Below are 144179 nucleotides of genomic sequence, written 5' to 3' on the forward strand. Positions count from 1 at the left end.
AGATTCAGTCAAAGTCTGCAGTAGTTTTGCTGGCTGCATTTAATGCTTCAATAGGATTGAAAATAATTACTATTTCTAGTTCATAATATAGAATTTCGATGTCATTTGTGTACATCCTTCTGTAACAGCAGATTAATATCCATACAATGTTAACCAAATGACCTAAGCAATTATATATTCTTATTGTTTTTTACTTTTATTATAGAATCTGATTCTGGTTAAGGAATGCATTGCACTAAACACGGTCCAAATGTTTGTCATGCTCCTCTGCTGGGAAAGTAATTGAAGTGTCTTTTTTGATTTGATGCAATTTCTTGGAACAATTATAAGACCAATACTGAACTGAAGTAAACTATATGCGTCAGTTAGTGATGCGCAAAAAACTTGCACATTCTTAACACATCCGGAATTTTAAATAAATGAAAATAATGATAGTGTCAACATTGTATGACACATGCAACCCTCCCCCTTCACGGTGAAAGCTTTAACAATATTATAAAGTCAAACAAGACATAATTAAAATTCAGCCAGACATGATACTCCTGACAACCTGATATTAATCATTTAAACTAAGTTGTGTTATTTGAGTACATCATGTTCTGGTGAAGTTATAATATATGTAGGTCTTAAGGCCAGAAAAATAATCTGACAAGAAAGTCCAAATACCATGCATATTTCCACTTCATGTAGATGTGTAAGTGACGTACACCATGTTTTCGTTTCACAGTGGATGGAAACTGCAGAGCAGTTAAGTGCACAATTTGCTCTCCATACTAAATATATATACATACATAATTTACTTAATTATTCACTTGGTTTTTTTTGGTTGGGTTAACGTCGCACCGACACATTTTTAGGTCATATGGCGACTTTTATTATTCACTAGTCAGTAGTAAAGTACAGCAAGTATATTAATAAAATTATCTTTAGTACAACTAATACCATTCGCTTCTCTCTGATCTTACCGAACATTATCGTATATTAGTATATCAATTTATGTTTTGGTACTTATTATCTGGATAGAAGAGCTATTGCTTAACAACATCACATTTAGCAATAGTTTTGAACATTTTGTTGGAAAATTAAATATGTGTTGTTATTATTAATATACAGGAAAGGGACATAATTTTGCATTCAGATAATTAGTCACTGAAGTAAGAGCATTGCCCAGCAGGGAATTCTCTGATTGCACTTTCCATTACCTTACTGGACGGACTCAGTAAGACTGTCTGCTATCATTTTGCTTGGTTGCATCAGTTGTTCAAACGGGTCTTACAGATTTTATCAAAACATCACATCAGCAATCTTTAAGTGCCATGTTGCGGCCCTGAAAGGTCTCCCCGTACTTGGATTTTTCTAATCCTTTGGAATCATGGAGTCGATTCAATATATATGTTATAGAATTCCGCTTAAGCCAGTGGTAGGGGGCATGCGGGTGTTGCACCTTCCATTACCTCTCATTGACAGACTTAGTTAAACGGAATCTGCTATTATATTTCTTGGTTGCATTCTTTGCTGCGAAAAGACTTTCTTACATATTTTATTACTCTTATAAAACGATGGATTAAGGGTACGTGCGGGGTTGACAGGCCACAAACATGTTTAAAATTCCATTTCTCTGTTACTTAAATTACTCAATTGTTCAAAGCGGCGTCCCTTTAAATATTATCAACTGGCTTTTTGCCTTGTGTGTGAATCAAGCTATTTTAACCCTTTCAGATTGGTTTTATTATAACAAAATGTATATCGTAAATAGTTATTTTAAACACTCCGTCTGTATCTTCAAGTGTTCAGTACTTAGGGGATTGTATTGCAAAATGAAAGATACAAAACAGTGTTATATTATTACGCTAAACATGCACATTCAGTGAAGAGCTCGTTGCTTTAGCATATCGCCTGTACGATGTCACCTGATAAATAATTTCTATGTCTTCTACGAACTAAACAACTACCTGGAAAAGAAAACCAAATTAGATGCAGTGGATTTTACAAGTGCAAGTTCTGAAATTGCTTTGATTAATAAGTATTATGTTAAATATGTATGTATATATAGTACTTGTTGATAAATATCCTGCATTATCACGGGCATTTCGTTCCCCTACGGATGAAACTGGCACGCTTTGATTTTCGGAGACCACGATTTATGATATATTATGTTTGTTTTCTGCGATAATAGATATGTATGAAGATACTTTAGAAGCACAGGAATAAAACAGCAGCTGTCTACTTTTATTACTAATTTTATTTTTATCTCTCATTTTGGAAACTGGAGTAGTTGTTTACTGTTTGCTATCATGAGTGAGTGAGTGAGTTGGCTTTTACGGCGAATCGACACAAAATGGTCATAGTTTGCTATCATGAAGCAGATGTGAAGTAGCATAGTTAATCTTTATTTTCATCATAGGATTGGTTTGCTTTTCCGGGTAATATTACTATATAACATTTATAAGTCCGAAGCACTAGCAAATATTTAATTAAAAAAAAATAATGTTTTCGAAATTTCTGTTCAAAAACTATAAAACTATGTTTTATGTAAAGGAAATGATGCAAGAAAATGAGTGGTCACACTTTGTATCTTTGTCGAGAAGCAAAGAATTTATTGCTATTTTTTAAAAAAATTTACGGGTGCGTGATCCTTAAAAAAAGCCATGGCGTTTAAGCCTGTTTTAACTATTATTTTGATAGCGTCATGTTTCTGTAAACTCCTTTGTAACTGTTGTATCAGTAGTACCGAGGACAGTACCCGGAAGTATACATTCTGGCCACATGGTCTTTTTCGACCAATCAAACTTATTGTAGCAAATAGTCTTTATTGTAGTAATAATAATATTATATTTAGAGACCTAATATTCATTAACCACAGTCAATCTGGTAGCAGTTTACTGGTATATTTTATTTTGATAATGTAAGACTCACTTTTTTGTAAGTGTTTTCTACTATCAACGAAGCAGGCGAAATGGATATTGCTCAAGTAAGGGCGATTAAGAAAACGTATCAAATGTCACCTGTCAGATTTGAAGCAGCAACAGAGACGAGTCAAATGATGTTGTTTCATTGCTGGTTCTCTGTGATGAAAGAGTAATTTACTTGGCATTTCGTCGGTGCACCATCTGATATGAACGGATATACAATGTACTTTTGCAATTGTGTTTTCCAACTTAAAAGTTATAATTTTAATACAGTTCTGACAGCCATTTATTACTTATCAAGGGATGCAACTAGAAGACTGTGCTTGAAAAATTCTATCCATAGTTTTGTTACTTTGTATAAATGGAATGACTCGCAGTTTTGACAAACATGTGACTGATGTCTACGATTGAATATTATTTAAAGTATACTTGGAAAATACAAAAGACAGGTAAAAGCTCGGAGTTTGAGTAATATGTCTGTTTGCCAAATGTGTTTCTTTCTATTGCATTGAGCTAACATGTAATACCTTTCTCATATATGTTTGAATTTTCTATATAACATTTGTTCTTTTGAAAATCAGTTTTGAACATACTTTCTTTTGGCAGTAAAATTGTCAGGTTTCTAATACATATAGTTACATTATTTCAACTACCTTACGTATACTATTTAACAATATCCTTGCGTGCACATTTCGTGACGTGTAGTTTTCACGACTGTGGATATCAATTTTTAATTAAGGTATTTCCTTTTATTTGTTTTACATGTAGTTTAGTAAACCTTTACCTAATATGGTGCTAGATCATGCGAGTTCTAACCGAATATGTAGCTATATTTTTCTTTTCTGACCGTATAAGATCTCAGATTGACGAACAAAAAACAATGCGGAGTGACTGTGAGACAATGAAACTGGTGCACGATGAAAGGCATATCACCATTTTTTTTTCAATATGCATAGTGCCCCTTTATCGAACTGCGCGTTTCAGTGAGAAATTAGTAAGTATATATTCTACTGAAGACTATGGTTCTCATAGTACACCTAGGGTTGGGTATCACATGTACAATGGCATTTTTCTTATCTGGTGCCAATGTTACTGGTAAGCTGTTCATGAACTTAAAAAGGGTAAACATATTTAAATGAACGCGTAGGCTATCCTTGTCTTAATTGTAAAGCAAATCGAAATGGTTACCAATTACAATTCTATTTCGTGGATTGTCTTAAAAAAAGCCGATTTAAAACAAATTTATCAACAATTGTCTATGCTTGATAAGTATAACAAAATTGTAATGGCTAGCTGAGTATATTGGTAATTGCATAATTGAACGGAGTCTCTTTTTGATGAAAAGCAAACATTTTTCAGAGTTTATCAAATTTATAAGGTACGATGGGCTGTTTAGAAACAACAATATTACGATGCTACACAAAATAAAAATATGCTCCTTAAATATTAAAAATGGGTTCTATTTAAAGGGCCGTTTTTACTGGTATTTGGATAACATCATCACTAAATACATTCTATCTTGTTTGTTTCTCACCAGAAATATGTGCACTACCAGTTATCGCTTTGATTGGCATTCTGAAGTGTAGGCTGCAGGTTCAAATTTAATGCTTGATCAACATTCATTTGTCTTTTTCGTAACTGAAACTGCGTTTGATCGTGTTGTCAGTAAGTATAGATAAGAGGATTCATATAATCTTTCAGGCAGGATATTTAATTTACAGGAAGTTTTAGAAATGTACATATTGTCATCAAAATAAAGGATTCCTAGGAACAAGTTTAAAACTTTAAAATGTGACAGGAAGAATTAAGTGACTACATATAAAATAGAATAAGGCTCCTTCCCCTCTAACCTATACATAAGTATGTGATAAGAACAGAGTAAAAACATGACTGACAATTAAAGCAATTCATAAATGCTATACATAAGTATATGATAAGAACAGAGTAAAAACATGATTGACAATTAAAACAATTCATAAATGCTATACATAAGTATGTGATACGAACAGAGTAAAACATGATTGAAAATTAAAACAATTCATAAATGCTATACATAAGTATGTGATAAGAACAGAGTAAAAACATGACTGACAATTAAAACACTTCATAAATGCTATACATAAGTATGTGATAAGAACAGAGTAAAAACATGACTGACAATTAAAACACTTCATAAATGTTTTGGCACGGACTATAACCAGATACTTTTGTTTGTCTCTACGTGTACTTAGATATTGAACAGTATTGGCTGGCAGAATCATTGATCAATTTTCTTTCAGAGACAATGAATTAACTTGTATTAATGTCAATGCCAAGATTATTAGACATATTTTATTCTACTTTATCCTGTTTTTATTCTACTTTATCCTGTAAATATCCCAATTTCATGTATTTCTGCTAATGATGAAAATATGTTGGTAATTAAAATATACCCGGTAAAGATTATTTATTACAAAGATAACGTTTACTTAGAATGCTATATGTAAGAGTTTTTCATGTATCAAAGCGAAATACATCTAATACTAAATCACTTTGTAAATGTTAACATAGTAAAAGCTGTGCGGTGGCCGTAACAAGTATCCCCGTACTTTGCACCAGAGTTGTTATCTTCTGAATAAGAAGTCCAAGCAAGGGATCTATTCAACAGAATTTCGCTTAAGCATGTGCTAGGGAACGCGAGGGTTGTAACACGTTTCATTACCTATCAAGAACACATTCGATGAAACCGATTCTGCTATTACACGGTGTATGGTCGTCCCTAAATTATGCCTTAGGCATTCAGCACATTTGTTTGGCCATTAATGATACTATATATGATACAATAGCGTCCACAGTCCCGGACCCAGAAGTATGTATATCCAGCACTCTATGTATTTTATATAAATTGAATAGAGGTAGTCAATTCTGCACTGCTGTATTTCACGACTGCATTGTTTTCACGCTCTGTCATTTTTTCAACCAAAAAAGAGGGCCAAATATCCACATGCCAATAACTCGTATAAAATATTTCTTTCAGTTCCAACATTTACGTGTCATCGGTCATTTATTGAAAATTGACAAAATTTGACGATTGCGCTAGTGAGAATGATCGTGGCGATGCAAATGTCACGACTAAACAGTCGACAAAATACAACCTTGTGAGTGTAATTTAAAAGAATACGCGTGCAAGGAAATTTAAGCACGGGTAGCAATTGTACGTTTACATCGTTTGGATTATTCCCCTTAGCTCATAAGTGTTGTAGTATTTTTCATACTTAATTGAAGTGAGCGCATAATTACTTAGACCATAAAATGTTTTGTTTAATGGGGAATTCAGTTTGAAAACTTTAATTATAAATTTATTGCGTTTTTATATTTTGAAAAGTTTGAACCGAATATATCTATGATTTTGTTTAATTTGAAGGATCTTCAGGTTTTTCTTGTCAAGTTGTGTCTTGTCTTTCAAATATTATGTGATCATTTCTTTTTTGGTAAAGTATTAAAAACAAATATATTATTCATATATTTATGTTCTACACGTGTCTGTAGGGAGGCTTGTAATACTTATAATTGGATTTAGTGTTGTTATTTTTTCGGGTCTTTTGGGATCATGAAGTCCACTCAATGTTCATGGATAATAGAGTTCTGCTTAAGCTGGTGCTAGCGGACGTGAGGGGTGTTGCACTTTCCACTACCTCTTATGAACAGAACCCAATCAAATGAGTCTGCTATCATTTTGCGTGGTTGCATTCTATGCTTCCAAAGGATCATTATACAGATTTTATTATAAAATGCATTCCTGTAAGAGTATGTACTAAGAGGTGATATTTTACAATGTACATATCAGACACTATAGATCACTGAAAGTTATGTGTATTACAGATCAAACATTTGTTAAATGTAAAAATCACAACGTGTAATTATTAATTGAACAATAGCTTACCTGTGCCACGAAAAAAAAACTTGACCGCTTAATTCAGACGAAGCGTATGTTCTCCGTACCAATTTGATAAGAGACATTGATCGACATGATTCATGTGGAGTAGGTGGCTGTCACTCGCGGGGAACAGGTTAGGACTTGTACATCCAGCAACACTCGTTAAGTTAACGTTTAAAACAACGGCGCTTAACCCAAAACTTACAAAATCTTTAAAACAGAAATCGAGAGGTTGCTCCAGTAGAAACAGTAATATAACTTTAATCTATTTATTTGATCATTTCTCTACTTTAATCTAGCAGTCGTAAGTTCATGTGTCCATTTTCTTTGATGGATAAAAAGGACAAACATACTGGTTCAGCGAGGAATGTCGGGTATAAGTTTGAACTGCTTTTGATTATGATCACAACGCTCGTGTCTTTTATTAGATTGCATTGATGTTAACGGTACATGATTATTTAAAAATAATTATTGATATCTTCAATGGATCTGTGTGCAGATATATTTTACAGTGCCTCACATGTTGCACATACATGTCCTATTTGAAACCAATTAAATGAAGGTAAAGATTAAGTTTTATTTACGTCCCAACATAGCTCAGTGGAGCTTTTGAGCGACAAAAGTAAAGAATTTTAACGCCACAATAAGATCCAACTTTAAAATGCATAGATGGGGGTGTTTTTAAAGGCCTTAAATGTATAGCATCAGGTTGCAGTCGCAGACTAGTTTCCATTTGTTTTATCTGTGAAATTGGTGTGAACTAAATATGCTCACTATGTGATGTCGTTTTCATTTCATACAAATGTAATTTCACAGATCTCATACCTCCAGACAACAGTAAAAATAAAAATGTTTGGAAACGCCCCCAAAAAAGATGGTTGGTTATTTATGTATATAAACTGTTTACTTTCGCTTAATTGCAAATTTTAAAACTTGAATAGCAATTAATTTTCATTCGAATTAAATTTTATTCTGTGAGATAATAGTGATAATTTACTGGATCATTTGAATGTAACTATTAGTCAATTCAATCGTATTTAGACTTAAAATGTTTTTGATGCCCCTCAATACATAGCTAAATTATCTCTATATTGAAAATAGATTGCGCAAATTGAAGTTGCAATTATTATGATAAATTATGAGTTTCATAAAGTGGCCAGAACTGCGTTACGGTATATAAATTAATACAGGTATGACCTACGATATATATCTTAGTCTATATGCGTGTATTAATGTTTGAGAACTTGCATCCAAAGTTACGGTTACTAGTTAATTTTCAAAATTACAATTTACCAGAATTCACTGAAAGATGCGCTTTTGAATGATATCGTTTCAGTATATCATTCCAGAGCAAAACATTTAATACAAAGCATCGGTACAGTGGCATTTTCCCATCTCAATGCACATAAGGCCAGAGTTTTTTTATTTTTCGTTTTACGGGAGCGCCGGTCCTAAATATTGCAAAAGTGGAATAAAATTAAAATTCATTTTCCCGAATTTTATTTTATTTTTTCCGCCGGTCGGTTGTTTACAGCCCCAAAGAAAATAAAATTGGTGTATTTTCACCTGGACGTAATTTCACAGGAAGGGAGTTTAACGCGTGCAAAATATCGTTGTTTGCCGTACATTTGTCGGCATTAACAGGGTGTAAAATTCCACTCGCCTGCTCGCATTGGCGAGTTAAGTCTGAGTAGGACGAGTGGACCTCGCTGTGTACTCGACCGATCGGGCGAGTGGTTTGTTTACGTCCTTACTTTACCAAAATTCAGAAATTACATCTACAAAACGTCAACAAACTTTGAGATGGTTCAGTCGCTACCTGGATTGACTGGAATTTACCCGCGAATCGTAAAGATATCAAAACGTCATGCCGGTAATTTTCCACTCCACAAGCACGTGTGACCTATCGTAACATCTAATTTACATCGACACGTACACAAAAACCGTGTGTAGTGCATTCATTTTTTAATATTTTCGCTTCAAGTTTTCAACACCCCTTGAGAAATAATACTTTTTGAATTCTATAATGATTTTAATAAGATATCGACAGAAATGTAGGCAAAATTCTATAAAAACGGTCGAATTTTCAGATAATCATTTGTAAAAATTCAAACAGCGCGATCTTAGTTACTTATTTCTTTCTAAAAGTAAATAAATGATGAATACTAAGGGCTTAAAATTCAGACTTTTGACCAGAAAGTACAAAAAACAGAATAAAAAAATCTTAAATAATGAAAAAGCGGCTGCGAATACAATACATGGAGTAAGACGACTTTTGGCAAACAGATTTCTGTTAGTGCGGCAGAATAGGTTACGTGACCTCGTGAACGTAAGTAGAAATGCGATTTTAAAATAAAGCAATGTGATGTCACTGCGGTTTTTAATAAGTTTTAAATGAATCTTTGTACATGTATTTTTTGACCAACAATTTAAAAGTTTTCTTGTCAAACAATAATGTAAATTCCTTGAGGGCAAATAGGTCACAGAGGTAGGATATCCACTATAGTAACTATCGTTTGAGACATTTACCTTTTATACGGGATATAGCACATTCGCTTTTGATAACAAATTAAAGAAGAAATTTTTTATTGATTTCTATTTCTCAGCAATTTTAAGAACCGATGCGGTACGATCAGACAGTGATATGTCACATGGCGCGAAAACATGACGTAATGCCATGACAATCTCGAGCAAAAATACCGCTTTGATCTCCGCTTCAGATGTGAAGATACTGACACACTTCTTTTAGCTCTTAGAGGGGGTATAAATTGATCATGAAAACAAGGTCAACATTACTTAGTTTATCACTGAATTACCGATAATCTTTAACGTTTTTTTTTCTCTCTTTCTACACGGGTGGATGGACGATGATTGTGTCCAAATTTTTTTAGACACTTTTCAAACTATATATTTTTCGGGAAATAATAATATTGTACATAATAATCCTTTCATAAAAGTGACAGTAATAAAAGTATTAAATTGTCTAAAGATTGTCTTACTCACATTTTGTTTTCAATAGATTCAACTTCCAAGTTTGCCATAGAAAGGTAATACAATATCAAAGGTGCTTTGACATTAAATTTTATTCAAAACATTAGTTGTTTGCAGAACAAATAAATGTTTGTAACAGCAGATTTTTTTTACATTTTTATTTCAATGGTGACCCCTCACACTTTACACAGGCTTGGGACTGTCTGGCATAAAGCAGCTGGTAGTGGACAGATGGTCCATTTCTTTTGTAACTTCAATAGAATTCATAAGTGTATAAAGAATAATAAAGAATACTTTTTATTGGAGACAATATTTTGACAAAAAGTGATGCAACTTCAGTACTTGAACTTAGTGTAGTATAAAAAGGTGCAAATTACAGAAGCAACTTCAGTACTTGAACTAAGTGTATTATAAAAAGGTGCAAATTACAGAGTTAAATGAGGTAAATTTTCAGATTACTTTTTGCTAGATTATCTTTCGTTTTTCATCACTGAAAAAAAAATCTTGCCCTCTGCACTGTGACTGTTATTCAAAGTTATTAGATACTTTATTTTGCTGATAAAATCCAGTATATTATGAGCTGGCATAAACTGTTAAGTTAGCTCGTTAAAGATGATATTGGTGAAAGATACAATAAGTAAATATTATGTATAAAAAGCAGAGGTTACACAGATGAAGATGCGAGCAAACCAAACCACCAAAACTACTACACTACTAGGCCACTTTATACCAGACGTGTTTTGTCTCTACTTGCTGTCACTGAAATTTACTGTGGCTGTTGTAACAGATAAAATAATTTTTGTCTTCCACTTAAATTAAGTAAAACAAGCTTTCTGAATTTTAAAGACTTGCCAGTGTTATAATACTATGACTGTATCGTTATTGTAATTAATAAGATTTTGATTTTAACTATTTTCTAAACTTGAAATCATATTCATTTTCTTTAAAGTAGCTAGACTATAGTAAAGGCGAGACTAATTTAAGGGTCAGTAAGTTTAGATAAAGCATGACAAGTTCCACCGTGGTATCTATTCGACGTGCAGATATCTATCCTTATTATAAAATGTTACTGGATTGCTTTCCTTAAATATACCTTGTTAGAATATATTATATACTAATTCCACTAAGGTGGCATGAGAAATGGTCAGCAGTTGACACATCATCCTTAACGGTTTTGCTATATAACTCTTGTCTCATTGACAGACTGAAATGTGGGTTTAGAATGCTTAGTAGGTTAGGATGTGAAGAGCACCTTAGCTAGGCAGCGCTTAAGCTGCGGAGCGCCTCAGCTTTCGAACAGAGCTGTAAGATGATGGGTGTCTCTCAGTTTTGGCATTTAAGATTCTAAATTATAATTATTTTTATTAAACTTATTTAATTTCAAAGGACTATTTTGGAACTATGGATAAATTAATTTAAGAAAGATAGAATCATTTATTTTAAATGTGCATCTAGAGAGAGTTTTTTATGTATTAATTAATTCAGGATAATTTCGGGATTTGGAATGAATAAATCATATTTAAAGAACTTTGTACCTCATGTTTTTATGTACTAAATAAAATCCACTATACGATCGACTAACGAACTATATATAAAACGGCTGATAGGGGTACATCGCTCTTTTTGGTGCCGTGACCAGGATATTTTTTTAACAATGTTTAGACTTTTAGGAGTTTTGAAAAGCTCCGTCGGCGGGCAGTATTAGTTACAGTATTTGAGAGAAATGACGGAAGGACAACATAAGAAGTTATACATCAGAACAATTGTAAGTCCTGTTTATTTTTCCCTTCCTTCTAGTATGGTGCAAGCCGTCCATTGTTTAGCAACAGAAATTCAAGTAGGCTTTCAGCTACGCACATTCGGCAAAAATCACACAATATCAGCATTAGACCGGAATGCAAACTTTTTCATAAACAGGATTAAGTAAATAGAAATCTATGATTTGTCGTTTTAAAAGGGATTATTTACAGTGTGAAATAGTATCTTATGTACATCTGAAATGTTTAAATGTTTAGCACTCTTCTCTCAAAATGAAACCATTAAAAGAAGATTTAAGTATCCAGTTAAAAATGTTTATTATCTCAATAAGGCAGATAATCCAAATTCTTGTTTAGTACAATTGGTAAACATATTCAATAAGACGTTGATTTATAATAAGTTTATGGCTTTTTATCACTTCAACCAAAGTTATCAAAGAAAAACCTGTAAATTTGCAATTGGATCATTTCGTTTCAAAATGGGTAGAAAGAAGTAAATCATTTGTTTTTTATTCTCTGATATGACGAGAAATGTTATTTTAGAAAAGTTTCTTATATAATTTTGGGGTTCATATTTACTACGATTTACAAAGGCTAAGGTTAGCGAGAAATTATATGCGTCAAAAAAGATTTGAACATTTTTTTACTAATAGACCGTAAATAATGTCGGTTATTAAACCGCTGAGCTCACAAACATGTGTAGTAAAACTACGGACAAGTTCACATTTTCACCCAATTATTCATGAAATTTCACCCATTACCGAAGATTACATGACAGATAAGTTGGCTTTATTATATATAGATAGTTTGGCTAAAATAGGACAAGACAGGAAAATTTCAACTATATTTGGGTCGAATAAGGACAAAAATCAGTTTCTCAAAGACTGATAACGATTCCCAAAATCATAGTCCCTTAGAAGAGGTCAAATGCCCATCTGAATATCAACATGTGTTATTCCGTGTTATTAAGAAAATACGGTTATCTTTGCGGAAAGTACTACAGATTTAAAACAATAGACAACTTTCATATTCCGACCTTATTGTGATCTATTAACGACAGGTCAATTGTAGATAAGGCTACTTGTGAAAATCAAGAAACTAAGTAAATCAAAAGGTTACTTCTACATGAAGCTTATCTGTTTTAAGTGTAAATGAAAAAACACTGATCAAGATGTTTTGTTTTGATTAAAAGAAAAAAAAGATTCCCTGAAACTAGTGAATTGTTTATTATACATCATTGCGAGAGTGAAAGACTTTGATAAAATGTTGTACATATATAAATACGAAAATTTAATTGCAATAGTTAGGGTGAGGGCAAATTTATTAATGTTTTATTTTTGTTGTCTATGAATATCTTGTTTTTGTTTTATTGATAAATATCTCCTAGAATACTGAAGACAGACTTTATTTATATAACAAATGAAAAAATGTTATATAGCACCTAAAAGAATTAAAGGTGTTTATGAAATTTGCATGAGATGCATTTTATTTCGTTTCTGTCTATTAGAAAACCAAAGTGGAAACATGGTTTCTTACCCTGCAGGTTCTTGATACTTGCTCAGTATCATTTGCAAGGAATTGTCTAGCAATACATTAGCAGCATTCAACGTATGTCATTTTAACAGAAAAATGACTTAAAATAATGTTTAAGTTTGGGGAGCTTATAACATGTAATTAAACTCAATTGGAGTGGCCTTTGTCTGCTTTGACAAAAGAGGCATCACGCGATATGAAGATAAATGGACAGGTTTATTATTCCGGTATATTGCTGTGTTGTTGGGGTTTCCTGTCTTTGTGCGTGGTATGATAACTTTAGTTTGTTGCTGCTTTTGTTATAGACTTAAGTAATTTTCTATAAGACATTGGCTTGCAAGAGGTACTAGCAGAAAGGGTAAGGTAACAGGCATGGATGCTGAAGAAGACAAGAATCCATATTGTGAAATTCAAGTCAGCACCACCTGTTGAGGAGTATATTGCACTGTATCCGAATATGAATATTTCGGGCCATACACATGGTGAAGAGTAAAAGTGCATAAATGAAATTTACTTATGTGGTGAAGGATATATTAACCAACGTTACATTTGAAATTATGTTATTTGAAATTATGTATATGTCGAACTTACAAGGAGGACAGATAATTACCATATCATCACATGCACGAATGTTCTTAGTGACTGTTAACTCTCTCTCTCTCCGCGATCAATCATTATCTTTACCAAACTTTTAATAATAAATTGGATTCTGCGTTGTACTATGAATGAACCCTTCTCTACTATCTGTTTAATCCAAATGCCAAACACTCCACCATCTGAGATTTACAGCATGAAGATTTTCGCACTTATACAACGATGTTATGGTACAACGATGTTATGGTACAATGATGTTATGGTTCAACGATGTTATGGTACAATGATGTTATGGTACAACGATGTTATGGTTCAACGATGTTATGGTTCAACGATATTATGGTACAATGATGTTATGGTACAACGATGTTATGGTTCAACGATGCTATGGTCCAACAATCATATGGTTTAATAGTGTTACGGTACAACGATGCTGTGGTACATTGGTGTTATGGTACAATTGTCTTATGGTCAATGGTGGCCCTTTACAACGGTGTTATGGTAAGACTGTTTATGGTACGATGGTGTTATGGTACAATGGTCACAGCAATGGTAACGCTACAACATCTTGATGTTATGGTAACAATGTCCTGGTACAACAGTAGCCGCAGTACACCAGCGTGTGGACTACGCAAATATAAGTCAACACTATCACTGATGTTCAACGATGTCTACGTGATGGCCCACTAACCACTGTCGCCTCACAGATGTTCACTGATGTCTCCATGTTGTCCTACACTCAAACCACTAACGCCTCACAGATGTTCACTGATGTCTCCATGATGTCCCACTAGCGAACCACTATCGCCTCCACAACGATGAAACCTTATTTGAAATGCTTGAAATGAATTGTATATAATCATTGTTATCATGATAGGACTGTGTGAGTGAGAATTGTATGTTTTGCATCATCATTGTACGGGTGCACATGTTTATCTACTTTTGCACTGATTTTAAAAAGAAAAGTGATTCTCACTTTTATTTTTCCAAGAAAGGGAGGAAATATAATACTATGACTGTATCGTTATTGTAATTAATAAGATTTTGATTTTAACTATTTTCTAAACTTGAAATCATATTCATTTTCTTTAAAGTAGCTAGACTATAGTAAAGGCGAGACTAATTTAAGGGTCAGTAAGTTTAGATAAAGCATGACAAGTTCCACCGTGGTATCTATTCAACGTGCAGATATCTATCCTTATTATAAAATGTTACTGGATTGCTTTCCTTAAATATACCTTGTTAGAATATATTATATACTAATTCCACTAAGGTGGCATGAGAAATGGTCAGCAGTTGACACATCATCCTTAACGGTTTTGCTATATAACTCTTGTCTCATTGACAGACTGAAATGTGGGTTTAGAATGCTTAGTAGGTTAGGATGTGAAGAGCACCTTAGCTAGGCAGCGCTTAAGCTGCGGAGCGCCTCAGCTTTCGAACAGAGCTGTAAGATGATGGGTGTCTCTCAGTTTTGGCATTTAAGATTCTAAATTATAATTATTTTTATTAAACTTATTTAATTTCAAAGGACTATTTTGGAACTATGGATAAATTAATTTAAGAAAGATAGAATCATTTATTTTAAATGTGCATCTAGAGAGAGAGTTTTTTATGTATTAATTAATTCAGGATAATTTCGGGATTTGGAATGAATAAATCATATTTAAAGAACTTTGTACCTCATGTTTTTATGTACTAAATAAAATCCACTATACGATCGACTAACGAACTATATATAAAACGGCTGATAGGGGTACAGTGTGAGTTACAGTGCCTGAAGCAGTTTATTCACAAGCATGCATGAAAATTTTATTCAATGTTCATCCTGTATAAATGGCTTTTATAGTCTTAAAACATAACAATACATCACAATATTAAATACTGGACACAGACACAAGTAAACAAAACTTGAAACGAAAGTTAATCAAAATTAAAAAAAAATCTTAAAAAATTCTATTTTATTTTTTATTTTTTTCCGAGATGCTCACTTTCAAGCTTTTTATTTTTATTTTTATTCCCTCCTCCCCCTGCTCATTTTTCAAAAATCTCCCGTAAAACGAAAGATAAAAAAACTCTGGCCTCAGACCAAACAAATTTTCAAATATTGATCGGGCTGAAAAACTCGATATTAGCCTTGACCGAACGTCATATTTTTCAGTGAAATTAATTTACATGTATAAAACAACAACTATACACTCAAATGAGTATTCATTTATGAAATCTCATTTCAAAGATGACGGTCCACAGGCAGCACTGATTCGGAATGCGGAATAAATACCCAGTCACATATACGTATGTACAAATTTTTGTTAGTATCCAGTCTTTTAACACTTCTTTTCTATGAATAAATATATAATTCAACCACTGATCTTAGCTGACTGTTAGTTTGAGCCTTGTTCAGTAAATAACCTTTATGCATATTTTCTTCGGTCACTGACAATGGTTGTACAATGTGAGAATATGATAACAGTTCTCCAGACTTATAGGTGACACCTGCTGGTCATGACCAACCTATCTATCAACTTTCATGATGTTAAGCTTAAGCGTTATCCTGGAACGGATTGGTCTACGGACAGACCGACCGACCGACATCTACAAAACATTATACCACACCTTCTTGAAAGGGGGTTATAACCAGCGTCTTCCAGCAAGCAGTTCACTTATTTATTTATTTTGTTGGGATTAACGTTTCACCGACACAATTATAGGTCATATGGCGATTTTCCAGCTTTGATGGCGGAGGAAGACCCCAGGTACTCCTCCGTGCAATATTTCATCAAAAGCGGGTACCTGGGTAGAACAACCAAACTTCCGTACGCCAGCTGGATGGCTTCCTCACAAGAAGAATTCATCGCCTTGAGTGAGGCTCGAACCCACATCGAAGAGGGGCAAGTGATTTGAAGTCAGCGACCTTAACCACTCGGCCTCCGTCTAGAAGAAACTTTCAAGACAGGTTATATTATTTTGAACAGCACATTTTGTCCTATAGCACATGTACTTTGACTGTTCATGTTCTATTTTTTAGAAGAGATAAAGCTTCTTTTTCATTATTTATTTGGGTTTAACGGCGCACCAACACAGTATAGGTTATATGGCGCCAAACTGGACTACAAATTTTGGTTTCACATCTTATTTACATCGAAATAAAAAACATGAGGTATGGAAAGTATTTTGTGATTACTTTTATAATTATTGTGTGTCTAACATATTTCTCCAGGTACTCCAGGAGTTGAAAGTGTTACAAACCATGTACATTTAAAAAAATACGAAAGTTGCAAAATGAAAGTGAAAGTAGAGTTGTCAAAATGACCAAAAACTGCAATATTTCAAACAATGTATCAGTTAATCAGTTTTCATTTCCCAAGTACCCAAGTAAATATGTTAGACACACAAAAGAAACAAATTTAGAGAAAAATATGTTTGAAAAAGAAGTTTGAAACTGCGATATTTCAAACAATATATCAGTTAATCAGTTTTCATTTCCCGGAGTACCCAAGTAAATATGTTAGACACACAACAGAAACAAATTTAGAGAAAAAAAATGTTTGAAAAAGAAGTTTGATATTTTCTACAAAATAGAATGTGGACAATCGAAGTACATGTGTTGTAAGACGAAATACATTTTACCGACAAGGTGACCTTTTACAGAAAGTATTTTCTACCCCTTCTGAACAATTCTGTATATATATGTTATGAATATTACGGGTCTGTCAGGTATAATTTCCAAAATGAAAATTTACCCGAGGGGTGGTCTCAAAGGTGTTAAGATGATCCTTAAACAGAAAGATGAATTAGAATGGGCTGTCAACAGATCCTTTAGGAAGATCAAAATATTTGTGAAGCAGCTTCATTTGTTTGTTTGTTTTGAGTTTAACATCGTTTTTCAACAGTATTTCAGTCATGTAACGGCGGGCAGTTAACCGAAACAGTGTTCCTGGATTCTGTACCAGTACAAACCTGTTCTCCGCAAGTAACTGCCAACTTCCCCACATGAATCAGGTGGAGGACTAATGATTTCAGACACAATGTCGTTTATCAAATAGTCACGGAGAACATACGCCCCACCCGAGGATCGAACTCACAACCCCGCGATCCGTAGACCAACGCTCTTACCTACTGAGCTAAGCGGGCGGCTTCATGGCTACACAAACTGAATATTATATTCATGCGTGCAAAAAATAGTATTTGGATGATTTCTGTCCGTACGTTTGATGAAATATCGTTAGGGTTTTGCTTGTTTTGGGTTTAACGCCGTTTTTCAACAGCAATTCATTATGCATGCAACGGCGGGCAGTTAACCTATCCAGTGTACCCAGATTCTGTACCAGTACAAACCTGTTCTCCGCAAGTAAATGCCAACTTCCGCACATGAATCAGAGGTGGAGGGCGAATGACTGTATCAGACACAATGTCTTTTATCAAATCGTCACGGAGAACATACTCCCCGCTCGAGGATCGAACTCGCAACCCCGCGATCCGTAGACTGACGTTCTCTCTATTCAGCTAGTACCTTACTTTACCTAAGATCTTTCCGGAGAGGAATTGCGCTAAAATCTTGGCCCACCGCCCATAAACAGGCTCCATCAAATAGAAAAAGTGGAAACTCCACAGGTCTTTCAGCACGACAAAAACGAAAATGTTTCAGACTCGGTTTGATTGAGCCTGTTCATGGACGGTAGTAGAAATACATGCTGCCGTCCACGCCCTCTAGCCCCGGGTTGAGCAGAACTCAACAATTAAAAAACAGGCACCATATCCAAGGGGTGATTATACAATACCCAAATTTATGAAAGCGGGAGTATTGGAACCACCAGGCCGAAATGTTCAAGCTGAGAAACTAAACAGTACTAAAAACAAGGAAGAATATCCAACAGGGAAACAAAAGACAAATATCAAACAGGGAATGCCACGTACCAAATCGCAGCCTCCCCAAAACGAAACCTACAGCACGCAGACGTGCACACCACAAACACACACACATACACGTGCACACACACAAAGCCAACACACGAGGACAAAACGAACAAACAAAGGAACACACACACATACACAAAAAAAACAAAGAAAAATATCAAACAGGGAGTGCCACGCACCAAAAGCGCAGCCTCCTCAAAAAGAACCCCCCAGCACGCAAACGCGTGCACCACACACACACTCAAAGCTTACACATCAGGACAAAACGAACAACACACACACACACACACACACACACCCAAAGCCATCACATAAGGACAAGACGAACAATAAGCATACACACACGCGTGCACACAGTCAACACACAAGGACAAAACGAACAAACAAAGGAACACAGTGGGGCACCGCCTTGGAACGGTCAGTGGCAAAAACACCACTGGGGAGCTTAAACCGGTTTATGGTGCGCACCCAACCTCACTCTTTCCCCCACTATGTTCCAAAGACACGGGACAGTATAAATAAAAGTTATCCCCTCCAGGTGAATCTCTAACACACGTAATGGAAACAAAAAGGCATGGCATGTAAAAAAAAAACAAAGAAAAATATCAAACAGGGAATGCCACACACCAAAAACGCAGCCTCCCCAAAACGAAACCCCTAGCAAGCAGACGCGCGCACGACACACACACACACACACCCAAAGCCAACACATAAGGACAAAACGAACAACACACACACGCACACAAAGCCAACACATAAGACGAAACGAACAAACAAAGGAACACAGTGGGGCACCGCCTTGGACCGGTAAGTGGCAAAAACACCACTGGGGAGCTTAAACCGGTTTATGGTGCACCTAACCTCACTCTTACCCCCACCATGTTCCAAAGACATGGGACAGTGTAAATAAAAGAAATCCCCTCCAGGTGAATCGCTTACACACTAAATGGAAACAAAAAGGCATGGCATGTAAAACACAAGAATGCTCGTGTATAAATATATAAAAAACAAACCTTAAGAACCAAAAACGTATGTACTCAATGCCTTTTCAGAAGACAGAGCAACAAGAGAAACACCCTTAAGGGCCCGACGAAACAGGCCAAAACACAAATATCAACAGTCATCTGGTAGATTAAAAATCTTCATAAGTCTCCCCCTCTTCGTAGACGATCAAAGAAGCGAGTGTCAACTGTAAACGTGACACTAACTGCGGTATGTCTCAAAAGTTGGGTCTACTCTTTAATAAAACTTTGTAATTCAATAATTTGAAATTACGTGACCAAATTCTTACAAGTTAACCACATCCCCATAAAAAACAGGTTTAGAAATACCATCTCGCAGAAGTGTCTTTAAATTACTATTGAATTTTAAAACTAAATCAGAATTACGATAATAAAATTTAGCAAAATATTTACGCAATTTGTAATAACGGTAGCCTTGCTGAAGAAGTTTACCTGTAATATATTGATTACGTTCATTGAAATGCTTGACATGACTACAAGCTCTGGCAAATCCTTGCTTTTTTCTGACTGACGGTGCCATGTTTCTGAACAATGCGTGTGAGCACCGAACGTATGTGGCATTCTACATCTATTTTTAACTAAAGTGGAAAAAATGGAAAACCACAGTCGCCCTACACAACATAAATAAAGATGTTGCAGACGGTATTGGTAAACGTTTGTTTGACTGAATTTGAGATAATGCGTAGGTCAGGTATTCCTTAAGGTGACTCGCATTTAGATTGACATGGTGGATGTCATTTAATTTGGTAAGTTCTTTTACAATGTTTATCATGACATGGCATTTGTCAATGAATACCTAGAATTCTCTTTGCTCTTATCACATATGCAGTAGTGTTATCATCAGTTATATGGTTTTTTCACATACAGTCTTTTGTCTTGCAAATGTCTTAAACATTTTATTGTAATTGTTCTATACGTTTGGAAGACCTTGGCCAGTTTTTCAACGTGATATTTTCCCATTTTACTCGCATAATCACAAATTCTACATCTTTTTGGCGGCCCAGTAACTAACATTTTTTTTCCAAATACTTTCCAATTACTGGTGACATGTCCTGAAAAACATAGAAAACGTCAATATTTCTCCTTTGAGAGAAAATATAGATCTGAACTGTGTCCATCATGTGTTTGGCATATGCTCTAGAACTGTTACAGTAGCACAACTGTTCAGATATGAATGGGTGAAATTAATAAGATTTAGTAGATACGGAGTGGCAAAATGCATATGACCTTGATCCCAATAGCGTATTGATGCGCATCCGAATTATGTATTTTGAAAAATCTACCACAAACTTACACCCTTGCTGGCGAGAATGCTCATTTTAAACCGATTACTTAAAGAAATGTGGACGCGTGCATGAGGTGTGCGTCAAAGATTTGTTGCATGAAAATCTCTTACGCACTTCTACCAATTTACCATATTTCAAACTATAACTGTAAGGAATGTGTAAGCGCACGTGGATGTACATCAAAAATGTGTCAGGCACTTTTACGCTTGCAGACAGTCATGCTTACCAAGTTTTAGATCGCTACTCCAAGATATTTGCAAGCCCGTTGATTGTGTAGGTTACCAGACACTCTTGTTGGAGCGGGCACAAATCAGCAAAGCGTCACAAGATCTGAGCAAAGACATCATCTCTGTGATTAGCTTCAGCAATTTTCAAAATAGAAGCGTTCTGTTAAGGTTTAGCAGTATATCACAACACAACAGAAATTGTTAGTAAACGAACAACATCTTGACAAACTATTTATCTGTCCAATACATATTTTACTGTTCTGTCCCATAGAATTGAATGTTTAAAATATTTTAAAGGAGTTGCCCCCCTTTAAAAAAGAATGTCATTTGGTAAAAAAAAATAAATGTAAACAATTGTCAAAAACGATGTTTCACCTATTTAAGTTTAAACACTGGTACATTGTTACAAATGCACCAAAAGGAAGACATGTTACGGTTTTTTTTTTAAAGGTGAGTTTTAAAGACGCTGAACTGTCCAGAAGTGTGGCCCTTTCATGCAGTCCCTTTCCGGAATTCAAGACATATATGAGTAAGTTGACAATGGTTTTGTAAAATAGTATACATGTTTTATATGCTGTTTAATTTTCATGTAGAACAATGCTTTCTTTCTATGATTAGGTGATGTTCGAACTTTATTCTCCGAACTTAAATATAACTAGACATGTAATGACCAACATCAATTGGCGTATACAATTTCTATCGAGTCCATTTCCTCTTCTTTGCCACGCCTCGTCTGTCGATACTTCTGCTTGGGGTATTTGATTGAATATGTCTGCGTTTTTTATTTAAATATAATTCGTTTAACTGAAACGTTTTAAATAGCTAATAGCTGTTCTAAAAAAGTAATGGATTTGTCTTAGATTTTATCTTAATTCTACAGCAACTCATTCCCAAGCTGGAGACACACACAAGAACGCATGTGCTCAAACACGCATACGCAGACATACTACAAAAAACCGAACTACGTACGAACGCACGCATTCGCTAATACGAGCAGAGTTCAAAGAATCTTGCTAAGCATTTCTTACGGGCCTAGTATTTTAGGTCAGCATCATGCAGAAAGCTAGAATTAACTTAAAATTTCTTAAATAAAATTGAATATACTATTAAGTTTTTGTTTTTTAAGTTTAGGCCACACCAAATTGATAAGTTGATCATCGGATTTTTTTTCTGAAAAAAAAATGAGGAGGCGGCGAGCGAAAAAATAATTTAATTTTTTTTTGTTTTTGAAAAAATCAGGAGCAAGCGAAGAAATATATTTGTCTTCATTTGGCTCTCGACTGACTAATAACAACCTTAAAATAGAATGTATAGCCCTTTTAAATTAAAAAGTAGGTCCCCAGGGATTGAGAAAATCTGACCTGCAGACGCACAACAAAGCGAACTCGTGAAAAAGGTAATACCATTGTCATACAGTAATAAACAACAATGCATAACCTTACACTATACTTATCACATACATATGTGACTTGAATATTTACTGCTATGAAAATGTAGCATTTTAGCTGACTTTACAAAGTTTTGGATACATCAAATATCTATGTGAGTGTTACTTGATCTATTAAAGCTTTTGATTTGAAACTTAGAACAGTTATTTACTATCAAAGTTTACAACAGGAGAAATAATTCTCTTTAGTCTGAATCTAGACAGAGTTATGCCCCTTTTATCATAGAATATTTTTATTACGTTTTATATAATGACCAATAGCTCTGTTACTTTCAAAGCTTCTGACTATTATGCCCCTTTTACTGGCAAAACTCTGATTCAGAAAAGTCGAGCATGATGTCTCTTTTTTTTCTAGCTTTAAACTTTCGTAACATATTAAATTTGTTGAAACAAGGTCTCAATTAAGGTCTGAAATGCAGATTAATGTGCATTAACATTAGTCTACTAAATGATTGGAAAATTTGATAATCAAAACTGTTCTGAAAACAACTCATAATGCAAATTCCTTACCCCACCAACTTTCGTATGCAAACGCTGATCTTTTGGACAGGAAAAACAGAAAACAGATAAGTGACATGCACCAATAAGTATTTACCCTTACCAAAATAATGTAGATTGAGGTTATCAAATAAATTAGTATGTTTTTTTTCATCCAGTTTTCAATGAAATAAATCGATTTTGTGGCACGTAATTTGATAAATATTTGAAGAAAATGGCGTAACTGCATAAAGGGGAAATAACTTTGGTTGTTCGTTTTGTCCTAATGTGTTGGCTTTGTGTGTGTGCGCGGGTATGTGTTTGTGGTGTACGCGTCTGCGTGCTGTGGGTTTCGTTTTGGGGAGGCTGCGTTTTTGGTACGTGGCATTCCCTGTTTGATATTTGTCTTTGTTTTTTAATGCAACTAAATATAAGAGTTATGATTTATTATAGACGATGTGTGCGTAGTATGTATTTATTTTGATTAAAACCCACTTGAGAACAATCTGGGACTTTTCGTTTTTGTCGTGTTGAGCGACCTGTGAAGTTTCCACTTTTCTATTTATTATCACAGCAGCGTTGTTTGTGCCGTGTGGCGGCCGTAAAAAGTCTCCCCGTACATTCAATCAGGGCTGTTATATTTCGATCTTCTCAGATCGTTCAGCACGATTTTTATGTCGTGTTAATGGTACTGTTTAGTTTCTCAGCATGACCATTTCGGCCAGGGTGGTTCCAATACTCCCGCTTTCATAGCATTGGATATTGTATGTTCACCCCTTGGATATGGTGCCTGCTTTTTAATTTTGTCTTTCGACAGTTCCTGTGATATGCAGGCTCCATAACCTCAGATCCCCTTTCTAAATTCCAGTTTGTTTAGTTCTGCCCATTGTTTTCTCGTTTAGGGCAAACCCATTACTTTATCTGGGGACCAAACGCCGCTTTTCATGGAATTACACGCCACAACCCGTGTATCATTGAAGGTTCCATGATCACCGCCGTTTGAATACATCTGCGGATGTCTCTAAATTGTTTTTGTACTTTCAGCATGTGTAAATGTTGAGTTCTGCTCAACCCGGGGCTAGAGGGCGTGGACGGTAACATGCATTTCCACTACCGTCCATGAACAGGCTCAATCAAACCGAGCCTGCAACATTTTCGTTTTTGTCGTGTTGAGCGACCTGTGAAGTTTCCACTTTTCTATTAAAATATAAGCATTTATACACTTTTATGTCCGTAAAAAGTAGCGCACCAAAAAATTTTGGATTGATTTGTTTTGTGTTTCTGAAAATATGCGAGCGGCAAATCCGATGAACAACTTTTTAATTTGGTGAGGCCTTAGGTCATTTTCTACATTTGGAGATAAGTATTCCCTTTCTGTGACGATTGATATTGTGTCTATGTGAATTATGTGAAGACGTTGGCAGTTACTGATACTTGCGCAGAATAGGTTTGTACTGGAACAGAATCCAGAAACACTTGTTAGGTATATTATTAAAATACTGTTGAAAAACGAAATCCCTAGGAAATATATCTTTGATGACCTGTAATACTACTGATTGAGGCATTCGCAATCTGAATACCTCTTTCGCATGGAATTTCAACATTTACTGGTCCGTTGGATCATTCAGCCATTTCCCGCTTTCTTTTCTTTAATAACATAAAAAAGTGGAAAATGTTTGCTTTAATGTTGTTTGAGAAATTGTCAGAAAAAAAAAAGAAGTTTGAGTTCGGCTAGAATATTATTCACTAGCTGTCCTCCGATTTAACAACACCACACTGAAAAGCTATGGGACGTATGTCAAGCAGAACTAGTACTTGGTACTTACCGTAACAACATGTAGGCATCTTACTAGAGCCGTTCTCGCAATCGAATATCGCTGGAAGTACAAAATGTATGTCAACACCGGTTTCTTATTTCACGTGAAATCTTTGTTTGTTTGTTTGTTTTGGATTTACCGCTTTTTTTCAACACTATTTCAGTCATGTAACGGCGGGCAGTTAACCTAACCAGTGTTCCTGGATTCTGTACCAGTACAAACCTGTTCTCCGCAAGTAACTGCCAACTTCCCCACATGAATCAGAGGTGGAGGACTAATGATTTCAGACACAATGTCGTTTATCAAATAGTCACGGAGAATATACGCTCCCGCCCGAGGATCGAACTCACGACCCCGCGATCCGTAGACCAACGCTCTTACCTACTGAGCTAAGCGGGCGGGCTTTCACTTGAAATCTATCTATCTATTGATAGTGCTAAAAAACAAAGACGAATATCCAACAGGGAAAGCCACGTTCCAAAAACGCAACCTCCCCAAAGGCACACACGAACAACACTCGCACACTACACCCACACACAAACATACACGGACAAAACAAACAAATAAAGGAACACAGTGGGGCACCGCCTTGGAACGGTCAGTGGCAAAACCACCACTGGGGAGTTTAAACCGGTTTATGGTGCACCTAACCTCACTCTTACCCTTACCATGTTTCAAAGTCACAAGACAGTGTAAATATAAGTTATCTCCGCCAGGTGAAACCCTAACATACGTAAAGGCAACAGAAGGTAAAATTATGTTAACGGAGTCTATATAAAGAACTAATCTTATGTACTGCGCAGTGAAGCAAAATCTACACAATAAATTTAGATATGTTTAATATTAAGTGGTGCTTGACAGTATAGTTTCATGCTTTTTCGTTTGAACATATTAATGCGTTTGTTGAGGCAAAATAACATAGTTATATTTTTTTCAGTTGAAGTCACTTATAAATATCACTGTTCATTTGAACTGATTTTGAATAGTTTGATAAGTATAAGGACATATACCATGGATGATAGGTATGTGTTTTGAAACATTTTTTGTAAACAATAGAAACATGTTTTATTTGTTTTAGCTCACCTGATCCGGGGGTTTAGGGTGAGCTACTATGGTAGACCTGAATCCTTCGTCTGTCGTCTGGCGTAAGCTTTTCCCTTTAAACAACTTCTCATGAACTGCTTCATCTGTAGTGTCATTGTAAGGTCCTCTCTCAAATGTAATCAATTGGTTTTCCTTGACTGATTTAAGATCCCGCCAGAATATCAAAAAGAAAAAAACTAAACGACTTCTCGTGAACCACTTAATGGTTCGCCGCCAAACTTGGTCTGTAGAATCAATCTAAAGTCTTCTCTTAAGTTTGTTAAAATGGTTCTGCTTGATTGAGTTTAGAGGCCGCAAGAGCCAAAAATAGGGGGAAAACACCTTTAAACGACTTCTTTTCATGTACTGATTGATGGATCGCCACCAGACTTCATCTACAGCATTCTTCTAAGGTAATCACTCAAATTTGGTCAAATGGTTCCGCTGGACTCATTTTAGAAGCCACCAGAGCTGAAAATAATAATAAACAAGAGGGCCATGATGGCCCTTTATCACTCACCTGAGTTTAGTTGCTTGCTTGAACAAATGTCTTTGCTAAAGCTTAAAAAACTAGGCAAGAAGGTCATGGTAAAGATTCTTAAAGATAAATACTGAAATCTGTTAAAAAAATTATACAAATATCTTTGCTGTAGCTTCAAAAACAAGAAAGTAGGTCAGTAGGTCAGGGCTAAGAACAATAAAGATGAGTATTGTAATCTTTATCGAAAGTCCAAATTTCTATGCTGTTACGATCGGTGTGCAAAACCGTACATGTCTTCCAAATTTCAAGGCTGTATCTTAAAAAACAAGTTAGGAGGTCAGTAGGTCAAAGTCACAGTCAGGTGACCCCTAATTACTTGCGGTTTTCAGGTTATTATAATTAAACAATGTAGGAAAACGTCAGATAATTTTTGAAGTATTTTTTCTATATAACTCATATACAAGTGACCCCCGGGGCGGGGCCTCTTCACCCCATGGACATAATTTGAACAATCATGTTAAAGAACTGTAGCTGGATTGAATTTTGGTGATTAGAAGTCTTTTGGATGATTTTAGTAGATTTGTGTAAATATTAACAGCGAAAAAGGCGTCACGTGATTTCAGTTAAGAAGGGAAGACATGTTTTATAAGAGAAATGATTTTATGGTAAATTATGAGAAATAGTAAGGGTTCGCAGGTTAGTTATCGGTTTAAAATGGTTGTATTTATTGTTCGGTTGCCTATAATGGGCATCACCTTATTTGTATTTATGTAGGGCGTTGTAATTTGGCACTTGTAATCCAGTTGTCATATGTATTCGCGAATGATCAAAATAGCAGCAAATTTTTCTGACTGCTTTAATAAACAATAATGTTCGACTATCTTATGTTTTGTGCACCATCTTAATTTTCAGCTAACCTGTCACAACCATCACTGGAGAGAGCAGAGAATTACAAGAGATATTGTTGTGTTGTGTGTGAGTGAAAAACCATTCATTTCCATAAATTGGTAAGCCTAACTTGTTTCCCTTTTGTGATTGTATTATTATTTTATATTTTATCTTTTGTAATGCTGAAGACACTGTTTATAGTGATAACGAGTTAGTCTTGTATTACCGGTTAACTGGAATACTGGTCACTAGATCGGTATAGAATAATGTCATGTAAAAGTAACGACTAAGAGTTTATTTTATCTTAAGAGTACAGCACATGTTGTGTATATTATTTGAAATGCTGTATTTAATTGTATTGTAATTTAATTAGCTCGACTAAGCATTGTTCGGTTTATGCTTGTATGTAAACTGGTGTCTTTTTGACCAGTTATGGGAACTGATTGTGACTTCACATACTTGTCCGCTGTTATGAGCTGTTACGCATTGCACGGGTTCTCAAACCCTGTATTTTCGATTGTCGAGATTATTAAATAGTTGGAGAGTCGAGCACCGCTGTCCTATGACAACTCTTGTATAATACATATATATTTTAGTATTCATGGATATATTGTTAATTCCAGTATTCGTGAAGATATTGTTAATTCCAGTATTCATGAAAATATTGTAACTGTTTACTTGGAATAATTCTAAGTAATGTTTAGTAAATATGTGTCTATCTTTTTAGGATGGAATTATCATTCTATCTCAGTCAACGGTTGATGATAAGGAAAACGTCTGAGAAATGCACCGTAGAGAACTGTATACGTGCATATGTGGACCTTGTGGTTTTATGAACATATTAGAAAGTTTGGGTTTTCTTGATTATAACAGGAACTCTGAATGAACTATAAGTTGTGGTGTAAGAATAATGGAAAGAATTACTAATATTATTGGAGTATAATAAACTAATATTTAAAACAGAACCCACCTCTTGACTTACTTCTAAATTTATTTATTACTGGGTAAGCCAGAAGGATACAGAACCACTAGGCAATGCTACATACCAAATATCAAAGGCTTAAGCCTTGAACTTTCAGACAAGAAGATTTTTTATTTGTTTCCTATATAAGTCTATGTTAAACTTGGGGCCCTCGGTGCAGGGCCTCTTTTCACCCCAGGGTCACAATTTGAACAATTATGGTAGAGGACCATTAGGCAATGAAACATACCAAATATCAAAAAGCCTATGCCTTGCCGTTTCAGGTAAGAAGACCTCTATTTTTCCCTATATATGTCTGTGTAAAACTTGGGACCCCCTGGATGGGGCCTCTTTTCATCTCAGGGGTAAAAAAAAATAGGTCACTAGGCCAAATAGAAAAAATCTTGTTTTCACTCTAGAGGCAACATTTCTGCTCCAATCTTCATGAAACTTGGTCAGAATGTTTATCTCCTTGAAAACTCGGACGAGTTTGAAACTGGGTTATGTTGTGTCAGACCAGGGGTCAGTTAGTTTAAAATATAATTAAATTACAATTACTTTGTGAAATATCCAATTACATTACAATTACCATCATATGAAATTTAGCAATGTAATTAATTAAATTACAATTGCATTGCAAATTGTAATTAATTACATTCAGTTACAATACCAAATGTGGTAACAGCCTAACATGCTTGGTACATGAACACTGTAGCAAGTTCTTTACGTTGTACTACATATGCATGATAATACACCTGTAAACTAATTTCAGTTATTTCAAAATTGAATTAACGCTCAAAGTAAAATGTGTGGTTGCGTGAGAACATCACTCAGTCCTAAATATTGCAAACCAAGTTAATGGTCAGCGCTCAATTAATATTTGATACATTGTCAAGCAGAATTCGGTTAGAGAGATCAATGAGAGAACTAATGTGGGTAGCGGTTGACAGCTTCTGGTAATGGGCATGAACAGTAAGCTTGTTATATAAGATTAGTGATTCTAGTTAAACAACTTTTGATTAATCAGCATTTTCAAAATTGCATATTTTTATTTACATCTTGCAATATTATTATATTTGCAGTTTATATTTTAACACACACGTATATACATTTTTACATAACTGATTTTAGATATGCTTTACATTTTTACATGGATATTTTTAGATATGTTTTACATAATTCATAGTGTTCTTTACATTTTTACATGGATGTTTTTAGGTATGTTTTACATTTTTACATCAATGTTTATGCTTTACAGTTGGCGTTTGCAATATGACTTCTTCTCGGTGATACATGTCTATTTTGTGTCGATTCGCCGTAAAAGCCAACTCACTCACTCACTCACTCACTCAACCTTTCTTTTACCAAATCAAGGGGTAAAACTCTTTTAAACAGTAACTGTGAGCAAAGGTCATTGACTAATTGATAATTATGTGATGTTTGGAGATTCTAATTATAACGAGAGCTTGTAGAACACTTGCATGAAGTAAACAGTAATTATTGGTTGGTCACTGCCCACTGGACATTTAACGCATTTAAGGTCACTTAAATCAATAATCATGGGTCATTCACCAGTCTTGAATGACCTCCGTATCAAATGTAATCTTAGACCAAAGCATAATCTAGTTTTCTGGCAAAAAGTTCTATTGTCAGTGTGATATTGACGGGATATTGACCTTTGACCTACTGAAGTCAAAATCAATAGGGGTCATCTGCTGGTCATGACAAATCTCCCGATCTAATGATTCTAGAGCCAAGCATTCTCCAGTTATCACCCGGAAACTGATTTGTCTACAGACCGACCAACATCCATCATCAAACATAATTATTTACAATAAACCCCTCCTGTATCCCTAGTCCCCCAATGCATATTTGTTATAGGCAAGAAGTCAATAGAGGATAGGAGCGAAAGACAAAGAGACACTAATGATTGGCTTCAATAGAGATCATCTACTTGACATGTCCAATCACCCTATGAAAAAACAAAATTCTGGGTCAAGTGGTTCTCAAGTAAACCGTTTTCTATGTTCAGGCCCCTGTGACCTTGATCTTTGATCGAGTGAGCCCAAAATCAACAGAGGTCATCTACTCTGCATGTCCAATCATCCTATTAAGTTTCAATATTCTGGGTCAAGTGATTCTCAAGTTATTGATCCAGAAAGAGTTTTTCCATTTTCATGCCTTTGTGGCCTTTCCCTTAAGTCAAGTGACCCCAGAAAGATTAAGGGTCATCGACTGTAATTCCTATCATCGTGATTGAATATTCTGGGTCAAATGATTCTAAAGTGGTTGGTTGGAAACTGTTTTCAAAGTTCTGGTTCCTGTGACAATAACTTCTGATCAAGTGATTCAAAAATTAATATGGGTCATTTACTCTACATGTTCAATCATCCTATGAAGTTTCAACATTCTGGGTCAAGTGGTTCTAAAGTTACTGATCAGAAACGGGTTTCCATGTTCAGGCCCCTGTGACATTGACAGGTGATTTTTTGATTTTTTTCAAATGAGATCTCATCTTGGTAAAAGCTCACGTGAGCTTTTGTATTTCACAGTGTTAGGGCGTTTTGAAATGTAAACACATACAAATAGCGATAATGGTATTTTTGCACGGTCATAATTCCAGTATCGATTGATTTCAAGATTTTATACAAAAATCAGAAAAAACCAATGAATTAGAAATCAGAGAAAATCAAACACACAAAGTAAGTATTGCAAAATAAATAAAACAATTGGACGGCTGCAATGTTCGAACCGCCAAAACTATCATTACAAAATGGTTACATGTTCGTCCACTCAACCTACTGTGCCATGAAGCCAACTGTTGATTTTGCTCCCAGCCACTGATTGTTATACCACCACAAAACGAAGTTGGGAGGGGTGGGGGGTATATAGGAGTGAGCTTGTCGGTCGGTCGGTCTGTCTGTTGGTCAAGATGGTAACTCATGAAAGGTTTGACCGATTAAAATAATTTTTGGTACACATATGTAACTTCAGAAAATACAGGCCAAGTTCGACTTTGGGGTCAGTAGGTGAAAGGTTGAGGTCACAGTGACCCTGAACAGTGAAACGGTTTCCAGATGATTACTTAAGAACGCTTAGGCCTAGGATCATAAATCTTAGTACACAGGTGTAACATCATGAAATACAGTTCAAGTTCAACTTTGATGTCATTAGGTCAAAGGTCAAAGTCACAGTGACTCAGAACAGTAAAACGGTTTCCGGATGATAACTTAAGAACGCTCGGGTCTAGGATCATAATTTTTGTACACAGGTGTAACATGATAAAATACAGGTCAAGTTCGACTTTGAGGTTAGTAGGTCATAACATACAAAGCTTGACAAAATGAACATCGTTTAAGGCATGGATTAAAGTTGTGTGTTTTCATGAGAGGCAATGCATAGCCCTGTAATTCACAGAAAGAAACAATGGATGCAACGAAGCGTGTTAAAATTTTTGGGGGTTTTGTAGAGTGAGGTGGTTGAAAGGCCCATAGAGAGCAATTTCCCTGGTCACAGTTATATATCTATTGACCAATGTTTTTGCCCCCAGTGCCTTAGGACTATTTATTATGCCATATTAAGGTGACCCACACGTGTCGGACCCCTTCGATGTGTTTATTCGGCACTGCACACAGAACCTTCAATGATACACTAGTGAGTAATTCCAAGGGAGGGGAAATAATTACAACCTAATTAGAAATTAGTTCTTATGTTATGTACTTCCTTTCTTGAAATTCCCTTCAGATGTCGCAATTATCAAAACAGCAAAACAAAATGAAGTTTCTAAAGTTATTCAAGACGGAGTTATGGTTCTTATGGTAATGGAGATTATAAAAAAATGATACAATGCCAACTAGCAATGGTTGCGTAGCTCGGAGGACAAGTTGTGGAACCGACAAACTACACAGTTGCAAGTCTGTATGCATCCTTGAAAATGTTACTACTAAAATAACTTAAAAGACATCGGGAAGAAAGCTTCATTCACTTGCATATGTTTCCACTTTTGTATCTGGAAAGTTTAAGTAAAGAATCTGGTGTTCCAATACTCACGCCTTCATAGCTTTGGGTCACCCCTTGGATATGGTGCCTGCTTTTTAATTTTGTCTTTTGGCAGTTTCTGTGATATGGAGCCTCAGATCCCCTTTCTAAATTTCAGTTTGTTTATTTCTGCCCATTCTTTTCTCGTTTAGGGCAAGCACATATAATGTCCAGTAATGTGTCAACCACTGAAGGAAATGTGAAACATTTTGTTATAATGTATGTGGAAATAAGAAATGCAGGGCACCCTGACCTGAAACTATAACAGTCTTGAATTATATCCCGTTTCTGTACCTTTTTCGTATTGAATAAACACAAAAATGTAATAACAATACTTCTACACAATGAGATAGTATAAAGAGAAATTACAGAGTTCAAGAACTTCAACCCTAGCCTGAATATTATAGTTTTCAAGTTATTACACCACCCCCGTAAACAATCCAGATGGCTACCTCATAAAAAGATCCGAGCGGGTTTCGAGCTTACAGCGGTAAGAGGCAAGTGATTCAGTGTCGGCGATTTGACCACTAATCTAATTGTTTCGTGATAGCCAAATGAAATTCAATGCTAAACATTTTGTGAGTACTGCACGCCTCGACAAATCAAACAGGTTTAGAGGTCCTGTCACCGGACACGTAGCCATAATATACAGTTTCATATTTTTCCATGGTTTAGCTTACGAACACAAAGATAAAAGCGCCCTCTGCTGTCATAAGGAGAGATGAGATATACATTATGGTAAACTCATTATTCTTAGTGCTATGTTGCATTCTGTATAGTGACCAGAGGAGTTTATGTGCTCGAAAGGAGAATATTTCTGTCAGTTGTTCTTGCGTAAGAGTGAGCACATTCACCCCGTCCAGGAGTCACTTCAGTTCATATCATCAGTAAATATACAATCTAACACATCGTGAAGGAACTATGTAAGTTTACCACAGGCCAATATACCGAATGCAGCATGTCGCATTTAAGTATGACCGAAAACAGACTATTGAAGAAGTCCCAACTCATTTTCTCGTTTACGACCTTGGTTCTAATAGGGGAAGGATATATAACTTATACACTGGGATTTTCTTTCTGGTCTGGTACCGGTGGTAATTAATGAGGTCAGCAAAATGGTTTAAGTTCACGGATATTTCTTTTCAGGGTATGCTATTTTTCGGTTTGCATTAGGTTAAACTATCTGATATCTTTAGGACACGAGTTTGTGGGTGTTCGATGCGGTAACAGTAATACAATATGATGAGTTTTAGCTGTTACGTTTGGGGAATCCGACAACTCGCAAGGTGCGAATGTATACAATTAACTCCAGGTCATTGTGCTCATTTTGAAGTCTGCACATAATAATTCGGACATAAAGGTAGTCATATAATAAAATCTATGAAAAGATCCTCTGGAAGCATAGAACGCAACCAATCTGCAAAATAGCAGACTCGGTTTGATTAAGTCTGTTCAGGAGACGTAATGAAATGTGCAAACCCCTCACGCCCCATAGCACCAGCTTAAGCGGAATTCTAATATTTAATAAATGAATATACTCCATAATCCCAGGAAATCAATTTTGTCGAGTATTGCAGAAGTCACATTAAAGGGAAGTAATTCTGAGATAAAACATACAATCTTTTTATTGGGTCACTATGACACATGGGCTTGTTATCTTAAATATTTATACAAAGTTATTTAAATATCTCTGCAAGGACGAAATAGCTGTAGGCAGGACAAGAAAGGTGACTTTAAATATCTTACTTGTATAACTGTAAATTTTAGTTGAAAACTTCAAAATTCTTTTTAAGTTTTTAGTGAATTAAAGTTAAATATTATTATTTTTTAATCAAAACAGTTTCTGTGATAAAAATATACATTAACGTGTGGTACATTTTAAACCTTAGGGGTTAATTTTACTTTGTTCTTGTACCTTTATAAGACCTTTTGTACAAAAGTGTGCCTATTTCAGGTTTTACATTTCCGGTTCTAAGATCTTACTTATAACTAGAAACAAAGTTGAATGACGTAAGTGTCATATCCCAGAATTGTTATTACCGACATTTCTTTCAAAACTAGGTAAAACATCAGATAAATTTCTGTGTTGGTACTGCTTCTTTAGGTCAGAAATGCTATGAGTCAGGTTCAAAATAATAAGTTTATAGTGCAAATGGCCCTCATCAGCTTTCGTAGTTAAGAAATTGTTTTAGACAAATGATGATAAAGTACTCTATAGATCCTATTTTGCAGCCGTAATGAAAAAAACGTAATACTATCTTATGCATAGTTGTGCCCAAGGTCTATTAAATGAAGTAACTTGATTGCAAAAGATGTGAAGGATTATGGCATACAGATACTAAATAGGAAAATGGCGCGTAAAGATGGTACGGATTCAAATTTTTTTTTTTTTTTTTTTTTTTTGTTGTTTTTTTTTTGCCTTGTAGAGCTATTTTCTCTGATTTATTTTGCTGAAATCACATGACAGATCTGTGCATAATATTTTGGAAGCATTTTCATAATGAAATGATAGCAAGACAGAATTTGCAATGGACTCTACGTCATACACCACCACTACAATCTGGGGTCTGATTTTGCAGTTTGTGTGTTTGACTGAAAATATTTTTCTTGCATCAAACATGACTCACTTTTCTTTTGATTTTTATTGATCACTGACAATATTCTTCAAGAAAATGTTACAGACATTTAAAACGGGTCCTGATATGTGCTGCAGCCGTTGGAAACATGTAAATTTTATAAAGAATAAAGAAGTACAGCTATTTGGTGTGTTGTTACCTGCGTGCTGTAGGTTTCGTTTTGGGGAGGCTGAGATTTTGGTACGTGGCATTCCCTGTTTGATATTTGTCTTTGTTTTTATCTAAGTATAAAAGAAAATGGACTCGAAACATATTAACGGTTTCTAGATAGGATAGCACTCGTGCAACATTTGACTATTTCATAAGGTTTCTATTTAAGTTTATCTGCACAGGCATTTTGTTTTTTATTGTGTGCATTTAGTTACCAAAAGATTCTCCTGGCGGAACCTATTTGCCCTGACTTGTGACATTGATGATGGTTGTTAGGACTTGGGTAAGGTGCGAAATTTAATCTGGTTTAAGCCTTGCCAGTTGTATTTTGATACTGGCCGTTCCAAGGTGCCCAACGATATTCATTTGTTCGTTCCGTTTCGCCCTTGTGTGCGTGTTACCTCCCTTTGCTTTATGTCTTCCGTGCGTTCGTGCATGCGCGTGCGCGTGTTTGTTTGTCATGTGCACGTTAAACTGCTGTGAGACACGTTTTTTTTAAATCCTACTAGGACTGAACTGTTTTGATATCTGTCTTCTGGCCTGTTTCTTCGGGCCCTTAAGGGTGTTTCTCTTCTTGCTCTGTCTTCTGAAAAGGCATTGAGTACATACGTTTTTGGGTTTGCTTTTTATATATTTATACACGAGCATTTTTGTGTTTTACATGCCATGCCTTTTTGTTTCCATTACGTGTGTTAGAGATTCACCTGGAGGGGATTACTTTTATTTACACTGTCCCGTATCTTTGGAATATGGTGGGGGTAAGAGTGCGGTTGGGTGCGCACCATAAACCGGTTTGGGCTCCCCAGTGGTGCTTTTGCCACAGGCCGTTACAAGGCGGTGCCCCACTGTGTTCTTTTGTTTGTTCGTTTTGTTCTGCGTGCAAGTGTTTATGGTGTGCACGTTTGCGTGATGTGAGTTTCGTTTTGGGGAGGCTGCGTTTTTGGTACGTGGCATTCCCTGTTTGATATTTGTCTTTGTTTTTCTTGGGGCGTTTTTTGAAGGTGGTATTCCTTGTTCGATATTCATTATTCATTTCTTGCAGTACTATTGCTACCGTAAACAATTACAACAGCTGCAGTTACTGGAAATTTTATTTTCATAAAATAAATTTATCTGTACACTTCAAACTATAATTAAACGATCTTTTTCCTGACATTTTATGTGCACCATTTTGGCGGACGTTTTAAACAACTACAAGTTAAGATTAAAAGCCATATTGTTCTTTTTAGGCAACTCATACTTCCGTTACAAAAGGAAACGTATCCGCTGCATTGTAAGAAAACTAATTTACTTAAAGATGTACTTAACTTTTAGTGCATTTTTGCCGACATTTGCAGTAATAAGTTTAAAAAGTAGTGAACTATTCTTTTTTCTTATTAAAAATGTACATGTTGTGCTTATTAGTGAGATCCCATTGTCAGAATATTTAATGAAAGAAGGTTTGTTGTAAATGCATACAACACAGATAAAGAAGCAGGATATAATGTCCGTTTCTAGCGACAGCTGCCATTGCAGTCAAGAATAGTTTAATCAGAAATAGTAGACAACTGAAAATGCTTCGTTTGCTTCTGAAGAAATTCAGATAACAGTATAAAAACTGTCCAAAACATTGCAAAAACATGATTAATTACGTAAAAGTAAAACAAGGACAAGTGCTACTGGAAAATACATATTTTAAAGGCCGCAGCCGTCCAGACAACACCACATATGAACGTTTACATGTTGCGTCTAGCCTAGATGTAAAGCCTAGGCCTGCCATAATGCTATCGGCACTCGGTATTTGTGTTTAAGATTCGAACTTTTATATATTGCATGCAGAGCTTGCTTAATGAATTTTGTTGATATACCGAAAAACTGTGTAATATGTGCAGATGTTCAGTTCCGCTCAACCTGAGGATTGAGGGCTTTGGCGGTAGCATGCATTTCCACTACAGTCCACGAGCAAGCATAATATAACCGAGCCTTCGACTATTCCCTTTATATCGTGTTTGGCGACTGCACAATTTCTGTTTTTTCTATCCTTTTAAGTTTATTAAAATTTGAAAACGTGGTAAACAAATCTTTTTAAACAAGTTTCTGTCTACGCATGATATAATCTTAGCCATGAGAGAATAGGTTATACAGAAGATATACTAAAATAACTAAATGTGTTAAACTGTTTGTTTATAGACTGATATAATGAAATAAGATATAATTCTTTTCCAGCTGAACCGTAAACAGTTCTGTTTAACGCCTGGCATATAGCAAGAAACCGCTAAATGAAGTATATCTGTAGTCTGCATTGTTGCCCTCTAGGTTGCTATGGCTGGAGACGGATTCTACCCAAACAGCTTTGCCTTTACATACGTGAACAATTGCTGTATTTGTGCCTTGGACATCATGCCACTTGTGCATACCTGAAAGACATAAACCGAGAACTTTGGGTAACAGCTTGTTAGGATATACTTTTTGCCATTATCTGTAACAAAAACCTGTATATATAGAATATTTAAGAAAAGTTATATTCACTTTCATTAAGCCTAACACATATCCTAATTTTCAGCTTTTTTCAGTCAACAGGCATAAACATATTAATCGAATCTGAAAACCTCTCCGTAAAACAAATTTTACTACATGATCTTTAGCCAAATATCAAATACACTTTTTACATGTCTCATGAACGCAATTTGGAATATTTCGATTAAATCCAAATAAAAGAAAAACCTTGTTAAAACAGATAAAAGTTTCTTTTGCACACGAACATTAGACCTTATATTTTCGCTTAACATGTGAAAGTAATGACATAGCCACTAGATTTATGATATGGCCACTAGAGTAATGCTACAGCCGACAGAGAATGCCATAGCCGACAGAGAAATAGTATAACCAACAGAGAATGCCATAACCGACAGAGAAACACCATAGCCGACAGAGAATGCTACAGCCGACAGAGTAATTGCATCGTCGACAGAGAATGCAACATCCGACAGAGAAATGACATAGCCGACAGAGAATGCCACAACTGTAGTAGTATTGGCATATAGCCGACAGCGAATGCCACAGCCAACAGAGAAATTGCATAGCCGACAGAGAATTCCACAACCGACAGAGAAATGGCATAGCCGAGAGAGAATAGCACAGCCGATAAATTAATAATATAGCCGAAAAAGTAATGCCATAGTCGACAGAAAATAACATAGCCGACAGGATAATGACATAACCGACAGAGTAATTATATTTTAGCCGATAAAGCAAGGCCATAGCCGATAGTGTAATGCAACAGCATACAGAGTTATGATATTTCCAACAAAGTAAAGACACAACCGACAGAGTAATAGCCGATAATGACACAGGCGGCATATTAATGCCACAGACACAGCCGAGACAGTAATGATATGGTCTACAGAAGAATAATGCCATGGTCGATAGAGAAATAACATTGCTGACAGAGTACTTTTACTACCGATAAAGTCATGACATAGATGAGACAGTAATGATACACCGATGGAGCAATGCTATAGCCGATAAAGTAATGATAGAATCAACAGAATAATGAAAAAAGAGTAACAGAACAATGAAAACTGAGTAATGACATAGCTGACGGTGTAATAATACGGCCCACTGAATAATGAAATAATCATCAAATTAATAGAGTTTTCTATACTCTTGTTATTTTTCTTTTCATGTTACCTTCAGCAGTTTCTATGTTTTTCATGAACATGAAATATTGCCATCTTACCTTACAGACAGGTCCTCGGCTTGATTAATTTGGTACTTCAGGAATATAATAATGTCTTTTAACTTACCTTCTGCAATTGCTCCATTAATAGTTTTACCATCAACTACAAGCTTGGCTCGGATTTCATGCTTATGTCTTTGAGCAATCACATAGGTAAACACGTAAACACCGCTAACTGTTGCCCTGGTAAATAAAATGCCTACATATTTGTTTTAATAATGACAAATAATGGCATGCGTTATGGTATGCATTTGCAGACTGTGTATTTCATACATGCATGTCCTTTAATCCAATGATGATGCACCTTTTAAAATAAAACTATGACTTGTAATCTAAAATGTATTAATAGATCTGCGTAACAAATGACATTGACAACTTCAAAGCATGTCTCCATATCATAAGGCATCTTATCATGTCGTTAACCGTAATCATTTCGTTACCTTTAAATAAGAAGAGAATTTTTTATATGGTGAAAAATTTCAATAACGCAAAGATAACGCAACTTTAACTACACTGGAAAGAATTAATGGTACTTATATGTAGATTTATAGCAAACTTTAAAAGAACAAAATTAAAAGGGGATATCCCTGAAGTTGCAGTCCATTATCAACAGAAGGTGGCACCGTGGCCAATAGGTGTTCCCGTAGTTGTTATATTTTCTGGTCCTTTGGGATCATGGGAGTTCACTCGATGTTCATTGGTAATAGAGTTCCGCTTAAGCCGGTGCTAGATAGCGTGAGGGATTCTGCTCTTTCTACTGCCTCTCAATCGGCAATTGTTTATTATTTTTAAAGCAGATATGTATTTATCATAAAATCTGAACATTACTTATATTTTAGTCATATATTTTGTAATATTATTGTTTGCCCGATATTTTAACAATTTATATAATACAGAGTGCGTGGACCGTAGCATGCATTTCCACTACCGCCCATAAACAGGCTCAATCAAACCGAGCCTGCAACATTTTCATTTTTGTCGTGTTGAGCGAGCTGTGGAGTTTCCACTTTTTCTATTTTACATGGATATATATTTTAGAAATACTTTATAATATATGTTTTCATTAAAACTTCTTCTCGGCGGCGATATATGACCTTTTTGAGTCGATTCTCCGTAAAATCCAACTCACTCACATGAACAGACTCACTGCTATTATTTTGCTTGGTTGCATTCTATTCTTCCAAAGGATCTTACATATTTTATTTTCTAATCTATTATTCCTTACAGCTATGGGCTAGGTGCTTGCTCTTAATGAAATAATACATAGAGGGACACTAGTAGCCTTCTGTCATCATGTAAAGCTTGAAAAAGTCGCTATATAGGTCGGTGTGACGTTAGACCCACCAATATATCAAATATTAAAAGCTGCAACATATTTTAAGCATCTAATAACACAAATGTGGATATTAACATCAAGCTTTACTGAAATGCAACAGATAGTGTTTTCAATTTTACAGAATTCAAAGGTGTTACCAAACGCAGCTGATTGAAACTGCTTACGATTATCATGAAATGAAAACCTACGTTTGTTTGTTTAGAATAAAATTGTAGTTGCATCTGTTAAGCAAGTTTATCCCTATACGCAAAGCAGTTTATATGCACTCTTATGGTTACACGATATTGTAGTGTTCAAGCAAACTGTATTTTATGACTCGCGTTAGATTCTGTAAGTTACCTACCTGAACACGCCGGTTGATGCTTCATACGCACCTCCGTCATTCAGCAGAACTTTGTCGAATTTGATATGTTGCCCCCTTCCGAGGAGTTTGTCTCTGCTAAGATAGGTAGAAAACGCCACTTTAGGTGTATTGCGGTGGCTTAAGCCGGAATCCTGTTCGTCGTTGGAATCATCAACTTTTGTAAAAAATCCAACAAAGTAAGAAAGGACTTACAGAAGTTACATAAGCAGAGCCGATATTCGCGATTTCAATAAATTAGCGATAAAATTTGCATTTTTTAAACACGAAACTATAAAAAGCGTCTCAGAATTCAGTTTTCATTTCTACCATATTTTACTGAAACTAGATAACTATCCAATCATTTTTCAAATATCCTATGTCCAATAAATTTAGATTATTGTTTAAGTAAGAAAAATATCGATATGTACCTCCATTTTCCGTTTCTTCCTCGCTGTTGACAATTTCTTCCATATCATTGTTCGCAATCGAATCGTGTACAGCCCGAAATTCTTCCACCGAGCGTGCTGAAACGCATGCGACCAGAAGCAGAACTAGGTATTGAGACTTCATATTTCACCTATAAAATTTAAAAAAAAAAAAAAAAAAGATGCGTAATGATAATTTAAATATATGGCGATCATTTTTAAGTTTTCGGTGTTGTAATATTTTCTGGTCCTTCAGTGTTGTAATATTTTCTGGTTCTTTGGGATCATGGAGTCCATCCAACTGTGTAATAGGGTTCCGCTAAAGCCGATGCAATGGGGCGTGTAAGCTGTTGCTCTTTCCATTACCTCTCATGAACAGGCTCGGTCAAATCGAGTCTTCGTTATTATTCTGCTTGATTCTATGCTTCTAAGGGATTTTTTTACAGATTTCCATGAAAGTAACTTTTCGCAAGTCAATATCCCGATTAGGCATAGTAATCATGATACATCGCAGGGTGTGATACTAATTTTAGCGATTACGGTAATAAATAGAACTAAATTGCTTGACTGACTGGAAACCAATACATCATTTTGTTCACCAATTAGAAAAGACAAACCTGACAATAGTAATCTAAAACATTTTGAAAGGCCAGTAAGTACAGTCGATAGGTTTTTTTCAACATTTTGGACGCCCGCTTAGCTCAGTAGGTAGAGCGTTTGTCTACGGATCGCGGGGTTGTGAGTTCGATCCTCGGGCGGGGCGTATATTCTCCTAGACTATTTGATAAACGACATTGTGTCTGAAATCATTAGTCCTCCACCTCTGATTCATGTGAGGAAGTTGGCAGTTACTTGCGGAGAACAGGTTTGTACTGGTACAAAATCCAGGAACACTGGTTAGGTTAACTGCCCGCCGTTAAATGACTGAAATACTGTTGAAAACGGCGTAAAAACCCAAAACAAACAAACAAGCTGTCCTGAAAGAAAGATGTGAATTTGCTGAAAACATTTTAAACATAACAATAAATAGTAATACAATCTGTAAAAACTTATAAAGATATAAATTAAACTTACCACCGGTATGACTTCAGTAAGCAGCGTCGTCCGAGATTATTTGATCCATTGTTAATTATATACAAAGGTTATAAAGAGAAGGCGGAGATAGGATATTTCGTCGATTGGTTCAATAACTAAATATTAAGTGTATTGATCACTATCATCTATCAAGATATTGAGGGTCCACTGTTCTCTCTATTAATGGTTTCAATTTATTATTAAATTACAATATTTTGGAAAACATGTTAAGAGTAAGGTTAGGCGCGCACCATAAACCGGTTTAAATTCCTCAGTGATTTTGCCCCTGGCCCTTCCAAGGCGTGCCCCACTGTGATGTTTCCTTTGCCTGTGTATATACATATGTGCTAGTGCGTGCGCGCGTGTGTATATGTGTTAGTGAAGTGAGTTGCGGTTTTGGGAGGTTTACAACTAATTGGAATAACTGTCCTCCACTCGATGCTGGTTATACGTGTATTATATTATATTTGTATACTCTATGGGCGGTATTTCATGCTTAGTTTGTCTACTGAGACCTAGCGTGTGTTAATGACTTAACTTAAGCTTAAAATGACACCTGAACGATTATACATGTATTTGGATTATGACCTACCTATTCAAAAGAAGTATAACTTTAAAAAATCATATACCACACCTTATGGGGTTAAAATGTTAAAATGGAATTTGCCAGATGCTTTTGCTGCATACTTCAATCTACATAATATTGCTATTACCAGAAAGGTTTTTCACTATCTTTAAAAAAGTCTATCATATTTTGTTGGATTCCCAGTCATGTTGGTATTCATGGAAACGAGGATGCTGATATTGCAGCAAAGAAATCCCTTTCATTATCACAATCTAATTTGAAATTACCACATACCGATTTTAGGCCCAATATAAACAAATACATATTTTATCCAAATGGCAATCGTCATGGAACAATGCTTCATTCAATTAACTTCATGGTATCAAACCTTCTCTAGGGGAATGGCACCAGGGGAATGGCACTAAGGGAATAGATCTGTTCGCAGGGAGGAAGTTGTTCCTTCTCGCTGTCGAATAGGTCATACCCGTTTGACTCATTCTTGTCTTTTGAATAAAGAAGATCAACCCGAATGTGTACCATGTCAAACACCGCTAACTAATAAACATATTTTAATCGAATGTGTGGACTTTGCTACACAACGCTGTATATATTACGACGTTCAGTCTTTGAAAGAGTTACTTGAAAACATTTCAGTCGGAAATATTTTATCGTTTTTAAAGCATATATCAAAAAATCTAACATTTCAAACTTTTATTTACATCTTGCAATATTATTATGTTTGCAGCTGATATTTTAACACATACGTATATACATTTTTACATAACTGATTTTAGATATGCTTTACATTTTACATGGATGTTTTTAGATATGTTTTACATTATTCATAGTGTTCTTTACATGTTTTTACATGGATGTTTTTAGGTATGCTTTACATTTTTACACCAATGTTTATGCTTTACAGTTGGCGTTTGCAATATGACTTCTTCTCGGCGATTCATGACTATTTTGTGTCGATTCACCGTAAAACCCAACTCACTCACTTTTCAGCAAAGTTACCGTTTTCATGAACTCCGTAACTCGTTTTCTAAAGTTTATCATCATAAGTTGGAACTGGTGATTAAATGCAACTCTTATTTCACAATCTTAATTGTTTTAAAAAAGTTTTACAAACTTTCAAGGCATACAGATCATACAACAAAAATGATAATGTTCAGCACCGCAATGCGGAGCAACATACGCCCGAAGGTATGACCTCTGAGCCCTACGTGTGACCTTGACCTTGAAGCCAGTCATCCAGAACACGCGCTCTGCACGTCGTCTAGATGTGATAAACATTTACCCCAAGTTTTTTAAAAATCCTTATAGCAGTTTAAGAGCGGACCCGCAACAAACTCATATGACTGACCCCTAAGTGTGACCTTGACCTTGAAGTCAGCCATCCAAATATGCACTCTGCATGTCGTCTCGATGTGGTGAACATTTGTGTTACGTTTCTTAGAAATCCTTCAAGGGGTTCAATAGTTACAGGGCTGACACAAAATTGCTAACGGACGGACACCGGGGGTATAACATAATACGTCTCTTCGGGCGTATAAAAATATTTAGATATCACGAAATTATTTGGTTACTGACAGATTATGTTATGGAAACACATGAGTTAGCACATTTTACCAATTCAAACTGAAAAGCGTTTGTAACGGTGCACCGGTGGTATACTACCTGAATCATAAAGATATATATTTAACGGTCGTAAATAGAAAAAGTGGAAACTCCAAAGGTCGCTCAACACAACAAAAACGAAAATGTTGCAGGCTTCATTCGTGGTATTCTGGTCGAGAAGACTTTTTACTGACCCGGCGGCCAGGGTCGATTCCCGACGCGGACATGTTCATAGTCCAGTCTAGTTACAATTGTCAAACGTTTTATATTAATAGGCCTATTGTTTTGAGGTTACATGTATTAGTGTGCAGCCCTTGTACAGTTGGTCACTACGTTTTCCTCTGATTGTGCGGTTACGGGACAGATGGGCTAGCAATTATATTCCTCTCTTGTGATAGACTCTTTTGATATTTGTCGCCTGCACTGCTTCGTCGTGCTCTTAGTGTGTTTGCTATTGTGCTCTGGCTTCTGCGAAGTCATTGTTTGTTTTAGGTTTAACGCCGTTTTTCAACAGTATTTCAGTTATGTAATGGCGGGCAGTTAACCTAACCAGGGTTCCTGGATTCTGTACCGGTACAAACCTGTTCTCCGCACCGCAAGTAACTGCCAACTTCTCCACATTCCTTATGAATCAGAGATGGAGGACGAATGATTTCAGACACAATGTCTTTTATCAAATCGTCACGGAGAACACCTGGCGGGGATTATTTTTTTTTTATACTGTCTTGTTATAGTGATGTTTGGTGCCTGTAAACTAAATCACACTAACCGGTAGTGCTTTTTGCTACTGACCGTTCCAAGGCGGTACCCTACTGTGTTTCTTCTTCATGTATGTTTTCTGTCTGCTTGTTACTTCTTTGTAATTATTGCATCCATTTATGCTACTCTGTACATGTGCTCAGCCACTGAGGTGCGTTGTGACAGGATGGTCGAACCGGGGACAGAAACTATACGAACAATTTAACACTCATTACAATATTAACAAGTTTATTTATTACAATGAATAGAAAAAAATACTACATAGAAGAAAAGAAAAAAAGACTGTATCTATGATGGTTTATAGAAAAGATGTTCGATTCACATATTTCTAATACAATGTCGTAGTGACGATTTTACAGATGTTTCAGATCCAGACTTAGACTAGCACTATAAATGTTGGCAAACACTATTTAATATACTGTCCAATAAAATCGCGAAGAAGTTGACCCCATTCTGGTTCCCCATTTCCGGTGTTTGTATCCCTGAGCTATCTGCTGATTACAAAGATCAACAGTTTGGCCGTTAAGCACAATCATGGGACGTAGACCCTCAGCGCTGGGAATTCACATCCAGGCGAGTTAAGTAAACCACGGGTATATCATTTCCGGGTCGTGACATCACCAGGAAAATGTCGTCTGATGGAAGAAGCTAAGATATATAACATATGCTAAGCACCATAGCAAATACAAATAAAAGCACAAACTGCTACGTTGGGTACACCATACCTCAGTAGGCTCCCATAAATAATACGTGCTAGTTATGCAAAGTATACGTGCTACTAAGTTAATACGTCACTTGAATACAATACGTCACTTATTACTTCTTATTATTTTCAAGTTAATTACTTACTAGACTAACTAAACTTAAACTTAAAGTATAATAAAGATATGAGAAGATTATGATAAAAAAATATAGATAAGAGGGTGATTACTTGCACTTATTATTTACAACCACAAATTAAAAAAAATTCAATGCAAATTAAAAACATAACACAATAGCTGGTATGAACGATAACTCTGTATTATCAACTACCATGTACCAAAACGGACATTTATAGTTATGCTTTACACCGGCACACATTATCTTTAAATTGCAATTAAGAATTAAATATACGGTATTAAACTTGTCAAACCATACATTTATAATGTAACATACAATACAATACAAAATACAATACAATACGATACAATGCAGTACAGTCCATAAAATAACCAAACGTGTTTGTAAACATAGACGGATCCAAACGGAAGAAGAAGAACAATTTTATTAAAAAATACAGAAATATTTCAGTGGCAAAATACAATACATATCGCAGCCCTGACCAACCTATAAACCGGGCCAGTCTATTTTATAAGTACAACACGACCCATTTAAACGAGTTGTACCGGCGTTCCATAATTTACCACGAAAAAATGACAAATACGGTTTATGAGAAAATTATTTGCTAAATATTACGTTACACAACTTTCAATATAAATTTTACAACTAATACAAACGAAACATCTTAGAATTCTCTCTCGAAATAAATAGTTTACAAAAGTCAGAAAAATTTAATAAATTTGCCTGACAACTCGAATCTACTTAATATCTTGCCAAAATGAAAATATTTTACAAAATTCTTTAGAATGAACAAAAATTTACTATAGTAAATAAAATCATAATTCAAAAATTATATGAAAAAACAAATGAAAACTGCAATTTGTATGGTTATGTCTCGCAAATATTTGATTTTGCACGGGAGTCACGACAAAGCCGTGTACTCAAGACTACTTCGGCGGAAAAGGAAATTGGACATTTAAAGGACCGTTATAGCGGTTTTACGGATAAAAACATAAATTAGTGAAGTTGAAAAAATATTAACTTCTTTATTACTGAACCGAATTTATTGAAATTTACATGAAAATCTAAGTTATCAAATGCAGAACAAGAGGGTCATGAAGGCCCTGTATCGCTCACCTGACCTATTGACCTAAAGATCATCAAGATTAACATTCTGATCAAGTTTCATTAAGATATGGTCATAAATGTGGCTTATATAGTGTTAGCTAAATTTTCCTTTAATTTGACCTGGTGACCTAGTTTTTGGCCCTATCTGACCCAGATTTAAAGCTGACCTAAAGATCATCAAGATTAACATTCCAACCAAGTTTCATTAAGATGTGGTCATAAATGTGGCCTCTAAAGTGCTAACTAAGTTTTCCTTTGATTTGACCCTGCGACCTAGTTTTTGACCCCACATGACCCAGGCTCAAATTTATCTTAAAGATCATCAAGATTAACATTCTGAAGTTTCATAAAAATAAAGTCATAAATGTGGCCTCTAGAGTGTTAACAAGCTTTTCCTTTGATCTGACCGGGTGACCTAGTTTTTGATCCCAGATGACCGAATATCAAAATCCAAAACTTTATTGAGGGCAACATTCTGCCCAAGTTTCATTGAGATTGGGCCAAAACTGTGACCTCTAGAGTGTTAACAAGCTTTTCTTTTGGTTTGACCTGGTGACCTAGTTTTTAAACTCAGATGACCCAGATTTAAAGCTGACCTACAGATCATCAAGATTAACATTCTGATCATGTTTCATTAAGATATGGTCATAAATGTGACCTCTCGAGTGTTAACTAGCTTTTCCTTTGATTTGACCTGATGACCTAGTTTTTGACCTTACTTGAACCAGATTCAAACTGGACGTAAAGATCATCAAGATTAACATTCTGACCATGTTTCATGAAGATACAGTCATAAATGTGGCCTCTACAGCGTTAACAAGCTTTTCCTTTGATTTGACCTGGTGACCTAGTTTTTGACCCCAGATGACTGAATATCAAACTCGTCTAAGATTTTATTGAGGGTAACATTCTGACCAAGTTTCATTAAGATTGGGCTAAAATTGCGACCTCTAGAGTGTTAACAAGCTTTTCCTTTGATTTGACCTGGTGACCTAGTTTTTGGCCCTATCTGACTCAGATTTAAAGCTGACCTAAAGATCATCAAGATTAACATTCTGACCAAGTTTCATTAAGATGTGGTCATAACTGTGGCCTCTAAAGTGCTAACTAAGTTTTCCTTTGATTTGACCCTGTGACCTAGTTTTTGACCCCACATAACCCAGGCTCAAATTTAACCTAAAGATCATCAAGATTAACATTCTGACTAAGTTTCATAAAAATAAAGTCATAAATGTGGCCTCTAGAGTGTTAACAAGCTTTTCCTTTGATCTGACCGGGCGACCTAGTTTTTGATCCCAGATGACCGAATATCAAAATCCAAGACTTTATTGAGGGCAACATTCTGCGCAGGTTTCATTGAGATTGGGCCAAAACTGTGACCTCTAGAGTGTTAACAAGCTTTTCTTTTGGTTTGACCTGGTGACCTAGTTTTTGAACTCAGATGACCCAGATTTAAAGCTGACCTACAGATCATCAAGATTAACATTCTGATCATGTTTCATTAAGATATGGTCATAAATGTGACCTATAGAGTGTTAACTAGCTTTTCCTTTGATTTGACCTGATGACCTAGTTTTTGACCCTGCTTGAACCAGATTCAAACTGGACGTAAAGATCATCAAGATTAACATTCTGACCATGTTTCATGAAGGTACAGTCATAGATGTGGCCTCTACAGTGTTAACAAGCTTTTCCTTTGATTTGACCTGGTGACCTAGTTTTTGACCCCAGATGACTGAGTATCAAACTCGTCCAAGATTTTATTGAGGGTAACATTCTGACCAAGGTTCATTAAGATTGGGCCAAAACTGTGACCTCAAGAGTGTTAACAAGCTTTTCTTTTGGTTTGACCTGGTGACCTAGTTTTTGACCCCAGATAAAATAATATCGAACTTATCCGAGATTGTATTAAGAGTAACATTCTGACCAAGTTTCATTAAGATTGGGCCAAAATTGTGACCTCTAGAGTGTTAACAAGCTTTTCCTTTGATTTGACCTGGTGACATAGTTTTTGACCAAAGATTACCCAATATCGAACTCGTCCAAGATTTTATTAAGAGTAACATTCTGACCAAGTTTCATTAAGATTGGGACAAAATTGTGACCTCTAGAGTGTTAACAGTCAAATTGTTGACGACCGACGGACGACGGACTTGTACTCAGGTGAGCTAAAAACATGAGAGGTATTTTATGATTGAAAACTGACATTTACCTCAGTAACTCAAATATTTATAAAAAGATGATGCAATGCCTGTCTTCATACTACAGATACTTTTGAGGCCCGTATTGTCAGTTAGACATGCGTACAGTTTCACATACCAATATTTTTACGTGGAGTGCTGTATGGGTGCCTGCGTCCCTTTAAAGTTGCTATTAGTGTTTTTTGTCCTTCCCAACCCCCACCCACCATTTGATGGTGCACTGACTACTCAAATGTGAGACTACATGTTTCTTTTCTGCTAAATCGTAGAAATGGGATAGAGTGAGTGGATTTTTAACTTGCCTATTCGTGCGTTTACAAGTTGTGCTGTTGATGTTCTGATTACAGACAAGTGACTGAGCTTCACAACCCTTCTCTATATTTCATCCCAATCATCCAACAATGTGTCTCCACATCGTTTGTTTGACTACTCATACACACTTATCGTACGCTTCATCTGCGCCATCATCCCAAAACAAGCAAGGCATTCTTTTGTTTCTTCATATTGTTTTTTTTTTTGTATCACCTAAAACTATTCCCAGTATCGTTCTGTTTATACAAATTACACACACCTTCATCCTAAACTTTTTACTCTCAAATTGTGAGCCCACCCGCTAAGCTCAATAGGGAGAGCACAGATTTATGAATCACGTGGTCGTGAGTTCAGTCCCTGAGCGGGGAATATGTCCTCCGTGATGATTGGATAAAAGACCATGTGTATGAAATCATTCGTCCTCCACCTCTGATTTATGTGGGGAAGTTGGCAGTTACTTGCGGAGAACAGGTTTGTACGGGTACGGAATCCAGAAACATTGGTGATGCTGTTTCCAAGAATTCCCATTTGTCTTTTATTTTGCATAAACGTTTAAAGGTATATTAGAACTAAATATTATATTTAAAAATATGAAAACTAACTACATTATATAGTTTATGTAAACATAACGTTTTCAGATTTGTGTTTATTAACAGTAACATGCACGAGGTTTAAAATAACACACAGTACAAGTATAGCTAAATACAGTACAAAGGCGTACTAACTCTAGAAACAAGAGGACCATAGTGGCCCTAAGTCGCTCACCTGAAATTGACTATTAAACCTTGAACTAATTTAAGCTAAACAAGCAAATTCGATGAATTCGTATCCCCCGCCGAAAGGGTTTGCGTTGAGGAATGGCAAAAAATATACCTGGCCAAAAAGTTAAGGATGTTACCAAGAAGCAAATAATTTCATTAGTCAAAATCATTTTAACAGAAAATGAATGCTTTTTTGCGGGGGGGGGGCAGCGGGGGTGACCGGGTGAGGGTACAAAACTTCACATGTTGATTATAAATATTGATGGAAAATTAAAAATGAACAAAAAAAATTGGGGGGGGGGGGGGGATGCATGATCGGGGTGGTGGGCATGACTGAGTGGAGAGTGAGGTGAGGGAATGGTACAGCTTTGCATGTTGATAAAATATTCATGGAAGATTTGAAAAAAAAAATCAAAAGGAATGATTTTTTTGGGTGGAGGGGGGGGGGGGGGGGGGGGGGGGAGGGGTTGTGACCAAGGCAACAACTTCACAAGTTTATAATAAATGTTCATGGAAAAGAATGAAAGAAATTTAATAAAATTCTACCCATTTGTTGGTTTGTTATGTACAAATGGATTTTTTAACAATTAAAGGGCAATAACTCTAAGGGAAACTGAATCCCCACCAAAAAAAATTGACAGCATCATAGTGATATGCTGGTTCATATTTATTTCAAGTTTTATGAAATTCTATCTGATAGTTACAGAGGAATTGCTTCAGACGGACGTTTTGGGGCATTTTTCATTAAATCAAAGGCAATAACTCTAAGGGAAATTGACCAATCCAAAAAAACAAAACTTGTCGGGCATCATCGCAGTATGTTGGTTTATCTTTATTTCAAATTTCATGAAATTCTACCTGCTAGTTATTAGATATGGCTGCGGACGGACATTTTTTGGCATTTTTCAGTAAATAAAGGGCAACAACTCTAAGGAAAATTGACCAATCAAAAAAACAAAAACTTGACGGGCATCATCGCAGTATGTTGGTTCATGTTTATTCCAAGTTTCATGAAAATTAAAAATGAACAAAAAAAATTGGGGAGGGGAGGTGCGGATGCATGATCGGGGTGGTGGGCATGACTGAGTGGAGTGTGAGGTGAGGGAATGGTACAGCTTTGCATGTTGATAAAATATTCATGGAAGATTTTAAAAAAAAATCAAAAGGAATGATTTTTTTTTGGGTGGAGGGGGGGGGGGGGGGGGGGGGGGGGGGAGGGGTTGTGACCAAGGCAACAACTTCACAAGTTTATAATAAATGTTCATGGAAAAGAATGAAAGAAGTTTAATAAAATCCTACCAATTGGTTGGTTTGTTATGTACAAGTGGATTTTTTAACAATTAAAGGACAATAACTCTAAGGGAAACTGAATCCCCACCAAAAAAAATTGACAGGCATCATAGTTGTATGCTGGTTCATATTTTTTCAAGTTTTATGAAATTCTATCTGATAGTTACTGAGGAATTGCTTCAGACGGACGTTTTTGGGCATTTTTCATTAAATCAAAGGCAATAACTCTAAGGGAAATTGACCAATCCAAAAAAAAACTTGTCGGGCATCATCGCAGTATGTTGGTTTATCTTTATTTCAAATTTCATGAAATTCTACCTGCTAGTTATCAGATATGGCTGCGGACGGACATTTTTGGCATTTTTCAGTAAATAAAGGGCAACAACTCTAAGAAAAATTGACCAATCAAAAAAACAAAAACTTGACGGGCATCATCGCAGTATGTTGGTTCATGTTTATTTCAAGTTTCATGAAATTCTACCTTCTTGTTACTGAGAAATGGCTGCGGACGGACGGACGCACGCACACACGCAGGACGGACGGACAACGCCATTTCAATACCCCCTCCCGATTTCATCGGCGGGGGATAAAAACTTGAACAAATTTGAGAGAGGACCTTATAATGATGCTACACACCATGTTTGATGAAGATCCATCATGCAATTCATGAAAAAAGTCGTTAAAAGTTTTTCTATTTTCAGCTCTGGAGGACCCCCAAAGCGGCCAAGCTAATTCATTTGAACAAACTTGATAAAGGTACATACCATGGTGCTACTGCCGAAGTTTAGTGTAATTCGGCATAAATTATTCGAGATAAATATTGAAGTCTGTATGAATTATAAAAGTGGTTCAAAAGTCTTTGCTAAAGCATCAAAAACGAGTAGATGAGTAGGTCATGGTAACGATTACACAAGATAACTACTGAAATCAGTAAAATATTAAACAGGTTGTCCAAATCTCGTCGCTGTATCTTCAAAAACAAGAAAGTAGGTCAGTAGGTTACGATTAAAACTATTCAACAAAATCTGTACAAGGATCCTTTTGAAGCAAAGTGCAACCAAGAAGAATAATAGCAGACTCGATTTGATCGAGTCTGTTCATGAGAGGTAATGAAATGTGCAACACCTCTCATGCCCCCTAGCACCGGCTTAAGCGGATCTCTATTACACACATGTTAAGTAGAACACATGATCCCAAATGACCAGAATATATATAACAACATTCACGATGAGTATTGAAACATGTTTCAAAAGTTATACACGTGGTCCAAATTTCTAAGCTGTACCTTCAAAAACAAGAAAGTAGGTGAGTAGGTCATGTTTAAGACTATTCAAGATGAGTATTGAAATCTATATCAAACATTATTCACGTGGTCCATATTTCTTTGCTGTGACTTCAAAAACAAAGTATGTCAGTAGGTCGCGATTAAGACTATTCTAAGTGAGTTCAGAAATCTGTATCAAACATTATGCAGGTGGTTCAAAACTAGTTGCCGTAGCTTCGAAAACAAGAAAGTAGGTCACGATTAAAACTATTCAAGATGAGTATTGAAATATGTATCAAAAGTTATACAAGTGGTCCAAATGTCTATGCTCTACCTTCAAAAACAAGAAAATACATCGGTTGGTCACGATTCAGACTATTCAAGATGTGTATTGAAATCTGTATCAAACATTATACAGGTGGTACATTTGCTGTAGCTTCAAAAAACAAGACAGTAGGTCAGAAAGTCAGGGTTGAGAATATTAAAGATGAGTACTCAAATCTGTATCAAAAGTTATACACATGGTCAAACTTTCTAAGCTGTACCTTCAAACACAAGAATGTAGGTCAGTAGGTCATGATAAAAACTATTCAAGATGAGTATTGAAATCTGTATAAAAATTATACATGTGGTTTAACTTTGCTGTAACTTCAAAAAACGAGGAAGTAGGTCAGTAGGTCACGATTAAAACTATTCAAGATAAGAATTGATAATCTGTATCAAGCACTATACTTGTGATCCAAATGTCTTTGCCTTTGCTTTGAAAACAAATGTCTATGTAAAAGAAGGGACCACCCCGGCGTGGCCTTTATTAACCCAAGGGTCATGATCTGAAATCTTTTGGTAGTCAAATACTAGAGCATGCCACCTACATAATATCTAACCTCTGGGCCCTATGGTTTCAGAAAAGAATCTTTTAACAGTTTTCTCTATATAACCCAATGCAAAACTTTTTTGATCCAAGGTCATGATTGGAATAAGTTTGCAAGTCTACCACTAAACAATTCTAAATACCAAATATCTAAGGTCTGGGACTTATTTTTCTGGACAAGAAGATTTTTGTAAGTCAATGTAAAACAAGGGACCCCGGGCGTAGCATATATTGACCCTAAGGGCCTGATTTGAATAATCTTGATAGAGAACCAGTAGAGCATGTCACATGCTTAAAAGCTTTGGGTTAAAAAGTTTAAAGCGATTTTTAAAAAGTTTTTACCCTTTAACAAGTCCATTTAAACCATGTGCTTTCCGGGGTGGGGACATTTTAACCCCATGAGGGATAATTTAATGTGAACAATCTCTGTAGAAGACCACTAGATGATGCTACATACCAAATATCAAAACCCTAAGCCCTGTGGTTTTGGACAAGAATATTTTCAAAGTGTTTCCCTATATAAGTATATAAACCATGTGACTGGCTGGGTTATCTTTGACACTAGCGGGATACTTTGTACACTATTTGTAGAAGACTACTTAATGATGCTACAGCGGGCAATCACTGACCGCAATAGCTCACACTTCGTGCTCAGGTGAACTAATAAACTGGAAGCATTTTGATAATTGACTGTTACTGCGCATTATTATTTCACTCCAGCTAAACTAAAATTAACTTTTAAATTTCGATATATTAGACATAAACCTGTAGGTGTTAAGTTGTTCAAGTATATGATTAAACTCGATTGTGTTTTAAAGTACGAGTTAATTATAACGCCCTAAAACGGAAAATGCTATTAAAGAAGAAGTAGGATCTAGAACCTTATCACTCGGAAACAAGAATAATGGTCACTTATCCTAAATGTATGCAGTGATAAACAAATTTCAAACTAAAGCGGTTTAAGTTGCATAGTAAGTCAGAATCTTTTTACTCTGAATTGTCTTCAGTTTTATTACATCAAATCTTCCTACAGAATACATTGGCCTTGATAAAGAAACTGAAAAAAAATGAATACAGACACGAAAATGAATTGGCGTGAACAAACAAAACTCAACGGTAGTGGTTTACTTTTAATTTGAAACAATGAATTCGTGACCGATGATAAACGAAATTCTAACATGAAATATCACTGCACATTTCCGTTAAAACAAAGGCAATATTGACGTCACGTACATGTATTAATTCGGTGCCATGCAGGCACCGAGAAACAGTGCTACCGCACTTGATCGTCTATTTCATAAACATTTCAGGATGAAAATCATTTACATTTAATTCATGCAAACTTCAATTATTAGGAAGATGATTTGTATGTTTAGTGTTTGAAACGTAACCTGTCTGTCAGCACATAACGACTGTAGCGCACCAACAATCTGAAGAAAAAAAGTTAAACAGTCATAAATCAAAACAATCATTCTTATGTAAAAAATGAAAACGTTCCAGGGAATGGCCTAACATTCATAGAATTCAGTAACCGTACGTTTTAACATCATTAATTTATTACGGATCTGTACAATACCAGCCAACATATATAGAAGTGACATCTATAGCAGTTAAAAATGCGGCGTAAAAAATGATTACTTTAATGAGACAAATCGCCTTTTCTATATGGTGGTATTTTTTAATTTCTTTCTCTTCCTAACAGTAAAATGCAGTTATGTGTACGGCTTAGTGGGATGGTAATATTAGTTACACTGCTTGTTATTGACAGGATACGTGATATACGCGAGCCTGATATGGATTTCCTCGACAGCGTATATTCCGTATCCTGTTACCAACAAACAGTGTAACGATATTATCTTGCCGACAAACCTTCATTTTCATACTACAATCGAAACAATTTGTAAATTATTATACATCTACTTACAGTGCAAACTGGAATCCTGCAATCATTTGTTCATCTTGTTTTGTTTATAGTTGATTAACATCCGCCATAAAATGCACAATGACCTGTATTTTGACTGAATCACAAAACACAAACGCTCATTTATACAAGTTATTGACTGGTTAAGATCAGAAACACAGAAAAGCTTTCTGTTCCATCCTTTCGAAAATGATCAGATTTCACGATGTCAACGGCAGAAATGTCTTGAAACTTCGCCTTTCATCCCGTTCCCTGTTAAAGCCTTTATCTTGCACGTAGATTAAATGATCTTACAACAAACTGCTGTGTAACAAAAATGTTAATTTCTCTGCTTTACTTAGATTTAACATAAAACAAGATTTCAACGGTCGTGTCTCCAATACAGAGATATTTTTCCTTTACGGCGAACTTTTATCCATCTTCACGAGCCTAAACCAAGTAGGAGAATGAAAACGACAAGAAAACACTGAATTTACTACTCTCGGGAATGATATCTATAGCTTGAGCTCATCAATAATCTGACTTAATGCGGTTACGCCAGCAATGCGGCAGCCATTTTGTTATAATGAAAATTCATATCTAAAATGTACTTGCAGGACATGGAATATATCTTGTCTACAGGTGACGTCCTTGTAGGAGGCGAGATAAGTTTAAAATATCAGATCGTAAGATAAGCCACCCTTATAGGAAGTGGTCAGGGGTCCGATAACTGGACCTCTAGAGCCGGAGTCGAGATGTCCGGTATTTAATATAATATATGTGCTGTTATGTACTATATTGCCATTGTATAAGGTAATTGCTGGTAAAAAGTATGGTAAATTGTCATAAAGTTGCCATCATTATGATGGGGGTAAATTATTTATAATAAGCTCTCAGTCGTATTCAAGGCTATTGAAAATAAATTTTAATAGCGATTTCCGGTAGCCACCGTTACTAAGCAGTAAAAAGAATTCCACAATTTATGAGCACAATCCATGTCTTTAATACTAAAAAATTATTCTAATTCACGAGAAAAACAAAAAAAAAATGTTAAAAGCTGATTACGACCAACAAATTTCTATTTATCAATTTTCGAGAGTATTTCCCCGCTATTAAAGATGCATAAATACTTCTCTTTCCTGTTACAATACTCTCTTTCCTGTTACAATGTATTTAAAACGACGAGAAAATACACGGGAGCAAACTTTTGAAATCATCTCCCGTTTTAAAGATGAAATATAATCTCCTCTTTGTAAATACCATTATCAGTATTCATACTGATTACCGGACATCTAGACAGCCCTGTACGGGTTGTCTACAGGTCTGGTTACTTGACCCCTAGCCACTAACCGAATGAGTATGGCTTGTGCCCGGGTATTTAACACGTACATAGTAAATGTTCTTACTACTGTACAATTAATGCAGCACTTGCACTTTAGAATTAAACTTACATTTTCATGAAACTTGGGTCAAATGATCACCTCATCAAGATGATGTGCAGAACTTACGAGTCAGCCATGTCGGCTCAAGGTCAAGGTCACAACTTAAGGTCAAATGTTTGTGCCTACCATTTTGTGTTTGCTCTGTATCTCCTAAACCCCTTGAAGGATTTTCAAAACACATAGATATATCAGACTTAAATTCTACAGGAGGCATGACCTGAAAGTAAAAGTATGTAGTGAAAATAATTCATAATTGGGATTTTGTAATAGGTAATATATACAAGAGGGCCATGATGACCCTATATCGCTCACCTGAGTACCATTGCTCTTAATGATAAGATCAAGTTTTGACATAGATCACATAGGCATACACTTTAAATATCATCAGGATAAATATTTTCTTGCAACAGTCCCTTTTGAGCTGTGGGTCACGTTCTTTTCAGGGCCAATCTCCATACCAAGTTTGAGGGTCCTAGGCTCAAGTGCTGCATTTTTGTACTAGCATGACTATTCCTTACCCTGGAAGACTTAAATAACATTTAAAACCAATCTCATTAGATGCTGCTGAGGTATATTCATTTACATAAAATAACGGGAGGTAATTTGTCAGAAATTCAGTCAAAAGTTATCTACCCTGATTGTCCGAGTCCATCTGATGGCATAAATGAAATAAAAGTAGAAACTTTTTACCATAGAAGACATAAATGACGTTTCAAACCAATCTCAATAGTAGCTGCTAGGTATATTCATTTACATAAAAACTAAAGGGAGGTAATTTGTCAGACATTCAGTCAAATACGTATCTTCAGTGATTGTTCGAGTCCATCTGATGGCATAAATGAAATTTCAGATCAGTATCTTCATTAGTTACGGATATATACACATTTTAATTGAAATAAAGGGAGGAATTTGACATAAAATCAGTCTATAGTTATCTACACTGATTGTCTGACTCCGACTAATGACAACAATGAAATTTCAAATGAGTTGTTTGTTTTGTCCTTTTGTGTTCAATTTTGTCTGTGGTGTGCGAGAGTTGTTCGCGTGTGTCTTTTGGGAGGCTGCGTTTTTTGAACGTGGCTTTCCCTGTTGGATATTCTTCCTTATTTTTATAAGTACTTACTGATATAAATCCATTTTGATTAAAATCAGGGGAGGTAATCATATATAAAATAACTCCAGAACATATGATTTGTCTGACAGATTCATCATGGAATCCAAGAGTTATTGTTGTTGAAGATATTTTGCAAGTGTGTATCAAATCAAACCATAAATTAAGTCCCTTTATGGCTGCAAAAGCCAAAATAGCAAAATTTGGACCCTTAACTCTCTGAGGCCGACATCATAATATACCTGCTGCGGCGAAATAAGAATTACCACCTGACGTTTACACCTGACGTAAGCCCGCCCGCTTAGCTCAGTAGTAAGAGCGTTGGTCTACGGATCGCGGGGTCGCGAGTTCGATCCTCGGGCGGGGCGTATGTTCTCCGTGACAATTTGATAAACGACATTGTGTCTGAAATCATTAGTCCTCCACCTCTGATAATTCATGTGGGGAAGTTGGCAGTTACCTGCGGAGAACAGGTTTGTACTGGTACAGAATCCAGGAACACTGGTTAGGTTAGCTGCCCGCCGTTACATGACTGAAATACTGTTGAAAAACGGCGTTAAACCCAAAACAAACAAACAAACAAAACCACCTGACGTCGAAGAACATTATCTGATCTATCATAATCACACTCCCATGCAGTCAATTGAAATCATGCATTGAAATATTATGGGTGTAAAACAAACTATACTTATAAAATCTTCCAAGTCTGAACAAATATTTGTATATATCCACTTTTGTCCGTAACTTAGACCCAAATAGAATAATAATTTCACTTCGAAACATTTACCATTTTTACACACCTATTGCGTTTAATAAATATCTGAATATTTCTGATTTTATTACTTTTTCGGCGAACGCCATCTAAGAACGAATTCGTTACCTATGCCACTTGACTTCAGTTTGCAAATCAAACTACTTGATAACGCATTATAGATAATTTATCAAAATGGAAGATTTATGTAACACTCTGCCTGATTGGACGAGAGTGTCAATTTCCTTCACTCTGTTGATTTTGCTACGCTGAGTGAAATGTAGACAAAGCGTTTGTCCTAAACGACGCTGTTCACAGTTTTAAAGCTAACGTTGGCTCAGTATATTTAGCAAGAATATTGATATATCACAAAATGATAAGTAAGTTTAATAAATATCATAAAAACCTGTTCAAATACCAACATATATCAAATTAAAGAAAGAGCTGAATATGGTCTGCGTATCACATGCTTAAGGGTATGATAAGAGTCTTTTATGTAGAGAAGTGCTTTTTAAAAGATTTTCCTTGTTACAATTGTCGTCTGTATATGAAAAGGTTTCTTGCTTTTGTGACTTTTTCAGATTGCATATTAAAATGAGTACTTGTTTGCTTTGATATATTTGTTATAAATTATTTAACTGATTTATTATATATGAATATTTTTCTTTAGTATGGTATGCAAATATTGAACTCAGTTGAAATCTGTTTTATTATGTATATGCTATATAATGACTGAATCTCATTACACTGAAATCAAGGGACGCAGCATACAGTTTATCTATGTGATATGACTACGGTCAAACTTTGCTTATGAAACAGAAATATTGAAATAATTACAATTGAATGTTTTGCTTGACCTTCACTTTTTAAAGGTGTGACGTCATTGTCCAAAGATTCATGAATAGCGGATATGCATTTGTTAAAGCGGGATCAGTTGGCCTATTTTAGAAATAAATAAAAAAAATCCTTTAATTGATTTTTTCTCATGTATTCTAATCAAACTTGATTTGTAGCTTCTTTATTAGGCCCGCAGCCAACTTTGTTCAGCTGGGACATTTGACCCCTTTTAGGGGCTGCTAGAGCCAAAACTAGAAATGTCTTTATACAGCGTCTCATGAACAGCTTGGTGGATCTTTGTCATACTTGGTCTGGAGCATCATTATAATGTCCTCTTCCAAATTTATTTATATAGGAACTTGGGCCCTATTAGGGACCACTATAGCTAAAAGTAGATATGCCTTTCTTCGCATTAACCACTAAAATGTAATGGATTTTTATCAAACTCGATGTGTAACAATATCGTAAGGTCTCCTGCTATTTTGCAAATTGGGATAGGGACCAATTTAGCTAAAAATATAAACACGTTTAAGGACCTCTTCTCATGAACCGCTTCATGAATCTTCATCAAACTACTGCTGTAATTATTCGTCTAAGGATAAACGAAACAAAATTGCAACCCTACGAAACCTTTGCGAAAAATTAAAAGAGAACCATTTAAAGGTTCAATACTAAGTAAAGCGAACATTTAATTTCTTTTAAAAAGCACAGAAACTATTTCATTTTATTGGAAAATGAAAGTTGGTATGTAGAAATTCGAAATAAATCGCAGTATATGTACAATTATTTTTCTATGAAGTATGAAGAAAGTTAAAAAGACCTGGGGGGTCATTCTGTCGATTCATTGAAATTTCAACATAATAAACATACATTTCTTTGAGTTCCAAAGACCTTCTGTAAATTTTGACCTGCCAATCTTCATTATTTAGTGTCTTGCAGAAGTCTATGCACTGGCTATGAAAATAATTGGCAACTCACTTTCCCTTAGTAATGGACCTTTAAATTGTTAAAGTGCGGTGTTTAGTTTTGCAATTTGAAAAATGTTAGATGAAAGATGAATGTTAGATGAAAAATTCATAAACTTCTTTCCTTATTACAATTCGCCGACCATCATTTTTAAAGACATTTCTTGTTTAACATGTAAACACATTAAATTCCAATAAATAGAAATACATTATTAACACAGGGTATTTACATCAGCATTACTCAAAATTAACACCCATTTTTGAGTGAATATCGATGGTTTATTTTGATGTAAATTAATTTCTAAACATGTACACAAACGTTGTGTGACACGCACTGAGACAGTTAAGTTGTAATATTTACACCCAACTTTGAAGAATTATTACATTTACAAAAAGTGTTTATTTACACTCATTTTTATGTATGAAACATGTTTTGCTGTGTTATTTTTATCCATTTGAATTTAATGGGATGTAAGTGTACGAATATTTCAGCTTTCTAAAACTTAACGTTTTCCGACCATTCATTTCTCTGATAATGAAATTTCATCGTCGGAATCATCATCCGACGGAACTGATACGTCAAAATCAGCATAACAATGAATATTTTCTTCAATGTAAGAAAAATCTCTGGCAGCCGATATTATTTTAATCTTTTGAAATACAGTATGAACGAAACACAGCGGAGTTCGTCTTTATTATTTCCATTATCGCATATTTACAAACATTTATTTTAACAAGGAAACTAATTATTAGCAAATTAATAATTGTAACATCTAAGAAATAATAGCCGTTATGCAAAATAATTTTGCTTTTATCAGGATTATCAAAAATTAACAAGTATGTGTCGTAATCAGCATGATCTCGGTGCCGCAACTATACTCGTCAATCGCCGTCCTGGGGAGTCCTGATAACGCGCGTATAGTCGGGTATCGACGCTACGGGAGTAGAAAATATAGCACCTTAAGGAGTTAAGGGGCCATAACTCTGGATCCCATGATGGGATCTGGCCAGTTTTCAAAGGAACCGAGATATAATGCTAATACAAGTTGTGTACGAGTTTGATTAAAGTTAATTGCAAAATGTTGTCTCTGTCGTGTTCAAAAGCAAAAAATAGCACATTTTGGCAATTTAAGGGCCATAACTCTGAAACACATGATGACATCAGGCCAGTTTTCAAAAGAAACCGAGATATTATGCCAAAACAAGTTGTTTGCAAGTTTTATTAAAGTTGATTGCAAAATGTGGTCTCTATCATGTTCACAAGCCAAAAAATGGCAAATTTTGGGCCTTTAAAGGGCCATAACTCTGGAACCCAAGATGGGATTTGGCCGGAAAGGAACCGAGCTATTATGCCCATACAAGTTGAGTGCAAGTTTGATTAAAATCAAATACAAAATGTGGTCTCCATCGTGTTCGCAAGGAAATTGTGGACGGACGAAGGGTGACCACAAAAGCTCACCCTGTCACTACGTGACAGGTGAGCTAAATAACGAAACATTATTTTCGGTCAGAAAATGCAGCAAAGGCTGCTTCAAAGACCTACATTTTTAAATTTTTGAATACCCCAAACCCATCTTGCAGGAGGGAGTGTCCTCCTCAAACACCCTTCCCCCATATTGTCACTTTGCAGTTTGATATGCCCTTTTACCAGCTGCCACCCTGTCCATTTCAAAATCTGATTGCAGCACTGCTTTACTACTGGAAATTACAAAATAATTCAAAGCAGGAGGGAACACACCTCCCTACACCAACCCTGCTATCGACCGCGTAAAAGTGACTTAAACTTTTTTCAGCCCCGTCTGTCTACATGGATCAAAATGGACAAACAAAAGCGCGGTGGAAACTTAATTTGCAAGGTGTGACAGATGGTCAAAACTACAAATCGCTTAGGGACTACTGACATGCTTTTAAAATGTAAACGGGTTTGTAGTCATAACGAAATAAAGTCAAAAATTCCAGACTGCAGACATTACTGGATACTGTGGTATGATCTGGTTAAAGGTGTTCTGTGCAAGAGCTTTAGCAAACAGAATGACACTGGAACCTATACACATCTTACTGTTCCAAGAGTTACGACCGGAAATACTTAGTGAGATGCATAATAGTATTCATTCTGACCACCTTGACGTTCGAAAATCTAAGGCAAAGATTTCTCAGAGATACTACTGGTATAAAATGTAACAAGACATAATGTGATTCAATTTGAAATCTGATGTCTGTACTTTCGACAAGCCTCCAACTCATACGCCGAAAGCTCCAATAGGTAACATCAAAAGTGGCGCACATAGGGATACGTGTGCACTATATTCCAAATGTATTTGGAAAGATTATCAAACGTTTTATTAAAAGAGGTTACGACCGAACTGTTTTGAGACATACCGCATGTTTAGTGTTCAACCCGTTTACAGTTGGACACTGCGCTTCCCTCTTTGATTGCGTCTGACGGAAGAGGGGGAGGACTCTATGATAAGCAGTTTTTAAATCCTACCAGGACTGAACTGTTTTGATATTTGTCTTCTGGCCTGTTTCGTCGGGCCCTTAAGGGTGTTTCTCTTGTTGCTCTGTCTTCTGAAAAGGCATTGAGTACATACGTTTTTGGTTCTTAAGGTTTGTTTTTTTATATATTTAAACACGAGCATTTTTGTGTTTTACATGCCATGCCTTTTTGTTTCCATTACGTGTGTAAGAGATTCACCTGGAGGGGATTATTTTTATTTACACTGTCCCATGTCTTTGGAACATGGTGGGGGTAAGAGTGAGGTTAGGTGCACCATAAACCGGTTTAAGCTCCCCAGTGGTGTTTTTGCCACTGTCCGTTCCAAGGCGGTGCCCCACTGTGTTCCTTTGTTTGTTCGTTTCGTCTTATGTGTTGGCTTTGTGTGCGTGTGTGTTGTTCGTTTTGTCCTTATGTGTTGGCTTTGGGTGGGTGTGTGTGTGTGTGTGTGTGTGTGTGGTGCACGCGTCTGCGTGCTGGGGGTTTCGTTTTGAGGAGGCTACGTTTTTGGTGCGTGACATTCCCTGTTTGATATTTTTCTTTGTTGTTTTTTTACATACTCCACGTGTTAACATGAACGGATGCGTTTACCAATTACGCCAAAGTTATCGCATTTCCTAACCGGAAAGCAAAAGAGTGCTGCTGCTCGTATATAAAAGATGGGGAACGCCTCTTCAGATCCACAGCGAAGAGGATCGGGACCTGTATCTAAGGCGTTTAGCTGAGGCATACCGTGATACGCCTACCAGTTGACATAATCCACAACCACCAGATGAACAGTGCCACTTTTCTATGATTATGTAGAGGGACTCTGAGATCGAATAACACATGCTCACGTGGTAGCCCGTAAATATTTGAATTTTAGCGCCAAACGAAGCAAGGAAGGGTAAAATGCAAGTGTGGTGCTGAATAGCTGTGATAGGGGGATTTAATTCGTGTCTGCATAAGACTCAAAATGTGGAGTGTTTCTGAAGTTTAAGAAAAGACTCAATGACCCGTTTATAATAGTGTTTAAGCCTTTAGACAATTCTAAAAGTAGCCCGCCCGCTTAGCTCAATACGGAGAGCGCAGATCTACGGGTCGCGGGGTCACGATTTCGAACCCTGGGCGAGGCGTATGTTCTCCGTAAAGATTTGATAAAAGACATTGTGTCTGAAATCATTCGTCCTCCACCTCTGATCCATGTGTGGACGTTGGCAGATACTTGCGGAAAACAGGTTTGTTATGGTACAGAATCCAGAAACACTGGTTAGGTTAACTGTCTGCCATAACATAATTGAGACCCGCCCACTTATCTCAGTAGGTAGAGCGTCGGTCTACGGATCGCGGGGTCGTGAGTTCGATCCTCGGGCTGGGCGTATGTTATCCGTGACTATTTGATAAACGACATGGTGTCTGAACTCGATCTCCACCTCTGATTCATTAGGGGAAGTTGGCAGTTACTTGCGGAGAACAAGCTTGTACTGATACAGAAACCAGGAACACTGGTTAGGTTAACTGCCCGCCGTTACATGACTGAAATACTGTTGAAAAACGGCGTTAAACCCGAAACAAACAAAATAATAACATAACTGAAATACTAGTACTGTTGAAAAACGGCGTAAACTTTCACCAAACTTTGTAACATTGTTTCTTGGTATCATATCTCAACAAAGTTTTTTCAACAATTTTTCAGTTATATTACCGACGGTGTCTACTTGTAGCAGTGGTTGGGCACAATACCCAACTTTATAGTGCTGCTTCACTGGAATATCTCGCCGCAGACACATGACACGATACCCAACCTAGTCACATTATACTGACACAGGCCTGACCAGTCCTAGCGCTATCCTCAAAATGCTGAGCGCCAAGCTAGGAAGCTACTAGTACCATTTTTTACGTCTTTGGTATGACGCGGTCAGGGATCGAACCCACGACCTCCCGCACTCGAAGTGGGCAATCTACCACTAGGCTATTAGCTGGACAATACCACTGGCTCTGGAGTTATGGCCCATGAACTATTGAAAGTTGCTAAATTGACAGTGTCAACTGTTACTTAGGTACCTTTTATCCAATGTTCATCAATCTGGTCACAATACTTAAGAGCAAAATATCTTAGACAAATCCGATAACAAGATAGACACTCATTGTCACTCTTGCGTTATGGACCTTTAATAACAATATCGCAAAATTGTCAGTGTCCCTCGTTAATAACTAAAGCAGATCATATCCAATCTTCACTAAACATAGTCATAATGTTTACGGACATGTTATAATGTCCAAGGTTAATAACCAGCGGTATATATAGTCTTTGTCTGGAGTTACGGCTCTGGAATCAGTCGACATTTAGAAAACTGACAACGAGTCTGCTAAATAAGAATGGTATTTCAAATGTCAAAACTAATGTCTTGTGACGAGCGTATATATGTATTGTGACAGTGTGGCTCTCATATTCTACCAGTATTTAGAAGATGAAAATGATTAACTAGGATTGTTTAGACATTTTAATGTTAATGATAAAATGTACAGCTCATTTCAGTGCAAGCGCGACTAGTGTCTATATATTTTATTCATTCAAGTGTGTTTTGGTGAAACAGAATCTCCTGAGATATGAACTGCGTCAGCTTATAAATGTTTTTCTAACATAAAAGAATCTTCTAACTTTCGGAAAAATGAATTAAACCTGTACCCAGTGTCCCTGGGTTCTGTGGCGGTACTTACTGTTCCGCGCTCCTTATTAAATATGTTTACTATTTCGCGAATATTAAACCTCGCGAACATACTCCATATTTCAAACTTACGAAATTTTGACCCAGCGAAAATATGTGCTTTTACAGTATATGAAGCGTAAAAAAGGTCCTGCAATGTTGCTTCAATGAGAATGCGTATGTTTAACAGTCTGCAAATAAAAAATAGATTTTGAGAAGTTTTTCATTTATATCATACTGTATATTTATTTGTTCTATCATTTTTAAAGAGACTTTAAATTTGTTTACTTTTATTTGTTAACTATCTGTGCTGATAGAATGAAAATAAAGATCACTACAACTGGTATTTCCATAACGTTCTTGTAAGATGCTCAAATCAAGCAGTACTAGTAACCGAAAACAAACTTTTTTCTTTACCTCATAAATAGATGAATTACAAGAAATAGATAATGTTTTGCAATAGAAAAAGTGGAAACTCCGCAGGTCGCCGAAAATGACAAAAAATGAAAATGTTGCAGGCTCGGTTTATTGGGCCTGATCATGGGCCGTAGTGGAAATGCATGCTACCGTTCATGCCTTCCAGCCGCGAGCTGAGCAGAACTAATTTACACAGGTTACAAGTACCAAAACCACAAGTTAAGAGACATCCGCTGACGTGTTAATACGGCATTGCAATATGGAACCTTCAATGCTACACTAGTGTGTAATTCAATAAAAAGCGGCGTATGGTCCCCAGTTAAAATAATGTGCTTGCCCTAAACGAACTAAACTAACTGGAATTTAGAAATGGGGTCGGTAGTTACGGAGCCTACACATCATAGAAACTGCCAATAGACAATATTAAAAAGCAGGAACCTTTCCAAGGGATGATTATACAATACCCAAAGCTATGAAGGCGGGAGAATTGAAGCACCAGATTCTTCGATCTTATATATGTACTTAAACATTCCGGATACAAAAGTTGAAATATCAGCAAGTGAATGAAGCTTTGTTCCCGATGTCTAAGTTATGTTAGTATTTACACTTTCAAGGGTGCATACCGACTCGCAACTATGTAGTTTGTCGGTTCAACAACCTGTCAGCCGAGCAACGCAACCATTGCTAGTTGACACTGAAGAAATTTTTATTATCTCCAATAAAAAGTGGGAAGGAGATATAAAAATCCAGTCCGCCAGGTAATGCTTACAACAAGAACAATAACCCCGTCTTAAATTGCTTCAGAAACTTTATGTTTGCTGTTTTGTCCGAACGATAAATTTGCAACAAATGTAGGGAATTCAAAGAAACTACATGTAATAAAAGAAAGCACTGAACACGGCAACCATAACTCTTTCTTAAACAAGAGCTGTCGGAGGACAGCAACGCTCGACTATTCAACGGCCTTGTTAATTGAATGAATACAAAGTCGAATAAGGGGCATAATTTTGTAAAACTGGGTAACAGGGTTAAGGAACCTGCATTTGTTTATCAGCTCATGACAGTGGACAAGTGTGTGAAGTTTCAATCCATTCCCATTATTGGATACTAAGATACTAGCTTATATAAAAAAACTTAACCCAAAACTAAGTGAAAAAAGGGGCAAAATTTTGAAAAAATGCAAAGCAGAGTTATGGGACCTGCTTAGTGCAAATCAGATCATGACAGTGAACAAGGTGGGATCTGCTTAGCGCATGTCAGATGATGACAGTGAACAAGTGTGTGAAGTTTCAATCCATTTCCATTAGTCGGTACTGAGATACCAGCTTACATACAAAACCTTTACCAAACATTTCTAAGTCGAAAAAAAGGGCATAATTTTGTTTTGTTTTATTGGGTTTAACGTCGCACCGACACAATTATAGGTCATATGGCGACTGTCTAGCTTTGATGTTGGAGGAAGACCCCAGGTGCCCCTTCGTGCATTATTTCATCACGAGAGGGTACCTGGGTAGAACCACCGACCTTCCGTAAGCCAGCTGGAGCTTACTCACATGAAGAATTCAACGCCCCGACTGAGGCTCGAACCCACATCGTTGAGGGACAAGTGATTTGAAGTCAGCGACCTTAACCACTCGGCCACGGAGGCCCCTGCATAATTTTGTAAAACAGCAAAACAGAGTTACGAAACCTGTGCAATGTAAGTCAGTTTATCACAATGAATAAGTGTGTGAATTTTCAATCCATTCCCACAGGTGGTTACTGAGCTACTAGCTTACATACACAAAAAAACTTAACCAAATCGGGACGCCGACGCCGACGCACGGGCGAGTCCAGTAGCACTACTATTCTTTGAATACTCGAGCTAAAAATGTTTGAATGGTCTCCAATTTTGTACTTATTTTTCCTTTAATAATTGTGACATCTGAAGGGAGTTTAAAGAAAGTAAGTGAGGAAGTATATAACATAAGAACTAATCTCTAATTAGTTTTGAATTATCTCCCTTATTGTATCTCCCTTATTGTACTTGAGTTTGGACATTCTATACATTCTATTAATTTGTCATACCGCCTCGGTAGCCTAGTGATAGAGCGTCCGTTTTGAGTGCGGGAGGTCGTGGGTTCGATCCCCGGCCGCGTCATACCAAAGACGTAAAAATGGTACTAGCAGCTTCCTCGCTTGGCGCTGAGCATTAAGGGGATAGTGCCAGAACTGGTCAGCCCGGTGTCAGTATAATGTGACTGAGTATGGTATAATGCCACGTGTCTACGGCGTGATATTCCAGTGAGGCAGCACTATAAAGTTGGCCATTGTGCTCACTGCTACAAGCAGACACCGTCGTTTAACATTAATTTGTCAACTACTGAAGGAATTGTAATGGGAAATGAGGGCACCCTATGCTGAAACCATAAGTCTTGAATTATTATATTAAGTTTCTGTACTTTTTTCATAATTGTTCATTTATTGAATAAATAATAATAAGACATCTTACACAATGAGATAGTATAAAGAGGAATTACAGAGTTCAAGAACTGCAACCCCAGCCTGAATATTATAGTTTTCAAGTTATTATCCCCCCTCCTCGTGTATAAGAAATCACTTCTATTTTGATGTCATATGGCAACTTCATTTTGGTGGTGGGAGAATAACTCACTGCAGGTGCCCCCGGGCAATATCTCTGGCACGGGCGGTCGCCTTTCATCAGTAAGCAATCAGGATGGCTACCTAGTATGACTATCCGAACGGGTTTCGAGCTCACAGCGGTAAGAGGAAAGTGATTCGGTGTCAGCAAATTGACCATTCATCTAATTGTTTCGTGGTAGCCAAATGAAATTCAATCCTAAACAGCGTGAGATTACTGGACGCCTCGACAAATCAAATAGGTTTAGAGGTCCAGTCACCGGAAACGTAGCCATTATACGCAGTGTCATATTTTTTTCGTGGTTTAGCAGAAGCATCCGAACACGAAGATGAACACGCCCTCTGCTGCATAATGAGAGATGAGATGTACATTGTTGTAAACCCATTATGCTTAGACTTAGTGAAATACTGCATTCTGCATAGTGACAAGGGAGAGTTTATGTGCCCGCAGGTCTTTACCTTTAGAGAATATTTCTGTCAACTGTTCATGTGTACGAGTGAGCAGTCACTCCGTCCAGGAACCGCTTCTATTCATATCATTAGTACATAGACACATGGTGAAGGAACGATGTAAGTTTACCACAAGTCAATACACCAGATGTAGCATGTCGCATTGCTGTATGACGAAAAGCAGGATATTGAAGAAAGCCCGATTCATTTTCTCGTTTACGAACATGGTTATCATAGGGGGAAGGATAAAACTTATACAGCGGGATTTTCTTTCTGTTTGGTGCCGGTGGTAACTAATACAAGGTCAGTAAAATGATTTAAGTTCATGGATATTTCTTTATCAGGGTATGCAATATTTTGGTTTACATTAGGTTAAACCAGCTGATATCCTCTAGGTGCGGGTTTGTGGGTGTTCGATGCGGTAACAGTAATACAATATGATGAATTTTGGCTTTTAAGTTTGGAGAATCCGACAACTCGCAAGTGGTTGCAGTATGGTTTGAATCGGTAAAAGATGCGAAAGTACACAATTAACTCCAAGACATTTTGTACAGTTTGTAGTCTGCACGTAATACTTCGGATATAGAGGTAGTCATATAATAAAATCTATGAAACGGTCCTCTGGAAGCATAGAACGCAGCCAATCAACACAATAGCGGACTCGGTTTGATTTGGTCTGCTCAGGAGACGTAATGAAATGTGCAAACCCCTCACGGCCCCTAGCACAAGCTTAAGCGAAATTCTATTATTTAATAAATTAATATACTCTATGATCCCAAAGGAAAACAAAATTGTCGGGTATTGCAGAAGTCACATTAAAGGGAGGCAATTCTGAGATAAAACATCAACAATCTGTTTATTGGGTCAATATGACACATGGGCTTGTTATCTTAAATATTTATACAAAGTTATTTAAATATCTCTGCAAGGAAAGAAATAGCTGCAGGCAGGACAAGAAAAGTGACCTTAAATATCTTGCTTGTATAATTGTAAATTTTAGTTTGAAAACTTCAAACAAATTTTAGTGAATTAAAGTGAAATGTTATTATTTTGATCAAAACAGTTTCTGTGATAAAAAATATACATTAACGTATGGTACATTTTAAACTTTGGGGGTTAACTTTACTTTGTTCTTGTTGTACTTTTATAAGACCTTTTGTAAAATGTCCCTATTCCAGCTTTTTCATTTCATGTTCTAAAATCTTACTTATAACTGGAAACACAGTTAAAGTGCGTCAGTGTCATATCCTAGAATTGTTATTACCAACATTTCTTTCAAAACTAGGGAAAACATCAGATAAATTTCAGTGTTGGCACTGCTTCTTGGTCAAGAAAGCTTTGAGTCAGGTTCTAAATAATGGCCTTTATCAGCTTCCGTAGTTAAAAAAAATGTTTTTGACAAATGATGGCAAAGTAACTCTATAGACCCTATTTCGCAGCCATTATAAAAACCCATTTTATCTTATAATTGTGCCCAAGGTCTATGAAATGAAGTAATCTGGTTGCAAGAGAATATTTCAAACATGCGACATTTTGGCATACAGACACTAAATAGGAAACGACGCAACCAATGGAAGTCGTATAATGGCGGATTCAAATAGTACTCTGTTTGTTTGCTCTGTAGAGCTACATTCCTTATTATCTTTACACTTTTTGCTGAACGCACATGACAGGTTTATGCTTGACATTATAATGAAATTATAGCATAACATAATTGGATCTTAGGTCATACACCACCACTACAATTTGGGGACTCATATTTAGCTGATTTTGCAGTTTGTGTATTTTTCTTGCGTCAAACATGACTACTTTTCTTTTGATTTACAGCACTGACAATATTTTTCAAGAAAATGTAAGTTACAGACATTTAAAATGGGTGTGCTGCAGACATTGGAAATATGTCCGTTTTATATAGAATAAAGTACAGCTATTTATTGTGTCGTGACCTTATCTAAATATAAAAGAAAATGGAGTCTAAACATACTAGTCGTTTCTAGATAGGATAGTACTCGTGCAACGTTTGACTATTTCATGCCTAAGGTTTCTTTTTGACTTTATCTACACAACCATTTTTTGCTTACGCATTCAGTTACCAAAACGTATGTAAGGTTGGAGCATGCATATTTAAATTTGTTTGCATACTTCAGACTATAATTTAACGACCTTTTTCTTGACATTTTTTGTGACTTTTTAAACAATTGCAATTTAGAATTTAAAAACACATTGTTCTTTTCAGGCAACTCAAAACACTTCCGTTACAAAAGGAAACGTATCAGCTTCATTGTAAGGAAACTAATTTACATAAAAATGTGCATTTTTGCCGACATTTGCAGAAATACTTTTAAAAAGTAGTGAACTGTTCTTTTTTTCTTATTATAACTGTACATGTTGTGCTATCAATGAGATCATATTGTCACCTTATTTAATGTAAGAATGTTTCATCTCAGTGTTGTTATATTTTCTGGTCCTTCGGGATCATTGATTTCAACTCATTTAGATTTGAAGATTGAATACTGCTTAAGCCGATGCTAGGGGGCGTGGGCAGTGTTGCATTTTCCATTACTGCTCATGAACAGACTCAGTCAAACCGAGTCTGCAATTTTCACTGTTTGCATTGTTTTCGGTGCTTCCGAGGGATCTACTTTCCAGATTTTATTTGTTGTTAATGCATATAACACAGATAAAGAAGCAGGATATAATGTCCGTTTCCAGCGACAGCTGCCATTGCAATCAAGCCGTATAAATGTTTTAATCAGTAATAGCAGACAACTGAAAACGCTTCGTTTGCTTCTGAAGAAATTCAGGTAAAAGAACCTGCCCAAAACATTACAGAAAACATGATCAATTACAAAAAAAGTAAAACAAGGACAAAAGTGATACTGGAAAATCTACTTATAAGGTCCGCAGCCGTTCAGACAACGCCACATATGAACGTGTACTTGTTGCATCTAGCCTAAATGTAAAGTCTAGGTCTGCAAAAATGCTACCGACACTCAGTATTTGTAAGTTTTGAACTTTTATATATTCCATGCAAAGCTTGGTATATACTGCTTAATGACTTGAACTCTACTAATAAAGATTTAATCTAAGAGTTGTTGATATACTGACAAACTGTATTTTGAGACTTATAATATGTGCAGATGTTGAGTTCCGCTCAACCCGAGGACTGAGGGCTTGGACGATAGCATGCGTTTCCACTACAGTCTTCGAACCCAACCTTTTTTCGTGTTGGGTGATTGCACAGTTTCCACTTTTTCTATCCCTTTAAGTTTGTTAAAATGTGAAAACGTGATAAACACAAATATTTTATACAAGTTTCAATCTCTTTAGGCGAGAAAAAGCCACACAATAATATGTAATACAGATATATATACTAAGGTAACTAAATATGTTAAACTGTCTGTTTATAGACTGATAAAATGAAATAAGACAGAATTCTTTTCCAGCTGGTCCGTAAACAGTTCTGTTTAACGCCTAGCATATAGCAAGAAACCACTAAATGAGGTATATCTGTAGTTGGCATTGTTGCCCTCTAGGTTGCCATAGGTGACGGCTTCTACCCAAACAGCTTTGCCTCTACGTACGTGTATTATTGCTGTATTTGTGCCTTGGGCATCATGCCACTTGTGCATACCTGAAAGACGTAAACCGAGAACTTTGGGTAACAGCTTGTTAGGATATACTGTTTGCCATTGTCTGTAACAAAAGTGTGCATATTTAGAATATTTAAGAAATGTTATTCACCTCCACTAAGCCTAATACAAATAAGCCGCGCCATGAGAAAATCAACATAGTTGCTTTGCGACCAGCATGGATCCAGACCAGCCAGCGCTTCCGCACAGTCTGGGTAGGATCCATGCTGTTCGCTTTCAAAGCCTATTGCTATTAGAGAAACCGTTAGCGAACAGCACATCCTAATTTCCAGCTTTGTTTCAGGCAACATGCATAAACATATTAATCGAAGCTGAAAACTTTTCCGTAAAACAAATTTTACTACATGAATTTTAGCCAATATCAAATACACTTTTTCCACAAAGTAACATGTCGCTTGAACGTCGCCAGCAATGTGGAATATTTCGATTAAATCCAAAAAAAAGGAAAACCTGTTTGTTAAAACAGATAAAAGGGTCTTTTGCTTACAAACATTAGACCTTATATTTCCGCTTAACATGTGAAAGTAATGACATAGTTGATAAATTAATCAATTGGCCAATAGAGTAATTCCACAGCCGACAGAGAATACCAAAGCCGACATAGTAATGGCATAGCCTACAGAGAAATAGAATAGCCTAAGAGAATGCCACAGCCGGCAGAGAAAATGCTATAGCCGACACAGAATGCCATAGCGGACAGAAAAATGGCATAGTCAACAGAAAATGCCACAGCCGACAGAAAAATGGCATAGCCGACAGGGAATGCAACAGCCGGCAGAGAAATGACATAGCCGACTGAGAAATAGCATAGCCGACAGAGCAATGGAATAGCCGACATAGGTTTTGCATAGCCAACAGAGAATGCAATAGATGACATGAAAATGAAATATTGACGTCTTATCTTACAGTCTGGTCTTGATATTAATTTTATTCTTAAGGAAACGTATAATGTCTTTTAACTTACCTTCAGCAATTGCTCCATTAATAGTTTTATCATCATATACCAGCTTGGCTCGAATTTCATGCTTATGTCTTTGAGCAATCACATAGGTAAACATGTAAACACCGTCAACTTTCGCCCTGATATAAAAAATGCCTAGATATACATTTTTAATGTTGACAAATAATGGCATAAGTTGTGGTATGCATTTGCAGACTAGGGCTATTTAATAATGCATGTTATTTAATCCAACGATGATGCACCTTAAAGTTTATTAAATAAAACTATGACTTGTAATCTAAAATGTATTGCTGGATCTGCGCAACAAGTGATCTTGACAACTTCAAAGCATGTCTCCAGGTTATAATGTAATTATAATTATCTTACTATGTCGTTAACCGTAATCATTTCATTAACGTTAGATAATAACCCCAAGAGATATTTAACGCACCTTTTACTACACTGGCAAAAATTAAAGGTACTTATAATATTACGTAGATTTCAAATCATAAAAAAAAACAAGATTAAAAGGGGGCATCCCTGAAGTTGCATTCACCAGATGGCTCTGTGGCCAATAGGTTTTCCCCGTACTATGGATTCAGTGTTGTTATATTTTCTAGTCCTTTGGGATCATGGAGTTTACTCAACGTTCATTGATAATAGAGTTCCACTTAAGCCGGTGCTTGGGAGCGTTCCATTACCTCTCAATCGGCAATATTTTATTCTTTTTAAAGCAGATAGGTATTTTAACAATTTATATGTATATACGTTTTTACATATATATTTTTAGAGATATTTTACAATTTATGTTTTCATTACATCTTCTCGGAGATATACGACCTTTTTGTGTCGGTTTGCCGTAAAATCCAACTCGCTCACTCATATGAACAGACTCACTGCTATTATTTGCTTGGGTGCATTCTATGCTTCTAAAGGATCTTCTTACAGATTTTATTTTCTAATCTTACAGCAATGGGCTAGAAACCTCGTTTGGAGTAAAGAATGTTTTCATGAGAAGAAGCCTTCCGGTGATTGCACCAAGGTGCTTGCCCCTGATAAAATAATACCTAGAGGGACACACGTAGCCTTCCGTCAGCAAGTAAAGCTTGAAAAAGTCGCTCTATTGGTCGGTGTGACGTTAGACCCGCCAAAATATCAAACATTGAAAGCAGTAACATATTTTGAGCATCTAATACCACAAATGTTGATATTAACATCAAGCTTTACTGAAATGCAACAGATAGTGTTTTCAATTTTACATATTTCACCGGTGTTATCAAACGCCGCTGATTCAAATTGCATACGATTCTCATTAAATGGAAACATAAACGTTTGTTTGTTTATAACATAATTGTATTTGCACCATTTAAGTAAGTTTATCCCTACTCGCAAAGCAGTTTATATGCACTCTTTTCTCAATAATTTGTTTTGTGATTGCTACACGATATTGTAGTGTTCAAGCAAACTATGTATTTTAATGATTCGCGTTAGATTCTGTAAGTTACCTACCTGAACACGCCGGTTGATGCTTCGTACGCTTCTCCGTCATTTAGCAGAACTTTGTCGAATTTGATATGTTGTCCCTTTCCTAGACACTTGTAGTCTTTGCTAAGATAGGTGGAAAACGCAACTTTAGTTGTACCGTACCAGTGGCTTAAACCAGAATCCTGTTCGTCGTTGGAATCATCAACTTTTGTGAAAAAAATCCAACAAAATGAGAGAGGATTTATGTAAGTTACTTTAGCAGAGTACAATATATTAGCAACAACGTAAGTACAAATAATTGCTTTCCCTGAAATGTTAAAGTTTCCGATATGTTCGGCTCAAACGCTACAGATAGAAATATTCGTGATAGAGGTGTATTTCTTCGAATATTCAAACAATACAATATATAGTGTAAGAAATAAAGATATCTCGAACACTGACTGAACTGAAATACGTGTCATGCGGCACATACATGCAAAATTGCATTTTTAAACGCGAAACTACATGTATGAAAAGCGTCTAATAATTCAGTTCTCATTTCTACCATACTCTACTTAATCTAGATCATTTTCTATTCATTATTCAAATATCCTATATTCAATACGTTTAGATAATTGTTTAATTAAGGACATATCGATATGTACCTCCATTGTCCGTGTCTTCCTCGCTGTTGACAATTTCTTCCATATCAATATTCGCAATCGAATCGTGTACAGCCCGAAATTCTTCCACCGAGCGTGCTGAAACGCATGCGACCAGTAGCAAAACTAGGTAAATAGACTTCATATTTCACCTATTAAATTGAAAAATATTTGCGTAATGAGGTTTAAAATATATGGCAATCATTCTACAGTTTTCGGTGTTGTTATTTTTCTGGTCCTTTGGGATCATAAAGTCCATTTAATACCAGTGTAATAAGATACCGCTTAAGCCGGTGCTAGGGGGCGTGAAAGTTGTTGCTCTTTCCATTACCTCTCATGAACAGACTCATTCAAACCGAGTTATTCTGCTTGATTGAATTCTATGCTTCTAAGGTTTTTTACAGGTTTCCGAAGAAAGTAATCTTTCGCATGTCAATATTCATTTTAGTAATCGTGATAGATCGCGGGATGTGATACTAATATTAGCGAATACGGTAATAAAAAGAATTAAATTGGCCGACTGATCGTGACCCAGTACATCATTTTGTTGACCAGCTAAAAAAAGACAAACATGACGATAGTAATTTAAAACATTTTAAAATGACATAAAGTACGGTCCTTAGGCTTTTTCCAAAATTGTAGATATGCGTCTGCCCTGAAAGTAAGATGTGAATTGACTGAAAACATTTTAAACATAACAAAACTTAAACTAAAAGTTCAACTTACCACCGGTATGACTTTAGTTAGCTGCTTCGTCCAAGATTACTTGACCGATTGTAATTACATATAAACGTTATACTATAAAGAGGAGGCGGAGATAGGATATTTCGTCGATTGGTTCAATAACTAAATATTAAGTACATTGATCACTATCAGCTATCAAGATACCGAGGGGCCACGTTTCTCACTAATAATGGTTCCAATTTATTGTTGTGAAATTACAACAGTTTGGAAAACATGTAAAGAGTGAGGTTAGGTGCCTTTAATATGAGCAGTCTCAATTTTCCCTACGGCCAGTAATAAAAAACAAGAGGGCCAAGATGGCTGTAGGTCGCTCACCTAAGAAACACACCATAACAGTGTAAACATGTTTAACCTAGTGATTTCATGGAAACAAATGCCAATTTTCATTAGGATTGGACCAAAAATGTTGTCTCTTGAGTTTAAAGAAGTATTTTCTTATTTGAGCTAGTGACCTACTTTCTGACCCCACATGACCCATATTCAAACTTGACCTAGATATCATCAAGGCAATCATTCTGATCGAATTTCATGGAGATCAATTGAAAAATACAGCCTCTATCGCATAGACAAGGTTTTTCTTTGATTTGACCTAGTGACCTAGTTTTTGACCCAGATAACCCATATTCAAAGTCGACCTAGATTTCATCAAGGCAATCATTCTGACCAAAATTAATGAAGATAAATTGAAAAATTCAGCCTCTATTGCATACACAAGATTTTTCTTTGATTTGACCTAGTGACCTAGTTTTTAACTCCAGATAATCCATATTCAAACTTGACCTAGATTTTGTCAAGACAATCATTCTAACCAAATTTCATGAAGATCAATTGACAATTACAGACTCTATCGCATACACAAGGTCTTTCTTTGATTTGACCTAGTGGCCTACTTTTTCTCCCAAGATAACCCATATTCAAACTCCTTCTAGCTTTAATCAAGTCAATCATTCTGACTAAATTTTACGAGATCCATTGAAAAATACAGCCTCTATCTTATACACAATGTTTTTCTTTGATTTGACCTGGTGACCTAGTTGTTGAACCCAAGATGACCAATATTCAAACTGGACCTAGATTTTATCAAGGCAATCATTCTGACCAAATTTCATGAAGATCAGTTGTAAAAGTACAGCCTCTATCGCATACACAAGGTTTTTCTTTGGATTGACCTAGTGACCTAGTTTTTGATGACCCATATTTGAACTCGACCTAGATTTTATCAAGGCAATCAGTCTGACCAAATTTCATGAAGATCAATTGAAAAATACAGCCTCTATCGCATACACAAGCTAAATGCTGACAGACAGACAGACAGACAGACGACAGACAGACAGACAGACGCCGGACATCGAGCGATCACAAAAATTGCTCAGGTGAGCTAAACATACAATATAAGCTATTTATAGTAAAAACAAAGGTGCCTCATGGTGGTAAACATTTGTGCCAAGTAACATCAAAATCCCATGCACGAAGAAGAAACCCCCCGGACAAAGTCTTTCTTGAAATTAACATTTGGCCACTAAGTGTAACATTGACCCTTCAGCTAAGGGCCCGGGTTTTGCGCCGGAATACGTTGTCTCATGCAGGGGGATATTTTTGCCAACTGATCTCAAAGTGTGACCTTGACCTTTAAGCTAGGGTACTGGGTGTTGCGCATGACACGTCGTCTCAACATGGGGAACATTTATGCCTAAAATTGCAATCCCTTAATGGATGACAGAGTTCAGGACCGGACAAGAAAAAAACCTGTTAACTTTTGATCTCTAGTTCTGACCTTGACCTTTGATCTAGGGGTCCGTGTTTTGCGCACGACACGTCATCATGGGAAACATTTGTGCCAAGTTATATCAAAATCCCTTAATGAATGACAGAGTTATGAACCGGACACGAAACAGACCCTTTTCATTCCATGTTAACATTTAACTGTCAAGTGTTACCTTGATCTTTGAGCTAGGGGTTTTAAAGTTGCTCATGACATATCGCTTTATTATAAGGTACATTTGTGCAAAGTAATATTAAAATCCCTTCATGAGTTATGGACCGGACAGGAAAAAAAGCCCTGTTGACCTTTGACCTCCAATTGTGACCTTGTCCTTTGAGTCAGGGGTCCAGGTTTTGCGCATGACACGTCGTCTCATCATGGGTAACATTTGTGCCAAGTAATATTAAAATCTATGGAACGCCTGAACTGCCTTTAAGTGATAATTATTAGTTCGTCATGTGCCATTTCCAATATATTCTGTACTTTGAGTGATTGAGTGAGTTGGGTTTTACGGCGAATCGACACAAAATGGTCATATATCGCCGAGAAGTCATATTGCAAACGCCAACTGTAAAGCATAAACATTTATGTAGAAATGTAAAACATACCTAAAAACATCCATTTAAAAATGTAAAGCACACTGCATAATGTAAAGCATATCTAAAATCATCCATGTAAAAATGTAAAGCATATCTAAAATTAGTTATGTAAAAATTGCTCAAGCCGCTTTGGAAGTTTGTAATTCATCCTTGCGATTCGAGATACCAAACTAGTCTAGAATTGATCATACGTTCTAGAGTTTTACATATACAGCTAGTACGGGTATCGGTCTATAATTACTTGGGTTCGTGCTATCTTTTCAGGGTTTTTGTATGTGAGTAACAATAGCTTCTCTCCAGAAGTCTGGAAAAATACCAATTTTCCATGTAAAATTTTAGATTTCAAGGAGAAGGTCTAATGATTCTTGTGGTAAGTGTTTTAAAAATTGGTAATGTATTTGGTCTGGACCAGCTGCAGTATCATGACATTTGTTTAGAGAGTCAAGTACCTCTATGATCGAAAAAGTTTTATTATAATCTTCCTCGTTATTTAAATCAAAATTCAGAATTTGCTTTCTTTAGTTAATTTAATGTTTTGGAAACTTTGGTCATAATTATGTGATGAAGTGTTTTTGTAAAAGCTTCACCAAGAGTATTAGCAATGTCATCTTTGGTAGATACAATAGACTGGTCTGTTGTTTAAGATGAGAAACATTTGAAGTTTTGCCCTTTCCACTTATTTACTAATCATTTCTCAGAGTTTTTTAACCGATGACCTAGAATTAAGTTTAGAAACGTATGAATGCCAGGACTCTTTCTTGTCTTGTTTTATAGTTCTGCGAGCTTTTGCTCTAAGAACCTTAACTGACTGTAGATTGTCTTTTCGAATAGCGGTCTTACGATCATCATTATACCATAGTTTATTTTTTGATTTACCATTTCTTGAAGTTTTTGGAATGGACTTGTCTACAATATCTGATAAAATAACAGAAAACCAATTAATAGGATCAAACAAATTGGTGAAATACTCCAAAGACAAATCATTTTTGATATCATAAAGACTGATATTGCTGCCAGCTTTATTAAAGTTAAAATAAAAAGAATCATCTGACGTTTGTTGAACAATACTTGATGAGATAATCGGGAAATGATCACTCCCATGTAAGTCATCTATATTCTGTACAAGTCATAATTTGTTATGTAGCTAAAGCAGTTTGTACATCTTAGTTTGTGCTGTGCATTCACTAGTTTGTGCTGTACAATTAATAGTTCGCCATGTACATGTTCCAATATATTCGGTACAAATCATGTTATGTAGATAAAGCAGTTTGTTATGTACATAGACTAGTTTGTCCTGTACATATCTTATGTTGTGCTGTGCATTCACTAGTTTGTGCTGTACAGTTAATAGTTCGTCATGTGCATTTTCCAGTATGTTCGGTACAAATCATAATTTGTTATGTAGATAAAGCAGTTTGTTATGTACATTTACATTTACTAGTTTGTCCGGTACATAAAAATTATTTTAGTTTGATCACTAGATTGCCAGTTTATCACTAGATTGTTCTGTACAATTAATAGTCCATCATGTGCATTTACCAATATATTCGGAATGCACAGCACAAACTAAGAAATGTACTGCACAAACTAGTAAATGTACATAACAAATTGCTTTATCTACATAACACATTATGATTTGTACCGAATATATTGGAAAAAGCACATTACGAACTATTAATTGTACAGCACAAGCAAACTAGCGAATGCATAGCACAAACTAAGAAATGTACTGCACAAACTAGTAAATGTACATAAGAAACTGCTTTATCTACGTAACACATTATGATATGTACCGAATATATTGGAAAATGCAAATGACGAACTATTAATTGTACAGCACCATCTAGCAATTGCACAGCACAAACTAAGATATGTACAGGACAAACTAGTAAATGTACATAACAAACTGCTTTATCTACAAGACAAATTATGATTTATACCGAATATATTGGAAAAAGCACATAACGAACTATTATTTGTACAGCACAAACTAGCGAATGCACAGCACAAACAGCTTTATCTACATAACAAACTATGATTTGTACAGAATATATTGGAAAATACACATGACGAACTAATAATTATCATGTCAAGGCAGTTTAGGCGTTCCATAAAAATCCCTTCAAATGATATGACAGAGTTATGAACTGGACACGAAATTGCGGACGGAAAAGCGCATTCCTATAGTCTCCGAAACTGGTTTTCAACCAATAGGGGACTAACAAGGGATCACCTGGGCATGGCCTTTATTGACCATAGGGTCATGATTTGAAAAATGTTGGTAGTCAACCACTAGAGCATGCCAAATACCAAATAGCTAAACTCTGGGCCTTATGGTTTCAGAAAAGAATCTTGTTACAGGGTTTTCCCTGTATGAGCCAATGCAAAAACTCTTTTGACCCAAGAGTCATGATTTGAACAAATTTAAAAGTTGTCTACTAAACATTTCTAAATACCAAATATCCATGGTCTAGGTCTTATTGTTCTGGACAAGAAGATTTTTCCTACATAAGTCAACGTAAAACAAGGGACCCCCGGGGGTGGCATATATTGACCCTAGGGTCATGATTTGAACAATCTTGATAGAGACCCAGTTGAGCATGCCACATACACAAAATTTAAGCTATGGGTCAAAAGGTTTAAGACAAGATTTTTTAAGTGTTTCCCTATACAATTAATAAAATCTGTAAAAAGATCCCTTGGAAGCAAAGAATGCAACCAAGAAAAATAATAGCAGACTAGGTTTGATTGAGTCTATTCATGACAGGTAATGAAATGTGCACAACCTCTCACGCCCCCTAGCACCGGCTTAAGCGGAACTCAGTTACACATAATGTTGAATGAACTCCATGATCCCAAAGGACCGGAAAATATAACAACACTGAATCCAAGTACAGGGAGACTGTTTACAGCCACCACACGGCACTTCAAAATTGCTGTTTTGATATTTAATAAAATCTGTTAAATGGTCCTAAACCATGTGCTTCCTGGGGTGGGGACATTTTTAATCCCAGGAGGGATAATTTGAACAACCTTGGTAAAGGAATACTATATAAAGCTACATACCAAATATCAAAGTCCTAGGCCATGTGGCTTTGTACAAGAAGATTTTCAAAATTTTCCCTATATAAACCATGTGACCCACAGGGCGGGCAAATATTTGACCCTAATAGAATAATGTATATATGACATAAATCTGTAGGTGTTAAGTTGTCCAAGTATATGTGATCTGGAACAACTGATACTTTATTAGACCTTCCTGATGTGATTAAACTCGATTTTGTTTTAAAGTACGAGTTACTTGTAACATCCTAAAACGGAAAATGCTATTAAAGAAGTAGGATCTAGAACCTTATCTTTCGCAAACAAGAATCATGTTTACTTATATCAGTCAATTAAAATCAACATATGCGGATATGACCTCTTATGGAACATACTATTACCACGCTTGCTCTTTTGTAAAGGAAACGTAGTTTAAACACAATGAAAATTGCCTACCATCCTAATTATATAAAGCAAGTCATTAAGACTTGTTAAAATGGATAAAGCGGTGAATTTACCATTCTTACAGGTTAATATTTCAATGAATGTCATATAAACTGTAATTGACGTGAAGTATAAAACAAGACTTACCATCTAAACTGCCGCCAATATAACGAAATTATTTATTATGACAGGAAAACAATTCAAGGGGAATGCAGTGTTAGACAAGCAACAGACTAAAAAACGCGGTTATATGCACATATATACTTTTATTTATAGACTGAAAATGCTTACATTTTGACATACCGAAATGCGTAAAGTATCTTAAGATCATATAATACTCTATAATACACAATAGTTAAACATATTTTACGCTTTTATAACATGGTTTACAAAATTGTTAAATGTTTTTAAACGATGAATCAGAAAATTCTAAATGTATGCAATGATAAACCAAGTTCAAGATAAATCAGATTTTTTTTACTCAGATTTAATCAACGGTAGTGGATTACTTTTAATTAGAAACAATGAATCCATGACTGATGATAAAAGAAATTCTAACATGAAATATGTCTGCACATGTCTGCACATTTCCGTTCAAACAAGGCAATATTAACGTCTCATAGACGTATTATTTGGTACCATGCAGACACCGAGAAACAGTGCTACCGGATTTGATCTTCTATTTCAAATACTAGACATTTCGGAATGAAAATCTTATTTTTTTTTTTGGTTTAACGCCGTTTTTCAACAGTATTTCAGTCATGTAACGGCGGACAGTTAACCTAACAAGTGTTCCTGCATTCTGTACCAGTACAAACCTGTTCTCCGCAAGTAACTGTCAACTTCCCCACATTAATCAGAGGTTGAGGACTAATGATTTCAGACACAATGTCGTTTATCAAATAGTCACGGAGAACATACGCCTAGCCCGAGGATCGAACTCACGACGTCGCCATCCGTAGACCGACGCTCTACCTACTGAGCTAAGCGGGCGGGTTAATCACTAACATGTAACTGACATCCATTTTTTGATTATAAGGCGCTAGAATAACTTACTAGATGTCTACGTATTCCTACGTTATTCCGCCCGACGTGTTACACACTGTTTAAATACGGTTATGTGTTGACATCACGTCGTCCTAATTTGGCACCATACATGCGCCACGAAATAGTGCTTCCCTATTTCATCTACATATGAATCGGAATAATATTAAGCAGAACCATGTTTTAGCACATCTTTTCGATAGGAATAGATTAAACGCTCTATATAATTATTTTGCAGGCGTATAACCTTTTCGTATTGATTCGATACGTTAAAACATGGTTCTGCTATATCTTATTTCTTAGGTAAAACCTGACATTTATCAGTGAGTTCAGTATCTGAAAAAAGTTATTTCTCAAATGAACTGGTAAGCTGCAGTTGATAACTTTTCTTTCTTACACTAAAAACCAATTGTCATATATTTTTCACAGAATGGGCATGTTAACTGCACGTGCCCGTTATTGTTATATTTACATTTAGTATTGTACAGGATACAGAAAAAATAAACGAAGTACTAAAGAAATCATTCATTCTTCAAACACCAAGGGTGCTTCGCATTTTCTCTCTCCAAGTTTCAGAGGGATTAAAGGGTATTGAAGATTTGTACGTTCTAACATCTTATTTTACGAAAGAATATACAAATAATTGCATGATGTCTGAATATTCTGAGCGGTTGTTTTCTCACACCGATTTCTATCACCATGAAGCACAATTACTACTCACTCCAAGATTAACATACAAATAATTGCAGGATGTCTGAATATTTTGAGCGGTTGTTTTCTCACACCGATTTCTATCACCATGAAGCACAATTACTACACACTCCAAGATTAAAGAGATTGAATTGATTTAAGACCTATTCTTTCAATTTTCAGATTACATCAGAGGTCGGTATTCATAAAACATCTTAAGTATAAGAAATTGCTGATTTACACAAGTATTATTTAGGTAAGATATCTATTTTACTTAAGTATATTTGTTATTCATAAAACAACTTAAGTTATTCTTAGCTATGAATATGGAAAAACTTAAATATGTAAGAAATTCTTAGGTAAAAATATTTCGTATGGCATAATTTTTAGGAGATTTGTTCTCACTTGTTCTCGGTGCTTCCGACGGATCTACTTTCCAGATTTTATTCAGTTTTGGACCTGAACATTTCATAAAACAGTAAAATGAAAATTTACAACCTGCCCTGAAGACTCCCTTTTTTTCATTTTGTTTTCTCGGTTACAAAAAAAGAAAAATGGTTTTTGAAACTCAAAAAGCTTGACTGCACAGTCTCAGTTCAAACCAGCTAAACGAACAACCATGAGTTGCTTTGTAAATGGCGCTACTTTTCTCAACCCTTCAACGAATATCACTTTATTTCAGATCTTTCTGAATAACATAATTCACAAAACGCAAATTGTACACATTACTATATTTACCTATTACATAGAATTTGAAAAATATTATCGCATATTTTTTCTACATTATGACAAAAAACGGCGATTTTTCCGGAGATGTACATACGCCGCCAGGGGTTGTGGGTCACTACTAAAAGGAAATATAGACTGAACGTTTTTATGTTACAAGAGATGTTAGTACACACAGACCTGATATACTGTGTTGGTGCGCCGTAAAACCCAAATAAATAAATAAATTAATTAATCATATATCTCAAACCTTGAAAATGTTAAGGAAGCCCGCGAACAACAATAAAAACCTGTTTAAGATTTGAATTACTGAACAGAATTGGTATCAGCATCTGACGGTACGGAACACTGGTCTTTCCTTTGTTTCTAGAAGGAAATCCTATCGGGACAGTAAGGCCATTTTCGTTTTTGTCGTGTTGAGCGACCTATGAAGTTTCCACTTTTCTCTATTCTCTTTCAGCTAAGTTCATAATTTCGTTTATATACTCATTTGGCTTACAGACATGCAGTTTTCCTCCTCGAGGCATCTCGTCAGGATGTCTGTTCAATTTGACAGGTATCTGTCACGAGAATGTTACGAGAATTGCGGTATGCGGATGTACGAGAACGTTAATAAGACGTTTTGTGCTAATCGTAAATATTCTTGTAAATTTATACTTTCGAGAAATGGGCCTCGCAAATTTCTCGTAAAGTTACTTTTATTGATAGGACGACACCAATGTGTGTTGTATAAGATCTAAAACGTCCCCAATATCAATTCGCAGGGATATTGAGTTTCTAAGACAGTATGGCGATAGCTAAGAGATGAGTTTTTTACAGACAGAAGGTTTATGTGAACGTGCAGTAAAAATATTACCTTTCAGCTTATTCACAAAGTCTTCGACGATAAAGTAAGCAAAGGTACTACTATACTACGGGTCGATAGTTTGTATCATGTATGGCGTAGTAATTCAAATTATTACCAAAAACAACCTTCAAAGCATCACTGACGCGCATTTGTTAATGACAGGATATATGAAATAATGATACATTTGGGCTACTTTTTTGTTATTGTTTTAAGATATTGTTTAGCTAATTTATATATGTCTGCTCATGAATCCGTAAAACGTGTTATTGAAATACAATGATAAAGAATTCAAGAATAATAATATTCTCGGCAGGCAATCTGATGCAATACTTAAATATGTAGTGTCTGGTAAACAGCTTCACATGTCTGCCAAAGACAAATCATATTGTAAAATATAACTGACTTCCCCAACTGACGTGATATTGTGTGAGTACAAAATACTTTTGCAACGAAAAGGGTGAAGGAAATGCCTTTTTGGTGCTACATAGTTTAATTGTGTAAAATTCACCATTAATATGGCTCTTCATTTACACAATTAAACTATGCAATCCCAAAAAGACATTTCCTTCAGTTTTTCCCGCTTGAGAGATATATAATAAGCATGTATTGGAAATATCTATGCAATATTTATGCTGCAATGTGAAGAAAATGCTATGTTCGCAATTTCCCAAAACATTATCGACCATATGAAAGCGCTTTGTAATTTGGTATTAGGTCTTTTTAGACAGTAATATTGACTAATTATAGAAAACAGTCCTAACACAACGTTACGAAACCCTTTGAAATATAGCAGTGTCTTCATTTTGGTTCTCCAAAAATACTTGAATTAAAAAAAAATACCCCTTATATATAAACATCACCCGCAGCAAATTTTATATAGAATTTACTAGCATGTTAAGACGTCATTGTTTCAACTATCAGACAGTTCGAATTCGAGTTAATGCAAACCAAAGAAATAGATTAAGCTGTATGAATATTTCGGAAGGTAATGCGCTTTTTTCCTGAGGTTTCCGATTAAAGGAAATTCCATCGGAAGATAGGATTGGTACTATTAATACAAGTCGTGTTATTTACATTATTTATGCATTTTTAATCCATAAAATTTGATTATTTGCGGGGAAAATGTACGAATATGTACAAAGGTTTTCACTGTTTCTCCCCTATTAAAGAAATATATGGCCTTTGACTTAACGTATCTTAGTCAGTCCGCATTTAGGTAGTACACGCTTTAACTTTAAAATTGCCGTCAAGAGTTCATTGAAACTTTACAGGATTGTTGATTGGTATGAACAAGAATTAATATCCACCAGGGAAATACACGTTCTAAAATTTCGTGCAACACCCGAGTCCACGTACGGGGAAACATCTACAACCATCAATTAATGACTGCTCCTGTGACATAATAAAATCTAAGGGATGTCCTTTGGAAGTATCTTAGTTACAATAGCAAGTTCCTTTGAGGAAAGAAAATCAAATGAGCAAAATCCTTCACGTCCACTAGAACCGAAATCTATAAGATCCTTTCGAAGCATAGAATACAACTAGAATACAGCCAGTTCATGATAGGTAAAGAAAAATGCAATACCTCAGAAGCTTTGTCTAGGCTACTACAGTTATACTCCTGATGGAATGATAAAGAAACTTTATAGAAATTACCAGCACCAAACCAAGTTTAGATACTGTTTACAGTGGAATGATTTTCCCATGGCTACGAGAGATGTTCAAAGAATACGTGGAAAAGTGCTCTGATATCTTTATTTCTGGTCATATTTTGCTAACATTTGAAAGTATGATAAATAAGAGCATATCAAATGTGAATATTTATATGACGGAGTTCAGGATGCACCCATGATTTATTTGTCGTCTCTAAGACAACGTCACTACCTCTTAAACAGACCAACGTCATTTTGACGCTGTCACATCACAGAAAATTGATAAATACAACTCATGATTACCAGTAGTTCAATGTTTCTAGACATAAAATGCATTTTCTACACCTTCCTAAGGATAAATAGATACTGTTCGTATGATTTTGCTGACGTATATTTATGAGATTGGATTCTGAACTAAACGCTATTGCCTTCTCACGTCTGAACCGCGGGTCGTCAACAATATTCTCCTGACCACTGTGAAACCTCCAGGGAATGGCCCATCCAGCCTTATGCAGCATAGTTTTTGTCTCTTTCCTTGAACAAAATATTATCTCATATCTCCGTTTAACACTGTTTTTCAAGCGACGATCAATACAATATGCCTGCCAAACATTTTAATGATGTCACATTTTTAATTTGACGTTATTGGTGTAACGCTTACATTTCACGTTAATACTCTGTCGATTTAAGAAACTGTAACATGGAAAATAGGTAAGTGGCAAGGAATGTTTTAGCGTATGCAATATAGAAAGAGGCAAAATTGGACCGAAGGACGTCACATGACGTTGCCATAGGGACTAGCATTTACTTACTATTTGTCAAAAAAAAAAATAATGTATCAACTAAGTTTTCCCTAATCTACGTTATAGAACAGTTTCAATGATTGTTCATTATACATTTTTTTTTTGTTACTACACATTGTTGCCTTTGATAGAAAACCAGCAAACTTTCGCACAATAAAATGATGCAGTATGGGCATAAATCTTTTGATGTCAAAAGCTATTTCTCGTTTTATTTTTCAATGCTTAGATTCGAAAAATACCACAACCTTGTATTGTCGCGCTCTACAGTGAAGTAGATTTATTGTCTCCTGAATAGACAGAATGATTTATGTTCACACCACCATTGTTTACACCAAATGGTTTCAACATGACTTTCTTCTGGGACTGGGAATATTGAAGAACTTAAAATGTCAATGTAATTCAAACCAGACAACAGTTATAAGTAAATATGGATGGCGGTGGGGACTTTGAGTGATAATGGCTTTGACAGGTGATTTGACATGTTTGCAGCATATGTAGTATATCAATTAACGAACGACACTTCTACTTAAACAGAATTGAGTACAATGCTTTCAAAACCGGCCGATCGGAACCTTGAAGGAAGGGCAAGGGTACGTTCTGTACTACGTAATTTGCTTTAATAAATACACATGCAATAGCTAAATGCAAATGTCTTTGATTAATATTAAAATAAAACCATGCAGTTTGACTCAAATTATAGTTCCTATTTTTGAGCACAATCATATTCTTCTATGTGCAAAATGGTTACAAAAACTGCTGTTTATGCACATATTATATATATAAACTATATATTGATACCTAAAAGATAAATGAGCCATAAGAATCATAGACAGTTAAAAATTGATGTATGGATGTTCAGGGGTAAATTGGGCTGTGGTGGGGGGAGAGAGGGAATTATGCCCTGGAAAACATTTGAATTTCAAAAGTAGCTCTGGTGCATTTGATGCATATTTGAAGATTTGGCCTGTGAAAATCATGTGCAGGCCTACGCCTTTGGACTTAATAGGTAATTATGCTAATAGCTACACTACACAACTGTGTGGCTTATCTGATGTACATTCAAGCAAACAAATGTCTGATGAAGTTCACCTTTATTTTTTCGGCGAATGCCGTACTAAGAACGAATTCGTAACCTGAACCGACCTATGCCACGTGACTTAAGTTTGCAAATCAGACTATTAGTACTTGATAATGCATTATAGATAATTTATCGAAATGAAAGATTTATACAACACTCTGCCTGATTGGAAGAGTGTCTATTTTTTCACTCTGCTGATTGTGCAACGCTGAGTGAAATGTCAGACAAAGGTTTTATCCTTAATGACGCTGTTTACAGTTTTAAAGCTACCTTTCGCTCAGTATATTTAGCAAGAATATTGATATATCCAAAAATGATAAGTAAAATTAATAAATATAATAAAAACCTGTTGAAATACCAACATATATTAAGTTACAGCAAGAGCTGAATACGGTCTGCGTATCATATGAATAAGGGTGTAATTAGCCGATCGATTAAAGTCTTCTAAGGAGAGAAGTGCTTTCCAGACCACTGCTGTAATTATTCGTCGTAGAATAAACGAACACCTTCGAAACTTTTGTGAAAAAATTAAAGAGAACCATTTAAAATGTTTAAGTTTGATGTTTAGTTTTGCTATTTGCCAAATGTTAGATAGATGATAGAATAACACAAATGATATGAAAACCTCATAAACTTCTTGTCTTACTACAATTCTCCGGCCATCTTTTTAAAGATATTTCTTGTTAGTGATATGACTGCTTTCAGGTAAAACAAAGGCCAGTACTATTTAGACTTTATGCAAGGTACAAGCAGCCAAGTGAATAGAAAAATATCTTGTATTACTATGATGTAGCTGGATTGAATTTTTGTGATTAAAAGCCTTTTGGATAATTTTAGTAGATTGGTTGTAAATTTTAACCGCGAAAAAGGCGTCACGTGATTCAGCTTTAGAAGGGAAAACACATCGTCTTAGAAAAGTAAAATTATTGTAAATATTGGCTGATAGTAAGGGTTCACAGATCAGTTATTGGTTTAAAATGGTTGTATTAATAGCTCGGTAGTTTATAATATAATGTTATTAATCAAGCAATTTCATATTGGCCTTGTTATTTGTCCAAGGGTTGTCATATATTAGTATATCCTATCATTTGGACTGTAATAGAACTGCTTTAAAAGTCATTTCCGTTTAGGCTGCAGGCAACGAGACACAAAATTGTACATATATGTGTTGATCAAGATAATAAAACCAACCAAGCTCATATTATACACCCCCATGCCTCGTTTAATTCTTATCCGAAATTATTTTTTGACACTCGTGTTCGCCAATTTATTCATCCACTTTCCAGCATGTGAATCGCTATTTATTATTGCACAAATAGTCCACACTATCAAAATGTCTGTTAAAGATAAGTCTCATCCTTTTAATTAATCTGAGTTTCGCATATTTTCTCATTATTTTCCTTGAAAATTGTCAGAATTTTTGATAGGAAACACTTGTTTGTACACAATACCAAATAAGCGAAAGTATCGTTTTAATCTAAAGAGATGTACATCGACATCTACGTCCGCTCAGTCATACTTGGTTATTACATGAACATGTTATATGGGTTTTTTTTTGTCAAAAATGTGAGAAAAAAAATATAATCTATAACTCTGATGCAAAAACAATGGCGTCATTTAAAAATCTAACGGAAGAGACTTCTCCGTATTGGTCCTCTCTTTTGAACCAATCAAAATGCTTGAATTCCGTAATGGCCCTGTTTTCTCGTATTGGCCTTGCTTTTCTCATGTTGGCTCAGTTATGTTTTTATTAGCTTTATCTGTTTCATATAATGTTCGCAATTGGTCTAATACAGTGTGTAATATTGTACAATTGAATAGTAATAGGCTTCACCTTATTTGTATTTATTCAATACCTCGAGTTTTTATTTCGATGTAAATGAGATGTGAAACCAAAATTTGTAGTCCTGTTTGGCGCTATATAACCTTTACTGTGTTTAAAACCCAAATAAATAAATATATAAAATTTAAAAAGGGTTTGTAATTTGGAATTTATAAATCAAGTTGTCAAATGTTTTCGCGAATGATCAAAATAGCAGCAAGCTTAAAAGTAATGTTCACATATCTGTCACAATCATCACTACACAGGAGAGAATCGACACAAAAGATATAGTGTGTACAGTGAGTGAGAGCCATTCATTTCCACAAATTGATAAGCGGAATGTGTCTCCCTTTTGTCATTTTATTATTATTTTGTATTTTATATTTTGTAATTCTGAGGACACGTGTAATGATTGTAACGATTGATTTTATATTACCGGTAAATTGAAATACTGGTCACTAGAACGGTATAGAATAATGTGTAAAAGTAACAGCTTTGAGTATATTTTATCTAAAAGGTACAGCATTGTGTATGTTATTTAAAATGCTATATTTAATTGTATTGTAATTTTATTAGCTCGACTAAGCATTTTTTGTTTTGTATGTAAGCTGGTATCTCACTACCCACTAATAGGAACTGATTGAAGCTTCACACACTTGTCCACACTTATGAGCTGTTATGCATTGTACAGGTTCCCGGACTCTGTATCTTCGACTGCGTGGACTTTGCTACACAACGCAGTACATATTATAACGTTCAATCTTTGAAAGAATTATTTGAAAACGTTTCAGTCGGAAATATTTTATCGTTTTTAAAGCAGATAGGAATTTATCAAAAAATCTAACATTTCATATTTTTATTTACATCTTTTGCAATATTATTATGTTTGCAGCTGATAATTTAACACATACGTATATACATTTTTACATAACTGATTTTAGATATGCTTTACATTTTTACATGGATGAAAAAAATTTTAGATATGCTTTACATTGTGCAGTGTGCTTTACATCTTTACATGGATGTTTTTAGATATGTTTTACATAAATGTTTATGCTTTACAGTTGGCGTTTGCAATGTGGCTTCTTCTCGGCGATATATGCCCTTTTATGTCTATTCGCCGTAAATCCCAACTCACTCACTCACTCGATTGTCGAGGTTGTTGAGTATTTGAGCGCTGCTGTCCTCTGACAGCTCTTGTGTAGTACATGTGTATTCTAGTATTTATGAATATATTGTTTATTCCAGTATTCAAGAAGATATTGTAACTGTTTATTTAAGTAAATATGTGTTTATCTTTTTAGGATGGAATTATCATTCTTACGATCAATATTTCGTTTGGAGATTCAGGAAAATGTGTGGAATTACAGAACATATATACTGTAGAGAACTGTATGTGGTGTTGTGGACAATTTAGAAAGCTGGGTTTCTTGATTATGGCAAGAATTCTTAATGGAACTATATTTTAAGTTAGGTGTAAGAATACTGGAAAGATTTATATTATTATTGGAATATAAATAAACTAATATATAAAACCGAACCCATCTCTTCGTGACTTATTCTAAATCCATTATATTAATGGGTACGCGCGAAGGATACAATGATAAAGTGGGTCTCCTAGACTTCAGCTCAATACAAAACACCGATACCATGTTTGCGAGCGTAGCAAGCATAAATTTCTTGTAAAATGCTCTGATGTCTGAATTGTAGGCTTTCAAAAATATATGCTTGTAGTTTATTAGGCTGGGTGCTTTAGATGCACCCTGAATCAGATAGGGTATACCAGTGTGAAGGAGTTAGTTGGGGAGCCAGGGCGGCAACGATTGCAGGGGAACCCTATCCTGTAAAAGTTTGGTAATTAAAAAAAAGGAAGAATATCCAACAGGGAAAGCCGCGTTCTAAAAACACAGCCTCCCCAAACATATGCACACCACACACACAAAGCAAACACACAAGGACAAAACAAACAAACAAAGGAACACAGTGTGGCACCGCCTTGGAACGGTCAGTGGCAAAACCACCACTGTGGAGCTTAAACCGGTTTATGGTGCACCTAACCTCCATCTTACCCCCACCATCTGCATTCCGTTGAGAGTAACAGAAAAAAATTTCTGTCATCAAGTGTTTTTTTTTTACCAGACTTATAGTTTGTATTTTACTGGGTTTTTTTATTTATCTATAAATTAAAAAAATATATATATTGTTATTTCATTTTTATGTATATCTTTTTGAGAACTGTTTTCAATATAATGGTCATCTTACAACCTTTCTGTATGAGAGGGGTATAGGGGCCTCCCCCAGAAAATTTTGAAAGAATTCTTAGAAGATTTCAACAATGAAAATACGATAGTAGGTTTCTCTAGGTTTAAGTCATATTATGTCCAGTTACACTTGAGAAAAAACGTGTGGGTGTTAGACTCTTGTAGGAAGTGGTAACATCGGTGCTTGTTTCAAAGTCACATGCAGAATTCTAGTTAGATTTTAGGTAAAATTATCAGTATATTCTTATCAATAAGAAGGAAACTTATATACATTCAAAAGGCCATGCTTCCCTTCTCCTATATATATTACTAACCTTATAATTATAAAATATGTAATCTAAAGCAATACAAAAGCAACAAATATGGCTTTCAGAGTAATGGAAATATTTCTTTTTAAAAAGTGATTTGGGAGTCAGAATTTTATTTCATTATGTTGAAGCCTGAGTTTTTTTCAAGCAAAGCCAAAGACAGATTTTGTTTTCAAAATATTCCAGACTCCACTACCAGAACTTCAAATAGTCGGCCTCTTACACATAGATTAAGACTCTTTATTAGGTACAGCGATAACCGATAAAATTACAGATCATATCGTGAATTTCCAGCCTTTCTGGCGCATTAATTTTCGAAGGACGGGTTGATAACTTTCTCACATAAAACAGTTTTATAACGGAGGGGAAGTATCGAACCCGCAGCGGTGAAGGGCAAGTGATCTGAAGTCATCGCCACTCAGTCACGGAAGTCTTTTGAAAATAATCATCCGCTCAAAACTGGTAAGTAGAATTAATAACTGAAGTAGAAGTTCATTCTATAGACATATTCAATATTAGCCATATTTATAATTTCTTCGTTGTATCGTCTCAAAAGCATATAACACAACCAAGCAAAATAATACTATGTAGTAGACTTGGCAAACCCATTACTTTATCTGGGGACCAAACGCCGCTTTTCATGGAATTACACGCCACAACCCGTGTATCATCGAAGGTTCCATGTTCACCGCCGTTTGAATACATCTGCGGATGTCTCTAAATTGCTTTTTGTACTTTTAGCATGTGTAAATGTTGAGTTCTGCTCAACCCGGGGCTAGAGGGCGTGGACGGTAGCATGCATTTCCACTACCGTCCATGAACAGGCTCAATCAAACCGAGCCTGCAACATTTTCGTTTTTGTCGTGTTGAGCGACCTGTGAAGTTTCCACTTTTTCTATTTTGGTTTGACTGAGTCTGTTTATGAGAGGTACTGGAAAGTGCTATACCCGTCACACCCGTAGAATTGGCTCATGGCAAGCGGAACTCTAATATAAGTACCTTCTCCAACTATTTTTGAATATTTGAGAAAAGGCTTTAAGGGGACGCATATTGCTACATTCACAGTTCATATAGAAATGCGGAAGGGGTGCATATTCAAGAAATCGATGGTGGGAAAGTAAAAAACATATTCCTAAACTGATATAATACTGATGGACACCTGTAATATTCAGTATTTTGTGGATAAGGATGTGGTACTATGAATGTAATAGGAAAACAGAGGTCTTTGTGCAAGTACATTCAACACAAAATATTAAGCTTTTGTATAAGGAAAAAACAGGTTTTTTACAATAACAGTGTTTCAAATAATGTTGAAGGGATGAGATTTTCTTTCTAACACAACAGGTTTGCTTAAACATGTAAAAATTTAACGCCACGTGATTTCAGCTCGGGATGGACGCCATATTTCTCATTGATAAAAATGTAAACAAAAAAAATCAGGGTGGGATTAGCATTGTAAGGGCATAACATGACATTCTACACAATGAATACCTTAGAACAGATATCTAAGATGCTACACAGGTCAGGCGGGTTAAATACATAATGGCGATCACTTGAAATTCATCTTGAAAAGGTGGTTAATTTTAGTTTATTTACATGGTTTTAATTTTCCCACGACTTCTCGGCGATTCACTACAAATGTATTACTGCGCCGGACGAAAGGTAACTCTAATAAACAACGGGAGACAACTTAGGTGTCAGCACGTGTACGATTTTTAAAAAAACATGTCGATGATTATAATTTCTTATCAAATAATGAATCCTATTCAGATATTCGTCTTTAATATTAGAAAATAATTAATTTCTGTGGACATTTGTCAAAAAATATTACTTACATTGGACTACTTTGCGCATCAAACTGGTTTCCGCTTCAGTTGTGAGGCACTTCCGTTATACTTTTTGACAACAATAACAAAACACAAAATGAATCAATAAAGTCACTTATAAACCGACTGCTACTTAAATCAGTGTAAGTAAAAGTAAAGTTGTTGTTACAACATTATACATGTTCGTTACGTTATGAGATAAAGTTTATCTTGAACTGCATAATCCATTAATTACGTTTAGATGATATTGCATTTACAACTTATTTGACCCGATTTTTTTACGTGAATGACAGCATTCTCGTGCAACTCGTGCAAACAGAGTTATGAAAAGTATGGTGGAGAATTCAAGGACAAATTATAAATGACATTAAAGTGAGGATAACTGTATATTCGTCCAGTTTTGATCATTGTCATGCCTGCTGTGTATTAGTAACTTTTGTGAACAAGATTAGAATGTTACTTTTGCACATATACACATTGATTGGACCTCTCAACCAAATTTCGTACCTTATTTTAGGGATTTTTAAGACAATACATTTTCAAAAGTTTGTTGAATGTGTTTTGATATTTAAGTGCATTGTAGTTCATGAATACCAAGTTAAAAATTAATAATGGCAACACTTCTAGGCCCTTATTGTAAGCCACTAGACTTCTGTAACGATAAATGTTTAATGTATTAAGGGGAATATACTCTTTTAGTTTTGGAATGTGGCATTCCTTGACCACCGTAACTTTTCTTATGCACTACTTTGTAAACAAACTAAATAATGTGTTTTAGCTTACATATGCAAAATGAAAAGCAAGACAGTGACCATATTTCACATTCTTTCTTTAAATTAGAATCTGTAGGACATTGATAAATGTTTGGACAAGGTGAAGCACTATTATTTTCGCACCAAAAAGTCTTAATTGTTGACTTTGAGTGTACACAATAAGTCTTATGTAATTCAACAATAACTTTCTTGTTTCAGTTTTCTAACTTTTTATTTTAGTGAGCAATCCTTTATGTACTTATAACAGTTGAAACAGTATCCATTTCATGTACCAGAACCTTGTACTTTTTTGCAGGTAAATTTTATCATACCCCACCCACTTTTTTCTTATTTCAAAGTATGCGTCCCCTTAAAATGTTTTTAATATCGCTGTTCATTATTTATTCCGAAATGCTCGTCCTCATGGACGTCATAGTCTAGTTAAATTTGTTTATATATGGCCTGAAATCGGTATGTGGTAATTTCAAATTACATTGTGATAATGAAAGGGATTTCTTTGCTGCAGTATCAGCATCCTCGTTTCCATGAATACCAACATGACTAGGAATCCAACAAAATATGATAGACATTTTTAAAGATAGTTCATGAACCCTGATAAGAATATTTTGAATGAAAGGATTTATGAATTGACTGTAAAACAGAAAGGAGTCCGAAAAGATAATAAATTTTTATTCACTATGTTTTGATATAAAATTTAGGGCTAATTCAATAGCTTTTGCCTCTGCTGAAAATATTGTTGCATTATTTGAAAAACGTAATTTGATTGATGAAGGTGGCTGACAGCAGCATACCCAACCTTTAATTCATCTTTCGAACCGTTTGTGTAAATTGTGAAATGGTCCTTGTGAGTTGACGTGTTCCTTTGTTTGTTTGTTTTGTCCTTGTGTGTGTGGTGTGCGTGTGTTGATCGTGTGCGCGTTTGTGGAGGCTGCGTTTTTAGAACGCGGCTTTCCCTGTTGGATATTCTTCCTTGTTTTCATTATATTTGGACTTGAATATTTCAGGGTTTGTTTCAGACTTTCTAAAGGCAGTTATGGAACAATGCTTCATTCAATAAACTCTAGTCTAGGGGAATGGCACCAAGGGAACAGATCTGTACGCAGGGAGGAAGTTGTTCTTTCTCGTTGTCGAGTAAGTCATTCCCGTTTTATTCATTCTTATCTTTTGAATAAAGAAGATCAACCCGAATATGTACCATGTCAAACACCACTAACTATTAAACATGTTTTAATCGACTGTATGGACTTTGCTCCACAGCGCAGTACATACTATGACGTTCAATCTTAGAAAGAGTTATTTGAAAAAGTTTCAGTCGGAAATATTTTATCTTTTTAAAGTAGATAGGGATTTATCAAAAAATCTGAACATTTCATAGAGACTTACCCTAAGCCTTGTTTACGCAAGGGAAACAATCTAATTATATAGTGAAATTGTTGAGTGAACACCGTTTCTTAATCCTAATCCTGTCCATGTTATATCAGTGCAAAGGAAAAGTAACCTATCTATGATAAATGACATGTATGATTACACAGTTATGCATCTAACGGTCTTGAAATTGATTTCTTCGATTTTCTCATATTTCTAGATATTTTCACAGACACTCGGGGTTCGGACCTCCACACACCCCATTCTCCTCCGCCCCTGGTTAAGTTTAGCCAATATATTTAGCATTTTACTATGTATTGAGCATAGGTAGATATCATAAAACACATTTTGTAACATTTCAACGCGTTTTTTTTAAAATGTATTTTTACCATCAATGCTTTCAATATTACAAGATATGCAACATCGCACGAACAATGTGAGCACTTGCTTGCGCTGGACCCTCGCTTTGTGTAGCGCATGTCATAAACCGGGTACCAAAATTGATACTCTTACGGCTATGTTAAACCAGCTCATCACTTCTTTATGTAAACAAACCTCGTGTAACACGTGCTGAAGCGATAATCCGGTATAATATAGTCGGAATGGTATCGATTTTGGTACCCGGCAACGATATGCGCAGTTCAAAGCAGGGATCGATTCGGAAGGAAGTGTTCCATAGAATTTAGATTGATTGATTTATATTATTTATTGATTTCTCGCCGGAATTCAAATGACAGTTGTCGGGACCGGTGTCATTTGACAGAATGGTAACAGGACTGACGACTGATACCAGAGATTCATTGGTAGGGGTTCATTTAAAAGTTTCACTGGCTATTGTTTCCATAGTGTTCGTGTGATGTTTCATATCTTGTAATATTGAGAGCATTAGAGGTAAAAATACATTTTTTAAAAACACGATGAAATGTTACAAAATACGTTTTATGATCGTCACATTAAGCTCAATACATGGTAAAATGCTAAAATATATTCTCTGAACTTAACCTGGGGCGGAGGAGAATGGGATGTGTGGAGGTCCGAACCCCAAGTGTCTGTGGATATTTTTCCCATACTTTGACGCATATGTATGGGTAGTTGAGATTGTTCTGTTTCCAGCAGTAGCCTTTTCAACATATTTCTCCTTGTGAAATTCTGTGGGTTTTGACTTTTTAAAAAAATCGTCCGTTTGTTGACAAATTTCACCACAAAAAATGTCCTACTTTCCCCAGGGCAATCTATTATTTGATCTTTACATAGTTTTGTATTCAGGCTGCTAATCCATGTGGCAAGTATGCATGTGTTTTTTCATGATTAGAGGTAAAAAGTGGGTACTTTGCATGAGGTACTAGGTCAATTGTCACCTAAGCCTATCATAAAGTCTTTGCGAAGTTGTCTCCATTTTTTTCAAATATTTCATCCGGGATCATATTTTTTAGCTCAAATAACTCTTTTTCAGGAAATGGTATTTTAATATTTTTTTTTCAGTCCTTGTATTCTGATGCAGTTAACTTCACATACATATAATATAGATAGCTCCTACTTGAAGTTTGTATTTTCAGTTACAATGCCTACATTTCATATTTTTAGTCACATCTTTTGCAATATTGTTATGTTTGCAGCTGATATTTTTAACACATACGTATATACATTTTTACATAAATAATTTTAGATATTCTTTACATTTTTACATAAATGATTTTAGATATGCATTTTTACATAAATGATTTTAGATATGGGTTATATTTTTACATAAATGATTTTAAATATGCTTTACTCACTCTAGTTATTTTTTTTACTTATAATGTGAACGATTATTTTACTGCTGGAGTTACTGCATATTTACTGTTGAATACTATCGCTGTCATGTTATTAAGAGATTGATGTAAGGCTGCGGTTTGCGTTCTGTTCATAATGGAACATCACCAAGTGATAGCTCGAGGGTCACATGGAAACTGTTATTGTATCATGATGAGGTGAATACCAAAGTTTGTGGACCTTGGAAAAGTGATATGTACTAAGGCTGATAGGCGGAGGTTAATACCACATTGAACAGGTCCATAGACCTTGATATTAACGGACATTTTCATATATTACTACATATCGAGGGTTGTCTTAAGTGTTTCCTTCTGTAATGATATACCCGTAGACCTCATGAATTTGCTTCATGATGTACTCTGAAAAAACGAACGGTATGGATAGAGTATAAAAGAACAATTAATGCTATATTTCTTATGAGAAAAATGTTTACAGACTGTCAACACTTCTAATTAAAACGTCCGCAATGTAAATATTTAACAAAGTATTGTCAAACAATTATATCAACCGGCTAAAAATTGTCTTGTTTTCTTTTATCATGGCACAAAACGCAAATGTGATTTCCAAATGGAATAAATAGTGTTTATAATAGCGTGCGGTTTTGTCGGTAAGAATATCCCTTAATTGTTTGTTTTGATGGGTTTAACGTCGCACTGACACAATTCAGGTCATATGGCGACATCTCAGCTTTTTGCAGTGGTTATCGTTTTCTTTGGATCTCCATGTGACCAGTACTGATGAATGAAATAAGCAAAATTTTTGAGTCTATTAGTCATTAAAAATCATTGCTATATGACACTTATGCCAGAATGTGCTGACATTCGACTTAAGATCAGAAAATGTGCAGACAACATGGTATTTGTGTAATTTTAACGTAAATGTGTTGTTAATTATATAAAAGCATATATTAATTACTTTTTTCTGCTTGGGCGCATCTAATTATTTCACTCGTGGACTCTTTGTAAGTATTTGTAAGTATGAAGGTTGATTGTTATTTAAGTTCATAGACTTTCTGAATGAAATATTGATGCCTTAGATAGAAATATAAATTATACAATTCTTTTTAGCTCACCTGAGCACGAAGTGCTCAAGGTGAGCTTTTGTGATCGCCCTGTGTCCGTCGTCGTCAGTCGTCCGTCCGTCGTCAACAATTTGACTGTTAACACACTAGAGGTCACAATTTTGGCCTTATCATAATGAAACTTGGTCAGAATGTTACCCTTATAAAAATCTTGGACGAGTTCGATATTGGGTCATCTGGGATCAAAAACTAGGTCACCAGGTCAAATCAAAGGAAAAGCTTGTTAACACTCTAGAGATCACAATTTTGGCCCAATCTTGATGAAACTTGGTCAGAATGTTACCCTTAATAAAATCTTGGATAAGTTCTACACCGGGTCATCTGGAGTCAAAAACAAGGTCACCAGGTCAAATCAAAGGAAAAGCTTGTTAACACTGTAGAGGCCACATTTATGATCATATCTTCATGAACTTGGTCAGAATGTTATTCATGATGATCTCAAAGTCCAGTTTGAATCTGGGTCAATTAGGGTCAAAAACTAGGTCACCAGGTCAGATCAAAGGAAAAGTTAGTTAACACTCTAGAGGCCACATTTATGACCATATCTTAATGAAACTTGGTCAGAATGTTAATCTTGATGATCTATAGGTCATGTTCAAATCTGGGTCAGGTGGGGGTCAAAAACTAGGTCACCGGGTCAAATCAAAGGAAAAGCTTGTTAACACTCTAGAGGTCACATTTATGACTGTTTCTTCATGAAACTTAGTCAGAATGTTAATCTTGATGATCTTTAGATCAAGTTCGAACCTGGGTCATATGGGGTCAAAAACCAGGTCACCAGGTCAGATCAAAGGAAAAATTAGTTAACACTTTAGAGACCACATTTATGACCATATCTTAATGAAACTATCTTGATGATCTTTAGGTCAATAGGTCAGGTGAGAGATACAGGGCCTTCACGGCCCTCTTGTTTCTATCAAATGCTACATGTTGTACATCATTATTTTAATTACACACAAGCACAAGTATCAGACCCGGGGCACTATATGTCATAAACGATGTAAACAGCCACTGACGACGCTACTTACATCTATTTCTTTTTAACGATAGCTCTAGTTTATATTTATTTCTTTTTACCAAAAAGTAGTCTCGTAGCTCCCGTTTAGTTTAACATTTTCTCGTGACGCATTACCCATTTGTTATCAGTCATCATTAATAGAACAATATTCTGGCTACTCTATTAATTCTTACACTGTGTCAAATTTAATGTCGCAAAGCAGACGCTTAAGCTCAGTGATAACAATGAAGCCCATAACGGCCAAATCAGGTGAAAAGACTGTTTTAGAAGGAAGTTCAAAGCATAAAAATTCAATACTGAGGATGGTATCAGCTGTGAAGAGAGCTTTGTCCTGGCGGTAAATCACCCTATGTAAATCACCTACACAATAAATTGACAAGATCTCTCAGTACGACCTGCAACTGAAATGGAATACTGTTATTCAAGTGTAGCTGAATGGTGTTTCTTTTAAGACTTTTCTCGTGTCTAATAAATGAATAACCTATGAAACATCTAAAAGTATGACATGTGACGCACCTTATTTCCTGTTTGTCCGACTCTGTGTTGCAGAGTTATCACTTTTTCTATCCATTAGGAATATGAACATTTGTTTGCCCCTAGAGTTATTCACGGAGATGGAGTTTGCAAATTTTTCCAAACTAATGATACTAATGAATACGAGTCAATGTGTGATAACCAGGTTTCATCAGGTGTGATACGATCGAGAAAAGATTCTCATTCTATCTGGTACCGCCGCAGGAACTCTTAAGGACCGCTCAACATGTACCTGCTTTTCATCTACGAATGTGCATTAACCCTACGCATTTGCAAGAGTTCTGTTAGACATTTATACACCCTGAATGTAGAGATAACAAACCTTAAGATATAGTCCTAACTTTTTATCTACGTCAAGCATTTCCTTTTCTCAAAATGTTGGCCGTAGCGTCCACATCTTTCTTCTTCTTTAAAGGAACTACTCCCATTCCAAACGCGTCCAAATGCGCGACTGGACTTTGGTTTTAGATCCGCGTATGTAAGTCTAATTTATTACAGCTCTGGTTTCAATGTCGCCTGTTGACGTTTTTTTCTCCAGAGAAAGTGCGAACCCGATTACTCTCAACTGTAACATCGATTTCCTCAACGCTCTATTTACCGCGGCGCTTCCCCTACCCCCAGTTAAAACAACGACGTTTTTATACTTATTTCGTAAATTTCCATTAGTTTAAATTCAGGTTCTGTTTCTGTTGGTGGATATAATGAAATAATATCACAATAATGTTAAAATGAAGACGTTATTTCATGATACTTTTCAAACAGATGAATGTTTTCGAGAAAATAATCTATACATGACAAACAGACAGATTTTATTATAGACAGCAACTTTGCCTAAGTGTCTGTGCAAAGTGTATTAGCAGTTCTTTCTGAAATGAAAGAATGTTACGTTGTTTTTTGAAGTACTTAACACCAGTTTTGCCTATTTTGTTTATTCGCCGTATTAATTTTTGAAATGCAGGTGTATAAAATTCAATGGAACACCAGCACGTGAATACCAAACTACAATAATAAAAATGGCGAGTCCGAACTCTAGTATTTTGAAGAGTGCGCAGTTACTGATTCCATCCTTACGTAGAAACAGTTAACAGTAATTCAGATTACGCATACAGTAAGCTAATGATGAGAGAAAGGGATTTGTCCCATAAGTTTATTCAACACGTTTAAGGCGTTATGAATCAAATGTACCTCCAACACGTTCAAACTGCATAGTTTCGCTCGTGGTACTTGACGCACAGATACATTGATCCGTGACTATCAGCGGAAGTGTCAAAAGAACAGTTTGCAAGAAGTTTGAAAATGTATGTTTGAAGAGAATAAAACGATTTTAAACTTTTGATTAATACTGAATACTTTAACAAAATACTTCTTTTGTTTATATATTCCGCCAAAATAAATGTTACAAACTACACCAAGGACAGTTAGAGATATCAGAAGACGTAGGTTCGTACATGTGCTCAATGTCCAGACAAAAAATGATAAACGTCTGCTGGAAATTATGCAGTAAATTGAATAAATTACTCACAAAACGTGAGCACGGCTTTATATATTAATATATTTATTAATTTGATTTAATACTACAGTCATATTTTACAAAGTCTCCATTTTATTTTCCGGCAACATTTGCTTAATTAAACTATTTACTGTGCACATGCATTCAATACATTTAAAAACTGTGGTATATGTATAGTTTGAACCTAGTCTCCCGATATCAGACGCAAACTTTCATCGGTGCAGTCTGAAACTATTTAGAAAACGATCTTAACTTTTATGGTTTGACAGGTTTAAGTGCCAGATATTGAACTGAAGTAGTATCAATGACATAAGGAAATAAAATATGAAAAAGAATAGAAAATTATGTGTGTAAGAAAAAAGAATCAGTCTTTATATTTACAAACTGCACTTTTAGCCCCGAGTAATCTATTGTTTTAATATATAAAAACTTCACTCATTTATCGAAATAACTGCATTTTATTAAGAACACACCGTCTTCTGCGTTTTCTTATATACAATTGCATCTGGTCTTCGTCACACGAACTGGCCAACTGCACTTCCGGCGAGGAAGTTCGAACTTTTGCCTGTTTCCTCTCCAGCTACCGGCTAGTGCACACAAATCACGTGCAGTATTATTTTCTATAACGGTTCCTTTTGTCCCTATCATGCGTTCGACAGAATACCAAAGGAAGATAAAAATACACTGACATGGGAATATCCAGTACCGGCATGAATCATATACGAAGTCTTAGATGAACACCAATACCGGTATCAAGTAATACAATCATAAAGATTGACTATAAACAGTTTGTTTAGAACTATAACATTTGATTTTTGTATCAAATGGTGCTTGTTTGTAAGATTATATTCATTTTTCTGCTAATGTTTTCGCATTTCGACAAATATTGTTAATGTTCTCAAATTTAAATAAGGTTTGTTTAAGAACTGAAGCTGTAACTACAAATAAAAATCAGCGTAAGCCCGGTGAATACGACTTTTGGCTAGAACGCACTTTACCGATTCGCATTTCCTGTTTCAATAAAAGGACTGTTTGTATTTCTGTGTCATGTATAGGAGAGCATTTTCTCGAAATCATTCATTTATTTCAAGAAGTTCATGAAATAATATCTTCGTTTTATCATTATTGGAATTTAATATCATTATATCCACAAATATAAACAGAAACTGAATTTAAATTAATGGAAGTTTACGAAATAGGTATAAAAACGTATTTATTTTTGCTGGGGGTAGGGGAAGCGCCATGGTAAATAAATCGAAATCTAAAACTGTGACCCCCATTTTTCTTTTACGGATTCGATAGCGGTTGAAATATTGCACGCTTGTTCAAATTTATTCAAGAAACTATCTGGCAGTTTCTTAAATATGGGCGTCTTTACGCAACATTTTGGGTGAAGCTCGACGTCAATTTTGCTTGTTTTGCGTTCATAAATCGTTTGCCTCCGATGTGACGTCGAAATAAACTTGATAAATTATATATCATTGAAGAGATAACTTTTAATACAAACTTGAAAATAAAGAATGTTTGCCGTATTTTTGCTGTATATAAAAACGCTACTTAAAAAACTGCCAAGTACGTCATTTTGCGCTCTGCTGAAAAAATTACGTTAGTGGTCATGTTTGAAGATTTACAGCTTCAAAATGGAGAAAAAACAGAAAACTGGGGGAAAAATAACAGTCAACCGGAAATATAGTCAACTTTAATTTGGCAAAATTTCATAACAGTCCGTTGAAAATCGTTGGGTGGCGCATATTACCTTACCGGGATGTCGTTATGACGTTAGAAATTCGGTACAAAATGTAGAACTTTATTTGTACGTGTAATATAATGGTCGTTGACACGTTTGTTTTCAAGGGACACACAATTTCATGATTATTCAAAACATGGCGTGTTCCAGTTACCTTAACCAACGTTGGTATCGAGACGGGTTTCCAATACATTAAACAGAAACTTTTAAAATACGAAATTTACTTTAAACAAGAAGAGATTATTACTTCATAGTATACCCTTTCATTTAGAACTAATACTTGGTTACAAATGTCGTGCTGGGTGACCTGCGGTTTTCCGTTCCCACTTTCCTATTTCGATTTAAATATCAAGTTGATTCTTTTCAGCCACTTCTTTGAGAAACAACATTCCTCTGCGTTTGTTTCGTTTATGCAAAGAGCATAGGTTACTTGATACATAACGTGTTGATAAAATCTGACTAAAAAGAGATTTACAGATATAAGAGATTCAACATACTTTAATTAAGCTTAATGTAAGAACCTTGTAAAAAATATTTATATTGTATTTCATAGTCTCTCACCTACGCTGAAGGCGTTTATTGCATTTTATTTCACTTAAAAAGGCACGATCTATACAGATGTGTTTATATTTGGTCAAAAGCTATTAACTTAAAACCAAGACGGCGGCGAATAGTGGTGTTTGTGTCTACCACCTACCAACTTTCCCAGAAAAAGATATTCTCTTGATATAGACATTACGATATAACGAAAAAGGAAAACAAGTGTAGCAAAAAATGTTATCAAATTCAGTTGTCCTTCTCACAGGCGGATATTCAGTCTCCTTGGGGTTAAAAGACTGACTCCCGGTCTCAGAATGCTGAGTCCACGCAATATTTTCAGCAACCGGCAGTGCTCCCAGCTGTGTATACTTATTGTCTTATGACATTGGATGATTTCTATTTAAAACAGCTGCTACAATGTAACTGTTTAAACATTGCTTGACATTCAAAGGTTGATACGCTATAATGCCTGCTCATTGAACTATATCAAAACTTGCACTTTTGTAATTCCTGCTCACGCGTGCATTTTGAAAATCGGCACCTCACATGTGATATAAATCATGTCTGACCTTTTTAGCAGCTCCGTTCCGGTCATGTTCCGTAAAAGGTCCGATTGTGGGACTGTGGTATTTTGACCGCCTATATATTCTATGTCCTGTAATTGGTAACTTCGGTCCGAAAGCTCACCATGTACAAAACTTCTGTCTATTATGAACTTTTCAGGCTCAACCGCATTACGCAGTTCGTATTATCAGAGACCATCTGTTTGTGATAGTGTCATTTTCTTCGTAAATAAAAAGAGTTATACATTTTAGAGCTAACAGCTTTTTACAACTCTAGCAGAAGTATCCTACTTTTACATGCCTAGTTATGAAAATCACTAGACTCAGAAATTCGCCCTCGTATCATTCTTTCGTCAATTTGTTTTCACTCGAAAATTCCATAAATGCGGGCATTTCACATCAAATACTATTAACTAATTGGAAATAACTTTTATCTACAATAGGAATTCTCTCTTCAAAGTTATCGTTTTGTTTGAACGATTTGAGATAAAACTATTTATTATTTACGAGATTGTTGAATACGCGTACCGCGCTGATCGCTACAATTAGCCAGTAATATACTCCGGAGGACACCTCGCGTATTGATGTTGATGCGTTTTTAATTAGCTCACCTGAAACGAAGGTTCATTAATATTCTTGGATCGTCCGCAGTCAGTCGTCCACAATATACTTAAACTTCTCTGAAACTACTGGTTAGAATTACACCAAACTTGTTCCGTAGCATCCTAGCAATGTCTTCACTGACTTATCTAGATGGTTCTGCTTGACCCCTTTTAGGGGCCGCTTGAGCTAAAAATAGAAAAACCTGTAAACGACTTCTTCATACTAAACCGCAAGATGGATCTTCATCAAACTTTGTCTTCAGAGATGTTAGAATGTCATTTTCCAAATGTGTTCAAATGGGGACATTCGGTAAACAAGAACTACCATTAAACGCTTGATTAATTTTATCACAAACATGGCTTGTAGCATCATTATAGAGTTTACAATAAAATTATTATGACGTCCTATGGAGACGCCTGGTCCCTTGAAGGGTCGCTAGAATAGAAATACCTTTAAACGACTTCCTCTTTAACGAGTTCCGCTTAAGCCGGTGCTTGTGGGGAGGGGGGGGGGGGGGGGGGGGGGGGGGGTTGCTCTTTCCACTACCTCTTATGAACAGACCCAATCAAACAGTCTGCTATTTTTTAATTTGGTTAGCTTGGTTGCAGTCTATGCTTCCAAAGGATTTTCTTACAAATTTTATTTACTATCACAACAGCAATCTTTAAGTACTGTTTGACGGCCGTAAGCAGTCTCTCCGTACTTGGGTTCAGTATTGTTATATGTTCTGGTCCTTTTGTATCGTAGAGTCTTCTCAATGTTCATGTGTAACAGAGTTCCGCTTTTAAAAGGGGTGTTAGGGGTTTGCACTTTCCGCTACCTTTCATGAACAGACTGTGCTATTATTTCGCTTTGTTGCATTCTATGCTTCGAAAGGATCTTCTTGGTAATATTTCTTCTCACGAATCGCTTGGTGGATCTTCGTCAGACTTTATCAGTTGCATCATCATAAGGTTTTCTCAAAAGTTTGTTCAAATGGGGACACTTTGCTCCTAGAGCTTTTAACAAAACCACAAGATAGCTATGTCGTGCTAACGAGTTAGCTATGTCGTAGGAACGACTTACTCTGTCGTTGGAACGAGATAGTTAGTCGTTCCCACGACATAGCTAACTCGTTCCCACGAGTTAGTAAGTCGTTCCCTCGACATAGCTAGCATGCACTACTCTTTTTTTTATTGCACTATTCTTTTTTTTATTACACTACTTTTTTTTATTGCGCTACTCCTTTTTTTTCAATGCAATACTTTTAAATACACTTCTCTTTTTTCATGTCGTTCCCAAGACTTAGTAACTCGTTACCACGACATACTAAGTCGTTCTCTCGAGTTAGGATATCGTGGGAACGACATAAAAAAAAGAAGTGCAATTGAAAAAAAAGAGTAGTGCATGTCACCTCTGTGCCACCGTAAAGTATACATCATCTTGGTTTTCACATTAAGTGCATAACACTAGAAAATGTGTAAGTTGCACAATATCTTGGCTGAGGCGTTTAAATGAAAGGATTTCGGTAGACTGGTCTCAGTCCTTACATTTGCCAGTCATAGTCTCTTCTCATATTTTATGTTAAATTACTTCCCTTCATAGTTATAACATGGTTACCTTTTCTTGCTGCCGAATGTAAGTGATAATACAGCCAGATATTCAAAAGGGAGCAGTCTATAAACAGGGAGCTATCTATAAATGAAAGATATATGACAAGGAAATACATTAGTATATAAAAGAAACTTATTATCAGACTAGTAGCTAGTCTAGGATTTCGGTTATGAATCGATTAAGTCGGAAAAGATTCTAAACCTGTCAGTGTTATATTTTTGGGTCCTTTTGGTTCATGCAGTCCATTCAATATCTATGTAATAGAATTCCGCTAGTGGGGCGTGAGAGGTGTTGCACATTTCATTACCTCTCATGAACAGACTCAGTCAAACCCAGTCTGCTATTAAATTTCTTGATTGCATTCTATGCTTCCAAGGCCATACCAAATTGATTAATAGTTCTTCGGAAAATTTTCAAAAAAAAAAAAACAGAAGCGAGCGAGCGAAATTTTTTTTTCTTCTCAATTTAAATTTTTTCAGAGGCGGGTAGATTTTACATGGAGCAAGCGGGTATTTTTTTTTCCAGCTTGGACCCTAAAAGGAAGCATAACCAGTTATAATCATACATTAAGTTAACATTTCTTTAAGAATAACACAGAAATCAAACATTTACAGTGTGACTAACACAGTAGATAGCTTTTCTGTATGTTTTAAAGACTACATGAATGGTTTTGCAAATAAGTTCTTGCCAAAACTCACTGAATCAGTTTGTTTTTATTTTGTATTTATAATTACTATGGGATTAGTGTCATTTTTTAAATTTTGATTGTTCTACATTAATCTGAAGGCATGCCCATTTATCGGCAGAGGATGGTGAGAAATATTTTAGACAAAACGGGCACACAAGTGGAATAACATATCTTAACCCAGTTAAATGGCTTCGACACATGAGCAACTTTGTGCCTCTAGTTAAACTCCAAACGGTAGAGGTGAGGGGAAAGTAATAAATCACTTGACCAATGAGACCAAACAGAGTTGGGCACACAAATGCTTCAACATTGCTCAAATCCCATTGGAATAATTTCTTAACATATCAGGATAGCTTAAGTGTTTGTGGTAGAGGTTCATTTCAGTCAAAAATGATAACAGACGGACAAAAAATGATCCCAATATGGCCACTCTTAAAAGTGTTATTTGTTGTGCTTTGATTGACCAAGAAATTTTGAGTTGGGAAGGTCTGTTTTTTCAGTTTCTTTCTTTCAATCAATTCACAGCCAATTAATATACAAACAGGGAAAATAGGGGTTACAGTACGACAGAAATTATCTTTATATCTACACAACTTCTTTGAAAAGCTATCAGAAAAAAAAACAAAAAAAAAAACAAGTTTTCGGAGATTTTTACGTACGTGCGGGCGGGTGATTTTTTTTTCTTTTTCTCGGGAATGAAATCATTGATGCGGTAGTTCTTGACCTAAATCACAATACTTTGCGTTTTAGGTATATGAAAACTTTTGTTTGTGTTTGATGGTGAAAATATCGAAGACGTGTCACATAGATTTCAGCACTTTGAAAGAGCCTATATTGAAATATCTATATAATTTACATACAATTATATATAATTTATCGAAGTAATTTTCCTTTCGAGTCATAAAATATCTTGAATTCAATTGATGCATTCCCAAGTTTGCTTAAAGGCCTCAAAACTATTTCAGAATAACTGTTAGCCATAAGAAAAGTGTACATTCCTCATTGATGACACAGTAGTTCTACATGTATATAAATGATGCTCCCGCCGGAGTCATGCAAATCATCTATCTATCTATCTATCTATCTATCTGTCTGTCTGTCTGTCTGTCTGTCTTTTATATATCTATATCTGTATCTGTCTATTTGTATGTGTCTGTCTATCTCTCTAATCTATCTGTCCGTCTGTCTCTCCGTCATTCTATCCGTCCATCCATTCATTCATCTTCTTACTTGTTTTAACTATGATTATTTAACATGCTACTCGTTGATACAGTGTAGGACGGTCAAGTGGTAAAGGTCGCTGAGTTTAAATGACTTGCCCCAGACTTCCGTATGTTCGAAACCTCTTTTAGGAAATCATTCAGCTGACCTACAGAAGGTGATTGTTTGTATCCACGTGACCTTCAGCGCTTGAATAAATGCCCTGACGAGCAGTTGGGGGTCTTTCTCCACCCTGACAAGCTAGAAGGTAGCCACATCACCCATATTTGTGCTGATGTGACTATAACCCAGAACAAAAACTGTTGTAGATGTAATAATCATTTACAAACACTGATCGTTTGCAATGATCCTTTAGTAGTTGTTGATAACTGTAAGTATTATGATTTTTTAAAGTATCAAACAGCACTAGAATGCTTTTTTCTTCTTTCATTGTCAAATGAAATATCTATTATCAAATTTGCTGCAAAGAAAACAAATCTGATACTTTTTCCAAGTCAATAATACCAATTCCGAACCTAGCAGCGACTATATAACTGATGTTCATCTTGTTATTTTTACACTATTGACAGAGAGGATTTCTTTGTTGAGCAGTGCGAATACTTGGATTGAGACGTGGCGGTTGTTATTGGAATATACTGTCAGCGTGTGCATATAATACGGTCAGTGTCTTTACGTAAATATTGAAAAAGAACGAGTTGTAATTTCATTCAGGCTTTTTATTTAAAAACGTATTTTGTAAAAAACAAAATACAAGCTCGCTGCATTAGAAAGATGTTATACACGATCCGCAAAATACTAACAGTTATTTATTATTACTTAGAGATTGTAAGTAAAACATATATAAACAATAAAATTAACATCGTGATATTTTATATGGTTCGATTTTTAAGTTTCAAAAATAAAAATGGATACGTATTTCAGACTTTGTAAAAATGCATATATCGTTTAAGTTTATACATTACTAAATCGCACTAATAAAAAAACGTAAAGCATTGAAACTACATTAAATAACATATTCAAGGAATAAGAAAAATTTGTGGACAAAATCTTAACACTAAATGCTCTAAAGACAGCGGTTGAGTTTTGTTTCACGTTGACGCGGGAAAAGCATGGAACTGGTAAGAACATTCGTAATAAGACAAGGGCGTTGTATGGCACTTTCCTGATAAAATTACTCTTTCGGCAGTTCTTCTGATAATATTTTTCCTTGTAGTAATGATTATAAAGATTCCTAACATTTGCATTCCGATAAATATTTAAAGTCTTCCCCTTTTTAGATATTATTTGTGTATCAAGAATTAATGTGATTAAATAGAATCTATTTGTTTTTGGTATTTCCGTGATAATCTGCCGTTATATTAAGATAACGCCTCGATTTCTAGTAATTAGGTTTATTTATGCCCGCCGCCGGTAACCCATATAGACGGCACCTCAGTTTAGTTGGAGTTTGACGCTTGATTTCTCAGCACCAAACGTTTCGAAAACATTTTTTTTTGTAGAATTTCGAATAGAAATCCCGTCTCTTCAGATAGGAAATGACCTGAGACGTATACATTTGTTTGCCTTTTGGAGTTTAACTGCTGTCAGGTACGGCCGTTAATGAACGGTTAATACAAAACAGTATTTTCGCCAGGTTAACCAGTCCTATTGCTTACATTGATAACTTTTAAAATTAGATGGGTATGCCTTAATTCATACTATCTTTTTAAACAGAAAACAACGACTGAATATAAACAAGTCATAAGTGATATTTCGTATATGTACAGTCATTTCCTTTTACTTCACATGACATTTCTCTTCGTATAATTGCTTTTCTGCGTTTTTATGATGATTAATCGAAAGCTTGACCATTTGCTATCATGGTAATTATGTGTGGAAATCTAATACGGCTTAATGATTGTCAATTTATTGCTACCAAAACATCATAGAACTCAATTATTCTAGTATGATAGATATTACTTAAATATCCTTTACGCATACAGAAAATTGTATTATAACCAGTTTCTCTGAACATAGTTTCTTTGAGGTCGGTAGTAACAAGTTATTATTATTTCGAATAACTTATGGGATTTTCTGGACCATTAATAACATTTATGTGAAAACTAATTTACAGAAAGGACGTAATTGAAATACACGAGAAATACAGCTTTATGTTTAACCGACTTTTATACATACAAACTCTGTACGTAAATGTTTTTTTATTGAAATAACTATGAGATATTATTCGATGAATTTGCAAAATAAAAATTATTACTATGTCTCATTATTATGAATCTCAAGTAAAATTGTTATTAAAATATGCAATGGAGAATATGACTTTAAGAGCTAATATTATCATGAATGGCTTTTTATAATATGAGCCGCGCCATGAGAAAATCAACATAGTGGGTTTGCGACCAGCATGGATCCAGACCAGCCTGCGCATCCGCGCAGTCTGGCCAGGCTCCATGCTGTTCGCTTTTAAAGCCTATTGGAATTGGAGAAGATGTTAGCGAACAGCATGGATCCTGACCAGACTGCGCGGATGCGCAGGCTGGTCTGGATCCATGCTGGTCGCACACCAACTATGTTGGTTTTCTCATGGCACGGCTCATATATATTTCATGAAAATTACGGTACAGTGCATATAATAAAACGCGTAAAAATGAGCACCATATAACTTAAGGAGACCAAACAAAAAAGTTAAAATTGTCATAGTTTTAATAAGGGTGTATTAAAATCATATTATATACATGAATTGTGTTTTGAAGATTATTTTTCAAAATACAAGAAGACATGTGTTTTATGATGTTACACAGTAAATGGAGTGCAATAAAAAAAGTAAAATGAAGGGAAGAGCATGGAATATTTGTTAAAATCTTACTATTTTTCATATATTGTACAGAAAGGTGTCAATTTTCTATTTGCAATGTGCCTTGTTACGTCTTTTCTAATTTTTTTTCTAATTTATTTCAGAAAGGCTAAGCAACAATTCAACAATTAATTGACTGCGCGATAAACCGTGTTGAAAGCTGGCATTTAATTGCAAAGAAAATAAGAAATATTGTAAAATAAAGACGGGTTAACTTCAATTAATTTTCTTTGACAACACAAGGACTACTTGACACGCGCTAAATACCGGCCACATTCCAGCAGCGGTATCAGACGGATCAAGACGGACTTAGGATGGACAGTCAGATTACAACAGTGTGCGAAGAGGTCACAGAAGTAAAATACGGAGTTACATTTTTTTCCATGTGATATTTGAAAGCATTATAGGTTGAATGACAAAGGAAGGGACTAAAGAAAGGAATACCGTATTAGTTCCTCATTTATCTGACAAGTGCAAAGACAGTCTGGCAAAAAGTTGTACAACATCAACACACAGATATGTAATTAACATAATAATTATTATTCTTTTTGTACTTAAAACTAAAAACAAATAATGACGAGCAATTTTGAAAATGTTACTATGGAAAATGTAAGCTTTCAAAATGTCACAGTAGCGCGTCAAAATGATGACGATATCTCTTTGAAAATTGCAATAGGAATATATAGCACAATTTTCATTTTAGCAGTTGTAGGGAATAGCCTTGTGATTTTGACTTTGGTCCAAAATAAAAGAATGAGGACAGTAACAAATGTGTTTCTGCTGAATTTAGCAATCAGTGACCTTCTACTTGCTGTGTTCTGTATGCCCTTCACTCTTGTGCCGATTATGATTCGAAACTTCATATTTGGACCATTTATGTGCATAACTATCAGATATGCTCAAGGTAAGAATTTTGATTTATGCGATTTTATACGGACACATATACATAACACAAAGATCATATGTAATAATAATTATCATTTTGCTGCAGGAGACAATAATATAATTTATTTTATGTTTTCCAGTGAATTATAGAGTTTTCTCAGTGAAATAAAAGTGATAATCCACCGTTTTGAAACAGTAGATTATCATTTTTATTTTTCACTGTTTTTGCCGAACTAGTTCCGGTCCTCCGTCGCGACTGAAGTCAAATTGTATACCGAGCGTTATGAATACGGGGGACCATAATGACGATGACGTCGTTAAAATGAAGTCAAATGTGTTATGCTTTCTGTTGCTTTTTCACGCGATTTTCGACATTTTATAAATAACGCGACAAAAGTAGAGTTTTACACATAAAATAAAAAGAAAATTTGTTTGTGTCAGTGAAATATCAATTTTATTTCACTCGTGAGCACCAAAAAAGTCATTTTCACTCGCCACGCGTGAAAATATCAGTTTCTGATGTTCACTTGTGAAATAAAATTGATATTTCACTGAAACAAACAAATATCCTCTATGTATTCAATTATTCGTATATTTTGAACCTCTTTTTTTCTATTTTTGAATTAAGTAAAAATGTCTGCAAATGTTAAATTTAAGTACATTAACAAAACAAATGTAATAAAAGCGACAGATTTCCATTAAGCCTGAGTTAAATAACCCATTAGAAGAAATGACCACAATTCATAGGAAAGAAATAATCACAAGTTATATCTACTGTCTTAAGAAAACGGAAATTTCTCCGGTATTTTATAACTGCAGATAAAGTTTAAAAATTCATAGAAGCAACTTCGTAGCAAAAATGTTTCACATACATTTGTCCAAATCGTGCCTTGTAGATTTTCCATTTGCATAATCAATAGCTTAAGTAATAATGAGGAAATAAACTAGAAAATATGTCACTCGTCATTATATTGAATAACATCGGCAAGTATAGAGCGCAACCAAGCAAATAATAGCAGACTGTGTTTGATTGAGTCACGCTATGTAACACGCTTTGTAACAGGCCCCAAGGATGTTTAGTATCTAATGAAAGTCCTGGGCAAAGTTGGGAAGAAACATTGGTTTTCTTACATTTGATTAAAATACCAAACTGAATATCTTTATGGAGCCTCCTTGGCCGAGTGGTTAAGATCACTGACTTCAAATCACTTGCCCCTCATCGATGTGGGCTCGAGCCTCACTTGGAGTCTTCTTGTGAGGATCCAGCTGGCTTACGGAAGGTCGGTGGTTCTACCCAGGTGCCCGTTTGTGATGAAATAATGCACGGAGAGACACCTGGGCTCTTCCTCCACCATCAAAGCTGGAAAGTCGCTACATCACCTATAATTGTGTCGGTGCGACGTTAAATATCTGTATTTATAACACATCTGTTAAATAAATTTTCATATTTCGTCAGTGCATTCATACTGTATTTTCTATTGTTTTATGCTGCAAAAGGCTTTTTTGTGCCCCCATGAGTGGTGCTGGCATAAAGATTTGCTCTTGTCCGTGCGTCCGTCCGAAGTTCGTGACACGCCTAGCCTCAAAAAGTATTTGATATAAATTAATGAAACCTTGCAAGAGTCTTTATCACGATATGAACTTGTGCACCTTCTATTTTTCGTCTGGCTCCGCCCCCTAATTTTAGAGTTATGGCCCCTGAAATAGTCAAAAATGCACATTTTCACCTTGTGACACGTCTAGCTCAAAAAGTATTTGATATAAATTGATGAAACCTTGCATGAGTCTTTATCATGATATGAACTTGCACACCTCCTATTTTTTGTCTGGCTCCACCCCCTATTTTTTAGAGTTATGGCCTAAGATAGTCAATAATGCACATTTCACTTGTGACACGCCTAGCTCAAAAAGTGTTTGATACAGATTATGAAACCTTGCATAGTTTAATCGTGATATGAACTTGCGCACTCTACTTTTCATCTGGTCGGCCCATTTCTAGAGTTATGGCCCTGAAATAGTCAAAAATGCACATTTTCACCTTGTGACACCCTGCTCAAAAAGTATTTGATAAATTGATAAACCTTGCATGAATCTGTTAATGATATAACTTGCGCACACCATAATTTCATCCGGGTCCGCCCCCTATTTCTAGAGTTATGGACCCTGAAAAGTAAAAAAATGACATTTTCCTAATTTTGTGCCTCACTAAAAGTATTTAATGTAATTCATGAAACCTGCTCGAGCTTTATCATAATGTGACCTGCACACTTGGCATTCTCTGAGAATTTTAGCGTATGGCCCTTGAAATCAAAATAGTTGATTTTTGTTTGTGATGCCATAGCTCAAAGTATGTGGTATAGAATAATGAATCCATTTCATAATTTTTTTTTGAGGATTATACCCATAAGACTGCAACATTGAATGATTTCCGTATGTGACAAATGTACCAGTGGTTGCAACCTGTGTCTACAGACAATTCTAGTTAAAATGATAAAGTGAAACATCGTCCACTATACAAGAACGTCTTGCAAGAATTCATTAAAAATAAAACAATAATACTACCACTGCCTTCAGTTATAAGCAGATTTAAGCATTTCATTTCACCAAGAAAATATGAACACCATTGTGTGGCACAGTGCGATATCCAATAATGAAATGATAAAGCGCATACAAATCCTACGAGTTAAATTGAAAGAAAAGAAATAAATGAAATTTTATTTTGTGGAATTGTAGAGTAAATTATATCAGCTAAAATGATTTAAATGAATTCAAGTCCAGCTTATTTATTCAGTTCATCTATTTTATTTGTCCATTTATCTTTTAAACATTGTGCTTCATGAATTAGATGTATTTTATTGATTTTACTGTTATACATAATGGTATACCATGTATATGGGAGATGAGCTGGATAAAGTAGAGTTCAGAAAGACAGCAGTTAAAACACAAGTGCTTAGATATTAACAACAAACTTTGACAAAGTCAAGGTTAAAAACAGTTGTCTTCGTACCGCTCCGTATTGAGGTGGAATAGATCAGAATTTAAAACAAATCTTTCATTTTATCGTGGTAGTCCTAGTGGATGCATGATGGTCTATTTGAACGATCATTACATCTTTGAAATCTTGACCCAATTCACAATGTCTGCTGTACATATACTTAAAAGGTAGTTTGTCATCTCCTACCGCGTAAAGGCAGAGTGACGTATAATGGCACAATTTACGCGGCAACCCAACTGTAATCAAATAAAGAAGTAGTGGCATGAGATATTACTGCAACAAAACATAGATGAAACGTAGCCTTCATTCACAATGGACAGGCCATTTAAATTTAATATTTATTTATTCTAACTCAGTGACGCTGCATTTTTTGACATATGCCTGTACATAGAAAACAGCATTTTATTACGTTTGAAGAGGAACTGAATATCTAATGTTATTATATACTTTAAAGTTTACTATAAAAGGTAACAAAACTGCATAGGACAAAATTCTGTAGCCCAGATAAATTACTGGAAGCTAGCAATATAACTGGAAGAGGGCATTATAACCGGTAATGGATGAGTTACGTCATGTTTGACGTCGTTTCACTATGTGCCGTCGCGATGAAAAATCATTCACATCGATATTTGATATGATTAACTGATTTAGCGATCGTGTGATCGTTATTGTGTTGAGGTATAGAATAGACAAACCATTAAACGGCAATGACGTTCCTTACGTGTTTTTTTTTCTTTCTTTCTTTTTTTCTTTTTGTTGTCGTAAAGCTAACACGCCCGCGTGCAATCTAGGTTTAGTCGTGCTATGAACAACGATACCATATTTCTTTTACTAAAGCTTCAAACCAAAACCGTAGGGTAATCATTTAGAAACTTGAAAGGATCAGTGTTGTCAATTAGGAGCTTAGCCATGTGTGTAATTCATGTTCGTTTATCACGGGAAGTATTATGTTATGTACCTATACCTATAATAACCCGGCGTAATTATCACGAAAAGCAGAAGAGAAATAAATCTCTTCGTAAGGAAACCTGCTGTCGTGGCATAATAAATTTTCCAATGTTAAATGAACAGTTCCGTTAACATTTCGCTTTCAAAGTTCTAAAACTGGGTTAAAGTTGCAAAATTGGTAATACTACGTCAGCTTATACCAGTAGATTACACTTAACTGAACTTTATGGAAATATGCTAAATATGTATTAAAGAATAAACCTTGGACTGATTAATGTCTTGACAGATGTATCACAAATATCTGATACCAAACTTCCAAAGGGAAACATACCGTCACATCGATCTAGAGCGAATCATTAATTATAAAATCAGATACATCAACCGCGCATAAAAAATCATTCTAATGAACCTGTTTTTTTTCGCCCATTACACTGTAGAGCTAGATTGACAAACTGACTTTTTTTCTTTTTCTGCTGTCTACTTTGATCTATCAGTCTGTTTTGATTCCATAGTCAGACACGTCTTGTCGCTAGCATATTAAAACATTGGCTTATCAAACTTGCATTGCTGTCTGAGGTATTATACATGGAGTCCCTACCACTTCATAATTACATGTCGACCCTTTAGTTGTTGTACCTTGTCTTGCAACTGCTCTGTTAAACTACCGATACAAAATACAATATACATCTGGTTTTATTCAGTTGCAAAGTTCTTTGCATTATGTGTAAAACACTATTGCCCAAAAAATCTCCTTTGTTAAGAGTTTTTTGGAACGCATGCTTTCATTGATTTCTGGATTCATTTTGAACGGGCCAGTGTAACGTCATATCTAATACAAAAGTGATACAAATTAAACCGACTTTTCTGCAGTAATATTGAATTAACCTGTCTGCCCTTAAAGAAGTATTTAGTGTCTTACAACTTAAAGTTCGAGAGAAAAGTCGAGCTCAAAGGCTATCAATAATGATGCCAACTTGGAACGCTCATAATATATGCATTATTCAAATATCTATTATTCAATATCTTTAAAATGTTTTGCAATATCATCTATTATTTACCATTTTTTTTAACTTTAAAAGTAACATTCTGCTAATTGCAAATTTAATAGGCTGCTATTTGAAGCTGACACCAACAAGTTTGCTTGACGTTGAACTGACATGCGTGTACTGGTTTTCTCATTTTAGGTGTGTCAGTTGGGGCAAGCTGCTTTACACTTGTTGCAATCTCCCTAGAGCGTTACTTTGCAATCTGCCGACCATTACATTCACGTCGGTGGCAAACTTTATCACATGCTTACAAGGTAATTGCCGTGTGCTGGACAATTGCATTAATTATAGTGATTCCGATAGCGGTATCAACACGACATGTCCGTATTAGACCAGATATAAGTGCATGCCGGGAAAGCTGGGCAAATGAAGACCTGGAAAAAGCGTACACAGTATTTCTCGATGTGGTACTTCTGTTTATACCACTTTGTTTGATGACTGGTGCATATACGAAAATAATGGGTACTTTGTGCGCTGGTATCAGTATGTACGACCCTGCAGAACGTGGTAGAGGTACGTAATGCGATATGATAACTATTAATCTGAGAAATCTTCCTCAAAGTACATTATTCTGTTAATTGCATCATAAATATGATGTATCACGTCTGTCTGTATGATATGCATCACAAAGTCAAATTTCCGATGTTAAAGCATGCTACATTACCTGTCATTAAAAGACTTAATCAACCTGAATCCGCAATTATTTTGCTTGTATAGATTTTACAGTTCTCTATTTGGAGACGGCAAATATAAAGTACATGTTTGATAAATGTTTAATCCTTTAATTGTCATTGTGAAGTTATGTTCAACAATTATTACATCTCCTCTGCTCTTTATTACTTCGCTCGGCATTAAGTTTCGTCTGAAACTATCATTAAGCTTTCGACAGTATTTGTCAATTAGTAACCGGAAATGATACAACATACATCTGTTTAGAATATCTGCAGTTATTACATTGAATGTTATAATTCAATATAGCAGTCTGTTCTTAATAGGTTTCTGGAAAATAACATTCAAAACAACAAATTTTATTATATTATAGAATGTGTCGTGCTGGTTTTCCTTGACACGCCAGTCTCCAATGATCAAAATAAATTTTTTGTTTATAGCAATATTTCAGTTGAACAAAGACTTAATAAAATCAATATTAATTTTTGAGTATCCTTCATTGCCATTAACTGTTTGTTGCTCAAAATATATTTTGTAAACGAATAGAAATAGCATATAAAAATATTTAATATTCTCATCAATTTTCTATTATGTGCGTAACAATGTTTTAACTTGGTAGAATAAAAAGCTGTTTCAAAATTTAACACAAAAGCATATGTATCAATAACTACTATAATATGTTTCTTTCAGGCTACAGCAATGGTAGTATCTCCAAATCGCCCTTAATGGTGTCATTGCAATTTAAAGGTTCAACGAGAACGAGTCTGTTTAAGCACGATAATGCTCCTGACCTTGGTAGAAGTAATGATAGAAATTATTTGTCCATACAAATGAAGGAAATTAGTCCGTGTAGCAGCGAGGAATCAACACCTAGGAGATCGAAAATGGACCAGACTAGAATTATACGACAATCTAATCAAGAAAAAAGCCGAGAGGCTAAACTTCGTGTTGTCAGGATGTTGTTTGTACTTGTGATTGAGTTCTTTGTTTGCTGGTCTCCACTTTACACTGTGCAAACTTGGAAGAGCTTTCATCCTGAAAGTATACGAGAAAATATATCTAGTTTTGTGTGGTCCTTTATGTTTGTGCTTTCGTACTTGTCATCTTGTTGTAATCCGATTACCTACTGTTTCATGAACAAACGCTTTCGCCAATCATTTATTGCTGCTTTCAGACGGTGTATGTGCTGCAAACAGAAATCGAGAGGATATTTATATAACACAAATTACACAAGTACAAGGCGGCTTACTTGGGCAGACACACAGAAAGTAGATGACACTGACTTGAGTTCAAACGATAAGTTAAAGTCGTGATTTATTTGGAGGTACACTAACTTCCTAAATATTATTTAAAAAAGAATCTTGTTTAGGACAGAAATTGGACACTTTACATAAAATTGTACAAAATGAAGTGAAATATAACAAGTGGAAAAAGAATATGTCAAATAGATTTGTTTGTTTTGTGATTAGCGCCTCGTTTTAGTTATGTAACGGCGGAAATTAACCTAACCTGTTTCAGGATTTTGAACTAGTTTCATGTTTTCACCGCAAGTAACTACCAGTTTCACCGGTTTCACCGGTGGAAGACGAAATGACTTCTGACACGGAGAACATATGCCTCACCCGAGGATCGAACTCCGCGATCTGTAGATCTGCGGTATCCATATTAAGCTATCCAGTAAAAAGATATTGAATACTGTTATATAATTATTATAAAACGAAATTACTTTTTTGATATTTTACGTGAGGGGATACGACGTTTAAGCAATAATAATAAATGGCTGAAGATACTATCAATTTGTAGCAGTATTGTAGCATATCCCAGTGATACTTGCTGAAACATGGGCTATATAAATACCATTTATCATTTGTACATTTACATGAATGTTTAATATGAATAATATTTTACGTTTTCATTTGTTTCACTAACTCTGAACATAGAAATCAAGCAAAGTCTTTTATTACTTTTTTTTGTATATTTACGCAAATCGGTCAGACTGGTCCTATTCTAAATACAGTAGAGAACAGCTTTCAGTCAAGGTATAACAATAGTGAGTGAGTCAAAAAGTATCAAGAAAAGTCATTTGTATTATAGGAATAGTTTTGTAAACCTACAAATACACATCTCGACAAGAAACTATACTGAAAACGTAAAGGAATTATTGACACACGCCATACACTTAAGTAACTGAATGTGTAAAGTAAACGTTAATCACGGTTGCAATCAACCAGAAATTACAGGAAGAAAAATGGATTGTCCGGAAACGCCACATAGATCTACAACAAATTCGAACGTCTCACGCAAACCATTATCCTACAATCCGTTAGACATGGAATACGCATAATTGTTACAGAGAGGGAAGATAGTCACACAAACGTAACGAAATTCTAAAGGGATACCACCTGAAAACATGGCGGTTAATGTCTTCTCATTCTGTGAGTCATTCTATGAGAGAAAATAGTAGTTTAAACACCTAAACAAATGATAGCTTCCAGAGTCGAACTCTTGGCGACTTAGAGACTGGGTTTTGAGTACAAAAGGCAAAACAAAATACAGTAATTAAGCTAAATCTTTGAACGATATATTTAATTTCCTTACGGAGATCAAATGAAATATCATCAAATACAAAAATTACGTTTTAGATTAAACGGAATATAAGGATTGTTGAACAAGAATTAACCTAATACAATTAATGCTTCAATAAAAATGATTTATAGTTTAAATAATTTTGTCATAATATATAAATTGCAGCGAATATATCATCGATGAACTTGTAAACTAATGTTCTTCCGGAAAACGACTGTGCAAGAAATTGACAAACGTTTCGCTGTTTACGTAAAATATAAACGCTTTTATTATTCAAATATTGAACACTCTCGATACAGGCTTGTAAAGATTTTAAAATGAAATCATATTAAAGAAGTTTTGAAGGAACTACATGGCACAAACGGACATACATTCTTTATACTGGCCTCTAAAGGTATATGTTCACTGGTGTAATGATCAAAATATGACTACATTTCAATATAATGAACACTGTTTGAGCTGCACCATGGGTAAACCAACATAGTGCACTTACGATCAGTATGGATCCAGACCAGCCTGTGCGTCCGCGCAGTCTGATCTGGGTCCATGCTGTTCGCTAACGGTTTCTCTAATTGCAATAGGCTTTGAAGGCGAACAGCATGAATCCTGACCAGACTGCACTATGTTGGTTTTCTCATGGTACGGCTCATTTGTATTGTTAAAAGGAAGTCAGCATTCAATATAAACGGCTGCTTGCGTTAGAATTATCTCATAAACCAAGGAATTCAAAAGCAAACTGTTAGATAAACGCTTATCACTATCAATGTAAATCGATGCCATTTCTGTAATTTCATCTTGCTCATATTATGACCGTTAAAGCAGCCGTCATACATTGGCAAGCTTTTTGTGGCAAAGGACAAAGCCATTATTTTATAAGGAGACCATAAGCCGCTTTTCATGGAATTTCACTCTGTGCACCATTTAAGGTTCCATGTGCACCGCCGTATGTGGATGTCTCTAAATTATATTCTGATACTTACAATATGTGTAAATGTTGAGTTCTGCTCAACCCGGAACTAGAGGGCGTGGACTGTAGCTACTTCCACTATCGTCCATGAACAGGCTCAATCAAACCGAGCCTGCAACATTTTCGTTTATGGGCGACCTGTGGTTTTCCACTTTTTTATTTAACACAGACTACTAAAAAGAAAAGGAAAATGTTTCATCGCAAACAGATGTAAACGATAGCTTCAATTTGAATAGGCTAATCAGTTATGGCCTCAAACTTTTTCCTCTTTTAGAACAGCTGTAAAACAAAAACATTTGGCGAAAACCAGTTCTCAACTGCATCATGCCACCATACTCTTTCTAAAAGTGTCATGTTCTGTTAACCATGTCCGACTGCATCTAATCACGCTATTCAGAAGTACATATATAGCAATCCCTAGAAAATATACCAACAACCTCTTCAAACCAGTAACGTCACGCTTAGTTTGCTGACAATAGGTGTAGCCATATTCAGGTATTTAGCCGAAGCAGAAAGCATTTTTCTGTTTTTATTTTAGCGGCTTCCAATACAGTCAAATCTAAGTTCTTCATGTACGCTTAGTAAACTGTACATAAAGTTGGGTAGCCGTAAGTCAGTTCGTACTAAAGTCACATTTTTATAACAGTGAGATATACTTCTTTATTGTAGTAACTGTGATATTGACCTTATGGCATAACAAGAGTGCAAGAATGTCACAATATACGCCCGTCACAGCAAATTTCTTTACTCTAGCACCTGTATTTGCAAATGGAATTTAATTTGTGTTAATAGTATACGAAATGTTTTTTTTTCTAGGTCCACAAAAAACTCCTTACCAGTAGAGAACCTTAAAATACACCTAAAATGAAATTACATCTATGTTGTACCACAGAAAGTGGTCTGGTTTTTCCCTACGGTCAATTATAAAAAAGTTACAATATAGTTATTATAGACAACTAAGGGGAAGTTATCTTTTAAAAAAAAAAAAAAAAAAAAACAAATCAAAAAAAAAAAATTGGTAAGTCTCATAAAAATCTTTACCAGTAAGAGACTGGTCAAATACATCTCAAAAATTGGATTGCATGCATGTTGTACTACAGAAAAGTGTCTCGATTTCCTACGAGTAATGAAAAAGTTTCAATATAGCTATTATAGTACACAAGGAAGTAATCTATGAAGGGAACTGCGCATGACACTTCGTCTCATATGGTGATAATTGTGTCAGTTACATCAAATCCTCATGCAGAAATGCTCGGACAAAGTCATTCTTGATCTGACCTTTGCCTCTAAGTGTGACCTTGACCTTAACAGTACTGGTCTTGCGCATGACACTACGTCTCGTGGTGGTGAACATTTGTGCAAAGTTATATCAAAATCCCTCTATGCATGAAGAAAAATGCTCCGGACAAGATTTTCATTCTTGTATCCTTTGAACCTCTAAGTGTGACCTTGACCTTAGACCAGAGACCTGGTTCTTGCGCATGACACTCGCCTAGTTGGTGAATACATTTGTGCCAAGTTATATCAAAATACTCAATGCATAAGTAAAAATGTTCCGGACAAAGTTTTCATTCTTGTAATCCTTTGACCTCTTAAGTGTAACCTTGACCTTAGAACTAGGGACCTGGTTCTTGCCATGACATCCTTCTATGATGATGAACATTGTGCCAACTTTCATCAAAATCCCTCTATGCATGAATAGATATGCTCCGAACAAAGACATTCTTGTAATTTGACCTTTGACCTCTAAGTGTGACTGACCTTAGACTAGGACTGGTATCTTGCGCATGACCCCGCTCATTGATGTGAACAACTGTGCCAAGTTTCATCAAAATCCCTTCAGCATGTAAGATATGCTCGGACAAAGTTGTGACGCCGCCGCCCGCCCGCCAGGGCTTTCCCATAATACTCCCGTTTTTCAAACGGCGTATAAAAATGGTTTATCACAAAACGTTACATGTCTTTTCAAATCAGTCTGTTCTGCCTAAACGCACTTAATTACCTAGTTAAAATCATTGAGCGGAAACCACTTTTCTAATTTTTTAGGAACAATGACCTTCCCCAAGTGACCCAATATACTTTCCTAACATTTACGTTTGATTAACGCTGTCTACGTATAAAGTATGATGACAATAGGTGTACCAAATTTAAGATATTGAGCGGGAAATGTTTTTCTGTTTCAATAACAGTGACCAAAAATACAATTCAAAGCCAGTTCTTCATAAAAGCTTGGTGAAAGAAAGTCAATATGTATAAACCAGAAACCCCATTTCTGATGACTGCAGTGAATGCGCCACGGTGGAATTTTCTTATAATGTAGATTAAGTTATGCTGACCTTGAACTTGAATTCACTGACCTCGATTACTATCCAAACTTGTGGAAACCCTTTCGCTACCTTTAGTAACAGTGACTTTGACCCTCATATGCATTGCAAGCTACCTACACACCAAGTTTAATTGCAATCGATCACTCCAAAGTCATGTTTGAAACGAAAAATGAGCGGAAACCAAAGCTTTACACCTAACTAGTCGACAATTAGTAACAAGCTATGTTGAAAGCCTGTTTAATAATTAGATCCTTAGCATTACAAATGACTTACACGTATACAGAAGTCTTACCGATAAACGGAACTAGCTAACTAGCTGTCAACAGAAGTGTAAACCTTTACAGCTTTTGAACTTAAGCTTTTGTATTAGTTAAAATGCATGATATTGGGAGAACTTGTTCAAAGTCATGTATAATTGTATAATTGTAAACAAGTTTTATGAATAAATGTTTTTGAAATTTTCGAATAATGATGGATTTATGAGTTTATGAACAAGCAAATGAAATAGATAACACGCAAATAAGCATGACTGCAACAAATGTTAAGCAAAAGGAGTAGTGCTTTTGAACAACATTAGAATATTGGCGTTTAAAATATGAAGAGACAATCTGCTACGAAATTAAAGTTACCTTTTTAGACTTTCGCCCTTTTTATATCACTTTGTCATTATCGTTCGTCATGCCGTCAGAAACATTCTGTATAGAACCACAATGACTCGTAATGAATCATGCGCACTGACAGACAGTATATCATTGTGCATTGCATCTTCCTTTGTGTAACAGCTACAAATAACAAGAGTTGTTCCAAGACAATTTACTGGTTTTGGTATAGAGATTCATCATTTAGTTTTCCGTGCTCAGAAGGGCGTAAGTTGTGTAAAAGCTGCGTAATTTATTTGGTTTTTACGGCGCACCAACACAGTACATGTTACATGGCGCCAAACAGGACTACAAATTTTGGTTTCACATCTCATTTACATCGAAATAAAAACATGAGGTATGGAATCAAAATTTGTATACCTGCTGGAATCACAGAGTTACAGCAAAACCAAATGTTAAGACCCTATTTGTTGCCTCTTACGATCATGCAAGGGTGAGGCAGTGGTTCCAATTCTTTTCATATACAGATCGTCCCAGAACCACACGGGGCCCATTTAAACAAGGACCTCACTAGGATACTACATACTGAGCTTGATAATGATATATATTTTTACGGCCGCCACACAGCACTTAACATCCGCTGTTGTGAAGTAGATAAAGTAGATCTCTCGGAAGCACCGAGAACAAGGCAAACAGTGAAAATTGCAGACTCGGTTTGATTAAGTCTGTTCAAGAGCAGTAATCGAAAAAGCAACACTGCCCTTGCCCGAACTATTTGAATTAATTTCAGACAGGATCTGGCAAAATGCTTCAGACCAAGTTTGGTGATAATCAATCAGGCAGGTTAAAAATGTTGTTTAAAAGGTTTTTCTGTTGTTAGCTGCAGCGGCCCCTAAAATAAGTCAGTCGGAATCATTTGAACCAATACCTTACGAGCATAATACAGAAAATGTTTTGTATAAATCTATCAAGTGGTACATAAGAATTCATTTTTATATATTTTTAGCTGCAGCGGTCCCTTTAATTAGTATGAAATTTTATGAAAAGGTCATTTGGAGTCACAGAATGCAACCAAGCAAAATAATAGCAGGCTCGGTTTGACTGACTGAGTGTTTTCACGAGAGGTCATAATATGTGCAATACCCCTCATGTCACCTAGCATCGGTTTAAGCGGAATATGTACTCCATAATCACATAAGGCCCTGAACATATAACAATACATTCGAAGTACGGGCCGCCACAATCTGACTAAAGTACATCTCCTATTACGCTACGCATAGGATCTGAGAACGACCTATTCATAGCCTCGTTCTGACGACCCTTTCGCTAGCCAATCAGAGCTTAACTTACAAGATTTTGCAAATCTACCTGTAGACTTGACTTTTGATATTTACAATTCTTATGTCGTAATGTGTCAGATAGCCGGTTAGCTCAGTCGGTAGGCCACTTGCTTTGTAAACGAGGGGTCCGGGGTTCGAGCCCTGGAGGGACTGCACATTTTTCTTACTCTTTGACATTCGAACAAGTCGTCTGATTGGTTAAAATAAAAATAGCAATACTGGAAATCCAAAATATACAGAAGACGTATGTGAATGGGTCGTTCTCAGATCTTCGTTTAGAAGATCAAGTACTTAAGTCAGATTGGGGGCGCCACACGGTACTTAAAGACTGCTGTGAGAGTTAACACAATCTGTGAAAAAAAATCATTTCGAAGAACAGAACGCAACCGAGCGGCGTGTTTTGGTTCATAGGAGGTAATGAAATCTGTATCATCCTAACGCCCTCACAGTCCCAGTACCGGTTAAAGCGGAGCTATTTGGTATTTGTAATAAAATGAAAGAGAACATTGGAAGGATGCTAAAGAACGAATTTGGTGTTTTTCATCAAGCGGTTCATGATACGAGTCATTTATAGTTTTATTCTCTTATTTTTAACTCCTTGTTCCCCCAAAACAGTAAAAATGGAAGAGCATCCAAGAATAAATATTTTAAGAATAAATCATAAATACCTTGTACCGATGCTACAGACCAAGAATGGTGATGATCCATACAGAATTTCATGAGAAGAATTTCTATTTTAAGTCTGGCTACCCGTTAACTTTCAAGCATTCAAGCAAAACAACTTAAAGAAATATAGTAGAGGAATTTTTAACTTTAAAAGATGACACAGATCAATTTTGGTGACACTCCATCAAGCGGTTCAGGAAAAGTCGTTTAAATGTGTTGTTTTTGTATTTTTAGTTCTGCCGGCCCCTAAACTCAGTAAAGCGAAACCATTAGAACAAATATGAGGAAGGTCCAGACGACGGACACGGTCCCATCACAATAGGTCAACATAATACAATTAAATAAAAAAGTTGAAAACCATAGGTCGCCGAATATGACATTAACAAATATGTTGCAGGCTCGGTTTGTTTGAGCCTGCTCACAGACGGTAGAGAAAATACAAGTTACCGTACACGCCCTCTAGCCCTGGGTTGACCAGAACTCAACATTTACAAATGTTTATAGTATTTGGATATAATTTAGAGACATCCGCAGATGTATTCACACCTGTGGTTCAGTTGAGCTAGAAATCTAACGATAAATATTACTTAAATTTCAAAAGTATAACTGGATGCGAAACATGTAAGTTATAGAAAATTAAATTAATTCCTTTGACTATTAGATTACTATTCATTTTCCCTGACAGAACAAAGTCTGCTTGACATACCCTGAATTCCGCCAACGGTAGAAAGATACGAGGCCTTCCCTAAAGGCTTTGAAATAAAAATCGGTTTATACATAATATAAAGTATATTCAATGTCATTCATCACATCTACGAATCTGCAATTATTTTGATTGATAACATTTTAAGTACCAAAGAATTACATCGTGTGTTCTCGCAATACTATTATTTTGCTATTATAGTAATGAACTGTGACCCCACACGCATCGTAAAAGGGTGAATGTTCATTATCCTGTTCATACAAATTAACAAACAACGCATTTTTTTTCCTTGTCATACTCGGTTGACTCATTCATATCTTCTTAACAATGAAGATCAACCTGAATGTCTACCATGTCAAACACCGCTTACTGTTAAACATGTTTTAATCGACTGTATAGACTTCGATCCACAGCGCAATTTATACTATAATGTTGAATCGTTAAAAGAGCTGTTTGAGCAAATTCCAGCCGACAAAATTTACAATTTTTGAAACAGATCGGCTTATATCATAAAATCTGAACCTTATTTGATTTTTACACTTTTTTATGTTTGCAAATGATTTTTACACTATATATGTATATACATTTTTACTTTTATAGTTTTATATATGCTTTACAATTAACGTAATCCATTAAACTTTTTCTTCTCGGCGATATATGACCTTTTTGTGTCGATTCGCCGTAAAACCCAACTCATTCATTCATTATTTTTGCCTTGTAAGGATCGATCTACATTAATAAATAAGCAATGTCCCATATCTATTTCGTGCAATGTCAACACAGTCGTGTTCTTACAAAAGTTTCCTACGTGAGAGTTGCATTATTTAATTTAATTGTGTCCGGAACAACATAATATTTTTCTTGTATGATTTTTACACCAAATATCTACAATTAAATAGTGGAATAATGTGGTTCAAAAAATAAGTATATAAAAATTATAAAGCAAATATTTTATATGATTATATGATCTATATTTCTTTTAAAAGATGTCCTTATTTTCTAATGTCAACACCTTTACGGTCTCTAGCTGTAATATCTGCGCCAGGTTATACCCCATGATTTTGAATTTTGCCGCGCAGTAAACTTCCTTTTGACCTGAAGCGTTCTTTCAACAAAATGGCAAGTTGATAAGATATAAAAAAACATTTGTGCAATATATGTAGAAACTTGATTATGATGATGTTTTAATTCTGTTACTAGTTTTCACGTCAATAGCATGCCGTGTATACGTAATGTAATAAACATTGGTCGACACCGTTACAGTCGAAACCATTACAGTCTTTTAGTAAAATGGTTGTCGACAAACCAATCTTTAATATTTCCCAGAATGACTGAAATACTTGAGTACCATTGCTTTAACCAAAAACAAAAAGAAAAAATTCTTACGATGTACAAATATGTCAAAATACACCTAAAAATTGGAGGTACCATCCATGTTGTACCACAGAAAAGTGGTCTCGGTTTTTCTCTACGGCCAATAATGATAAAGTTACTATTTAAGCTATTTATAGTTACATAAAAGGGAAGTAAAACATGCGCTCTGCACGTCGTTGCAATGAGGTGAACATTTGTGTCAGGTTTCTCCGAAATCCATTAAGGGGTTAAAGTGTTACAGAGCGGAAGGGAAATTGCCAACCAACACACAGACAGACAGACGGACACCGAGGCGATAACATAATACGTCCCTGCGGGCCTATAAAAAGGAATCGAGATCTTATGTTGATACAATGAATGAATGAGTTGTGTTTTACGGCGAATCGACTCAAAAAGGTCAAAAGTTAAATGGATTACGTTAATTGCGAGGCATAAATTATATAAAACTATCAAAGTAAAAGTGTATATACATATATATTGTAAAAAAAATCAATTGCAATCATTAAGAAGTATAAAAGTTGTGAATTAAAATCAAATAAGGTTTAGATTTTATGATATATGCCTATCTGTTTCAAAAATTGTAAAATTTTGTCGGCTGGAATTTGCTCAAACAGCTCTTTTAACGATTCAACATTATAGTATGAATTGCGCTGTGGATCGAAGTCTATACAGTCGATTAAAATATGTTTAATAGTTAGCGGTGTTTGACATGGTACACATTCAGGCTGATCTTCATTGTTCAGCAGGTACGAATGAGTCAACCGAGTATGACCTATTCGACAACGAGAAAGAACGATTTCCTCCCTGCGAACAGATCTGTTTCCTTGGTGCCATTCACCTAAAGTAGGTTTAATTTCACGAAGTTTATTGAACAAAGCATTGTTCCATGAAGACTGCCATTATATATGAAAGTATATTGTTAAATAAATTTGTGTGAACGTAATATGAGGTTTGCTGAATGCTGTAAAATGTGACAGTAGAGCAGAGTAAAATTAGATTTTGTATAACGTATTTTGTTTCAAAATTATGTTTGTGAAAACATAAAAATGAAAACATTAAGATGCAGTTTGAAATAAACAATAGAAAATGTAAACGTAAATGTGAGATTTCCTAGGGCTTGGCATGACTAGCCGATTGATCGTATCGGGCTAATACGACCGCCAAAACGTCTACACCGAATTAGAGGCCAAAGATGTGTATTGGCATCCACATCCCGAAAAGAAGATGCGCACATGCAAACAAGCACGCGTCATCTCCCCGGGATGCTATGGGGCACCTCAACATCCAGGACCCTCCTCTCCGGCTTACGGGTCGCCACCCACGGCAAACAGGTGGCTCCATTTTCGGGGGAGTCGTACCCCTCTGCATGGAGATACAGCCGGCATTTTCTATCCCCCGCCGGCAAGGGGCGTATGGTGATACAAGTTGTGTGCAAGTTTGGTTAAAATCAAATCATAAATGAAGCTGCTATTGTGCAGACAAGGTCAAAATAGCCAATTTTGGCCCTTTCAGGGGCCATAACTCATTATGGGATCTAGCCGGTTCAAGAAAGGAACCAAGATCTTATGGTGACACAAGTTTTGTGCGAGTTTGATTAAATTCAAATCATAAATGAAGCTGATATTGTGCAGACAAGGTCAAAATAGCTAAATCCTGCCCTATCAGGGGCCATAACTCTGGAACCCATTAAGGGATCTGGCCGGTTCAAGAATGGAACCAAGATTTTATGGTGACAAGTTGTGTGCAAGTTTGGTAAAAATCAAATTATAAATAAAGCTGCTATTGTGCAGACAAGTTCAAAATAGCTAATTTTTGGCCCTTTCAGGGGCCATAACTCTGGAACCCATAATGGGATCTGGTCAGTTCAAGAAAGGAAGCGAGATCTTACGGTGATACAAGTTGTGTGCAAGTCTGGTTAAAATAAAATCATAAATGAAACCAATATCGTGCAGACAAGAAATTGTTGACGGACGCACGCACGGACGGACTGAAGACGGACGACGGGTGATCACAAAAGCTCACCTTGTCACTATGTGACAGGTGAGCTAACACCAATTTTAGTAATACTATTGGCTTTGCTGATACTTTAGTGTTAGTTTAGATATTTACATCGATACATGTAACAAGAGCGGCGACAGCGATATCGAGACAAATATCCAAAGTTACAAGTGTCACATATAGTGCAATCAGAAATCAAACTTTGCCACTCTTGTGCTCATACTTCAACAAATTGTTAACATAGGGCCGTATCTAATACTTTTACCCGATGGACTGAAAATATTTCCAAGAATTTTGATGAAATTTCAAACGTTGTTACTGTTCCCGTGAAAGGCACTATGCTTAATCACCTGGCCATTTGTAGAGAAACGAGTGAAGTCATACATGTACGTGACCTGCCATGTTTCTGTGACAAACCTATCATAATTATGTGAATATTTGTCTCCAGGAAGGGTTGTTTTGGTTAAACATGTTAGCAGTGGATCATGTGTCAGTGTTGGCGACAGTGTTGGATCAGCTGGTCCTACAGCGACACACGCTGCATTAATTATTATTCCACCTTCAAGGTTTGTTTTTCAATGTACCGTTGATCGTGATGTCAACATGCACACTCAAATTTAAAGAAGATATTTGTTAACTCTGAACGATGAAGACAACAATATTGTTTTACCCCTAATAGACCGGACACATTTGTATGCGTACGAAAAAGGGGAACAACTGATCTGGATATGTCTTTAATGTTTATTTTACACCATGTGAAAAAAAAATATCGTAAACGTTCTAAGAAAACTATAAATCTACTGACATATTAGCAGTAATTTTTATATCTGAAAGATTCACATGGGAAAGATGCTTATTTTGACGGTAAAGTAAAATGTGAAAGTATATTAGAACTCATGGGCATTCTAAAGGTAGAATTTTAAATGAATTCAAACATAAGATGTGTAATTGCCACAGATGCCCTTGGAATTGGGATAGATATACCGGATACAGAAAGAGTCCTATAAGACATGTGTGACGGAGGTCGGACATCGGAGAGCGGAGTAAATATAGGGGTTTCTCAAAAGATATTAACATTATTAATTAAAGTGTTAAATGCCCGTTTCAGTGCCGATGTTTTAATCTACGATTTTATTTTTATTTCATATAAAGGTAATTTCGACCTGTCTTATAATGGTGGTGCGGATGGGGGTGGGGGAAATTGGTAAATCACTTCAGGTCACTTATGCTCAGCTAAGAATCCTTTCGAGCAATTGTTATAGCTCTTCATGGTAACTTTGAAAGTAGTTCAAGTAATATGTTTACAATTCTGCTGAACAAAATATCAGAAGTCGAAAGCAAAATGATAATAACCTACTAGCAAATGAAAAAAGGAGATAGAATCGTCTCGCACAAAGGCTCCGTATGAGTAAGGTTCAAAATATTGACATTTTATTTTCAGTTTGAAGCTTTGAAACAGATTAATTCCTGTTAAACTTGTTAAAAAGTAAAAATGAGAGTTGAAAAATGAAGCATAACATTTATTTATGATAAAGTTTGTGTATCAAAGTTTGTATTACTCATAATTCAACACTTGGTATCTATTTATACAATAAGTCCAATTGCTTTTCTTCTACACACGAGTTTTCCAACAACGCGGACTGTTAGCGGAAAGAAATGCCTCGGGTGTCTCCATATTGAACTAATGCAGCATCTATATGTCGTTAGTTCTGCAATTAAGTGTTCTATCTTAATTCTGTAATTGCTTATATAGCGGTTTAATCAATCTGCACGGCGTCGATCATCACCTACTTTTCTTCGGAGTTGGGCAGCAGAGTATGGCGTCATTACTGGAATCTTTTTAGGATAAATCTTATCACCTAATAAAGTACACTCATCAAGGAAAGTTAGCCGGTCTCCAATTTGCTGCATCAGCATAAACTGTTGGGCATCATTCTGATGACCGAGAAATCCGCTCTCAATATGCCTAATCTTTCCGCTGTTGTCGATGACCACTTGTGTGTGGATGCAGTGAAAACTTCTGTGACCGGAATAAAACTGTTCTTGGTTTTCTTTTGGTCTATATATTTCATGGCTAGTCCCACCGATTGCACCTACAGCCATTTGAATTTTTCGCCAGTTACCTCTAAGGTTTAACCACCCCCAAAGAGAAGGCCGCTATAAATAACGCTCTAATGCCGTATTGAAACACTTCAAGAATTGAGGAAATAAAAGAATCAATTAATCATCCTCGGGTTTCGTATTGTGTAATCCATGGAGTCGCCTCAATTGAGAAAGAATAGTTTAACGTTAGAGGTTATTTCTAAGGTCACGGAGTTTAATTGGCAAGCTTGTAATTACAACAGATTTCGATATCAGTAGCTCAGTCAAGTGTGACTTATTGAATTAAGATATTCCTTCTCAAGAGAAGGAATAATAAAAGGGATTTCTTTGCTGCAATATCAGCATCCTCGTTTCCATGAATACCAACATGACTAGGAATCCAACAACATTTAATAAACTTTTTTGAAGATAGTTCATGAAACCTGAGTAGAATATTTTGAATGAATGGATTTTCCATATTTCGGTTATGAATTGACTGTAAAACAGAAAGCGAGTCGGAAAAAATAATAAATTTTTCTTCACTATTTTTTTTATATAAAATTTAGAGCTAAATCAATAGCTTTGGCCTCGGCTGAAAAAATTGTTGCATTATTTGGCAAACGTAATTTTGATTGATGAAGGAGGCTGACAGCAGCACAGCCAACCTTTGATTCATATTTTGAACCGTCTGTGTAAATTGCAAAATAGTCCTTTAAATTGATTTGATTTCATGATATTTGGACTTGAATATTTCAGGGTTTGTTTCAGACTTTTTAAAGGCAGTTTTCAAATCGAAAAGAACTGTAGGTGCATGAAGGGTCAGTGGTGGTGTATCTGAAATTGAATGTTCTTTAATACTATCGAATTCAAAGTCAGTTTTATTCATAGAAGATTTTATGCGAAATCCAAACGGTTTGATTTGTTTTGGTTTTTCCTCGGAGTACTTTGGTTTAAAAATAATTTCATGAGCAGGATTGGATTTGTTGGCAGCCACTCTTAAAGCATATTGCAATGAAAGTTTTTCTCGGCGTGTTTAAAGAGGGTTCGTTTGCTTCAGCATATAAACTTTCAACTGGCGATGTTCGGAATGCACCAAGAGCAATACGAAGACCTTGATTATGGATGGTATCTAACATATGTAAATAAGATTATCTTGCGGAACCATAAACAATACAAACGTAATCTAGCTTAAGATCTAATTAAAGCACTATAAAGTCTTAATAAACCCTTGCGATCGGCTCCCCAACCAGTATTTGAAATTACCTTTAAGAGATTCAATGACTTCAGACATTTGGCTTTCAAGTATTTTATATGCGGCACAAACGAAAGCTTTTTATCAAAGATAACACCAAAAAAATTGGCTTCGTCAACAACGGGTATTTTTGTACCATTTAGAAAAAGCTCAGTTTCACAATGATGTTTCCGTAATTGGCAAAAGGGAAAAATTTAAACCCATTTTCCATGGCCCAAGTTTGAACTTTATATGAACACTGTTGTAATTGGCGTTCAATCGTAGGCATATTTTTTGAACGATAACATATCAAAACATCGTCAACATAATAATGAACAATCTGTCCCTGGTAACATTTCACAATATTATTAATTTTGATGCTAAAAGGTGTGACAGATAAATTTGAACCTTCTGGAACTCCCTGTTCTTGCTCAAAAGAGTCTGAAAGGGTGTCACCAACATGTACTTTAAAACTTCGATCAGATAAAAATTGTGATATAAATGTTGGCTGACGACCTTTTAACCTATGTCGTTAAGATCATTCATAATACCATATTTCCATGTAGTGTCATACGCTTTTTCTAAATCGACACTAGATGCTCTTTTTTAATAAATGCATCACGAATAAAATTTTCCGGTCGAACAAGATGATCGTGCTGCTTTGTTTGCGAAAGCCGCTTTGAAAGTATATAATTAATCCTTGCGATTCGAGGTATCAAACAAGTCTAGAATTAATCATACGTTCCAGAGTTTTACATAAACAACTAGTAAGGGTTATCGGTCTATAATTACTTGGGTTCGTGCTATCTTTTCTGGGTTTTTGTATGGGAATAACAATAGCTTCTCTCCAGGAGTCTGGAAAAATACCAGTTTTCCAAGTAATATTGTAGATTTCAAGGAGAAGGTCTAATGATTCTTGTGGTAAGTGTTTTGAAAGTTGATAATGTATTTGGTCTGGACCAGCTGCAGTTTCATGACATTTGTCAAGGAACTCTGTGATCGAAAAAGGTTTATTATAATCTTCCTCATTATTTGAATCAAAATTCAGAGGTTTGCTTTCTTTAGTTAATTTAATGTTTTAGAATCTTTGGTCATAATTATGTGAAAAAGCTTCACCAAGAGTATTAGCAATGCCTTCTTTGGTAGATGTATTAGTCTGGTCAGATTGTTTAAGATGAGAAACATTTGAAGCTTTTCCTTTTTCACTTATTTTACGAATCATTTCCCACACTTTGTAACCGATGATCTAGAATTAAGTTTAGAAACGTATGAATGTCAGGAGTTTTCTTTGCTTGTTTTATAGTTCTGCGAGCTTTTGCTCTAAGAACCTTAACTGATTGCAGACTGTCTTTTTGTCGGTCGAATAGTAAATTTTTAACGGCCGCTCTACGTTTTCGATAGCGGTCTTACATCATCATATACCATGGTTTATTTTTTGATTTACCATTCCTTGAAGTTTTTGGAATGGACTTGTCTGCAATATCTGATAAAATAACAGAAAACCGATCAATAGGATAAAAAAATTGGCGAAATTCTCCAAAGACAAATCATTTTTGCATAAAGACTGATATTGCTGCCAGCCAGCTTTATCAAATTTAAAATAAGAAGAATCAGCTGACGTTTGCTGGACAATACTTGATAAGATAATCGGGAAATGATCACTCCCATGTAAGTCATCTAACACCCTCCATTCGAAGTCAAGAAAAAGGCTTGGTTGACAAATCAAGAGAAGTGTAGTGTCCTGCAGCAGGATGTAGGTATGTTTTGGATTTATCATTCAGTAAGCAGAGAGAATTTCTTTCAATAAAGGTTTCAATAAAAGTTGACCTCTAGTATTGCTATCAGAACAGCCCCAAAACTCGTGGTGACCATTGAAATCTCCCATCAGAATAAACGGGTGCGGTAGTTGATTGATCAGGTTGGCAAGATCTTCAACATTAAGTTTAAATTAAGGAGGTATATATATTGAACAAAATGTTATAGGTCGATCCATAGTTACATGCAATGCAACTGACTGAATGGTAGTATTCAAAACAATTTCTCTATGCGGACGTGCATTATTTATTAAAACTGATGCGCCACCAGAAGCCTTTTCTAAACTTTTATTGATAAAGTTATACGTTGAATAATTTTTAAAGGATATGTTGTCACTTTCTTTCAAAAAGGTTTCACTTAAACACATCATAGAGGGATTATATTTTGATAGAAGAAGGAGAATATCATTATAATTAGCTTTAAGTCCACGACAGTTCCACTGGATTATGTTATTCGACATACATGTTCTATCTGAAAACATGGTATTCACACTATTCATTCTTCTCAGAAGAAGCGATTTTAGTCATCTTTTTCTCCGTCAAAGTTTTAGGAGGTATGGTAGGAGGCTTAGACGAACGTCCACCCTACTCATCCTCCATATCTACATCTACTGCTACATGTTCAAACCGGTTGAAGTGGTTAATTGGATCATTAGATCCCTTCCCCACTCCACCGGTATTAAGTTCAATTTTTTGTCTAGGTGTTTTATTCACCTTTGTCGATGATGAAATACTTGTTGAATTGTTAGATACATTGCTTGTTCGTTGTTGTTGTGGCTTGTAATTAGGGATGTTTTGTATTGCAGCTGGAGCATTACCTTGAGGATTTTTCTGTACATTTGATTGTTGTTTACTGGCTTCCGAAGTTGGGGCTGGATTTTGCGAAACGGTCACTGAATCTGTTTGAGTAAAAGCATCAATACACTGTGTTGTTTGTTAGCGACAAATTTAGTGATTGGTGAATATGTTTGTGGGAGTGATGGAGATGTAAATCTAGCATTGGCAATTTGCCTGGCTTCTGGAAATCCAATGCCTTGTTTGAACATGACATGAAAAACCTTCTTCTCAAGCAGCAGTAGCATTGAAGTGGATTAGGGAGATAGGTTGTAACTTTTGTCATGAGGTATCCAACTTTTATGACTGAAGGAAGGAAAGGTATGCCGAAAGTAAGAATAATAGTGTTTGTGTTAATTTCTTTTCCTAATCGTTTAATTTTGATTCGTCTAGCAGCCGTGACATTGATCAGTAAGGCCGTGCACAATTTCCGACTCCAAACCTCCAGCAAGATCAGGACAGCGGATGACCCCCCCCCCCCCACCATTGAGGAATTCAGAGTGCGGTGTGCAATGCACTTACATGGCCGGATGAAGAAAGATGATAATTCAAGTAAATTTTGAGCATGTGCTGCTTTTTCTACTTCAATGCGCAGATCCCCTGTGCGCAACTTTTTAACGGACTTCGGAACACCAGCTACACCTTGAAGTGTTTTTTTTTCAATTACGAATGGAAAATGACATCAGTTGACTGAATTAATAGAAGTCTTGGAAATGCCATGTTGGATGCGAATGGTCGGTGAGAGGAATTCTCACATTCTGTGCCATCTGAGTCTGTTGCGGTATGCGGTCGTTTGTTTTTATTTTGATTTTCCATGTTGAATTTGTTTAGATTCGTCACTCGCAGCCCCCACCCGCCGCGGAGTCAAACAAGGGAACATGTAAGCAGAGCTGATATCCAGCTCAACATGTTAGGGATACTGTAGTGATATACTCGGCCAGGTATTTTACAATCTTGTTTATATCACCAGCTGTATTGCAAAACTGCAATAAGGGGATTCAAGGGATTGCTACTTTACCCAACCAATTGACCCTAAGCCACCGCCTTCTAGGAAATATAAATTGTAATACATATTGCCATGACGTGTTCAATACTTTTGTGTGAACGTACTATGAAAATTGCTGAACGCAGTAAAATGTGACGAGAGAAGGAAAGTACATTTGATTTTGTGAGACGTTAATTTGCCAAAAGAAGATAATTGTGCATTGTCAAAAGGAAAAACAAAAAAGATGCAATTTGATAGGATGAATTAGAAGATGTAATAGTAATTAAAGCGCAATTTCCTAGGGCTTGGCATGACCAGCCAATTGTTCGTATCGGGCCAATACGACCGCAAAAAACGTCTAGACCGAATTAGAGGCCAAAAATTTGTGTTGGCACCCACACCCCGAAAAGGGGATGCACACATGTAAACAAGCATGCATCACCTCCCCGGGATGCTATGGGCACCTCAACATTCAGGACCCTCCTCTCCGGATTACGGGCCGCCACCCACGGCAAACGGGCGGCTCTATTTTCGGGGGAGTCGTACCCCTCTGCATGGAGATATAGCCGGCATTTTCTACCCCCACCCCTCCACCCCCACCCCGCCGGCAAGGGGCATGTTAGTGCAGTAGTACACACCTAATATAAGCATGGACGTAAATCAAGGTATTTAGTTGTCATCATGCATTTGTATTAGTTATAAAATTACACAAACACGCAGAGATAGTTTAAACATTTATCTTAGTTTTTAAAACTTGTGTTTAATTGACTGACCATGCGTCATTTGCTGAGTCGAGGTAAAGCAGAAAATTATCAGTTTACAACAAAAATATTCAATTAACTGGTTACGTTTGTAAATGAACAGTGTAGTTTATGTAATAAAATATTACTTTTTTTCAGATATCAATTACCTGAGAAAACTTAAAACAGTTACGTTTTCTGATGAAGAACAAATTCTTATGCTTCGTGCTTACCTTGCCCATCCTTCAAAATGGATTGACGTCGATGTATATTTATTCAAAAATCTTGTGTACTAATCGAACATACTGATTTAAGAAATGCTTAAATAAAAGAGTTACATTTTAATCTTTGCCGTATATGGAACAGTTTTACTATACTTTCTTTTTTTTCACATCGTTTATCACATGTATAGGTCGTCGTTTTTACCATTGGAATCAGTAATATCATTTTTTCAAACACTTCTAGGAGTTCTCATCATTATCTCCAACACAAGATATCATCTATTTAAGTCGGTTATGTCCAGTTGATGAACGAATAGGTTAAATCACCTCAAAAATTTGGTACTAAATATCAAACACATATAGGTGATATCAGCAATTCGATAAGGTAATATCAATCATCATATTAGATCAATCATCGTATATTCAGTTAAGTGGTATCCCCGACTAAAACGAAATTAGTTACATCCCCTAGGGCAATGCATTGTATTGCTTTATTGAATATCTGATATCACTATTCTGAATAGGTAAATCAGCTATTAGTGATATCACCTGTATTCGCAGCTGATATCACGTCCCAAATGCAGCCCCACCAGACGACGCCCCGTCGGACGCCATCCCAACATACCCTGGCCATAAGGTCAAACGGGACGACGTTTTGCGAGGCGACGTATAACTTAGTTAAACCTGTTATGAAAATGCATCAGTGAAATATCAAATGTTACCAGATTTGCTCCATGGAACGTCGATTGGTGAACGGTCAGCCTCCACGACACGTACGACCGGAACCTCCCATTCAACCAGTAGCAGATCAGGAAAGTGCTCAAGAGGAGCAAGCGAGGAATCGTTATGGATCAGGCAGTCCTATTGCTAATATTGAGTCAAGTAACGCGACAGCTTCAACCTCCTCCGATCACCCCCATGACGGACAAAGCCGACACCGCGGCAAACGGAGCCTTTCTGCAACTGCAGTTCGACTGCCTGACAGACAGAGCCGTCCTGTAGACCAGCTTCATTCCGGACAGAACCGTCCCACAGCCTCAAATCGGCATCGTGACTTTCGGGAGCAAGCTGTAGCTGATTTGCCCCCTTCATCGGATGATGAACCTCCACAACAAGAACAATAAAACCTCGAGCAGAGGCGGAAACGGAAAAAGCCCCTCTCAGAACTCGTAACGGAAAATCATACAGTGTATAACCGATGTATGCGTGTTAAAATGCCTAAAATCTTGCGGGAATTATGTATAAGTAGCGAAGAGTCAAACTGATTGTACACAGTTTTTGAATAAATGCAATTTTCCTGACAGTGAATAGTATCTTTTTGTTTTAGTCTACACATAACGATTCTGTGTATTATTATTTCAATAATACTTTCAGAAAACCCCTGTATTTACTCCGCTCTCCGATGGAACGAATATGGCAAAAAAAGAAGATATTATAAAAATATCTCAGTGAAATTGATATTGACCAATATACTGTCATGCTTTGTTAAATTGAGACAAACTAAACACCCAGCAATGCCCGACTATAATTATGTTTGTCGTTGTACAGTTTTAGGAATTAAAGATAAATGTGTTTAAAAGAATATACCATAACGTATATGTACAAATCAGTCGCCATTCTCAGTACACAAAAGACATTCCCGAATACGAATGTACGTTACAGGTACGGTATGGGAACAACCGTATACGGTATCATAGTGCTGAATATTATTAATATATGTGTCGTAATATTAACCTATAAATTTCGTTCGAGTTCGGGTTATTCTGGGACAATTGCATTGTTGACAATATTTGATTGAAATATGTATGTAGGATTTACACTGTACGTTGGAAAATTATAAGGACGTATGTATTGAGAGTATGATATATGAATGTGTAACATCCTGGTAACTGCTATGCAAATGAATGTAATTTGCTTAAAGCGTATTAAAGTCGCCCTGTGCAATGAAGAGTCTATTTTTGGGAAGAGCGCCCGATTTATTTACAAATACACAAATTCTGTCATGTCTATTAAACCATGATATTTTTTTCAGAAAGTAGTAATGTTTATTTTTCAGTCAATAAGATTGACAAATAACGTACAATATAAGAACCAAATGTCGTCGGACAGCAGAAATCCCTTAACTTATTGCTTGTTCATGAAAACAAGCAAACATTCCCAAAGCTTAGTGATTTATGACAGAGCAGTAACAGGCACAATTACACAAGTCATTATTAACCTCTCAGCCGCAAGCTCAAGGTGCTGTTTTTTATCAGATTTATCTTCGATTCTTGTTTATAGCATTTCCTGGCTGAGGAACAGCAGTGAAGATATGGGTGTAAAGTTTATGTAGATGTACATGTAGTGTTTTTCTACATACAACTATAATATTCAGTTAGCCTGACAGGTGACTACTTCAGATGAAATTAATTGTCTACTTTCAGTGAACACCTTTTTACGATAAAGTAAATGCTCGGAAAGGAACGAAATGTTTTGACGAAAATAATCAAAGATGACAAGGTTACTTTATGTCCTATTGTGTGACGCGTCGTAGATATTTTACAGGTAGTATTCTGTAAGTATATATATATATATATATATATATATATATATATATATATATATATATATATATATATATATATATATATATATATATATATATATGCATCCAATCCTTAAGAACCTAAAACGTATGTACTCACTGCCTTTGCAGAAGACAGAGCAACAAGGGAAATACCCTTAACGGCCCGACGAAACAGGCCAGAAGACGGAAATCATAATAGCTCAGTCCTGGTGGGATGTAAGAATTACTAATCATGGAGTCCTCCACCTGTTCCGTCAGACACAATCAAAGAGGAAAGCGTAGCGTCCAACTGTAAAAGAGCTGAACGCCAAACATGCGGTGTGTCTCAAAACAGTTGGGTCATAACCTCTTCTCATAAAACGTTTAATAACTTTACTAAATACTATTGGAAAATTGCAATGACCCAAAACCTTACGAAGTTTGTAAACCACATCCCCATAAAAAGCGGGCTTCGATATTCCTTCTCGCAGAAGTGTCTTTAAATTGCTATTGTATTTCAAAATCAAATCTGAATTACGATAGTAAAATTTTGAAAAGTATTTACGTGATTTATAATATCGGTAGCACTGTTGAAGAAGCTTATTTGTAATATAATATAACTTACGTTCATTAAAATCCTCAACATGACTACATGCTCTTGCAAACCGAATAAACTGAGAAATATATACCCCATAAGATGTAGCCTGGGGTACATCCCCATCCAAATGGGGGAAAATTACAATACTGAAATTAAAATCATCCCTCTTGTCATAAATTTTGTTATGTATAAAATTGTCGTAAATAGAGAGATGTAAATCTAGAAATGAAGCAGTATTATCCGAGTTGTTAGTTTTGTTTAACTGCAGCTCCCTGGGATATATATTTTCCACTAACTGATCAAACAAGAGGACCATGATGGTCCTGAATCGCTCACCTGTCCCCACATGAACTGAGTATGACATCGTTTCTTCTATTATTTGACATAGTGAGCTAGTTTTTGAGCTCATGTGACCTAGTTCTGAACATGACATAGATATCATCAAGATAA

General features: G+C 35.7%; 2 protein-coding genes and 1 long non-coding RNA gene across 3 annotated transcripts; 1 reads left to right on the top strand and 2 right to left on the bottom strand.

The window, feature by feature from the left end:
* Positions 1-36207: 36207 nt before the first annotated feature.
* Positions 36208-76160, bottom strand: LOC123556352 (complement C1q-like protein 2). The gene is made up of 4 exons (XM_053542573.1): positions 76033-76160; positions 40528-40702; positions 38916-39031; positions 36208-37526 (listed from the first exon to the last, which is right to left on the bottom strand). The coding sequence occupies exons 1-4, from the start codon at positions 76073-76075 to the stop codon at positions 37357-37359; spliced, it is 504 nt and encodes a 167-aa protein (XP_053398548.1). The 5' UTR covers positions 76076-76160; the 3' UTR covers positions 36208-37356.
* On the bottom strand, positions 54734-55743 carry LOC128556847 (uncharacterized). Its single transcript, XR_008370869.1, has 2 exons — positions 55541-55743; positions 54734-55046 (listed from the first exon to the last, which is right to left on the bottom strand). It is a non-coding gene; the product is annotated as an uncharacterized LOC128556847 (long non-coding RNA).
* Positions 76161-111299: 35139 nt separating the features above from the next.
* LOC123558764 (cholecystokinin receptor-like) lies at positions 111300-121680 on the top strand. Its single transcript, XM_045350631.2, has 4 exons — positions 111300-111384; positions 113681-114480; positions 119589-119963; positions 120810-121680. The coding sequence occupies exons 2-4, from the start codon at positions 114150-114152 to the stop codon at positions 121430-121432; spliced, it is 1329 nt and encodes a 442-aa protein (XP_045206566.1). The 5' UTR covers positions 111300-111384; positions 113681-114149; the 3' UTR covers positions 121433-121680.
* The last annotated feature ends 22499 nt before the right edge of the window (positions 121681-144179 follow it).

This window comes from Mercenaria mercenaria, chromosome 5, assembly GCF_021730395.1.
Source record: "Mercenaria mercenaria strain notata chromosome 5, MADL_Memer_1, whole genome shotgun sequence".
Lineage (NCBI taxonomy): Eukaryota > Metazoa > Mollusca > Bivalvia > Venerida > Veneridae > Mercenaria > Mercenaria mercenaria.

Excerpts from the sequence above, each read along its gene's own strand:
- LOC123556352 (XM_053542573.1), bottom strand. The coding sequence starts at position 76,075 with ATGGAAGAAATTGTCAACAGCGAGGAAGACACGGACAATGGAG. Across the intron at positions 39,032-40,527 it reads GCATCAACCGGCGTGTTCAG|GGCAACAGTTAGCGGTGTTT; the intron begins GTAGGTAACTTA and ends TTTATTTACCAG. Across the intron at positions 37,527-38,915 it reads TAATGGAGCAATTGCAGAAG|GTATGCACAAGTGGCATGAT; the intron begins GTAAGTTAAAAG and ends TATGTCTTTCAG.
- LOC123558764 (XM_045350631.2), top strand. The coding sequence starts at position 114,150 with ATGACGAGCAATTTTGAAAATGTTACTATGGAAAATGTAAGCTTTCAA. Across the intron at positions 114,481-119,588 it reads AACTATCAGATATGCTCAAG|GTGTGTCAGTTGGGGCAAGC; the intron begins GTAAGAATTTTG and ends TTCTCATTTTAG. Across the intron at positions 119,964-120,809 it reads CCCTGCAGAACGTGGTAGAG|GCTACAGCAATGGTAGTATC; the intron begins GTACGTAATGCG and ends TGTTTCTTTCAG.